This window comes from Prunus avium, chromosome 8 (assembly GCF_965620075.1).
Source record: "Prunus avium chromosome 8, drPruAviu1.hap1.1, whole genome shotgun sequence".
NCBI classification, from domain to species: domain Eukaryota; kingdom Viridiplantae; phylum Streptophyta; class Magnoliopsida; order Rosales; family Rosaceae; genus Prunus; species Prunus avium.
Window position 1 is genome coordinate 2,657,828 of NC_142291.1, and position 144,179 is coordinate 2,802,006.

The 144,179-nt window shown below is 37.8% G+C and overlaps 5 protein-coding genes, 1 long non-coding RNA gene and 2 pseudogenes across 16 annotated transcripts; all 8 read right to left on the reverse strand.

The window, feature by feature from the left end:
• Positions 1 to 38,265: 38,265 nt before the first annotated feature.
• LOC110754183 (TMV resistance protein N-like) lies at positions 38,266 to 42,743 on the reverse strand (annotated as a pseudogene). The gene is made up of 5 exons (XR_015826276.1): positions 42,141 to 42,743; positions 40,913 to 42,035; positions 40,526 to 40,801; positions 39,318 to 40,413; positions 38,266 to 39,150 (listed from the first exon to the last, which is right to left on the reverse strand). The product of XR_015826276.1 is annotated as a TMV resistance protein N-like (transcript).
• Positions 42,744 to 43,161: 418 nt separating this feature from the next.
• Positions 43,162 to 47,106, reverse strand: LOC110754182 (ABC transporter G family member 9-like). The gene is made up of 4 exons (XM_088245425.1): positions 46,969 to 47,106; positions 46,118 to 46,893; positions 45,048 to 45,390; positions 43,162 to 44,562 (listed from the first exon to the last, which is right to left on the reverse strand). The coding sequence occupies exons 1-4, from the start codon at positions 47,095 to 47,097 to the stop codon at positions 43,918 to 43,920; spliced, it is 1,893 nt and encodes a 630-aa protein (XP_088101551.1). The 5' UTR covers positions 47,098 to 47,106; the 3' UTR covers positions 43,162 to 43,917.
• A 1,904-nt stretch (positions 47,107 to 49,010) lies between these two features.
• On the reverse strand, positions 49,011 to 54,831 carry LOC110754185 (nascent polypeptide-associated complex subunit beta-like). Of its 2 annotated transcripts, none has more exons than XM_088245422.1 (6): positions 53,795 to 54,831; positions 53,018 to 53,708; positions 51,028 to 51,095; positions 49,916 to 50,061; positions 49,424 to 49,464; positions 49,011 to 49,326 (listed from the first exon to the last, which is right to left on the reverse strand). In XM_088245422.1, the coding sequence occupies exons 3-6, from the start codon at positions 51,093 to 51,095 to the stop codon at positions 49,303 to 49,305; spliced, it is 279 nt and encodes a 92-aa protein (XP_088101548.1). In that variant the 5' UTR covers positions 53,018 to 53,708; positions 53,795 to 54,831; the 3' UTR covers positions 49,011 to 49,302. The 2 variants fall into 2 exon arrangements, with proteins under 2 accessions (XP_088101548.1, XP_021810911.1); XM_021955219.2 differs by having other exon boundaries at positions 49,881 to 50,061.
• A 150-nt stretch (positions 54,832 to 54,981) lies between these two features.
• LOC110754184 (TMV resistance protein N) lies at positions 54,982 to 64,831 on the reverse strand. Its single transcript, XM_088245423.1, has 5 exons — positions 63,752 to 64,831; positions 62,489 to 63,611; positions 62,098 to 62,376; positions 61,353 to 61,807; positions 54,982 to 56,431 (listed from the first exon to the last, which is right to left on the reverse strand). Exons 1-5 carry the CDS (start codon positions 64,342 to 64,344, stop codon positions 55,144 to 55,146), a joined length of 3,738 nt encoding a protein of 1,245 aa, XP_088101549.1. The 5' UTR covers positions 64,345 to 64,831; the 3' UTR covers positions 54,982 to 55,143.
• A 13,379-nt stretch (positions 64,832 to 78,210) lies between these two features.
• LOC110764078 (uncharacterized) lies at positions 78,211 to 80,277 on the reverse strand (the record flags this gene model as incomplete). The annotated part of the gene is made up of 6 exons (XM_088245365.1): positions 78,211 to 78,355; positions 78,451 to 78,857; positions 78,956 to 79,051; positions 79,123 to 79,207; positions 79,292 to 79,962; positions 80,074 to 80,277. Coding segments are annotated over 6 exons (1,608 nt in total), but the record flags the coding sequence as incomplete, so codon positions are not given.
• Positions 80,278 to 105,330: 25,053 nt separating this feature from the next.
• Positions 105,331 to 106,250, reverse strand: LOC110747134 (uncharacterized). The gene is made up of 2 exons (XR_002525125.2): positions 105,988 to 106,250; positions 105,331 to 105,841 (listed from the first exon to the last, which is right to left on the reverse strand). It is a non-coding gene; the product is annotated as an uncharacterized LOC110747134 (long non-coding RNA).
• Positions 106,251 to 117,044: 10,794 nt separating this feature from the next.
• LOC110746071 (TMV resistance protein N-like) lies at positions 117,045 to 123,310 on the reverse strand. 8 transcript variants are annotated; one of them, XR_015826268.1, is made up of 6 exons: positions 121,893 to 123,310; positions 120,656 to 121,751; positions 120,237 to 120,515; positions 118,234 to 120,102; positions 117,611 to 117,693; positions 117,045 to 117,314 (listed from the first exon to the last, which is right to left on the reverse strand). XR_015826268.1 is itself a non-coding variant. In XM_021946272.2 (5 exons), the coding sequence occupies exons 2-5, from the start codon at positions 122,405 to 122,407 to the stop codon at positions 118,441 to 118,443; spliced, it is 3,552 nt and encodes a 1,183-aa protein (XP_021801964.2). In that variant the 5' UTR covers positions 122,408 to 122,437; positions 122,563 to 123,310; the 3' UTR covers positions 118,137 to 118,440. The 8 variants fall into 8 exon arrangements, 3 of the variants coding, with proteins under 3 accessions (XP_021801964.2, XP_021801966.2, XP_088101539.1); XR_015826269.1 differs by having other exon boundaries at positions 117,611 to 117,696; XR_015826270.1 differs by lacking the exon at positions 117,611 to 117,693.
• A 13,183-nt stretch (positions 123,311 to 136,493) lies between these two features.
• On the reverse strand, positions 136,494 to 141,018 carry LOC110747548 (disease resistance protein Roq1-like; annotated as a pseudogene). Its single transcript, XR_015826271.1, has 4 exons — positions 138,845 to 141,018; positions 137,567 to 138,689; positions 137,177 to 137,455; positions 136,494 to 137,025 (listed from the first exon to the last, which is right to left on the reverse strand). The product of XR_015826271.1 is annotated as a disease resistance protein Roq1-like (transcript).
• Positions 141,019 to 144,179: the final 3,161 nt, after the last annotated feature.

The following is a 144,179-nucleotide window of genomic DNA, read 5'->3' on the forward strand; positions in this document are numbered from 1 at the left end:
AGTTGCCACAAGGGAAGAAACCAGTTGGATGTCGGTGGATATACACCATTAAATACAAAGCTGATGGATCCATAGATCGATACAAAGCTCGATTAGTAGCCAAAGGGTATACACAAACATATGGAATTGACTACCAAGAGACATTTGCACCTGTTGCCAAGATCAATACCGTACGTGTTCTCATGTCATTGGCTGCAAACCTTGATTGGCCACTATTGCAGTATGATGTAAAGAATGCATTTCTTCACGGGGAATTGCAAGAAGAAGTGTATATGGAACCACCACCAGGGACCTCCATGGCACTTGGTCCCAACACCGTGTGCAAGCTGAGAAAATCATTATATGGGCTAAAGCAGTCACCACGAGCCTGGTTTGGAAAATTCACAGATTCTATGAAGCGCTTTGGGTACACTCAGAGCCACTCGGATCACACTTTATTCTTAAAGCGTCGTGGTGACAAACTTACGGCCCTTATCATCTATGTTGATGATATGGTGGTTACCGGTAATGACAATGAAGAAATGAAGAATCTGCAGAAGCTCCTTGCTAGTAAATTTGAGATGAAGGAATTAGGTGAGTTACAATATTTTCTTGGCATAGAAGTTGCTAGATCAACACATGGCATATTTCTATCCCAACGAAAATATGTGTTAGACTTGTTAACAGAAACTGGAATGCTTGATTGTAAGCCAGCTGACACACCTATTGAGCAGAACCACAAGTTAGGGATGTATCCAGACCAAGTACCCACTGACAAAGAAAGGTATCAAAGATTGGTTGGGCGACTGATTTATCTATCACACACACGCCCCGACATAGCTTATGTTGTGAGTATGGTGAGTCAGTTTATGCATCAACCAAGTGAGGCACACATGAATGCAGTAACTCGGATCATGAGGTACTTGAAGGCTGCCCCTGCTAAGGGGTTGATATTCTCCAAACATACACATATGAACCCAGAAGGATACACAGATGCGGATTGGGCAGGATCCATCACAGATAGACGTTCTACTTCTGGATACTTTACATTTGTGGGGGGCAACTTAGTCACTTGGAGAAGTAAGAAGCAAAAAGTTGTGGCTAGATCAAGTGCTGAAGCAGAATTTAGGGGAATGGCTCAAGGAGTTTGTGAATTGCTCTGGTTACGGAGATTACTGAAGGATCTGAGAATTAAACCATTGAAAGCTACAAACTTGTACTGCGACAATAAATCAGCTATCGAGATAGCACATAACCCAGTACAACACGACCGTACCAAACATGTGGAAGTCGACCGACACTTCATCAAAGAGAAACTAGAAAGGGGTATAATCAAGTTTCCATTTGTAAACTCGGAAAACCAACTTGCTGACATCCTGACGAAGGCCGTATCAAGTAAAGTTTTCCATGACTCACTCGACAAGTTGGGCATGCGTGATATCTTTGCACCAACTTGAGGGGGAGTGTTAGTAAAGACAAAGACAAAACATAGACATCCCTAAATGGCTTGTCTACCACCTTGTTACTTTTCCTTGTTTTCTTCTTCCTTGTTTTAGGGATGGAAACTCTCCATGTTTCCCTCCATGTCTTGTGCATTGTTTGTAACTAATAATCACCTTGTATACTTGTATATCTAACCCTTCACCAAGTAAGTAATTCAATTGGCAGATTTGAATTCTCTGCAAAACCTATCTTGTTCTTCTTGTTCTACATTCTCAATTCTCTCAATTACACTATATTTGGCAGCCTCGTCACAACCACATTCTTGCACTGTTTGCTTCAGCATTTTCAGTGTCCAGTTCAGTTGTTCTTCTTCCAAATCTTGCTCGTACACCAAGCGGGCCCTGCACTTGTTCACATTATTCAAGCATGTCAGAAATATGTTCAAATTTCTAGATGTGCCGTAATACATTTCGAATGAAAACTGTTCCCAACAGTAATCACGAGGCAAATAAAATACCAGAAGGTGTGGTGACAGAATATGGCCTATCTTCTCAAAAGTCCAACACGGACCGGATGAACATTGAATTCTGAAACAATCAAAGTCATCAACGAATGTTGAATTTCCCAAGTTTTCCTGATGATTGTTGCGTAGATTCAGCTGCACCAAAATGGATTAAGCTGCATCCTCAACTTGTGATACTCGCAAGTGCACGAACCGTTGGTAGTTTAGCGTATGTAAGTGCGAGGTCGATCCCACGAGGATTGGTGATTGAATGATTCAATTCATTTTCCCTACACAAAACAGAAATGAAAAAGAAGGGAAATAAATAAAACAAGAAAGAAAGAAAATAACTAACTCAAGTAGATAAGTTCCCAAGTTCAATTAGATTAACGGATTGATTCTAGCTAAAGTATGATTAAGCCATGGTGTTTGGTCATAACCTTGTGTTCCTAATTCCCTAATTTGATCATTTGTTGTCTAACCTAAAATTAAGCATTAGGAACCCATTAAGCATAGAAGAACAATTTAAACAACCAAGCATGTATCTAATCCCTGTTGTCGAATGTCCATACATACTCTTCCTATTCATAGTTCAATTCGAATTAAAGCATGGTGTATACTCTTAATTCAAACCAAGATAGCTAACATGCAAGCCTAAATGGTGATCAATCATTCAAACTAGCATATTAACTTATAAGCATAATGAATAAGAACATGAACCATAATTGAAACTTGGAAACTAATCAAACTTGAAACTAAAGAAAAGAATTTACATAACAATGAAAATTAAAGTAGAACTTGGAAAGACTTAAAGAGAAAATTTCAGCAAAAAGATCTCATTATAACAATTGAAAACTAGAAAGAGAAACTAAGAGAATTTGAGGGAGAGAAGGGAAGGGAGCTCTAGAGAAGTGTTTGAGAGCTCCCCCCCTTGGGGTGTGTTTACAAGCTTAGAGAACTTCCCTATTTATAGGCCTAGGGGAAGTGAAAATCTGAATTCAATATGGCTAATGCATACAACACTTGTTTTATAAAATCTGAAATGGTTGATGCACTTGTATTAGAAAATCTAAATTGGGTGATGCACTTGTATTAGAAAATCTTGAATTGGTTGATGCACTTCACCAATAGATCCCACCAGCAGCCCTAGCTCATCTTCATGTCACCATGACCAAGCTTCCAACCAGAAATGATAGCTCATACCTAGCTCACCATGACCAAGCATCCAACCAGCACATGCTGAGGTCAGCATGACCAGCAACTTCAAGGGCTTACAACTTGGGCTTCTCTTAATCAAATTAGGACTTTAAGCACTCTAAATTGAAGTTCAGAATGTCTTCTTTCCAGCCATATGTTATTTGGGCCAATCCAAGGTCGGAGGAAGAAGTTAAGGCCGAAACAAATTGCTAACTCATTTTCCGCGCTGATAAGATCCATCCTGAGCATGGTTCTGTGTTTGCTAGGTAACGGACTCCAGATTTATCCAATGGGGCTGAAGTTTGGATATGTTATAGTACACACCAATTGGAACAACTTTCATGAAGAATGTGGCCTCATCCGAGCTGTGTAGGTTGCTGAAACAAAGCTTGTAATATGACCTACGGAACTGGACTGGCAGGGGGCTGTAGCCAAAATGAGTTTGTCTTTTAAGCTCTTCATCCATTCATCCAAATTAGGCTTTAACATGCTTGAATTGCATGAATTATGCTCTCTTGCTCTATTTGCCTACAAAACACACAAAGGGAGGCAAATAACTTAGAAATCTAAGAAACTAAGCAAAAGAAGTAAGTAAATAGGGCATGTATATGTATGAAATTATGAGCTTAACATACCCCCAAACTTAGATTTTGCTAGTCCTCGAGCAAAACAAAAGAAAAAAAATAAAAATAAAAATAAAAACAAAAAAATAAAAACAAAACAAGAAGTTAACTAGACCACTTTCGTAGGTAACTCGATTGCATTGAGCGTATGCAACAAGCCTTTAAACCTCTAGGCATCCCTAGTAGGAGGAGTTGTGTCTCCTGAGGGTTTAACAGATACGATACCCACAAACGTTTTTCTAACTCTACAAAACAAAATGGTTAGAAAACTTAATAGATTTGTTAGTCCTTAAGCAAAACAAAATACAAAAACGTTAACCTTCCAACCAGACAGAAATTTAAACTTCGTAGACATGGCTCAACAAGGAACAAAACAAGCACTAAGGAAGTTCTAAACATTATTCAAGTGCTACCACAATCTCACAAAAAATCATGCTCAAGGTGTGTGTGTGAAATAGCCATGAAGATACAACTCATGCTTCTCAAACAACGATATGAATTCCTGCAAGAATGAACACAAGTTTGCCAAGCTAAACCAAAATCAATAGGACTTTACTCATGGATGTAATGTAATGGTTAGAAAAGGAATGGATATTGGAACACAAAGTCTAAGGAGCAAAGTAGAGCATATCATGTAAACAAGATCATTGACATTTGAAATGTAAGGCACATAAATTGAAAAGCTCACAATACCAGATTTTGCAATTGAATCACTTCACAATTTGATTTTGACAATTCGAGCTATGTAGGTTGTTGAAACAAAGCTTACAATATGACCTACGGAACTGGACTGGCAGGGGGCTGTAGCCAAAATGAGTTTGTCTTTAAGCTCTTCATTCATCCAAATTAGGCCTTAACATGCTTGAATTGCATGAATTATGCTCTCTAAAGCCATCATTATTACCTAAAGCTCAATGAACTGAAAGATAAACACAAAAAGGATTAAAAGCACAAGTTTAACTCAAAAACATAACCAAATCATAAGCTAGAAGGGTACAAAATGATGAATGTCCATACATATGATGATCAAAAACCACAAAACCACAAGCTTATGAGTTTGGTGCAACAAGTTGTTTGAAACCTAGATACAGCTGCACCAAAATGGATTCAGTTGCATCCTCAACTTGTGATACTCGCAAGTGCACGAGCCGTTGGTAGTTTAGCATATGTAAGTGCGAGGTCGATCCCACGAGGATTGGTGATTGAATGATCCAATTCATTTTCCCTACACAAAACAGAAATGAAAAAGAAATGAAATAAATAAAACAAGGAAGAAAGAAATAACTAACTCAAGCAGATAAGTTCCCAAGTTCAATTAGATTAATGGATTGATTCTAGCTAAAGTATGATTAAGCCATGGTGTGTGGTCATAACCTTGTGTTCCTAATTCCCTAATTTGATCATTTGTTGTCTAACCTAAAATTAAGCATTAGGAACCCATTAAGCATAAAAGAACAATTTAAACAACCAAGCATGTATCTGGGTTTCAAAGTTTTTGGCGCCGTTGCCGGGGATCGGTAACATTGTTTGATTCTATTTGGCTTTCCTACTTTATTTTTTTTTCTTAACTGGACAATTTCAAGTTTTAAAGTTAATGACGTTAATGGAGAAGTTGTGTTTGTAGTCCAACAGAAAAGGACAATTGCCCAACAAGCAAGAGAACTGGGTTTAAGTCCCAGCTTACACAACCCATTGGTGCTTGTTGCTTTGAAGCATGGAATTGGACTTGTGTTGATTCTTCCTTTTCATTTTAGTTTTTATTTCCTAATCCTTTTAATTCCATTTCAAGTTTGTGTGTTTGTTTTAGCAATTTAAGATAGCTTAATAAAAATGGAGAGAGATGGCAACCTCAATCATAAGAATGGGAAGTGTGGAGCAATGGGAGAAGTCGCGACCTCCAAATGCATCACATTCGACCTAATCGCTTCAAGGGGGAGCATTTCAATCCTTTCTCTTCTTTGAATTATGTTTATTTCCGTCATTGTTTTTACCTTTTGGTCCGCGTTGAGTTCTTTGTTTTTCTGTGCTAAATCCAACCATATAAAGAACGTGAAATTTGGACTTACGGTTGGAAAGTTATAGCCTAAAAACTGAACACAGGTCGAAGCTGAAAAACAGAGAAACGAATCTGTCCAAATGGTGATCAACGGGTGATAGAAAGTGCTGTTTGTGTTTTTCTTTGGTTTATTGGATTGTTTCTTTTAGTACAACAATTTATGTTGTTTGTTTGAATTTGTTTAGAGTACTTAGTTCATTTTCGTTTATGGTTTATTGTTCCATTTTATCTTAATTTGTTTTTGTTTCTTATCTTAAAAATTTTAAAAAGATTTTTCATATGAGCTGACTTATGGTAACTCCAGTGAGCACTTCCGTCAATACAGTGTCTAGGAGTTCTATAGGCGACACCTTCGGTGTCTAAGAAGTTTGGGTTTTAAGCGGGACCATTGTGACCCCTCCAACCTTCCCGGATCCCCTGGCTGTGTTTTCTGAGGCCTTTAACTGGTCATCCGTGAGTTGCTTGTATATTCGTGTGTTTTTAAATTAAGTTTATTTTTATTTTCTTTGTTTTCTTTTCTGTTGAGTCTTTGTTTTTGATTTGTTTTTGTTTTTGTTTCGTTAAGTTAGTTTATGTTTTTATTTACGTGGTTTGGTTGGTTAGTTTATTTCTGAGTGTTAAAACACATTTTTATTTCAAACATTGCATAAAAATAAAATTAAAAAAAAAAAAACAACAAAACAACAAAAACAAAATAAAAACAAAAACAATAAAAATAATAAAAATAAAAAAAGAAATATTCTTCATCTTCTTCATCATCATGGCTTGCCTCTATTTTCTCGCACTTGTAGAATCTGCAGCAGCTCCACATGGTCTTCATTTTTTCTTTGCAGTGCTTCCACGTGCTGATTGGCACAGTAGAGCCGCTTCTGCAAGTCCGCCACCATAGCCTTCAAGGAAGCTATTTCCTCGCTCATCGCGGCACACTCCCTTGTCCTCGCTAGTAGGCGCATGCCCAAATTGGTAGCGGAGACCGCGTGGAGCACAGTTAAATTGTGGGACTCCTCTACCGCTGCCTTATCAGACCTCTGTGCCACATGCAGATGATCTGTCGGAGTGAGCTTGCTGCTAATCATGCCTCCTAGCAGCACTGCTCTGTTCGACAGTGCCTCAGAAAAGTTCGGTATTGCCTCAGCAAAATTCGAGGCCGTGCCGTGATGATATGAAGAGTTTGGAAAGACAGTGTTTGGAGGAGCCCTTGTCTGGGCATTCGGTGGTGCAAGTGAGAGCTCAAGGTTGAGATCATCAAGGTGAGTGCATGAGGATGCCATTTGTTTTGCTTCTGAATTTTTTGATGTTTTTCCTTGAGTTTGCAGGAAGAAATGCTGGGTATCATCCGCTTGCAGAAGTGTGGTTTAAATAGACATATGCTAATGAGAGAGAGCCAACACCATTTCGGATTTCCCGGGCATGCTCGACCTAATCGCTTCAAGGGGGAGCACCTTTACTTTTACTTTACTTTTCTTTTTTCCGTGTTTTATGGTGTTTAATGTTTTTGCCCGTTACTTTCATTTTCTCGAGCTTTGTGTTTTTGCTTTTCCCTTTCGGCTATCATCTTTATCTTATTTTAGTTAGGGAAATGTGTTTTCTTTTCCGTTTGTCGTCTTTGTTTTCTTTTTCTTTTTCTTTTTCTTTCTGCAACCTTACTCTTTTATTTCTGAAACAAAATAACGAAAATACAAAAACAAAAACAAAATAAATAAATAAAAACAACAATAATGCAGTAGGAAATCATTTCTTCTCGGTGCTTGGTGTCACGACCATTGGAGCTTTGAGTTTGGCCCTCTGGCTGTCCTCTTCCGGGGCTTCACGCACAGCTTCTTGGGGCTCATCACTTGAGCTCCCAAAGATCGCAATCTTAGCTTGAGCGTAACTACTCTCGCGATCTGCTTGTTTGCGTTTACCCGGTCGGTCTAGGTCTTCCAGCTGTTTTCGCATGTCGCGAGAGTACAACTCTACCATCTTTGATAGGTTTCTATTCTCGTCCCGCAATACTTCTAGCTGGTGTCGATTCACCTCCACTATCCTTGACCTCTCCCTTTTCAAGCTTTTTATAGCAGTCTGACACTCCTCAACCATACTTCGCTCCGCCGCCAACTGACCTTTCAGCACCTCTACCTCATGGGACTTCGCAAGTAGGCGATGACCCAAACTTGCGACTGTTGCCGTACTCTGCACGCTCAGTGCCAGGGCATCGCTCACGACCCGGTTGTCATCCCTTGTCCCCAGAACACGTATATCTTTAGGAGTCACTAAATTTCTAGCCACTCCAATGGCAACATCGTTGTCCAGGAGTATTGAGTCAGTTACTGTCACAGGCCCCCGTGCGGAAGCAAAGTAAGGCATCCATACTGGTGCCGCTGCTTGGCCTCGTGTCTGAGTCGGTGGAGCTAGGTTGAGATCCAACGAAAATGGGTAGTTAGAGGCCATTTGATTTCTCACTCTCTTTTTTTTCTTTCTTTCTTTTCTCTTTTGTGTGTTTCTGAGTTTACATTTTTTTCACCCTTTCTTATAGACTTAGTCTTTGACAAACCCTAGCCATTACAGCATCTGAGCATTTTCTGAATCTCCAGCATTCCTTGAGTCCCACAACCTTCTCGCCTTCCAACCATACCCAACTCATTTATCACGACGTGTCTTTTCTGAACGAACGCGTTCAGTAAAGTCTTTGCGCCTTTCCATGAGCCCGTAATTTTTGCTTGTGGAGTCTGCGGCGCCTCTATGCGTCGACACGTGTCTCGCCCTGTCTGTTGGTCCCTTACACTGAACCGAGACATCATGACCCATGTTAAAATCCCGCTCTTTGTGTTGCTAATCACGGTTCGATAGTTTGTTTTTACAAAACTAAATAATAATAAAAAGCCGGAAATGAAAACAAATTGTGGGTCGGGTTTCACTTTAGTTTGGGTTTCAAAGTGGGTTAAATTCACCGTGGTTTGTGTTTCGAAATTGTGGGCTTTGGGCTTCAAAAATTTGTTTGGGTTTCAGAATTGTGTGATTAGGGTTTACTGTTTCATTTTTTTTGTTTGTTTGTTTGTTTGTGTTGTAATTTTTATTTTATAATTATTTTGTTTTTGTTTTCTTTTGTGATTTTGTGATTTTTTTTTTATTTGCTTTAATACCTTTCATTTGTTGTTATGACATTGTTTGTGGCTAATTTTTAAACATTGAGGACAATGCTCATTTCTAGGTTTGGGGGTATTGGAGTTTAGCAAGTAAACTTGGTTTTTCTTAAAAAAAAAATTTTAAAAAATTTTAAATTTCTTTCTTGTTTTAAATCTTGTTTAGTCACTTTCCGAACACATTTGATGAGATTGTGATAAATGTTGCATGACTTAAATAAAAAATTGAATTTTATTTATTATTTATTTTTTTCCTTGTAAATTTTTATTGTAAAAAATAATAATTAATTAATTAATTAATTTGGCATCGTTCTAGCATGACATGTTCGAAACCTTCTTTGCACTTGCCATTTGTTTCATAATTTTCCAATTAAAGGATTTGCATGATCTAAAGAATTGTATCAAGCATAAATTAGACTTATATAACCATATAATGTGAGCTTTTGAGCCTTGTACTTCAATTCATGAGTGTTATATACATACTCTTATTTTCTTGTCATCAAAGTTGTTGTTTGATCTCATTATTCATTGATTTGGTTGAACACTTAAAAGTCATTCATTCTTATGCAATTTGATTTCATGACATTTAAGAAGTGATATTAAGGCCATCTTTGGATCGTTTGTGCATTTCAAGCTAACCTTATGCATGCTTAAGCATGATTTTCCATTGTTAACCATTTTGAGCCTACATGTAAACCTTTTCTTTCATTTTACCAATTATATTTCCTCGCCTTAGCCCGAAAAACAAGAATTTACCTTTCTAAGGAACTCATGAGCTTTAATTGGGATGTGTTTTTCATACTAAGTTTAGGAATTGGTGTTACATTTTGAAGAAAAAAAAAAAAAAAAAACAACACAATTGGTGAAAGAAACGAGAAAAAATTGTGATTAAGTGGTGGTTGAATGAAATTTCATTTTTGGGTTTCATTTTTGGGCCTTCTAAATAAATTGGTGTTTGTTCAATTCAAGGAAAGGAGTATGAATAATTGTAAATGAAGGTATAAGGAGTTTTGATCGTGTAAAAGAAAAAAATCTAATCGTGATGATTCGAAGTCTTGTAAACAATTGTTTTATGCTCTTATATTTTGAGTTTCTTGGACTTTGTTTTATCCATACCCTTCATTTCTTACTCACCTTACAGCCTTGGCCCCATTACAACCTATGCTAAAGACCTAAATTGATCTTAAATGTCATGTGGTTGAATTGCATTTATTTTTCTACTTTTAAGTGTTTGGCATCCTTCTTGAGATCATATTAATGCAAGTTCTTCATCTTTCTATTGCGAGTTAAGTCCCTTATGGTTTAACTCTAATCTCATGTTTATAACTGAGTGTTGCATTGTAGGCCTCTTCCGAGTGATTCATTTGTGAGAGGACAACTTTGGTGAGATTTGAAGTTGAATTTGTGCTTTGTATGATTTTTGAAATTGTGTGAAAACTAAGATTGGGGAATTTGTTGCATTTGGCTATCACACTACTACACTTTGAGCATATTATGTTTTGAACTTTGCCGCTTTGTGAATAATGTCTAAAGTTGAGCTTTTATTGTCAAAACGTTTAAGTCATGTGCATGAGTCATTTCTCTTCACAAAATGTTCGGAAAGATTGTTTTGAGTTTTTATTTTGATTTTTGTTTTTTTTTGTTTTTGTGTTTTGTGTTTTGTGTTTTGTTTTTATTTTTATGTTTGTTTTTGTTTTTGGTTTTGCTTAAGAACTAACAAATCTAATAAGTTTTCTAACCATTTTGTTTTGTAGAGTTAGAAAAACGTTTGTGGGTATCGTAACTGGTAAACCCTCAGGAGACACAACTCCTCCTACTAGGGATGCCTAGAGGTTTAAAGGCTTGTTGCATACGCTCAATGCAATCGAGTTACCTACGAAAGTGGTCTAGTTAACTCCTTATTTTGTTTTATTTTTCTTCGTTTTCCTTTTGTTTTGCTTGAGGACTAGCAAAATCTAGGTTTGGGGGTATTTGATCGGTTCATAATTGTATATCATTTTGTACCCTTCTAGCTTATGATTTGGTTATGTTTTTGAGTTAAACTTGTGCTTTTAATCCTTTTTGTGTTTATCTTTCAGTTCATTGAGCTTTAGGTAATAATGATGGCTTTAGAGAGCATAATTCATGCAATTCAAGCATGTTAAGGCCTAATTTGGATGAATGGATGAAGAGCTTAAAGACAAACTCATTTTGGCTACAGCCCCCTGCCAGTCCAGTTCCGTAGGTCATATTGCAAGCTTTTTTCCAGAAACCTACACAGCTCCGATGAGGCAGCATTCTTCATGAACGTTGTTCCAATGGGTGTGTACTATAACATATCCAAAATTCAGCCCCATTGGATAAATCTGGAGTCCGTTACCTAGCAAACACAGAACCATGCTCAGGATGGATCTTATCAGCGCGGAAAATGAGTTAGCAATTTGTTTTGCCTTAACTTCCTCCTCCGACCTTGGATTGGCCCAAATGATATATGGCTGGAAAGAAGACATTCTGAACTTCAAGTTTGAGTGCTTAAAGTCCTAATTTGATTAAGAGAAGCCCAAGTTGTAAGCCCTTGAAGTTGCTGGTCATGCTGACCTCAGCATGTGCTGGTTGGATGCTTGGTCATGGTGAGCTAGGTATGAGCTATCATTTCTGGTTGGAAGCTTGGTCTTGGTGACATGAAGATGAGCTAGGGCTGCTGGTGGGATCTATTGGTGAAGTGCATCAACCAATTCAAGATTTTCTAATACAAGTGCATCACCCAATTTAGATTTTCTAATACAAGTGCATCAACCATTTCAGATTTTATAAAACAAGTGTTGTATGCATTAGCCATATTGAATTCAGATTTTTCACTTCCTTAGGCCTATAAATAGGGAGGTTCTCTAAGCTTGTAAACACACCCCAATGGGGGGAGCTCTCAAACACTTCTCTAGAGCTCCCTTCCCTTCTCTCCCTCAAATTCTCTTAGTTTTGCTTTCTAGTTCTCAATTCTAGCTTTCTTTAATGTTTTCTTAGTTGTAATTTATTTTTCTTTGCAATGTAAATTCTTTTCTTAAGTTTTCAAGTTGAATTAGTTTCCAAGTTTCAATTATGGTTTTTGTTCTTATTCATTATGCTTATAAGTTAATATGCTAGTTTGAATGATTGATCACCATTTAGGCTTGCATGTTAGCTATCTTGGTTTGAATTAAGAGTATACACCATGCTTTAATTCGAATTGAACTATGAATAGGAAGAGTATGTATGGACATTCGACAACAGGGATTAGATACATACTTGGTTGTTTAAATTGTTCTTCTATGCTTAATGGGTTCCTAATGCTTAATTTTAGTTTAGACAACAAATGATCAAATTAGGGAATTAGGAACACAAGGTTATGACCACACACCATGGCTTAATCATACTTTAGCTAGAATCAATCCATTAATCTAAATTGAACTTGGGAACTTATTTGCTTGAGTTACTTATTTCTTTCTTCCTTGTTTTATGTTCTTTGTTTTTGTTTCTATTTTGTGTAGGGAAACTAAATTGGATCATTCAATCACCAATCCCTGTGGAATCGACCTCGCACTTACATACGCTATACTACCGAACGGCTCGTGCACTTGCGAGTATCACAAGTTGAGGATGCAACTGAATCTATTTTGGTGCAGCTGTATCTACACAACAAGTTTTTGGTCAAGTGATGAGCCCCAAGAAGCTGTGCGTGAAGCCCCGGAAGAGGACAGCCAGAGGGCCAAACTCAAAGCTCCAATGGTCGAGACACCAAGCACCGAGAAGAAATGATTTCCTACTGCATTATTGTTGTTTTTATTTTATTTTGTTGTTTTTATATTTTCGTTATTTTGTTTCGGAAATAAAAGAGTAAGGTTGCAGAAAGAAAAAGAAAAAGAAAAAGAAAACACACTTCCCAACTAAAATAAAACAAAGACGACAAACGGAAAAGAAAACACATTTCCCTAACTAAAATAAACTAAAGATGATAGCCGAAAGGGAAAAGCAAAAACACAAAGCTCTAGAAAATGAAAGTAACGGGCAAAAATATTAAACACCAGAAAACACGGAGGAAAAAAAGTAAAGTAAAGTAAAGGTGCTCCCCCTTGAAGCGATTAGGTCGAGCATGCCCGGGAAATCCGAAATGGTGTTGGCTCTCTCTCATCAGCATATGTCTATTTAAACCACACTTCTGCAAGCGGATGATACCCAGCATTTCTTCCTGCAAACTCAAGGAAAAAACATCAAAGAATTCAGAAGCAAAACAAATGGCATCCTCATGCACTCACCTTGATGATCTCAACCTTGAGCTCTCACTTGCACCACCGAATGCCCAGACAAGGGCTCCTCCAAACACTGTCTTTCCAAACTCTTCATATCATCACGGCTTTTCTGAGGCACTGTCGAACAGAGCAGTGCTGCTAGGAGGCATGATTAGCAGCAAGCTCACTCCGACAGATCATCTGCATGTGGCACAGAGGTCTGATAAGGCAGCGGTAGAGGAGTCCCACAATTTAACTGTGCTCCACGCGGTCTCCGCTACCAATTTGGGCATGCGATTACTGGCGAGGACAAGGGAGTGTGCCGCGATGAGCGAGGAAATAGCTTCCTTGAAGGCTATGGTGGCGGACTTGCAGAAGCGGCTCTACTGTGCCAATCAGCACGTGGAAGCACTGCAGAGAAAAAATGAGGACCATGTGGAGCTGCTGCAGATTCTACAAGTGCGAGAAAATAGAGGCAAGCCATGATGATGATGGAGATGAAGAAGATGAAGAAGATGATGAAGAAGATGATGATGATGTTGTTTTTATTTTTAATTTACTTGAATGTTTTTTTTGTTTTTTTGTTTTAAACTTTTTATCTTTTTGAATGCAATGTTTGAATAAAAATGTGTTTTTAACACTCAGAAATAAACTAACTAACCACACCACGTAAATAATTAAACGAACCTAATAAAACAAAAAAAACATAAAAGAAAACCAAGAAGTTCCAAATTGAATTTTTTTAAAATTTTTGTTTTTGTTTTTTTTTTTGTTATTATTATTTACAACTAACTGACCACACAAAGAAAAAAAAAAAAACAATAAAGAAGTTCCAAATTGCAATTTACAAGGAAAAATAAAAACCCAAATTTCAATTTTCAATTTTTTTTTATATTTATTATTATTGTTTTTAAAACACACAAATATACAAGCAACTCACGGATGACCAGTTAAGGGCCTCAGAAAACACAGCCAGGGGATCCGGGAAGGTTGGAGGGGTCACAATGGTCCCGCTTAAAACCCAAACTTCTTAGACACCGAAGGTGTCGCCTAAAGAACTCCTAGACACTGTATTAACGGAAGTGCTCACTGGGGTTACCATAAGTCGGCTCATATGAAAAATCTTTTTTTTTATTTTTTTATTTTAAAATTTTTAAGATAAGAAATAAAAACAAATTAAGATAAAATGAAACAACAAACCATAAACAAAAATGAACTAAGTACTGTAAACAAATTCAAACAAACAACATAAATTGTTGTACTAAAAGAAACAAACCAAGAAACCAAAGAAAAAAAAACAAACAAACAGCACTTTCTATCACCCGTTTATCACCATTTGGACAGATTCGTTTCTATGTTTTTCAGCTTCGACCTCTGTTCAGTTTTTAGGCTATAACTTTCCAACCGTAAGTCCAAATTTTACGTTCTTTATATGGTTGGATTCAGCATAGAAAAACAAAGAACTCAACGTGGACCAAAAGGCAAAAACAACTACGAAAATAAACAGAATTCAAAGAAGAGAAAGGATTGAAATGCTCCCCCTTGAAGCGATTAGGTCGAGCATGGATGCACTTGGAGGTCGCGACTTCTCCCACTACTCCACACTTCCTATCTTTGAAGTTGCCATCTCTCTCCATTTTTATTAAGCTATCATAAATTGCTAAAACAAACACACAAACTTGAAATGGAATTAAAAGGATTAGGAAATAAAAACTAAAATGAAAAGGAAAATCAACACACATCCAATTCCATGCTTCAAAGCAACAAGCACCAATGGGTTGTGTAAGCTGGGACTTAAACCCAGTTCTCTTGCTTGTTGGGCAATTGTCCTTTTCTGTTGGACTACAAACACAACTTGTCCATTAACGTCATTAACTTTAAAACTTGAAATTGTTCAGTTAAGAAAAAAAAAAAAAAGTAGGAAAGCCAAATAGAATCAAACAATGTTACCGTTCTCCGGCAACGGCGCCAAAAACTTGTTGCGTAGATACAGCTGCACCAAAATGGATTCAGTTGCATCCTCAACTTGTGATACTCGCAAGTGCACGAACCGTTGGTAGTATAGCATATGTAAGTGCGAGGTCGATTCCACAGGGATTGGTGATTGAATGATCCAATTTAGTTTCCCTACACAAAATAGAAACAAAAACAAAGAACATAAAACAAGGAAGAAAGAAATAAGTAACTCAAGCAAATAAGTTCCCAAGTTCAATTTAGATTAATGGATTGATTCTAGCTAAAGTATGATTAAGCCATGGTGTGTGGTCATAACCTTGTGTTCCTAATTCCCTAATTTGATCATTTGTTGTCTAACCTAAAATTAAGCATTAGGAACCCATTAAGCATAGAAGAACATTTTAAACAACCAAGTATGTATCTAATCCCTGTTGTCGAATGTCCATACATACTCTTCCTATTCATAGTTCAATTCGAATTAAAGCATGGTGTATACTCTTAATTCAAACCAAGATAGCTAACTGTTGCGTCGATACAGCTGCACCAAAATGGATTCAGCTGCATCCTCAACTTGTGATACTCGCAAGTGCACGAGCCGTTCGGTAGTATAGCGTATGTAAGTGCGAGGTCGATCCCACGAGGATTGGTGATTGAATGATTCAATTCATTTTCCCTATACAAAACAGAAATGAAAAAGAAGGGAAATAAATAAAACAAGGAAGAAAGAAAATAACTAACTCAAGCAGATAAGTTCCCAAGTTCAATTAGATTAACGGATTGATTCTAGCTAATGTATGATTAAGCCATGGTGTGTGGTCATAACCTTGTGTTCCTAATTCCCTAATTTGATCATTTGTTGTCTAACCTAAAATTAAGCATTAGGAACCCATTAAGCATAGAAGAACAATTTAAACAACCAAGCATGTATCTAATCCCTGTTGTCGAATGTCCATACATACTCTTCCTATTCATAGTTCAATTCGAATTAAAGCATGGTGTATACTCTTAATTCAAACCAAGATAGCTAACATGCAAGCCTTAATGGTGATCAATCATTCAAACTAGCATATTAACTTATAAGCATAATGAATAAGAACATGAACCATAATTGAAACTTGGAAACTAATCAAACTTGAGACTAAAGAAAAGAATTTACATAATGAAAAGTAAAGTGGAACTAAGAAAAACTTAAGGAAAATTTCAACACAAAAGATTTCATTACAACAATTGAAAACTAGAAAGAGAAACTAAGAGAATTTGAGGGAGAGAAGGGAAGGGAGCTCTAGAGAAGTGTTTGAGAGCTCCCCCCCTTGGGGTGTGTTTACAAGCTTGGGAAACCTCACTATATATAGGCCTAAGGAAGCTGAAAATCTGAATTAAGTATGGCTAATGCATACAACACTTGTTTTATAAAATCTGAAATGGTTGATGCACTTCACTAATGCATACAACACTTCCATTATAAAATCTGAAATGGTTGATGCACTTCACTAATAAATCCCACCAGCAGCCCTAGCTCATCTTCATGTCACCATGACCAAGCTTCCAACCAGAAATAATAGCTCATCCTGAGGTCAGCATGACCAGCAACTTCAAGGGCTTACGAATTGGGCTTCCCTTAAGCAAATTAAGACTTTAAGCACTCAAACTTGAAGTTCAGAATGTCTTCTTTCCAGCCATATATCATTTGGGCCAATCCAAGGTCGGAGGAGGAAGTTAAGGCCAAAACAAATTGCTAACTCATTTTGCGCGCTGATAAAATCCATCCTGAGCATGGCTCTGTGTTTGCTAGGTAACAGACTCCATATTTATCCAATGGGGCTGAATTTTGGATATGTTATATTACACACCCATTGGAACAACTTTCATGAAGAATGTGGCCTCATCCGAGCTATGTAGGTTGCTAAAACAAAGCTTGCAATATGACCTACGAAACTGGGCTGGCAGGGGACTGTAGCCAAAATTGAGTTTGTCTTTAAGCTCTTCATCCATTCATCCAAATTAGGCCCTAACATGCATGGATTGCATCATTTACTATCCAAAGCCCTCATTATTACCTAAAGCTCAATGAACTGAAAGATAAACACAAAAAGGATTAAAAGCACAAGTTTAACTCAAAAACATCACCAAATCATAAGCTAGAAGGGTACAAAATGATATGTAAATATGCACCGATCAGATACCCCCAAACCTAGATTTTGCTAGTCCTCGAGCAAAACAAAAGGAAAACAAAGATAAAAACAAACAAGAAGTTAACTAGACCACTTTCGTAGGTAACTCGATTGCATTGAGCATATGCAACAAGCCTTTAAACCTCTAGGCATCCCTAGTAGGAGGAGTTGTGTCTCCTGAGGGTTTAACAGATACGATACCCACAAACGTTTTATTGACTCTGTAAAACAAGGTAATTAGAAAACTTAAAAGATTGTTAGTCCTTAAGCAAAATAAAAAACAAAAACAAAAAAAAATAATTACATTAACAAAAACAAAACAAAAAAAAAAAAATATTACAAAAATAAAAAGAACTCAAAACAATCTTTCGGAACATTTTCTGAAGAGAAATGACTCATGCACATGACTCAAAAGTTTTAACAATAAAAGCTCAATTTTAAACATTATTCACAAAGCGGCAAAGTTCAAAACATAATATGCTCAAAGTGTGGTAGTGTGATAGCCAAATGCAACAAATTCCCCAATCTTAGTTTTCACACAATTTCAAAAATCATACAAAACACAAGTTCAACTTCAAATCTCACCAAAGTTGTCCTCTCACAAATGAATCACTCGGAAGAGGGCTATAATGCAACACTCAGTTATAAACATGAGATTAGAGTTAAACCATAAAGACTTAACTCGAAATAGAAAGATGAAGAACTTGCATTAATATGATCTCAAGAAGGATGTCAAACACTTAAAAGTAGAAAAATGAATGCAATTCAACCACATGACATTTAAGATCAATTTAGGTCTTTAACATAGGTTGTAATGGGGCCAAGGGTGTAAGGTGAGTAAGAAATGAAAGGTATGGATAAAACAAAGTCCAAGGAACTCAAAATATAAAAGCATAAAACAATTGTTTACAAGACTTCGAATCATCACAATGAGAATTTATTTTTCTTTTACATGATCAAAACTCCTTATACCTTCATTTACATTGATTCACTCCTTTCCTGAACAACCACCAATTTATTTTGAAGGCCCAAAAATGAAACCCAAAAATGAAATTTCATTCAACCACCACTTAATTACAACTTTTCTCTTTTCTTTCACCAATTGAGTGAATTTTTTTTTTTCTTTATGTAATATCCCTTCCCAAACTTAGCATGAAAAACACATCCGAATTAGAGCTCATGAGTTCCTTAGAAAGGTAAATTCTTGTTTTTCGGGCTAAGGCGAGGAAATATAATTGGTAAAATGAAATAAAAGGTTTACATGTAGGCTCAAAATGGTTAACAATGGAAAATCATGCTTAAGCATGCATAAGGTTAGCTTGAAAGGCACAAACGATCCAAAGAGGGCCTTAATATCACTTCTTAAATGTCATGAAATCAAATTGCATAAGAATGAATGACTTTTAAGTGTTCAACCCAATCAATGAGTAATGAGATCAAACAACAACTTTGATGACAAGAAAATAAGAGTATGTGTATATAACACTCATGAAATGAAGTACAAGGCTCAAAAGCTCACTTTATATAGTTGGTTAAATAAGTCTAATTTATGATTCATACAATTCTTTAGATCATGCAAATCCTTTAATTGGAAAATTATGAAACAAATGGCAAGTGCAAAGAAGGTTTCGAACATGTCATGCTAGAACGATGCCAAATTAATTAATTAATTAATTATTATTTTTTACAATAAAAATTTACAAGGAAAAAAATAAATAATAAATAAATTTCAATTTTTTATTTAAGTCATGCAACATTTATCACAATCTCATCATAAGTGTTCGGAAAGTGACTCAAATCAAAACAAGACTCAAAATATAGAAAAAGAAAAACAAGCAAGAAATTAATTTAAATATTTTTTTTTTAAATTTTTTTATAAGAAAAACTAAATTTACTTGGTAAACTCCAATACCCCCAAACCTAGATATGAACATTGTCCTCAATGTTTAAAAATTAGGAACAAGCAATGTCATAACAAGAAATGAAAGGTACAAAATATAAAATCACAAAACACACAAGAATTGAAATACAAAAATTAAATAATTACAAAATAAAAAATACAAACAAACAAAAAAAAAAAAAAAAAAAAAAACGAAACAGTAAAATACTCGAAACAGAAAACAAACAGTCTTACCAAAACCCAAACGATTGAAAGCCCAACCCAAAAGAAGTTAACACACTTTGAAACCTAACAACGGTGAAAACCCGACCCGCAAAGAAATCCGAAGCCCACACGTTTGTTATTATTATTATTTTTTATTTTATTTTATTTTTATTTAATGAAACGTGAATTGGGAGTGCGAAGGCGGGATTTATGAAAAGAAAGAGTGTGGTCCCTGCTGCCTCGATTCCTAGGAAGTGACAGGCAAAAGGAGTGAGGGACGTGTCGGCGCGCAGATGCCGCTTTCACATCCCCCAAGCCTGAATTATTGGCCTCTTGGGTGAAGCGGGACGACTTTTTCACTTTGAAGGTGGTGAAAGGTGAAAATGCAATTAAGGGGGGTTGGGAAACGGGTGGCCGTAAGGGCCGCACAGAACTCAGAACCGCAACGACTAGGGTTTAGCAGACTAAGTCTATAAAAGGTAAAAAGAAAGGGTAAAACAAAACACAAACTCAGAAACACACAAAAGAGAAAAGAAAGAAAGAAGATAAGAAGTGAGAAATCAAATGGCCTCTTCCTACCCCTTTTCGTTGGATCTCAACCTAGCTCCACCGACTCAGACACGAGGCCAAGCAGCGGCACCAGTATGGATGCCCTACTTTGCTTCCGCACGGGGGCCTGTGACAGTAACTGACTCAATACTCCTGGACAACGATGTTGCCATTGGAGTGGCTAGAAATTTAGTGACTCCTAAAGATATACGTGTTCTGGGGACAAGGGATGACAACCGGGTCGTGAGCGATGCCCTGGCACTGAGCGTGCAGAGTACAGCAACAGTCGCAAGTTTGGGTCATCGCCTACTTGCGAAGTCCCATGAGGTAGAGGTGCTGAAAGGTCAGTTGGCGGCGGAGCGAAGTATGGTTGAGGAGTGTCAGACTGCTATAAAAAGCTTGAAAAGGGAGAGGTCAAGGATAGTGGAGGTGAATCGACACCAGCTAGAAGTATTGCGGGACGAGAATAGAAACCTATCAAAGATGGTAGAGTTGTACTCTCGCGACATGCGAAAACAGCTGGAAGACCTAGACAGACCGGGTAAACGCAAACAAGCAGATCGCGAGAGTAGTTACGCTCAAGCTAAGATTGCGATCTTTGGGAGCTCAAGTGATGAGCCCCAAGAAGCTGTGCGTGAAGCCCCGGAAGAGGACAGCCAGAGGGCCAAACTCAAAGCTCCAATGGTCGAGACACCAAGCACCGAGAAGAAATGATTTCCTACTGCATTATTGTTGTTTTTATTTTATTTTGTTGTTTTTGTATTTTCGTTATTTTGTTTCGGAAATAAAAGAGTAAGGTTGCAGAAAGAAAAAGAAAAAGAAGAAGAAAACACACTTCCCAACTAAAATAATACAAAGACGACAAACGGAAAAGAAAACACATTTCCCTAACTAAAATAAACTAAAGATGATAGCCGAAAGGGAAAAGCAAAAACACAAAGCTCTAGAAAATGAAAGTAACGGGCAAAAATATTAAACACCAGAAAACACGGAGGAAAAAAAAAAAAAAAAAAAAAGTAAAGTAAAGTAAAGGTGCTCCCCCTTGAAGCGATTAGGTCGAGCATGCCCGGGAAATCCGAAATGGTGTTGGCACCTTCATCAGCATATGTCTATTTAAAGCACGCCTCTACAAGCGGATGATACCCAGCATTTCTTCCTGCAAACTCAAGGAAAAACATCAAAAAAATCCAGAAACAAAAAAATGGCATCCTCATGCACTCACCTTGATGATGTCGACCTTGAGCTGTCCCTTGCCACTCCGAATGCCCAGATAAGGGCTCCTCCAAACCGTGTCTTTCCAAACTCTTCATATCATCACGGCACGGCCTCAAACTTTGCTGAGGCAATACCGAACTTTGTTGAGGCAAGGCCGAACAGAGCAGTGCTGCTGGGTGGCATGATTGGCAGTATACTCACACCGGCAGATCATCTGCATGTGGCACAGAGGTCTGACAAGGCAGCGGTAGAGGAGTCCCACAATTTAACTGTGCTCCACGCGGTCTCCGCTACCAATTTGGGCATGCGCCTACTAGCGAGGACAAGGGAGTGTGCCGCGATGAGCGAGGAAATAGCTTCCTTGAAGGCTATGGTGGCGGACTTGCAGAAGCGGCTCTACTGTGCCAATCAGCATGTGGAAGCACTGCAGAGAAAAAATGAGGACCATGTGGAGCTGCTGCAGATTCTACAAGTGCGAGAAAATAGAGGCAACCCATGATGATGATGGAGATGAAGAAGATGATGAAGAAGATGATGATGATGTTGTTTTTTATTTTTATTGTTTTTTTTTTTTTCGTTTTGTTTTTTTTTTTTTTTTTTTTTTTTTTTTTTTTATGCAATGTTTGAATTGAAATAAAGTTTGTTTTTAACACTCAGAGAAAAAAAAAAAAAAACTAACTAACCATACCACGTAAATAAATACATAAACTAACTTAACAAAACAAAAACAAAAACAAAGACTTAACAGAAAAGAAAACAAAGAAAATAAAAATAAAAATAAAAAAAACTTAATTTAAAAACACACGAATATACAAGCAACTCATGGATGACCAGTTAAGGGCCTCAGAAAACACAGCCAGGGGATCCGGGAAGGTTGGAGGGGTCACAATGGTCCCGCTTAAAACCCAAACTTCTTAGACACCGAAGGTGTCGCCTAAAGAACTCCTAGACACTGTATTAACGGAACAGCTGCACCAAAATGGATTCAGCTGCATCCTCAACTTGTGATACTCGCAAGTGCACGAGCCGTTCGGTAGTATAGCGTATGTAAGTGCGAGGTCGATCCCACGAGGATTGGTGATTGAATGATTCAATTCATTTTCCCTATACAAAACAGAAATGAAAAAGAAGGGAAATAAATAAAACAAGGAAGAAAGAAAATAACTAACTCAAGCAGATAAGTTCCCAAGTTCAATTAGATTAACGGATTGATTCTAGCTAATGTATGATTAAGCCATGGTGTGTGGTCATAACCTTGTGTTCCTAATTCCCTAATTTGATCATTTGTTGTCTAACCTAAAATTAAGCATTAGGAACCCATTAAGCATAGAAGAACAATTTAAACAACCAAGCATGTATCTAATCCCTGTTGTCGAATGTCCATACATACTCTTCCTATTCATAGTTCAATTCGAATTAAAGCATGGTGTATACTCTTAATTCAAACCAAGATAGCTAACATGCAAGCCTTAATGGTGATCAATCATTCAAACTAGCATATTAACTTATAAGCATAATGAATAAGAACATGAACCATAATTGAAACTTGGAAACTAATCAAACTTGAGACTAAAGAAAAGAATTTACATAATGAAAAGTAAAGTGGAACTAAGAAAAACTTAAGGAAAATTTCAACACAAAAGATTTCATTACAACAATTGAAAACTAGAAAGAGAAACTAAGAGAATTTGAGGGAGAGAAGGGAAGGGAGCTCTAGAGAAGTGTTTGAGAGCTCCCCCCCTTGGGGTGTGTTTACAAGCTTGGGAAACCTCACTATATATAGGCCTAAGGAAGCTGAAAATCTGAATTAAGTATGGCTAATGCATACAACACTTGTTTTATAAAATCTGAAATGGTTGATGCACTTCACTAATGCATACAACACTTCCATTATAAAATCTGAAATGGTTGATGCACTTCACTAATAAATCCCACCAGCAGCCCTAGCTCATCTTCATGTCACCATGACCAAGCTTCCAACCAGAAATAATAGCTCATCCTGAGGTCAGCATGACCAGCAACTTCAAGGGCTTACGAATTGGGCTTCCCTTAAGCAAATTAAGACTTTAAGCACTCAAACTTGAAGTTCAGAATGTCTTCTTTCCAGCCATATATCATTTGGGCCAATCCAAGGTCGGAGGAGGAAGTTAAGGCCAAAACAAATTGCTAACTCATTTTGCGCGCTGATAAAATCCATCCTGAGCATGGCTCTGTGTTTGCTAGGTAACAGACTCCATATTTATCCAATGGGGCTGAATTTTGGATATGTTATATTACACACCCATTGGAACAACTTTCATGAAGAATGTGGCCTCATCCGAGCTATGTAGGTTGCTAAAACAAAGCTTGCAATATGACCTACGAAACTGGGCTGGCAGGGGACTGTAGCCAAAATTGAGTTTGTCTTTAAGCTCTTCATCCATTCATCCAAATTAGGCCCTAACATGCATGGATTGCATCATTTACTATCCAAAGCCCTCATTATTACCTAAAGCTCAATGAACTGAAAGATAAACACAAAAAGGATTAAAAGCACAAGTTTAACTCAAAAACATCACCAAATCATAAGCTAGAAGGGTACAAAATGATATGTAAATATGCACCGATCAGATACCCCCAAACCTAGATTTTGCTAGTCCTCGAGCAAAACAAAAGGAAAACAAAGATAAAAACAAACAAGAAGTTAACTAGACCACTTTCGTAGGTAACTCGATTGCATTGAGCATATGCAACAAGCCTTTAAACCTCTAGGCATCCCTAGTAGGAGGAGTTGTGTCTCCTGAGGGTTTAACAGATACGATACCCACAAACGTTTTATTGACTCTGTAAAACAAGGTAATTAGAAAACTTAAAAGATTGTTAGTCCTTAAGCAAAATAAAAAACAAAAACAAAAAAAAATAATTACATTAACAAAAACAAAACAAAAAAAAAAAAATATTACAAAAATAAAAAGAACTCAAAACAATCTTTCGGAACATTTTCTGAAGAGAAATGACTCATGCACATGACTCAAAAGTTTTAACAATAAAAGCTCAATTTTAAACATTATTCACAAAGCGGCAAAGTTCAAAACATAATATGCTCAAAGTGTGGTAGTGTGATAGCCAAATGCAACAAATTCCCCAATCTTAGTTTTCACACAATTTCAAAAATCATACAAAACACAAGTTCAACTTCAAATCTCACCAAAGTTGTCCTCTCACAAATGAATCACTCGGAAGAGGGCTATAATGCAACACTCAGTTATAAACATGAGATTAGAGTTAAACCATAAAGACTTAACTCGAAATAGAAAGATGAAGAACTTGCATTAATATGATCTCAAGAAGGATGTCAAACACTTAAAAGTAGAAAAATGAATGCAATTCAACCACATGACATTTAAGATCAATTTAGGTCTTTAACATAGGTTGTAATGGGGCCAAGGGTGTAAGGTGAGTAAGAAATGAAAGGTATGGATAAAACAAAGTCCAAGGAACTCAAAATATAAAAGCATAAAACAATTGTTTACAAGACTTCGAATCATCACAATGAGAATTTATTTTTCTTTTACATGATCAAAACTCCTTATACCTTCATTTACATTGATTCACTCCTTTCCTGAACAACCACCAATTTATTTTGAAGGCCCAAAAATGAAACCCAAAAATGAAATTTCATTCAACCACCACTTAATTACAACTTTTCTCTTTTCTTTCACCAATTGAGTGAATTTTTTTTTTTCTTTATGTAATAGCTCATCCTGAGGTCAGCATGACCAGCAACTTCAAGGGCTTACGAATTGGGCTTCCCTTAAGCAAATTAAGACTTTAAGCACTCAAACTTGAAGTTCAGAATGTCTTCTTTCCAGCCATATATCATTTGGGCCAATCCAAGGTCGGAGGAGGAAGTTAAGGCCAAAACAAATTGCTAACTCATTTTGCGCGCTGATAAAATCCATCCTGAGCATGACTCTGTGTTTGCTAGGTAACAGACTCCATATTTATCCAATGGGGCTGAATTTTGGATATGTTATATTACACACCCATTGGAACAACTTTCATGAAGAATGTGGCCTCATCCGAGCTATGTAGGTTGCTGAAACAAAGCTTGCAATATGACCTACGAAACTGGGCTGGCAGGGGACTGTAGCCAAAATTGAGTTTGTCTTTAAGCTCTTCATCCATTCATCCAAATTAGGCCCTAACATGCATGGATTGCATCATTTACTATCCAAAGCCCTCATTATTACCTAAAGCTCAATGAACTGAAAGATAAACACAAAAAGGATTAAAAGCACAAGTTTAACTCAAAAACATCACCAAATCATAAGCTAGAAGGGTACAAAATGATATGTAAATATGCACCGATCACTAACATGCAAGCCTAAATGGTGATCAATCATTCAAACTAGCATATTAACTTATAAGCATAATGAATAAGAACAAAAACCATAATTGAAACTTGGAAACTAATTCAACTTGAAAACTTAAGAAAAGAATTTACATAACAAAGAAAAATAAATTACAACTAAGAAAACATTAAGGAAACTAAGAGAACTTTGAGGAAGAAAGGAAGTGTTTGAGAACTTTGAGGAGGGAGAAGAAAGTGTTTGGGAACTTTAGAGAATTTTGGAAGAACATGTGTTTGAGAGCTTTGAGGATTTTGGAAGGGAATGTGTTTGAGACATGGGGAATTTGGAAGAGAGTGTTTGAGAACTTGGAGGATTTGGAGAAGAAAGTAGAGAGGTGTTTTGAGAGCTTTGTGGATTTTGGAAGAGAGTGTTTAGGAACTTTGAGAATTTGGAAGAGAGTGGTTGAGAACTTGGAGGATGTTTGTGAAGTTGGAGAATTTGAGAACTTAGGGAAGGAAGAGAAATGTGTTTGTGAAGTGTTTGAGACATGGAGACTTTTGGAAGAGAAGGGAAGTAGAGAGATGTTTGAGAACTTTGAGGATTTTGGAAGAACATGTGTTTGAAAGCTTTAGAGAATTAGAAGAAGAGAAAGGAAAAGTGTTTGATATTTAGTACAAAGAAAATTTAATAGAATGATCTTATTACAACAATTGAGAACTACAAAGGGAAACTAAGAGAATTTGAGGGAGAGAAGGGAAGGGAGCTCTAGAGAAGTGTTTGAGAGCTCCCCCCCTTGGGGTGTTTTTACAAGCTTGGGAAACCTCACTATATATAGGCCTAAGGAAGCTGAAAATCTGAATTAAGTATGGCTAATGCATACAACACTTGTTTTATAAAATCTGAAATGGTTGATGCACTTCACTAATGCATACAACACTTCCATTATAAAATCTGAAATGGTTGATGCACTTCACTAATAAATCCCACCAGCAGCCCTAGCTCATCTTCATGTCACCATGACCAAGCTTCCAACCAGAAATAATAGCTCATCCTGAGGTCAGCATGACCAGCAACTTCAAGGGCTTAAGAATTGGGCTTCCCTTAAGCAAATTAAGACTTTAAGCACTCAAACTTGAAGTTCAGAATGTCTTCTTTCCAGACATATATCATTTGGGCCAATCCAAGGTCGGAGGAGGAAGTTAAGGCCAAAACAAATTGCTAACTCATTTTGCGTGCTGATAAAATCCATCCTGAGCATGGCTCTGTGTTTGCTAGGTAACAGACTCCACAATTATCCAATGGGGCTGAATTTCGGATATGTTATAGTATACACCCATTGGAACAACTTTCATGAAGAATGTGGCCTCATCCGAGCTATGTAGGTTGCTGAAATAAAGCTTGCAATATGACCTACGAAACTGGGCTGGCAGGGGACTGTAGCCAAAATTGAGTTTGTCTTTAAGCTCTTCATCCATTCATCCAAATTAGGCCCTAACATGCATGGATTGCATCATTTACTATCCAAAGCCCTCATTATTACCTAAAGCTCAATAAACTGAAAGATAAACACAAAAAGGATTAAAAGCACAAGTTTAACTCAAAAACATAACCAAATCATAAGCTAGAAGGGTACAAAATGATATACAATTATGAACCGATCAAATACCCCCAAACCTAGATTTTGCTAGTCCTCGAGCAAAACAAAAGGAAAACAAAGATAAAAATAAACAAGAAGTTAACTAGACCACTTTCGTAGGTAACTCGATTGCATTGAGCATATGCAACAAGCCTTTAAACCTCTAGGCATCCCTAATAGGAGGAGTTGTGTCTCCTGAGGGTTTAACAGATACGATACCCACAAACGTTTTACTGACTCTGTAAAACAAGGTAATTAGAAAACTTAAAAGATTGTTAGTCCTTAAGCAAAATAAAAAACAAAAACAAAAAAAAATAATTACATTAACAAAAACAAAACAAAAAAACAAAACAAAACAAAACAAAACAAAAAAAATTACAAAAATAAAAAGAACTCAAAACAATCTTTCCGAACATTTTCTGAAGAGAAATGACTCATGCACATGACTCAAAAGTTTTAACAATAAAAGCTCAATTTTAAACATTATTCACAAAGCGGCAAAGTTCAAAACATAATATGCTCAAAGTGTGGTAGTGTGATAGCCAAATGCAACAAATTCCCCAATCTTAGTTTTCACACAATTTCAAAAATCATACAAAGCACAAGTTCAACTTCAAATCTCACCAAAGTTGTCCTCTCACAAATGAATCACTCGGAAGAGGGCTATAATGCAACACTCAGTTATAAACATGAGATTAGAGTTAAACCATAAAGACTTAACTCGAAATATAAAGATGAAGAACTTGCATTAATATGATCTCAAGAAGGATGCCAAACACTTAAAAGTAGAAAAATGAATGCAATTCAACCACATGACATTTACGATCAATTTAGGTCTTTAACATAGGTTGTAATGGGGCCAAGGGTGTAAGGTGAGTAAGAAATGAAAGGTATGGATAAAACAAAGTCCAAGGAACTCAAAATATAAGAGCATAAAACAATTGTTTACAAGACTTCGAATCATCACAATGAGAATTTATTTTTCTTTTACATGATCAAAACTCCTTATACCTTCATTTACATTGATTCACTCCTTTCCTGAACAACCACCAATTTATTTTGAAGGCCCAAAAATGAAACCCAAAAATGAAATTTCATTCAACCACCACTTAATCACAACTTTTCTCTTTTCTTTCACCAATTGTGTGATATATATATATATATATATATATTTTCTTTCGAAATGTAACACCCATTCCCTATGAGTTCCTTAGAAAGGTAAATATTTGTTTTTCAGGCTAAGGCGAGGAAATATAATTGGTAAATGAAAGAAAAAGTTTACATGTAGGCTCAAAATGGTTAACAATGGAAAATCATGCTTAAGCATGCATAAGGTTAGCTTGAAAGGCACAAACGATCCAAAGAGGGCCTTAATATCACTTCTTAAATGTCGTGAAGTCAAATTGCATAAGAATAAATGACTTTTAAGTGTTTCAACCAAATCAATGAATAATGAGATCAAACAACAACTTAGATGACAAGAAATTAAGAGTATGTGTATAACACTCATGAATTGAAGTACAAGGCTCAAAAGCTCACTTTATATGGTTGGTTATATAAGTCTAATTTATGCTTGATACAATTCTTTGGGTCATGCAAATCCTTTAATTGGAGAATTATGAAACAAATGGCAAGTGCAAAGAATGTTTCGAACATATCATGCTAGAACGATGCCAAATTAATCAATTAATTAAATTTTTTTTTTTACAATAAAAATTTACAAGGAAAAAAATAAATAATAAATAAAATTCAATTTTCATTTAAGTCATGCAAACATTTATCACAATCTCATCAAATGTGTTCGGAAAGTGAATAAAATCAAAATCAAAATCAAAATAAAAGCAAGACTTAACAAAATAAAATAAAAATAAAAACAAGCAAATTAAAAAAAAAAAAATTTAAATTAAATTAAGGAAAAACCAATTTTACATGCTAAACTCCAATACCCCCAAACCTAGAAATGAACATTGTCCTCAATGTTTAAAAATTAGGAACAAGCAATGTCATAACAAGAAATGAAAGGTACTAAAGTAAATATAAAAAAAAAAAACACAAATAAAATAAAATAATTACAAAAATAAAAATTACAAAACAAACAAACAAATAAACAAAAAAGAAAAAAAAAATTGAAACAGTAAAACACTCGAAACAGAAAGCCCTAAACAGACAAAACAGTAAGCCCTAAACAGACAGTCTTACGCAAACCAAAACCCAAACAATTGAAAGCCCAACCCAAAAGAAAGTTAACCCACCTTGAAACCTAACAACGGTGAAAACCTAACCCACAATGAAATCTGAAGCCCACACGTTTGTTATTATTATTATTATTATTTTTTTTTTTATTAAATAAAATGAAACTTGAATTGGGAGCGCAAAGGCGGGATTTCTGAAAAGAAAGTGTGTGGTCCCTGATGCCTTGGTTCCTGGGAAGTCACGGGTGAAAGGGGTGAGGGACGTGTCGCCGCGCAGAAGCAGCTGTCACATCCCCCAAGCCAGAATTATTGGCTTCTTGGGTGAAGCGGGACGACTTTTTCACTAGAAGGTGGTGAAAGGTGAAAATGCAATTAAGGGGGGTTGGGAAACGGGTGCGGCGACATATAGAGATAAGCCGTAAGGGCCGCACAGAACTCAGAACCGCAGCGGCTAGGGTTTAGCAGACTAAGTCTATAAAAGGTAAAAAGAAAGGGTAAAAAAAAACGCAAACTCAGAAACACACAAAAGAGAAAAGAAAGAAAGAAGAAAAGAGAGTGAGAAATCAAATGGCCTCTAACTACCCATTTTCGTTGGATCTCAACCTCGCTCCACCGACTCAGACACGAGGCCAAGCAGCGGCACCAGTATGGATGCCCTACTTTGCTTCCGCACGGGGGCCTGTGACAGTAACTGACTCAATACTCCTGGACAACGATGTTGCCATTGGAGTGGCTAGAAATTTAGTGACCCCTAAAGATATACGTGTTCTGGGGACAAGGGATCACAACCGGGTCGTGAGCGATGCCCTGGCACTGAGCGTGCAGAGTACAGCAACAGTCGCAAGTTTGGGTCATCGCCTACTTGCGAAGTCCCATGAGGTAGAGGTGCTGAAAGGTCAGTTGGCGGCGGAGCGAAGTATGGTTGAGGAGTGTCAGACTGCTATAAAAAGCTTGAAAAGGGAAAGGTCAAGGATAGTGGAGGTGAATCGACACCAGCTAGAAGTATTGCGGGACGAGAATAAAAACCTATCAAAGATGGTAGAGTTGTATTCTCGCGACATGCGAAAACAGCTGGAAGACCTAGACCGACCGGGTAAACGCAAACAAGCAGATCGCGAGAGTAGTTACGCTCAAGCTAAGATTGCAATCTTTGGGAGCTCAAGTGATGAGCCCCAAGAAGCTGTGCGTGAAGCCCCGGAAGAGGACAGCCAGAGGGCCAAACTCAAAGCTCCAATGGTCGAGACACCAAGCACCGAGAAGAAATGATTTCCTACTGCATTATTGTTGTTTTTATTTTATTTTGTTGTTTTTATATTTTCGTTATTTTGTTTCGGAAATAAAAGAGTAAGGTTGCAGAAAGAAAAAGAAAAAGAAAAAGAAAACACACTTCCCAACTAAAATAAAACAAAGACGACAAACGGAAAAGAAAACACATTTCCCTAACTAAAATAAACTAAAGATGATAGCCGAAAGGGAAAAGCAAAAACACAAAGCTCTAGAAAATGAAAGTAACGGGCAAAAATATTAAACACCAGAAAACACGGAGGAAAAAAAGTAAAGTAAAGTAAAGGTGCTCCCCCTTGAAGCGATTAGGTCGAGCATGCCCGGGAAATCCGAAATGGTGTTGGCTCTCTCTCATCAGCATATGTCTATTTAAACCACACTTCTGCAAGCGGATGATACCCAGCATTTCTTCCTGCAAACTCAAGGAAAAAACATCAAAGAATTCAGAAGCAAAACAAATGGCATCCTCATGCACTCACCTTGATGATCTCAACCTTGAGCTCTCACTTGCACCACCGAATGCCCAGACAAGGGCTCCTCCAAACACTGTCTTTCCAAACTCTTCATATCATCACGGCTTTTCTGAGGCACTGTCGAACAGAGCAGTGCTGCTAGGAGGCATGATTAGCAGCAAGCTCACTCCGACAGATCATCTGCATGTGGCACAGAGGTCTGATAAGGCAGCGGTAGAGGAGTCCCACAATTTAACTGTGCTCCACGCGGTCTCCGCTACCAATTTGGGCATGCGATTACTGGCGAGGACAAGGGAGTGTGCCGCGATGAGCGAGGAAATAGCTTCCTTGAAGGCTATGGTGGCGGACTTGCAGAAGCGGCTCTACTGTGCCAATCAGCACGTGGAAGCACTGCAGAGAAAAAATGAGGACCATGTGGAGCTGCTGCAGATTCTACAAGTGCGAGAAAATAGAGGCAAGCCATGATGATGATGGAGATGAAGAAGATGAAGAAGATGATGAAGAAGATGATGATGATGTTGTTTTTATTTTTAATTTACTTGAATGTTTTTTTTGTTTTTTTGTTTTAAACTTTTTATCTTTTTGAATGCAATGTTTGAATAAAAATGTGTTTTTAACACTCAGAAATAAACTAACTAACCACACCACATAAATAAATAAACGAACCTAATAAAACAAAAAAAACATAAAAGAAAACCAAGAAGTTCCAAATTGAATTTTTTTAAAATTTTTGTTTTTGTTTTTTTTTTGTTATTATTATTTACAACTAACTGACCACACAAAGAAAAAAAAAAAAAACAATAAAGAAGTTCCAAATTGCAATTTACAAGGAAAAATAAAAACCCAAATTTCAATTTTCAATTTTTTTTTATATTTATTATTATTGTTTTTAAAACACACAAATATACAAGCAACTCACGGATGACCAGTTAAGGGCCTCAGAAAACACAGCCAGGGGATCCGGGAAGGTTGGAGGGGTCACAATGGTCCCGCTTAAAACCCAAACTTCTTAGACACCGAAGGTGTCGCCTAAAGAACTCCTAGTATTAACGGAAGTGCTCACTGGGGTTACCATAAGTCGGCTCATATGAAAAATCTTTTTTTTTATTTTTTTATTTTAAAATTTTTAAGATAAGAAATAAAAACAAATTAAGATAAAATGAAACAACAAACCATAAACAAAAATGAACTAAGTACTGTAAACAAATTCAAACAAACAACATAAATTGTTGTACTAAAAGAAACAAACCAAGAAACCAAAGAAAAAAAAACAAACAAACAGCACTTTCTATCACCCGTTTATCACCATTTGGACAGATTCGTTTCTATGTTTTTCAGCTTCGACCTCTGTTCAGTTTTTAGGCTATAACTTTCCAACCGTAAGTCCAAATTTTACGTTCTTTATATGGTTGGATTCAGCATAGAAAAACAAAGAACTCAACGTGAACCAAAAGGCAAAAACAACTACAAAAATAAACAGAATTCAAAGAAGAGAAAGGATTGAAATGCTCCCCCTTGAAGCGATTAGGTCGAGCATGGATGCACTTGGAGGTCGCGACTTCTCCCACTACTCCACACTTCCTATCTTTGAAGTTGCCATCTCTCTCCATTTTTATTAAGCTATCATAAATTGCTAAAACAAACACACAAACTTGAAATGGAATTAAAAGGATTAGGAAATAAAAACTAAAATGAAAAGGAAAATCAACACACATCCAATTCCATGCTTCAAAGCAACAAGCACCAATGGGTTGTGTAAGCTGGGACTTAAACCCAGTTCTCTTGCTTGTTGGGCAATTGTCCTTTTCTGTTGGACTACAAACACAACTTGTCCATTAACGTCATTAACTTTAAAACTTGAAATTGTTCAGTTAAGAAAAAAAAAAAAAAGTAGGAAAGCCAAATAGAATCAAACAATGTTACCGTTCTCCGGCAACGGCGCCAAAAACTTGTTGCGTAGATACAGCTGCACCAAAATGGATTCAGTTGCATCCTCAACTTGTGATACTCGCAAGTGCACGAGCCGTTCGGTAGTATAGCGTATGTAAGTGCGAGGTCGATCCCACGAGGATTGGTGATTGAATGATTCAATTCATTTTTCCTACACAAAACAGAAATGAAAAAGAAAGGAAATAAATCAAACAAGGAAGAAAGAAATAACTAACTCAAGCAGATAAGTTCCCAAGTTCAATTAGATTAATGGATTGATTCTAGCTAAAGTATGATTAAGCCATGGTGTTTGGTCATAACCTTGTGTTCCTAATTCCCTAATTTGATCATTTGTTGTCTAACCTAAAATTAAGCATTAGGAACCCATTAAGCATAGAAGAACAATTTAAACAACCAAGCATGTATCTAATCCCTGTTGTCGAATGTCCATACATACTCTTCCTATTCATAGTTCAATTCGAATTAAAGCATGGTGTATACTCTTAATTCAAACCAAGATAGCTAACATGCAAGCCTTAATGGTGATCAATCATTCAAACTAGCATATTAACTTATAAGCATAATGAATAAGAACAAAAACCATAATTGAAACTTGGAAACTAATCAAACTTGAAACTAAAGAAAAGAATTTACATAATGAAAAGTAAAGTGGAACTAAGAAAAACTTAAGGAGAATTTCAGCACAAATATTTCATTACTACAATTGAAAACTAGAAAATGAAACTAAGAGAATTTGAGGGAGAGAAGGGAAGGGAGCTCTAGAGAAGTGTTTGAGAGCTCCCCCCCTTGGGGTGTGTTTACAAGCTTGGGAAACCTCACTATATATAGGCCTAAGGAAGCTGAAAATCTGAATTAAGTATGGCTAATGCATACAACACTTGTTTTATAAAATCTGAAATGGTTGATGCACTTCACTAATGCATACAACACTTCCATTATAAAATCTGAAATGGTTGATGCACTTCACTAATAAATCCCACCAGCAGCCCTAGCTCATCTTCATGTCACCATGACCAAGCTTCCAACCAGAAATAATAGCTCATCCTGAGGTCAGCATGACCAGAAACTTCAAGGGCTTACGAATTGGGCTTCCCTTAAGCAAATTAAGACTTTAAGCACTCAAACTTGAAGTTCAGAATGTCTTCTTTCCAGCCATATATCATTTGGGCCAATCCAAGGTCGGAGGAGGAAGTTAAGGCCAAAACAAATTGCTAACTCATTTTGCGCGCTGATAAAATCCATCCTGAGCATGACTCTGTGTTTGCTAGGTAACAGACTCCTTATTTATCCAATGGGGCTGACTTTTGGATATGTTATATTACACACCCATTGGAACAACTTTCATGAAGAAGGTGGCCTCATCCGAGCTATGTAGGTTGCTGAAACAAAGCTTGCAATATGACCTACGAAACTGGGCTGGCAGGGGACTGTAGCCAAAATTGAGTTTGTCTTTAAGCTCTTCATCCATTCATCCAAATTAGGCCCTAACATGCATGGATTGCAACATTTACTATCCAAAGCCCTCATTATTACCTAAAGCTCAATGAACTGAAAGATAAACACAAAAAGGATTAAAAGCACAAGTTTAACTCAAAAACATAACCAAATCATAAGCTAGAAGGGTACAAAATTATATGTAAATATGCACCGATCAAATACCCCCAAACCTAGATTTTGCTAGTCCTCGAGCAAAACAAAAGGAAAACAAAGATAAAAACAAACAAGAAGTTAACTAGACCACTTTCGTAGGTAACTCGATTGCATTGAGCATATGCAACAAGCCTTTAAACCTCTAGGCATCCCTAGTAGGAGGAGTTGTGTCTCCTGAGGGTTTAACAGATACGATACCCACAAACGTTTTACTGACTCTGTAAAACAAGGTAATTAGAAAACTTAAAAGATTGTTAGTCCTTAAGCAAAATAAAAAACAAAAACAAAAAAAATAAAAAATAATAATAATAATTACATTAACAAAAACAGAACAAAACAAAACAAAAAAAATTACAAAAATAAAAAGAACTCAAAACAATCTTTCCGAACATTTTCTGAAGAGAAATGACTCATGCACATGACTCAAAAGTTTTAACAATAAAAGCTCAATTTTAAACATTATTCACAAAGCGGCAAAGTTCAAAACATAATATGCTCAAAGTGTGGTAGTGTGATAGCCAAATGCAACAAATTCCCCAATCTTAGTTTTCACACAATTTCAAAAATCATACAAAGCACAAGTTCAACTTCAAATCTCACCAAAGTTGTCCTCTCACAAATGAATCACTCGGAAGAGGGCTATAATGCAACACTCAGTTATAAACATGAGATTAGAGTTAAACCATAAAGACTTAACTCGAAATAGAAAGATGAAGAACTTGCATTAATATGATCTCAAGAAGGATGCCAAACACTTAAAAGTAGAAAAATGAATGCAATTCAACCACATGACATTTAAGATCAATTTAGGTCTTTAACATAGGTTGTAATGGGGCCAAGGGTGTAAGGTGAGTAAGAAATGAAAGGTATGGATAAAACAAAGTCCAAGGAACTCAAAATATAAGAGCATAAAACAATTGTTTACAAGACTTCGAATCATCACAATGAGAATTTATTTTTCTTTTACATGATCAAAACTCCTTATACCTTCATTTACATTGATTCACTCCTTTCCTGAACAACCACCAATTTATTTTGAAGGCCCAAAAATGAAACCCAAAAATGAAATTTCATTCAACCACCACTTAATCACAACTTTTCTCTTTTCTTTTCTTTTCTTTCACCAATTGTGTGATATATATATATATATATTTTTTCTTTCGAAATGTAACACCCATTCCCTATGAGTTCCTTAGAAAGGTAAATATTTGTTTTTCGGGCTAAGGCGAGGAAATATAATTGGTAAATGAAAGAAAAGGTTTACATGTAGGCTCAATATGGTTAACAATGGAAAATCATGCTTAAGCATGCATAAGGTTAGCTTGAAAGGCACAAACGATCCAAAGAGGGCCTTAATATCACTTCTTAAATGTCGTGAAGTCAAATTGCATAAGAATAAATGACTTTTAAGTGTTCAACCAAATCAATGAATAATGAGATCAAACAACAACTTAGATGACAAGAAATTAAGAGTATGTGTATAACACTCATGAAGTGAAGTACAAGGCTCAAAAGCTCACTTTATATGGTTGGTTATATAAGTCTAATTTATGTTTCATACAATTCTTTAGATCATGCAAATCCTTTAATTGGAAAATTATGAAACAAATGGCAAGTGTAAAGAAGGTTTAAAGCATATCATGCTAGAACAATGCCAATTTTTTTTTTTTTATTTATTATTTATTTATATGAAATCCAATTTTCATTTAAGTCATGCAAACATTTATCACAATCTCATCAAATGTGTTCGGAAAGTGACTAAACAAAACAAGATTCAAAATAAGAAAGAAATTTAAATTTTTTTTTTATTTTTAATTTTAAGAAAAACCAAGTTTACTTGCTAAACTCCAATACCCCCAAACCTAGAAATGAGCATTGTCCTCAATGTTTAAAAATTAGCCACAAACAATGTCATAACAAGAAATGAAAGGTACTAAAGTAAATATAAATCACAAAACACACTTGAATTAAAATACACAAATAAAATAAAATAAAATAAATAAAAATAAAAATTACAAAACAAACAAACAAACAAATAAATAAATAACGAAACAGTAAAACACTCAAAACAGTAAGCCCTAAACAGACAGTCTTACGCAAACTAAAACCCAAACGTTTGAAAGCCCAACCCCAAAGAAAGTTAACTCACTTTGAAACCAAAACAATGGTGAAAACCCGACCCACAATGAAATCCAAAGGCCACACGTTTTAATTTTAATTTTTTCTTAAAAAGATAAAACGTGAATTATGAGCGCAAAGCGGGATTTCTAAAAAGGGGGAATGTGGTCCCTGATGTCGTCTCATGGATAGTCATGGGCAGACTGAGCGAGACACGTGTTGACAGATAGAAGCGCCGCAGATTTCACAAGCAGAAATTACGGGCTCATGGAAAGGCGCGAAGGCTTTACTGAACGCGTCCGTTCAGAAAAGACATGTTGTGATAAATGAGTTGGGTATGGTTGGAAAGCGAGAAGCTTGTGGGACTCGAGGAATGCTGGAGATTCAGAAATGCTTAGACGCTGCAATGGCTAGGGTTTGTCAAAGACTATGTATATAAGAAGGAAAAAGATGGGGATAAAAACAAAACCACAAACTCAGAAACACAAATCAAGAAAAACTTGTGGCGTAGATTCAGCTGCACCAAAATGGATTAAGCTGCATCCTCAACTTGTGATACTCGCAAGTGCACGAACCGTTGGTAGTTTAGCGTATGTAAGTGCGAGGTCGATCCCACGAGGATTGGTGATTGAATGATTCAATTCATTTTCCCTACACAAAACAGAAATGAAAAAGAAGGGAAATAAATAAAACAAGAAAGAAAGAAAATAACTAACTCAAGTAGATAAGTTCCCAAGTTCAATTAGATTAACGGATTGATTCTAGCTAAAGTATGATTAAGCCATGGTGTTTGGTCATAACCTTGTGTTCCTAATTCCCTAATTTGATCATTTGTTGTCTAACCTAAAATTAAGCATTAGGAACCCATTAAGCATAGAAGAACAATTTAAACAACCAAGCATGTATCTAATCCCTGTTGTCGAATGTCCATACATACTCTTCCTATTCATAGTTCAATTCGAATTAAAGCATGGTGTATACTCTTAATTCAAACCAAGATAGCTAACATGCAAGCCTAAATGGTGATCAATCATTCAAACTAGCATATTAACTTATAAGCATAATGAATAAGAACATGAACCATAATTGAAACTTGGAAACTAATCAAACTTGAAACTAAAGAAAAGAATTTACATAACAATGAAAATTAAAGTAGAACTTGGAAAGACTTAAAGAGAAAATTTCAGCAAAAAGATCTCATTATAACAATTGAAAACTAGAAAGAGAAACTAAGAGAATTTGAGGGAGAGAAGGGAAGGGAGCTCTAGAGAAGTGTTTGAGAGCTCCCCCCCTTGGGGTGTGTTTACAAGCTTAGAGAACTTCCCTATTTATAGGCCTAGGGGAAGTGAAAATCTGAATTCAATATGGCTAATGCATACAACACTTGTTTTATAAAATCTGAAATGGTTGATGCACTTGTATTAGAAAATCTAAATTGGGTGATGCACTTGTATTAGAAAATCTTGAATTGGTTGATGCACTTCACCAATAGATCCCACCAGCAGCCCTAGCTCATCTTCATGTCACCATGACCAAGCTTCCAACCAGAAATGATAGCTCATACCTAGCTCACCATGACCAAGCATCCAACCAGCACATGCTGAGGTCAGCATGACCAGCAACTTCAATTGCTTACAACTTGGGCTTCTCTTAATCAAATTAGGACTTTAAGCACTCGAAATTGAAGTTCAGAATGTCTTCTTTCCAGCCATATGTTATTTGGGCCAATCCAAGGTCGGAGGAAGAAGTTAAGGCCGAAACAAATTGCTAACTCATTTTCCGCGCTGATAAGATCCATCCTGAGCATGGTTCTGTGTTTGCTAGGTAACGGACTCCAGATTTATCCAATGGGGCTGAAGTTTGGATATGTTATAGTACACACCAATTGGAACAACTTTCATGAAGAATGTGGCCTCATCCGAGCTGTGTAGGTTGCTGAAACAAAGCTTGTAATATGACCTACGGAACTGGACTGGCAGGGGGCTGTAGCCAAAATGAGTTTGTCTTTTAAGCTCTTCATCCATTCATCCAAATTAGGCTTTAACATGCTTGAATTGCATGAATTATGCTCTCTTGCTCTATTTGCCTACAAAACACACAAAGGGAGGCAAATAACTTAGAAATCTAAGAAACTAAGCAAAAGAAGTAAGTAAATAGGGCATGTATATGTATGAAATTATGAGCTTAACAATGATCTGCAAAAGCAACACAAAAAGCAACCCCCAGCCAGCTGGTGCATGATTCTGGAGGTAGCTCCACATTTAGTGAATGTCCCTCACTTTGAACATTGAACCACTCTGAAATTTCACTTCCGGGGAATACAATATACTTATCGTACAAATCTGGATACATTCCCTGCATCAAAAGAACCATTACATATTATGCAAGGGATTTGTAGGTAATGTGGTATAAGAATATTTCCCTTGCACCCGAGATTCTAGGTTCAATTCCCCACCTCCCCCAATATAGTTTCTGCCATTATTATATTCAGAGAGAGAGAGAGAGTGTGTGTGTGTGTGTACCTTAGTGGCCAATTTCATTATTGTTGAAATTATTCTAGCACTCCAGCCTTCATCTTCAACCAATCTAAAGCAATTAACAGCACTGAAAGTAAAATCATACAAATTGGCGAATCTGCTGCTCAACTTTGATGGATATGACAACCTCTTTAAGCTAGTACAATCATTTACATTTACGTGTAATTCGTTATTTGATGGAAGATCTGGCAGTAGTTGAAGCCTTTTGCACCTCTCCAAGTTAAAACACCAAAGCTGAGAAAGGGATCTAATGCTTGCAGGAAGGCTCACAAAATTGTTTCCTCTAAGATATAACTCTCGTAAAGAGGACAAGCAACCGATATCATTGGGGATATCCCCTTCACTTAGATCACAATCACTTAGATCCAATTCCAATAAAGAGCATAAACGATTAAGAGAAGACAACACCAAGCCCCAAGGCTGAGGGCGAGGCTCAGGACTCTTTCTAATTCCAAATAAGCCAGCAAGGCCTGACCAGCGCCTTGGTTTAGCAATTGACCCACGTAAAGATAGTAACTTGAGGTTTTTCATCATAACAAGCGGCTCTTTTAAAACAGTTCCCGCCAAGTCAAGATACTCTAAAGCCTCCATCTCCCCCGGGAGTTTGTCAAGTTTTGAGCATCCGGATATGCAGAGCGTATCAAGAGACTTCAAATTACAAATCGCACTCGGGAAGAGCCAAGAGACTTTTGCAGTCACATAGATCCAGTACAATGAGGCCAACCAGACATTCAATTGATGAAGGTATTTCCTCAATAGCAGTTCCATCTAAAAAAAGCATTGACAATTTTGTCATTTGTCTTGCAAACTGTGGAATCTTTTTCACTTTTGAGCAGCCACGAAGACTAAAATATTCAAGAGAATCCATTTTTACCTCACTTGGGAGATTCTTAATACTTTTACAGTTACTGAAATCCAAAGTTCTAAGCCTTTTGAGGACTGCAATGGATGGGTGGATCTCAACTAAATTCCTACAGCCCTCAAGGTTCAACTTCTCAAGCTTTGGTAGACCTGTGAAATCTGGGGTACTGGTTAATTTATCAGAGTAACTAACATCCATATATTTCAGGTTGGGGAAGTCCTGTATAAAATACATAGAAAATGGTAGGATAATAATTATCTTCCAGAAACTTCAACTTGATTCAAAAAAATTTTTAAACAAATTGATAAAGGGATATATTAAATAATCTTACCTTTGTTCCGTCCCAAAGCCGAACAAGTTTTCCATGATGCAGACTAAGTTCAGTAAGTGAATTCAGTTGAAAACTTGGTGGGAGAAACTTGGAAGGATACCAACTCCAATGGATACTTCTTAAGGAATGTGGCAGAAAGTTTGGGCATGATGAAAAGATCAAATTATCAAATTCGATAAACCTTAGTCCATGCATACTAGAGAAGGCTTCACATTTCCAGTCCACCTCTTCTAATTTGAGCAAACGCAAGACTATGGCTTCAATTGCTCCCGTTCCCTAATAATTAAGAAATTAAGAAAATTTAGTGAATTTCAGACTCAAGTCCAATATCGTATTAAAAGAAATAATATTTTATTCCAGACCTGGTATTTCTACATAATTTCTTACCGTATTGTTCATGAATACATGAGAAATGTCATTGTGAAGCCACAACCGACTGCGTTCACCAGGCTCTTTAGACTCTTGACCAACAATTTCCCATGCCATTTCTTGCATCAAGTCATGCATCTCCATGATGTCGATTGAAAAAGGATCATGAAATTTCTCAATAGTTAACATAGATTTCTCAACAAGAACATGTATGCCCTTACGACTGGAAATGTTGCGGGTATGGTCCAGTATTTGAATTACTTGCTCCTTGCCCTTCCCCTTATGAAAGCATGCAACGTCAAGAAAAATCATTTTCTCCATCTTGTTTAATCCATCATAACTTATTTTGAGAGGATCAAATATTTTTGAATCTAGGCATTTCTCTATTTGATCCAGTGCACTAATCCATACATCTTGACCTTCGTTATACAATGAACATCCTAAAACTTTAAGGGCTAATGGAAGGCCTTTGGCATAATTTAGGAAACGCTTAGACAATTCCAGAAAACCTTCCTCAGGTTGATCTTTCCTAAAGGCATTCAGACTGAAGAGCTCAAGAGCTTCATCATCACTCAATCCCTCAACTTTATATGATATGTCTATACCATGCTCAACTAGCAAACGTTCATTTCTAGTTGTAATGATGATTCTACTCCCCATACCAAACCAGTCTTTCTTTCCAACTAATATTTCTAGTTGATTTAATTGATCCACATCATCAAGAATGAGCAGAACCTTTTTGTTGTGTAAGCATTTCTTAGTGAAAAAGGTTCCCCACAGTTCATCCCAAACTTGTTTAATCTCTTCCTTCAAGACTGGGAAAAGAAGTTGTTTTTGAAGGTCAACTAGAGTACGATGTTTTGCATAAACCTCTCTAACATTAGCAAGAAAACTGCTGACTTCAAAATGATGGGAAATTCTCTCAAATACTAGTTCAGCAATGGTTGTCTTCCCAATTCCACCCATCCCTGTTATCCCTATAAAGCGATCATCATTTGCATCAGTTGCTAGTAGTATACCCAGTCGCTCAAGGCCAGAATTCATTCCGACTAACTTATGTGGATAATTTGACAAGGTGAGTGAAGGATGCACTTTCCTCCACACACATTTGACGATGTCCTCAATAAGCTCTCTTTCACACCTACAAGGATGAAGAGTAAAATAACCACAAGGCATATATATATAACAAGGTTAGGTAAAGTATATAGCTCGTTAAGGCATGGGAAAGTTGTTCATGGATACTTACTTAAAATTCTTTGAATCCCACCCACAAAGATTGGCCACTTTTGTTAAATCAGCTTTCCACTGCTCCACCTTCTTTTTGGTAATTAACTTTTCTTTATGCTCAGTGAAGGCCTCTGCAAAACTCCCGGTTTGATTTCGTACTTGAGAGGGATCCACACCATAAAAAATTGGCAAAATTGTGTCCCTGGCTTCCATGCATTCCACAACTTTTGTAAGCTCATCCAGGCACCAGGTGGAAGAAGCATAGTTTGGTGAGAGAACAATGATGGCAAGCTGCGATTCTTCAATCGCACGCAAGAGCTCTGGAGAAATACTTGTCCCTCTTTCAAGATCTCGGTTGTCCTTGAAGGTTTTAATTGCCTGCCAGTAGTCCAGTTCGTGGTATAAATGGGATATAAAACCCTTGCGGGTATCTTCACCCCTGAAACTCAAAAACACATCGTGTTTCCAACGAGGAGTTGATTGTTCAGAGGCTCTTTGGGTGCTGCTCAAGGCCATTGGAAAGTGCTTCCTCCGGGAAATCTGCTGCTGCAAAGTGCAAACACCTGATGAGAACAAGCAATTCGCCAAATCTTTAAACTCCAACGGCCAGTTTTATTTTACCTTTTTTGTTGGTAATTTGGTTAGTGAAAAGTTATTAAACAACAGAAGAACAAGCTAGCTAGCTACAAGGAAAAGGGAGTTGGAAAACTCGTCGTAAGCACACAGTTTTTCTTGTTAGTGTCGTTCAAACATGCTACAATGTCTCCCATTTTGTCTTTTCTTACGTTAACTATTTGGGTGGGAATCCTGAGGAATTCTTACAGAAAGCTTCCTTCTTTGTTTTTAGATGTCATATGGTTAGCTTTGTCTAAAAGCATTTTGCCATTATCTGGTTTCAGCACAATTTACATTCAATCTTGTCCATGTGAAAAGTTAAAGAACAACTTGCAACACATAACTCATGTTGTCAACAAAAATATATCTTGGTTAATTTTCAATATTTTACGTTGTTTTCAAATTTACCATTACAGTTACGAATACTCTCATTGCACTACCAAGTCAAGAAGCATTACTATCACTACTCTTATTGATCTCTCCAAGCAATTCAAGGAGTTCATGCATGTTAGTTGCTCTGCTTCTAGTGGCTCTTCAATTCACATTGTTGACAGATGGAGATTCAAGACATTGTTGACAGAAGGGGACTGCTTCATGTGCTCTTCATCAGAAGATTCAAGTATCAACCGCAGCTTCTCTTGCATCCAATTATGCCTTTGCAATTCTTTTAGCTTCATGTTGTCACTATCTGCATATAAAGTAAAATACTCAGAGTTTCTTTTGCCTCTCCTTCTGTGTTATTCTCTCTTCCCTCATGAACTAACCACCTCTCCTTTCCTTTCCTGATTTTATATGTTTACATTAAACAATAGCAGACATGATGAAATCCTAATGGCTGCTGCAAAATCCAACATCAGCTCTAATTGTAAAAGATCGATCAATGGATTCCATATTTCCACTTACCAAACTTTAACTTACCAAAGTTTCCTTCCTCATTTTAATACATCAAGTTTGCTGTCGAGAATTGAAGTAGCAAACTAATCTAATTTCTAAGCTTCTGCTTACGCCTAAACTACATACAAATTTTCTTATTGAGTTCGCCATTAGCCTAGCTGTGAGTCTATATAGCACATAACTATAGGGCTAGCATAACTTAATGCTTTACATAAACAAAATGGCACACCAAAGCAATTGCCTTTAACCACTCAGTTTAACTCTCTAGGAAGGAAAAACCAATTAGCCTATGACCCAGTCCTCATGAGAGCTAAATAAGCAATTAGCCTACAACCCACAAGCATTATGGCCAAAGCAACCGCTGCACTTATTTGTCCACTAAGCCCAACATGTTTTATACTTGGGAAATCTCTAACCAAGCAAAGCCCACTATCACATGGGTAAGTGTCATTTTCATTGTATTGAGACCCCAGCAAGAGCTTGTATGAGTAGTTAATGATGGAGATGTATTTGATCCAAGCAATGAAAGCAGGAATATGTTGAACAAAGAAACCTCCAGCTAGCAGAAATGACACCATGAGGACTGATGCAAGTACTGTGGCCTTTTTTTGGTCCATTACCAGAGCCCCAAGAGCAAGCCCCATGCCTTGAGCCACTAACACACTGAGTAGCAGAACAAGCAAGGTGTGGAAAAAGTGTCCTGCTGTGGGTTTGAGCCCTGCCATCCAATATGTTATGGTGACAAATAGGGTTGGAAGGGCAAGCTCCATAGGGAGATCAGCAACAATCCTTGATATGAAATATGAGGAGAGCATGAATGTGCCTGATGATCTTTCCTTTTCAAGCATCTTGCGCTCTTGAGGGAAGGTGAAAATTGCTTGGAGCAGAGGGAAAAACCCCCAAAATTCAGACATAAAGAAGAGAAGCCCAGTCTGCATATATAACCGAAAAAGATTCTCAAAGTTGTTAAAATGGGTTATGTTTGAGGAGCTAGGATGTCTTTGTAAATTCTTATCCAGAAAAAAATTTCTTCTGCATGCTGAAACTTAGGCATTCCATTAAGTGATACTTTATGTCATGCTTGGCATAAACCCAATAGCCTATATCTTCAACTATTGTGCCAAACCCAGAAAAAGGAAACAAATCATACCCTCTGAACGGTATGAATCATTGTTTTTTACCAGATTAATAAACCAGATTATCTATGTGACAAGTGAAGTATCAATCAGTCATTAGTCATAATAATTGATAATATGTCCCTTTTAATACTAGTCTAATGATATTAGCACTAATTATATTAGACTTTTGATTGAATCTGTCCCATGAAAATGCATATTGAAATTCCCCATGTAACCAAAAAAAAGAAAATGCACATTGCAAATGCTAGAAAAAGGGAGAGGAAGGAAGTGTATGTTACCCGATCCTGCAAGTGGGAAATATTTGACTGCCACCATATTAGCCCAGCAAGAAGAGCCACCACCACAACCTGGTTAATCTGGCTACCAGAGAAGGACTCGTGCCTCCTCTCTTTCAGTCCTCTCCTAAGCAACACAGAGAATTGCTGCCACCAAGTAGTGGGCCATTTCGCAAAGTTCTTGTCTTCTGATCCATCTTGAAAATGGCTGGAGTTGGTTTCTTGAAGTTGCTCCCCTTGAAGTTGAGCTTTCAAATTATATAAACGGTTGTGCTTATAGGCCAAGGCTAGGCTCTGCTTCACCTTGCTTTTGTTTTCATGCGATCCATTAGGTGCCAGACCTGCACTACATATAAAATGCAACAAAAATTACTCACACAAACAATTTCACAAACATCTAATATACACTTGTAGACACACTGGCATGCACCATGACGCACTTGTAGGGTAATCAAAAAGTAAAACTAACATCTAATATACACTTCACACTAAAATCCTATATATAGCAAACATGGCACAAAAGAATAATGAAAAAGTAAAACTATAGCCAAAAAAATCACACAAAATTACAATATGGATGATAATTAATGCATTGTTCATGAATTTTGAATAAGAATAAATTCCCCAAGCATCTCTGACAATGCTACAAACATTTCCAAGACAATTTTGGGGTTTCTAATCCCCAAACATAAGAATAAATTCTCAGGTTTTAGCCTAGTGAAAAAGGTCATTGACTTGCAAAGCATAGGTCTCAAGTTTGAAGTCCTATGACATCTTGGTTGTGTGTGTGTGTGAAACCCTTATTTTTTTTAGTTTAGACTATCGCATGTACTAAAAACAAAATAGTAAATTCTCAGTGGTCCAAAATTGAATTTCCTAGAAATTTATTCAACACTTTGGAAGTTCGAACAGTAATTAACAATGGCCCAAAGTCAAGGATGTCATTGCACGAAGAGATGGGCCTAAGTTACATGCAATTACTGAACCCATGACCCATAACCCATGCTTGCATAAATCTCAGGATTTTGACAGCTGAAATAAAAAATGAAGCTACTAATTATTAAAAAAGAAACATACCATTGGCAAGGTCCAATAGAAAATCCGCAGGATTCATAGCTACCAATGGGACAAAGCCAATGCCCGAAAAATAGTCCATGACCTCCGATACTTTTCCGAAATACAAACAATTCCCTTCCGATAACAACACCACCTTATGAAACATGTAGAAAATCCTACTTGAAGGTTGATGTATGGCCATCACAATTGTTCTTCCTCCACCTGCCAAATCGCACAATGCCGACACAATCTGCTGCGCCGTCGTCGAATCAAGTCCCGACGTGGGCTCATCCAAGAAGAGCAAGCTAGGGTTTACGAGTAATTCTTGGCCTATGCTAACCCTTCTTCTCTCCCCACCCGAAACACCCCTCAAGAACTCACCCCCAACAACGCTGTTCTTGCACTTGGTTAACTCCAGTTGTATAATCACGGCCTCAGCTTGCATAGCCTTCTTGGCTTTCGATAGCGTGTTGGGCAAGCGAAGAAGGGCTGTGTAGAACAGGGTTTCGGTGACCGTCAAGTGGGGGTAGAGAAAGTCGTCTTGGGTTACAAAGCCGGTGTTTCTTTTCATTGCGTTTGAGAATGGTTTGTTGTTGTAGGTTATGGCGCCGCTGAGTCGACCGCCTAGCCGGCCTCCGAGTGCAGTTAGGAGAGTCGTTTTGCCGCTCCCGGAGGGGCCGAGCATGGCGAGGATTTCCCCCGGTTGAACGAGTCCCGAGACACCATTTAAGATCACTTTCTCTTCGTTCTTGGTACTATTCTTCTGTTTGATCTTGTAAACCACGTCTTCAAACTGCGTAAATGTGATTTAGTTTTTTTAAATAAAAAAAAAAGTGAGAGAAGACACCATTTTTCTACATATATGTACCTTCAATGTGACGGGTCGAATGGCTTTCTTGAAGATAGCTGGAGCTTCAGTAGCAGTTTGAATCTCTAAATCCAACATTTCTTGCTCCATGCTTGCGTGATGTTGAGGTCTCTCTTTCCCTCTCTCCATTAAAGCTAAAACCCTCCCTCTCCCAGTGGCAGCCAAGAACAACAACAAAACAACAACAACAACAACAACAAAAAACCTCTACGCCGCCCAGCCAGCCACATCTTAGGCTGTGTGACATCTAGAGAGCCAGCCAGCCGCATATGTTCCCATGTAGACAATAAAATTGTATAAAAACTTCTTTTTCTCTACTAGGAAAGTTTAAAAGCCAACCCTCATTAAATATTAGTTACTCACTCTTCTAGTTGCTTTTTTTACCCCTTATCTGATTTTTTTTTTTTTCCTTTTTTTTTTCCCTCATCAGGTATTTTTTTAAAAAAAAATTTCTTTCCAACGTTTTCTTCTCATATATTGTATCTTCATGCCTTTTTTTGTCATCATTATATAGAAGAGGATGCTTCTGTTCGTGCTATTAATAAGTTTCCTTTATTTATATAGTTACTCTTTGTGCATGCATGATTACGACTTTCAGCTGGATTTTTTCATCTTTGGTTTCGATTTACTAATCCAACAACAATCTCATGTGTATTTTTTTTTATGTCAAATTCACTTCTACAGTTGAGTTTATTAGGTAAATTCCGTCCAACCGGCTTTCAAATTCTGAATTTGCCACTACTCTCCTTCACAATAAAAAAAACCACTCTTTTTTGGAGTTACATCACTGAAAGAGAATTTCAAATTTAATAGCCGATCTCTCTCTCTCTCTCTAAGCTAAAACTCTCACTCTCCCTCACAATCAAAAGCCACTCTCGCTTTTGGAGTTACAGCTATATCCAATTTAATAGTTGTTCAATCATAATATAGTTTATCAATATTCTCACGTTGTCCTCTTTGGTTTTGCAATTAGAAAAAAAAGGGATATGCGGTATTACTAAGTAATATCCTGTCAACACTTTGAAAATAAAGTTAACCATTGTTGGACTCCTGCTAAACAAGAAACTAAGGATCCACTGAAAGCAATTCTAACTCCATACACAAATAATGACAATTAAATGATAACAATTCCGTTGATAAAAGCAAAGCCATATCGTTGATAAAAGCAATTCCGTTGATAACAATTCGGTTGATGTCGGCCAGAATGACGCACGCAAGCAGCAGAACAAGCTTACATCATCAAATAATAAAATACTCAAGCTTTTGTTCTTGTTTGCAAGGAAACCAACACAAATTCTAGACGCCACCAGCCTTACATTACCGCCACCGCCAACAGACAGCATAGGCCGGTCTTTCTTCTCTTTGTTTCTTATTGGTCTAAGCAATTTGTGATCACCCCACCAAATTCATTTTCTTGTATTATTTTTTTAATAATTTTATATTATTTACAGAATAAATGTTTTACAAAAGGGCCATTTTAGCCACTTTCGCTTGTTACAAACATATCAAGTAACGAAACCCTTTTAAGCCTTCTGATTCTGGTGACACTTTCACATACAGACTCTTATTTCACTTAAAAATTTCACAAACATAATTATGTTTGTCTTAATTGCAATAATTTATGAGTTTTCGGAGTTGAATCTGATTTAGAATAATTATTTAAATATTTTTACCCATCACCGAAAAACAGAAGAAGAAATTGCAGAACATTGAGCTTCAGACAAAGAAAAATGGAGATGTGGGATGAAGAAATGAGAAACCATACAAGCTCGTGGGTTTTAAACGCCCATTACCAAAAATGAGGGCAACAATGTGGTTGTGGGTTGTGGGTTTTTTCCTCTAACATATATACTGAAGGGCAAGAAAGGTATTTCACACATTAATTATGGAAACATTGACAGCCATATGCGTAAAATTCTGCATATAATTTGTTTTTTTTATCAACTTTTTAACACTTGTTTATTTATTCATTTGGATAACTTGGGCATAGGCGGCTGCATGTATTTTCCATGCATGCAATTTTTGTCTGAAAATCTATAATGTATATAAATATTTTTATCCAAAGTGATATATTAAAGCAGAAAGGAATTGAGATAACAAAAAAAGGAAAAACAGCCCAATGTTTGCTAAGCTTGATGAGGAAAGTAGAGTGAAATAAAAGTATGTTTGTGGACGGGTTTCGTTGCCACAACTCCAGAATCAGAAGGCTTAAAAGGTCTCACCAGCAACAAGCACAGGGACCAGGTCATCATCATCCTCTTGTGCAGTGGTTCCACCAGCAGCACTAGCACCAGGCGCTTGCCGCTTGCTTCTGGAACTGCTCTGACAGTTTCATCAAATTGTCCAAGTTATCTGGCCCTGAAAATAATTAAAGGTGTCATGAGGAATTCCCCAACTCCTCTTTAACTTGAGGACAAAATCAAGAACAAAACATAAGGATCACATGCATACTTACCCAAGTGGCTGATAATATACTGGAAAGAATATCTTGCAACTCTACAACAGAGAAGATCATATGTCAAGTTCTAAACCAATATGACCAAAATCTAAAGAAGGCCAAATAAAAGGCTCAATGCGCAAACACAACTAAATATGTATATATGTGCGTTCTCTTACCAGATAATACAACATTGAAAACAAATTTCCAATTCAAGGCACATATTGACATCCAAACCTCGGAATAAAATCATTGTGTAAATACACTAAGGAAGAACACAACACCAATATTCTATCCATTTTTCTAAATTACTACTACATTTAAAATATGGAAGACACCAAAATGGTTAACAAGTTAAACCATCACTTCAAATTTAAAAGTAAGAGAACAAATAGTGGCATATTCTGTATTTGAACTGAAATGTACAAGGAAAATCATCAACCATTAGAAAAGGTAAATCAAAATAATCATTTACAAGATCAGAGTTCTGGTCTGGCATGTTGGCTTCACCTCTGGGGTTTATGAACTGGATGACAACATCATCCATAAAGATGTTAACTTGATTCAAGGGATACCGTTCACGCCCTATTCTCTTAATGGAGCTCTGAAGCCTTTTGTCGTCTGTGGTAGTTGTCTTGTGAACAGCCTTCTCCTTTCTGAAGTTGGGAACAGAAATTAATAAACAAAATCACATACAAACAAGATGATCAAACAACAAACATGTGCTAATTACAAACAATTGCAGGAATGTACAAGACTTATGACTGAAAACTAGTCATAAAATGACTTCAAGGGCAGTCGAAGTCCAAATGACCCTTCCCCGACAATGCTGTGTACATCAGAAATAGCATTTTCTCCAAAGTAGAGAGCACTAGATGGCATATTTGAGGTAAATTCCAACAATTCTCAGTTTTAACTACTTAAATTACTTTCTTATTTTTTGCCTACTCAATTGCATAACAATCCTATCTAAAGAGAAGAAGAACACACCATTGGATAATATCGAATACAGAAGAGCAGAAGAACTCACCACACTCTCCGCCAGAGTAAGCTCTCTACTGGAAAAACAATTACACCAAGTCTATTGGAGACAACCTTTCTGTTATGGGCTCTTAAAGCTAGGGGATCATCTGGTTTAACGAGGAACTTTAGACTAGCTAATGCACCAAATGCTGCATATACAATAAATGATTATTGTACTTAAGTTCGCAGTTTGCCACATAAAGATTGCATGTTATACAAATTAATAAAAGATAAAACTTTCTGTTCCCCCCGGGAAGAGCAGTTAACTCTAAAAGTTCAGGTATTTCTCATCTTAAAAAAAATTACAAGAATAAGATAAAATAAACACGGTAAAACAACAAAAGACAACAATCCACTCAACATGCCATCAGGCTAACTGCTTCACATAAGGAACTCAAATTGTAAATCAATAATTTGATGAAGTAAACTACTTGACCAGGTGCTCAATATAATGCATATCAGACATGAAACTGGCACACATATAAATTATCAATTGCACACATATTTAACTCAAAACCATTAAGGCTAAAACTTGATACTTCAGCCTCTGTGAATCAACTTGGTAGAGAAAAGGAGTTTCAAGCTGAAATTTCACCCACCTCCTCATGCTACCCTTTCCACCAGTGCGAACTGCACCGGCCATCTTCATAAGTTTCTCCCGATTCATCTGCATAAAAAGTGGGTATTGTAAGATGAAGGGACGAGTTTCAATTGAAATATATATTAAACAATTCAAGAGCCAAAACATTGCATCTCAAGTTACATTATTGTTATTCTGTGTATTAAGCAATAAAACCTACAACACGACCCAGAAATTTGTTTTACGTCTCAAATTTTATTTTATTTTTTCAAAAGGAATTTTACAATATGTCAAATAAGGAACAAATCAAGTCTATTTTCTGCTATCTTGTTTCTTCAATCTCATACTTTGCTTGATTTATATGTTCCGTTGAGAATGAAAGTAGCAAATAAATCTTATTTCTAAACTGTATGCCTAAAACATATAAATTTGTTATTCTTGTATTGGCCATTAGCCTAGCTATTCTCATTGTTAACCTTCACACTGATAGTCAGCTGAACTAAGAGCATACAGGAAAGCATGGAGCTGACCTCACAATAACAAGACCTCAACATTACTCTAGAAACTCTAAGGAAAACGACTGATTCAATATCAGGCCTACACTTGTCCATATCTCCATATTCCTTGTAAATAACCTTAGCTCTAGAGAGATATACAGAAGCAGTATTCCTCTCTCTGGCTCTTATTCTTTCATCCTTCCTCCTAGATTTTTCACACACATTCTTTCGTCATTATTAATCATTTTCCCCAATTTTCTTTTGGTCAGAAGACTAAGAACTACACTAACAAGTTCCACACATTATTTCAATATAGCAACAGTTTGATAGCACGGCATTGAAAGGTTGCTCTGAAAATGTTCTTTTACTCGAAGCCTACAGGAAGTAAATATTCTAACACATTGAAATTAACAAGTTAATCCAAGTCATATCCACTCAGAAAATATCTCGAACGCAGGAAAAGGACAAATAATTTAGGGAAAATGAAGTCCTGGAAGCAGAGCGCAAGTTTGTTTTGTATATCTATAGCATATATATACTTTAGGATTTGTTCTACTGTTTGCTGTTTGTAAAAGTAGCTAATGCAGGGTTAGTCCATTTTCAGACAAAACTACTTCAAAAGATTATATTCTTAGAGCAATATTTGGGCAACTTCATTGTTATGGACCCCATAGTTAAAGCAAATCTCAAATTTGGGGATAACCTGACCAACAAACTGTATTAAACATATACAATATGTGGACTTGAACCTACAGCAGAAACCATTTAAGCACAACAAGATACCTCCTCAGTTACCAAACATGTTGATTTAGAGTGTGCATTTTCATGGCTTACAGACAGCTCACTTGTCTGTTTTCACTACATTATCCGGAGTTATCTGTTCATAGAATAGCACTAGGTGACTAGGTCCATTTCATTCCGAAAACAATAAAATCTGACAGAGCAATTTAAATAGAGGAACACAAAATTACAGCATATCCTGCAAACTATACAAACAAGATGTAACAAGAGAATTACTCTCTCTCCTCCTACCTAATATAAGAACTATGAACAGAGATAGTATGATGCCGCAGTCAAATTTAGAACTTTGAGAATGCCACCAATTGCTTGTTTTTCCTCATCATTAATTGAGCAACTTATTTACGAACAACTTATGAAACGATTAAAACAATTAATTGCCTTTTAATTTTTTAACATCAACAGTTTTCATATATTTTTAAATTAATTATATCAAACGGTTTGATGGTACGAAACATACAGGTCAATTGATGTTCATGTCCACCTGAGTCGCCACATATGGTGATTAGAATTGTGATATAAAATTATGAAAAGACTGGCATTGTTGAAAAAGAATCTGTTACTCAAGCTCTGTATTCTAACACGTTGAAATTAAGAAGATTCACAACCTAACAATATCATAGCATATCCTGCATTTATGCATTTGGAAATGGAAAAGTTTTTTTTGGACAAGTACATAACCAAAATGTAATAAGAGAACAGCTCTCCTCCTACCTCATTGAATGACTGAACCAAGCACAAAATAATTTAGACTTTCATGAATCTTTTGATGATTGGTTCATCGTCGTCATCAGAGCTATCATTTCCTGGTTCATTGTCGTCATCAGAGCTACCAATTCCAGGTTCATGGTTGTCATCAGAGCTATCACTTCCTGGTTCAATTTCGTCATCAGAGCTACCACTTCCGCTACTACCAATTGGGCCTGCCTCGTCACCGTACACCAAACGGCTCAATTATTTCAAATCTCTCTCCTACACCAAACGGGCCCCACATTCCTTTAAATTCGAGCTTGTTTTGAGTGTGTTGGAAGATCTGTATGCACAATAATGTGCTTCGAATGAAAACCGATGACTGCTTGAGGTATCCATGAAGCTGGGATGATTGCGAGGCAAACGAAAAACCCAAAGGTGTTATGACCTATGATCCCTAAATTCAAAAGTCTCAGATGGACCCAGCAAACGTTGAATTTTGAAAAAAAATATCCAACAAGGGCGGCTGGATTTTGCAAATATTCAGAATCTTCAAAAAAAACACATAAAGCAATCCCAGCCCAGTCGCTGCTACATGATGATTGTGGAGGTAGTGGCAGAGGCAGCTCCACAGTTATTGAATCTCCCACACTTCGATTATCGAACCAATCTGGAATTTCACTGCCAGGCCATACAAAAAGGTACAGAGAGGAATCTGTATTGAATAGCAAAAGAATTGTCATTGTATTTATCATTGCAAATATTCTATTAATCCAAACAAAAACACGAGTGTGTGTGTACCATTATCATTGCAAATATTCCATTAATCCAGCCTTCTTCGGCCAATCTGAAGCAATTAAGACAAGTGAACTCAAAATCATACACATTGGCTCCTTCGCTCAGCTTTAGATGGATCAGACAACCTTTTTAAGGCAGTGCAATCGTCTACATATACAAATAATGTCGTTAACGGAAGATCTGGCAATTGCTCAAGCCTTTTGCACCGCCTCAAGTCCAGAGACTTAAGCTTATAAAGGAATGTAATGCTCGTGGGAAGGTTAACAAAATTGTTTACACGAAGTCTTAAATATTCTAAAGAAGAGAAGTTACCAATATTATCGGGAATGACACCTTCACCAATATTACAATCTCTTAGGTTTAAACTTGTCAAAGAGCATAAATGATTTAGAGAAGACAACACCAAACCCCAGGGGTCAGGATGACTCTTTCTAATTCCAAATGAACGGCCAAGGCCCCACCCAATGCCATCCCTTGAAGTTGATGATTTAGCAAAGCTTAGACGTTTGAGGTTTTTCATAACAAGCGGCAGCTCTCTCATAGCACTTCCGTCTAAATAAAGTTCCTCTAAAGACTCCAAGTCCCCTGGAAGTTTGTCAAGCTTTGAGCAACTTAGCCCCCAGAGGATTTTAAGAGACTTCAAAGGGTAGACCCAAGATACTTTTGCAACAATTTATATGCAATTCACCAAGGCCAACAAGATGTTCAATTGATGAAGGTATTTGCTCAATTAGACACGAGCCTAATTTAACAGAAATAACAGAAATTAAACAGAGCCTAATCAATTCAATTCAATTCCCAAATCAAAACAGAGCCTAATTTAACAGAAAGAATCATCAACCTCAACCCCCAATTCGATAAGCCTAATTTAACAGAAAAACACCCTAAATTCAAAGGAAGAGGATGCTTACCGTTAACTGATATGAGAGAGAGAGAAACCCAGCGGAGAGAGAGCTCAGTTCCATTTCTATGGAGAAAATGAACGAGAGGGAGGGAGAGAGAAAGAGAGCGCGAATGAGAGAGAGCGCTGAGTTCGGGGAGTTGGGCGAAAGTGCGAAAAGGGTAAGACGGTGGGTATAAGAAGGTATTTATACGCGTTATAGCATATCCTGCATTTATGTCTTTGGAAATGGAAAACTATATAACTGAAATGTAACAAGAGAAAGAAGAAGAAAAAGAAAACATTACGATTAAACAAACAACTCAATCAGAATAATAAATTTGCGAGCAAATTAAACAACTAAAACAAACAGCATATCTTCTGAGATGAATTCTGAGAATTCACCAACGTCATTAGCCTTTCCAGTATTATATTCAGACCCATTGAATGATTGAAGCAAGCACAAAATAATTTACACTTTCTTTAATCTTTTGCTGATTGGTTCATCGTCGTCATCAGAGCTATAACTTCCTGGTTCATTTTCATAGCTACCAATTCTCTGTTCATCCTCGTCATTAGAGCAATCAATTCCTGGTTCATCGTGGTCATCAAAGCTACCACTTCCACTACTACCAATTGGGGCTGCCTCCTCGTCACCGGATGCATGTAGTGCTGCTGGCATCGGGATTTTCAGAATTCGGCTGAATTCTTCCAAATCTCTCTGGTACACCAAACGGGCTCCACATTTCTTTATAATTGACCTTGTTTTCAGCTCTTTATAATTATCCAATCTGACTAAAGAATAATACCCTTCGAATGAAAATCGATGACTGCTTGAGTCAGCCCTGAAACAGCGATCATTGCGAGGCAAATAGAAAACCCAAAGGTGTTGTGACCCAAGATGCCCGACTTTAAACCTAGGCCAACCCGTTGAACTCACAGGTGATGTGTGAATTTCTAAATAATCATAGTCTAGATATTCCAAGTATTCAGAATCTTCAAAAACAACACACAAAGCAATCCCAACCCAGTCACTGCATGTTTGTGGAGGTAGAGGCAGCTCCACAATTATTGAATCTCCCACACGTCGATTATCGAACCACTCTGGAATTTCACTTCCAGGCCATACAAAACGGTAATAAAGATAATGCCATAAAATAAAGCTACAATCACAGTTGGCCATTGTCAATATCATTGCAAATATTCTCTTAATCCAGCCTTCTTCTTCAACCAATCTGAAGCAATTAACACCACTAGACAGAAAATCATACACATTGGCTCCTTCTCTCAACTTTGATGGATCTGACAACCTTTTTAAGGAAGTACAGTCGTCTACACGTACAACTAATAAGGATTTATTTGGCGGAAGATCTGGCAATTGCTCGAGCCTTTTGCACCTCTTCAATCCAAGAACCCAAAGCTCAGAAAGGAATCTAATGCTTGAGGGAAGGCTAACGAAATTGTTTCCACTAAGATCCACCCATTCTAAAGAAGACAAGCAGCAGCCGATATCATCTGGAATGGCTCCTTCGCCAATATTACAATCACTCATATCTAATTTCATCAAAGACCCTAAACGATTTAGAGAAGACAACACCAAACGACAAGGGTCAGGGTCAACTGATCCACTAAGGGTTAGTTCTTTGAGATTTTTCATAGGAACAAGCGGCTCTCTCATAGCACTTCCACTTAAATCAAGCTCCTCCAAACACTTCAAATTGCATATCTCCCCTGGCAGTTTGTCAAGTTTTGAGCATCCCCTACTGTTAAAGTATTAGGTACTGATTTGGATTTTAGGGAGAAAAAGGGAAGGAGATGAGAGAAGGAGCTGGAAGAATATATGTTTCTGCAGAAAAACGTATTAGCTGCTGTGCTAAAAAGCTCAGCTATATTTCTCTTCTTTTTATCAAACGATTTACATCAGCAAAGGTACAAAATTGAACCACCAATGTGTGTATGACACTTGGCAATTTCCTATAGGCATTTGAGCCACACAAAATTCTCCTAGCAGAAAATACATCTAAGCTGTTACTTAGACATTCCAGCTGTAAGCAGTAAAACAGTAACAGTAAATCAGTAAACCAATTTACACATCAACACTCCCTTCTAAATGGTTTGCTGATTTCACTCCGAGTAGCTCTCTTAGAATGCAGAACCTTTCCTTTGGTAATGCCTTCGTGAAGATGTCTGCAACTTGATCTTGACCTTTGCAATAGATTAGATCCACCACTCCTTCTTGAATTGCATCTTTGATGAAATGGAACTTTCTTCCTATGTGCTTTGACCTTTGATGGAACACTGGATTCTTAGACATAGCTATAGCTGATGTGTTGTCACACATGATTGGTGTAGCTTCAAGTTGTTCTTCTCCAAAATCTCCTAGCACAAATCTTAGCCAAATTGCTTGAGTTGTTGCTTCTGCAGCACTGACATATTCAGCCTCTGCAGTTGATAAAGCAACACTGTTTTGCTTCACTGAGGCCCAAGAAAATGCACCACTGCCAAATGAAAAAGCATACCCAGATGTGCTTTTCATATCCTCCTCTGAACCACTCCAATCACTATCGCAAAAACCAATTAAGACAGCAGATTTTCCAGACACATATTCAATGCCAAAATCCAGAGTTCCTTGTACATACCTCAATACTCTTCTTGCAGCGCCAAAGTGCTTCTTTGAGGGACCATGCATAAAACGGGCAAGCAAACTAGCTGAATACATGATGTCAGGCCTAGTTGCTGTAAGATACAGCAAACTCCCCACAATTTTCCTATAGGTCTCCTCATCTGCAAGCTCACTTTCATCTTCTCTTTTGAGTTTCTCTGTTGGAACTAGTGGTGTGCTCACTGGTTTGCAGTCCTTTAAACCAAATCTGTTAAGTAGAGTCTTGGCATACTTCTGTTGATGAATGAAGATTCTCCCTTCTTTCTGGATTACTCCCATTCCAAGGAAGTGATGCAACAAGCCAAGATCAGTCATCTCATACTTGTTCATCATATCTTCCTTGAACTCTTTCAACATCTCATTGCAACTTCCAGTGTAAACAATATCATCTACATATATTGACACAATAACTGTACCCATACCTTCTTTGATCTTCACATACAGAGTAGCTTCGCTTATACTCCTCTGAAATCCACACTTGAGTAGATGAGTATCAATTTCACCATACCAGGCCCTTGGTGCCTGCTTCAAGCCATAAAGGGCCTTCTTTAACTTATAAACCTTGTCTTCTTCTCCCTTAACTTCAAAACCTTCAGGTTGCTCGATGTAAACTTCCTCCTTCAACACTCCATTTAGAAATGCTGATTTCACATCCAATTGGAAAAGTTTCCAATTCCTTTGAGCAGCCAGAGCAATTAGAGTTCTAATTGTATCCAATCTTGCCACTGGAGCAAAAGTTTCGTTGAAATCTACTCCTGGCTTCTGTGTGTATCCCTTAGCTACAAGCCGTGCCTTGTGCTTTTGGATAGAACCATCAAGATTCAGCTTTGTCTTGAAGATCCATCTCACACCCACAACTGGTTTGTTACCAGGTCTGTTAATCATCTCCCATGTAGAATTTTTCTCGATCATTGTGATCTCTTCTCTCATAGCTTGATTCCAAGCCTCATCTTGAGTTGCTTCAGCAAAGTTTTCAGGTTCCACAATGCTTACTTTGCATTGTGCAAAGATGTCATTTAGACTCTTCCACTTCACAGGTGTGTGATCATAAAGTTCAGAAGTTTCAGCTTCATTTGATGTAGATTGGGTACTTGGTGAGGCATCATTTGATGGAGATCGGGCATATGGAGAAGATAGAGTTTGATTAGGAGACTCAAACTCCATCTCACCTTCAGGCATCCCTGTTTCCTCACTATTGTTCCAAGAAATTGACATGTGCACATCTTCATTTGTTTCCCAATTCCATAGAGATTTCTCATCAAATATCACACTTCTTGACACAATTACTTTCTGAGTTCTCAAGTTAAACACCCTGTACCCTTTCTCACAGGTTCCATATCCAACAAAGACTCCTTTCTCACCAGTTTCTTCCAACTTATGCCTCTGCTGAGATGGAATATGAGTATAGCAGAGAGAACCAAACACTCTCATATGCTTTACTCCAGGTTTTCTTCCACTGAATGCTTCAAACGGGGTCTTGTTCTTAAGAGCACTTGTAGGACACCTATTGAGAATGTAGACTGTAGTGTTAACTGCTTCTCCCCAGAACTTGGTAGGCATTCTCTTTTCATGAAGCATTGTTCTAGCCATCTCCACAATGGTTCTATTCTTCCTCTCTGCAACTCCATTTTGTTGAGGAGAATAGGCCACTGTTAATTGCCTTTCAAGCCCCAAGTCTTCACAAAACTTGCTGAATTCTGTTGAAGTGTATTCACCACCTCTATCTGACCTTAGCTTCTTGATCTGAAATCCACTTTGCAACTCCACCATGGCTTTAAATCTTTTGAACACTGAGAAAACACTTGATTTGTGTTGCAAAAAGAACACCCAACACATCCTTGTATGATCATCAATGAAAGTGAGGAAATATCTGTTTCCTCCAATTGTAGTGACCTGCATCGGGCCACACACATCTGAGTGTACTAACTCCAATGGTTGTGAAGCTCTCCACACTTCAGTTCTGTCAAATGCTTCTCTGTGAGCCTTGCCCGTAGCACAACCCTCACACACATCTCTAAAACTTTCCAACTTAGGGAGTCCAACCACCATTTCTTTATCTTGTAGCATCTTCAGACTAACATAGTTCAAGTGACCAAATCTTCTATGCCATTTCCATGAGTGATCCTCAACTTCTGCTTTATTTGCCATCACGGGGTTCATGAATTCAAACTTCATAGGGAAGCATCTATTCCCTTTCATTGGAACATTAGCCACCAGCTCTTTCATTTCCTTATCAGCATATATGTTCACCATGGAATCACCAAATACTAGCCAATAGCCATGCTCAATCATTTGTCCAACACTTAGAAGATTTTCATCTAAGCCCGGTACAATCATCACTTCTTGTATGTATCTGGGACCATCCTTCAGCTCAATTACAAGGGTCCCTTTTCCAGAAGCTTGAACCAATTCCCCTGTTCCCATCTTCACCTTGCACTTCAAGCTCCTATCAATGTTAGAGAGTAGTGACTCGTGAGCTGTCATATGGTTACTGCACCCACTATCAATATACCAAGCACCAAAGTCAGTTGGCTTTGACAGCGAATGAGAGGCATAGAACATGTTGGTTATCTCCGATGTTTGATTCTCTGCAAAATGAGCAACTGGTCCAGCCTTGTTCTGTATATTGCTAGAGCAATTCCTAGCAATGTGACCAAATTTGCTGCATCGATGACACTTAACTTTATCTTTGAACCAACATTCACCATAATGCAACTTGTTACAGTGTTTGCAAGTTCCTTTGTTCTGATCATTCTTGTTAGATTGATCACCCCTCCAGTTTTCATTCTTCCCACCCGAATTGGGTTTATCTTCCCACTTCTTTCCTTTATTCTTCCAATTCTTCTTGGATTGACCACTGCCTGCAGAAGATGAGGAGTTGGCTCCCTTCATACTCATACTAGCAAATTCCTTCTCAACAATATTTTCAGAGTGTCTCTCAAGCCTTTGCTCGAACACCTTCAGGGTGGCCACAACCTCCTGCACTTCTATTGTATCCAAATCCTTGGTCTGTTCAATGACCGTGCAAACAGGGTCATAAGTCTTAGTAAGACTTATCAACAATTTTTGCACAATTCTACTCTTAGATAACTCTCCTTCAGAGTTTTTAATTTGGGCACCCATGCTCTTCATTTCATTTATCAATTCAAATAGTCTAGTCAAATAAGCAGATAGAGATTCATCTTCACGCATACGAGTATACTCAAAATCTCTTCTCAAACCTTGTAGTTTGACTGACCTAACACGCTCATCTCCTCTGTATTCTTGCTGTAACAGATCCCAAGCTCCTTTTGCAGTCACCTCATTTGAAATTCTGGGGAAGAGCTCATCTGAAACAGCTCCTTGGATGAGATCCAGTGCCTTTGCATCTTGCTTCAAGAGCTCAGACAACAATGACTTGTCTGATGTCTCCGTCTCCTTCTTCTTGCCTTTTGGATCTGGAATTGGTACACCTTCTTCAACCAATTCCCAGATTCCGTACGATCTGAGAATCGTCTTCATACGAATCCTCCAAAGCTCGTAGTTTTCTCCATTGAATATTGGAGTTCGTGACTCCCTTCCAACCGAACCAGCCATGTGAGACTGAATCGATTTAGGATATGAAGATTTTGCGTTGAAATCTTCAAATACCCGCAGCGGAATCGACACCCAGATTCAAGAACGAACCTGGCTCTCTGATACCATGTTAAAGTATTAGGTACTGATTTGGATTTTAGGGAGAAAAAGGGAAGGAGATGAGAGAAGGAGCTGGAAGAATATATGTTTCTGCAGAAAAACGTATTAGCTGCTGTGCTAAAAAGCTCAGCTATATTTCTCTTCTTTTTATCAAACGATTTACATCAGCAAAGGTACAAAATTGAACCACCAATGTGTGTATGACACTTGGCAATTTCCTATAGGCATTTGAGCCACACAAAATTCTCCTAGCAGAAAATACATCTAAGCTGTTACTTAGACATTCCAGCTGTAAGCAGTAAAACAGTAACAGTAAATCAGTAAACCAATTTACACATCAACACCTACCACGGAGGGTTTTAAGAGACTTCAAATTGCATATCTCCCCTGGTAGACCCAAGAGACTTTTGCAATTACTTATACATAGAAAAACAAGGCCAACCAGATGTTCAATTGTAGAAGGTATTTGCTCGATAGCAGTCTCACGTAGATAAATCGTTTTCAAGTTCTTCATATTTCCCCCAAATTCTGGAATCTTTTTCAGGTTTGAGCAGCCATTAATACAAAAGAATACAAGAGAATCCATTTCCAACTTACTTGGAAGACTCTTGATACTTTTACAATTTTCAAGACTTAAAACCTTCAGCTTTTTGTGAACTGCAATAGACGAGTGAACCTCGCCTAATGTCTTACAACCATACAGATACAATTCCTCAAGATTTGGAATGCGTGTGAAATCTGGGATGCTGGTCAACTCCCGAGAGGAACTAAGATCCACATATTTCAAATTCGGTAAATCCTGTCAGTGCATAAAAGTTGTAGAATTATAAGTTTCAAAAAACCTTGCAAGTTAAAAAAAGGTACAATACAATCATACTCAATATAATTATAATTAAAAAAACATTACGAAATGCCGTATTTCAAGAATCTTGCAATTAAGTATATATAGATAAAGAAGGCCAACCAGATGTATGGTACATAAAAATTGTAAAATAATAATTTAAAATAAACCCTTACTTAGTTGAACAAGTTACAATTATATCCAAATTATGTATATATAAAAGAATTCTAATTTCAATAATCTCTCACCTTTGCTCCATCCCAAAGATGGGAAAGTTTGCTGTTACTCATCTTTAGTTCAACAAGGAAACGTGGTTCGAAACTTGATGGGAGTGATTTAGAAGGGTACCAACTCCAACGGATAGTTCTTAAAGAATTTGGAAGATCTTTGGGGGCTGAAGAAACGATCACATTATCAAATTCAAGAAATCTTAATCGGTGCATCTTAGAGAAGGCTTCAGTACAATTCCAATGCACCTCTTCTAATTTCGGCAAATGCAAGCCAATGGCTTCAATTGCTTCGGTTCCCTAATAATTAAGAAAAAAATGAAAAGGTAATTGCACATTCAAGTTTAATATCATTTTAAAAGAAATGACATATATTTTCTTCCAAACATAATATTTCTACATAACTTCTTACCGTATTGTTCATGATTACATGATAGATATCATCGCGAAGCCACAAACGACTGCATTGACCAGGCTCTTGGATAGACTCTTGACGAACAATTTCCCATGCCATTTCTTGTATCAAATCATGCATCTGAACTTTCACAAGACTAACATAATCGCTTTCCTTAATAGTTAAGAGAGATTTCTTAATAAGATTATCTATCACAACACGACTAGAAATGTCATGGTTCCTGTCTAGTATTTCAATTACTTCCTCTTTACCCCTCCCTTTAAAGAAACATGCAACATGGAGAAAAAATTTCTTCTCCCACTCTTCTAGTCCATAATAACTTACTTTTAGTGAATCAAAAATTTTTGGATCACGAATTTTCTTCAGATTATACAACACACTATTCCATGTATCTTGACCTCTCCTATACAAAGCACACCCCAAAGTTTCAAGAGCTAATGGAAGACCTTTGGCATAATGTAGGAAACACTTAGACAATTCCAAGAAACCTTCCTCAGGCTGACTTTTCTTAAAGGCTTTTTGACTGAAGAGCGCAAGAGCTTCATCATCATTTAATACCTTGACCTCATATAGTTTTTTTATACCATGTTGAACTAGTAGACTTTCATTTCTAGTTGTGATGACAATTCTACTCCCCCAACCAAACCAATTTTTCTCTCCAACCAGTGTTTCAAGTTGTTTTAATTGATCCACATCATCAAGGACGATAAGAACCTTTTTATTCCTTAAACATCTTTTAGTGAAAGAGATTCCGGACCGTTGATCCGTAACTTGGATAATATTTTCCTTTAAGATTGGGTAAAGAAGTTGTTTTTGTAGATCAACCAGAGTACCATGTTTTGCAGAAACCTCTCTCACATTAGATAGAAACGAGCTAAGTTCAAAATTATGGGATAGTCTTTCAAAAACTAGGTTAGCAAGGGTTGTTTTGCCTACCCCACCCATCCCCCATATCCCTATAAAGCGAACATCATTTTCTTTGGGAGCTAATTGCAAATGTAGCTGCTCAAGTGCAGAATCAATTCCGACTAACTTGTCTAGAGAACCTGACAACATGAACGTTGGGTGCACTTTCGTCCACACATATTTGACAATGTGTTTAATAAGCTCTGCTTCCGACCTACAAGGAAGAAAATTAAAATAACCATTAATTCATAAATATAACATCCAAGGTTATTGATTAAGGCAAGAACTGAAACGTAACATCCAAGTAGAGCTCTTGTTAAGAAACAAGCAAGTTGTTAATCCATGCATGCTTACGGATAATTCTTTGAATCCCACCCAGAGATATTGGCTATTTTTGTTAAAGCGGCTCTCCACCGGTTCACCATCTCTACATCTCCAATAAACTCTTCATGCTTTGAATCCCACCTGAAGAGAGTGGCTACTTTTCTTAAAGGAGCTCTCCTCCAATTCACCACCCTAAACTTTTCTTCATGCTTAGTGAAGGCTTCCGCAAAACTCCCCCTTTGATTTCGTACATCGGAAGGATCCACGTGATAAAAGATTGGTAGAATTCTCTTGGTGTCTTGCATGCATTCAAGAATCTTGGATAGTTCATCCAAGCACCAGGTGGAAGAAGCGTAATTTGGGGAGAGAACAATGATGGCAAGATGTGATTCTTCGATTGCGGTCAACAGCTCCGGAGAAATAGTTGCTCCTATTTCAAGGTCTCGGTCGTCCTTGAAAGTTTTAATTGCTTGCCAGTACTGCAGTTCATGGTATAAATGGGATAGAAAACCGCTGCGAGTGTCTTCACCCCTGAAACTCAAAAACACATCATGCTTCCAATGGGGAGGAGCACATTCAGCTGAAGTACGAGATGTAGAGGCTCTTTGGGTGCTCAAGGCCATGGGAAAAAGACAGTTCCTGGAAATCTGGTTCGGCAAACACTCAGGAAATACATAAAATGAAAATGGTAGCTTTAGTTTTCTTTTGGGTAATTGAAAACGTATGAAGCAAAAGAGAAGAAGGGAAGAGAGCAAATACCCAGCAAAACAAACAAGAGATTAATGAAATGGAAACGCAGCAACTCAGACAACAGCTCAGCGGAACAGCACCACAATCACGAGCCAGAGAATTGGCAGCAAAACAAACCAATCCAACCAAAAACAAGATGCGAAGTTAACTGTCACCAGAAAATGAAAAAAAATATACAATATTCACGCGAGAGTTGAAGGAACATATGAAAAGAGGAGAAACAACAGGGTTTCTTTTTTGTTTCTTTTTTAGTTATTTTTTGGTGTCGGTGTGGTGAGTCTTCTTATGTCAATTGTAGAGTCTCCGATGGTAGAAACGGTTGGTCTTCTTTCTGACGTCAAATTGTAGGCTCTCAAGAGGAAAAAGCTAATTATTTCATTTTGACGTATCTGCCCTTTTATGATTAGAAAATACATTTTTTATAACTCTAATTCAAGGAAATGTAATGTACTACAAAAGTGAAATGACAAATGTTTTCCACCAAAAAAGTGAAAGGAAATTTCAAGGAAACTTCCTTTCTCAACAAAGTGATCGGGTGCCAAGGTGTACTTACAAAATTCCAAGCAAGTTCCCAACTTTTTATTTACACACGCAATTGTGTAGTTAGTTAATAGGGATTAATTTGTGAGTTAGGCCATGTTTAATGGTGTTGCTGATGAGCTCAGTTGAGCTTTGAGCAACTTTGGATTGAAGACATAACTTGGATTTGCTAATTAAGAAATGATCAAAACTTAAATTGGCTATTTGGTTTTCCTGTTTCTATGTTTTTGCACAATAATGAAATGAACTTTTCATCTAATTAATCTTTCTTTATAAAATCAAATAATCAAAGCCGAGCGTCAATTAATGCTAATTAAGAATGGTGCTTAACGTGCATCTCTCCTTTCTAATAGAGTTGCATTCACATTGCAAAGTCCAAGTAATCCGAGTTGAGAGGGTCTTGTCCATGTTTGCTTACCCAAGTTAATTCAGGAAAGTACAGATGAAAGACAGGGGGCTGTAGAAACCAAATAATGGGAGAGAGAGAGTGAATTATTTCTTTTTTGACCACACTGGAGACATCGTCAGAGGGTGAATTATTACTTTTTTGACCCAAAAAAAGTTTGGAGTAAAAGAAAACAATCCGGAAAGAAATAGTTTTAACAAATCCACGAAGGCTGGTGAGGGCTCAGGCACAGGAGCTGAGGAATCTTTGGGAGACGATATTGCGATGGAAAAAGAAGGTGATGTTGAGAACTTGAGAGGGCCTTGGATGGTTGTTCAAACTAGGAGAAAACCTAAGAGTGGGGTTAAGGATGGAGGAAATAAGGGAGCTGGAGGTCCCAGCATGGGCTCTCGTTTTGATGCGTTAAGAAAAGGGGAGCTTCTATAGTGAGGGGAAAGTTATAAGGGGTTTTTTTGAGGGGTATGTTAGAGCCATTGGATTTCATCCAACGGTGAGTTTTTTTTGGTAAATACAGCTCCACCAAAATGGATTAAGCTGCATCCTCAACTTGTGATACTCGCAAGTGCACGAGCCGTTGGTAGTTTAGCATATGTAAGTGCGAGGTCGATCCCACAAGGATTGGTGATTGAATGATCCAATTCATTTCCCTACACAAAATAGAAATGAAAAAGAAAGGAAATAAATACAACAAGAAAGAAAGAAAATAACTAACTCAAGCAGATAAGTTCCCAAGTTCAATTTAGATTAATGGATTGATTCTAGCTAAAGTATGATTAAGCCATGGTGTGTGGTCATAACCTTGTGTTCCTAATTCCCTAATTTGATCATTTGTTGTCTAACCTAAAATTAAGCATTAGGAACCCATTAAGCATAGAAGAACATTTTAAACAACCAAGTATGTATCTAATCCCTGTTGTCGAATGTCCATACATACTCTTCCTATTCATAGTTCAATTCGAATTAAAGCATGGTGTATACTCTTAATTCAAACCAAGATAGCTAACATGCAAGCCTAAATGGTGATCAATCATTCAAACTAGCATATTAACTTATAAGCATAATGAATAAGAACATGAACCATAATTGAAACTTTGAAACTAATCAAACTTGAAACTAAAGAAAAGAATTTACATAACAATGAAAATTAAAGTAGAACTTGGAAAGAGTTAAAGAGAATTTCAGCACAAATATTTCATTACAACAATTGAAAACTAGAAAATGTAACTAAGAGAATTTGAGGGAGAGAAGGGAAGGGAGCTCTAGAGAAGTGTTTGAGAGCTCCCCCCCTTGGGGTGTGTTTACAAGCTTAGAGAACTTCCCTATTTATAGGCCTAGGGGAAGTGAAAATCTGAATTCAATATGGCTAATGCATACAACACTTGTTTTATAAAATCTGAAATGGTTGATGCACTTGTATTAGAAAATCTAAATTGGGTGATGCACTTGTATTAGAAAATCTTGAATTGGTTGATGCACTTCACCAATAGATCCCACCAGCAGCCCTAGCTCATCTTCATGTCACCATGACCAAGCTTCCAACCAGAAATGATAGCTCATACCTAGCTCACCATGACCAAGCATCCAACCAGCACATGCTGAGGTCAGCATGACCAGCAACTTCAAGGGCTTACAACTTGGGCTTCTCTTAATCAAATTAGGACTTTAAGCACTCGAAATTGAAGTTCAGAATGTCTTCTTTCCAGCCATATGTTATTTGGGCCAATCCAAGGTCGGAGGAGGAAGTTAAGGCCAAAACAAATTGCTAACTCATTTTCCGCGCTGATAAGATCCATCCTGAGCATGGTTCTGTGTTTGCTAGGTAACGGACTCCAGATTTATCCAATGGGGCTGCATTTTGGATATGTTATAGTACACACCTATTGGAACAACGTTCATGAAGAATGTGGCCTCATTTGAGCTATGTAGGTTGTTGAAACAAAGCTTGCAATATGACCTACGGAACTGGACTGGCAGGGGGCTGTAGCCAAAATGAGTTTGTCTTTAAGCTCTTCATCCATTCATCCAAATTAGGCCTTAACATGCTTGAATTGCATGAATTATGCTCTCTAAAGCCATCATTATTACCTAAAGCTCAATGAACTGAAAGATAAACACAAAAAGGATTAAAAGCACAAGTTTAACTCAAAAACATAACCAAATCATAAGCTAGAAGGGTACAAAATGATATACAATTATGAACCGATCAGTGAAGAAGCAATGACTTTTACCATGTACAATGGGTAGTTTATGCTGAATTATGAACGAGTGACACAGATTCATTGATTATATCACAGGGTAATGTAGCATTTCCAGCAGGGAGCTGTTGTTTCCATCAGCAGTAATGATTTCCAGCACGAATCATTTCTAGCAACACTAATCATTTACAGCAGCAACCAATTTTTCCTAATGTTATGTTCTAGTGCTTGACTGGTTATTAAGATCTGACCTTGACTATGAAGCAATATTGGTGCACGATTTTGTAAACATTCGTACCTGAAGGATACTTGAAATTTGCACTATGTTGGAACACAATGATTAGAAATCAGCGTGTAAAATACAAACTACAATACAACATCTTCTATGCATGATAAGTACATTGCAGCTAATCACATTTCGAATGCTTGGAGAATATTAAAGTGTACACCAACATTTCAACTACTCGTAATTTCGCACACACAAGAAAATTACATTGCAAAGCATTTTATGTGCTCCCTCTTAGCAATATCACGATCACCCCAACCAACTGAACAATGGTAGCCATATTCACTCGGTCGTATGGGTCAGCTTTTTCCGAGCAGCTTGCACGTGCTTATGGTCACTCGTGTCCCCACTCATATAGACGAAATAAATATTCAGCAATATTTGTAATATTTTGTTATATAAATAACCCATAAATCATTCACCAAAGAATGTATAGCACATTGGCATGTAAAGTGAATAAGGAGAGTGTTACTTATGACTGACGTGTCAATTTTTTCAAAAAAGTACGCCATCTGTTTAATGTGAAGGGACATGATAATGCGACTTTACTGATTCCCAACGCGTGGTGATATTGACAACGTATTGAATAATATTTCAGTTTTTTCAAAATACAATTTTAGACACAAGGAATTGCAATACATAGTCCCAATAATTATATATGAAGCAAATGAAAGTAATACTTGTGTTATTATAAATTAGATAATGAACATTAAGGAAATATACTTCTAATTTGTCCCAGTTATATGTTGTTGTTTGTACTGTTTCATGTCACACTTTTTCTATCTTTCTTTATATTATATGTTTAGGGAATCCCTCAAAGCAACATATACTGTGAAAAATAAAATATTGTGTGAAGTTCTAATCACTCATATAGACTAGGACAAATATTCAGTACTATTTCAAAATTGCTTGACTGGTGTCAGGCCATCGAACGATGTGATTTGACATGATAGAGATATTTACTACGAACCCAAGACGGAGCCATATTGACAACTTATTGAATAGCGTTGACGTGTTCAAAGATCTAGATGCACGCACCCATGATGGCTTTAGAGCATTGTCCAATTATTATATATGTGGATTATTATAACAAAACAGATACGTTTACAGCCTTTTATATGAAAGGAAACTAATTATTGTATTATTAAAACTTAGATAATTAATATTAGGGAAATATACTTGTGATGTTGGTTGTTGCAAAATATATAGCTAGGGTTAAGAGGAAAGTGAGTTATCTAAAGGCATTCAAATTTTTTCTTTATGAAATTGATGATTTCTAGCTTCCCCTAGTTGTATAACGTCACAAGGAGGCCGGAGTAATTTTCGGGGCATTTTTCCAATTTTCCTACTATTTATTTAACTTTTTTCAAGATTTTTGCACTAAAAAAAGCCAAAATAATCGCAAGATGACACCTGGCGCGATCTGAGCGCATCACCTTTCACCACTTGCACAAGTGTACGTCAATACACATGGCCACATCCTTGGTTTTTACCCTAAATTCTTATTTTATTGTTTTTTCTTATGAAATTCATAACTAAATACACAAAAATGATAAAAATGTTCCGAAAATTGATACGAACTCATTGACACTTCATCTTCCTTACTGAATTCCCCGTTTCATGGTTATTCATTTTAAAAGACAATTTCGAGCATTCACGGGAGATGCTTGTTGATGTAGGTTATCTAGGTTAAAGTTAACAACATATATAGCTAGGGTTAAGAGGAAAGTGAGTTATCTAAAGGCATTCAAATTTTTTCTTTATGAAATTGATGATTTCTAGCTTCCCCCAGTTGTATAACGTCACAAGGAGGCCGGAGTAATTTTCGGGGCATTTTTCCAATTTTCCTACAATTTATTTAACTTTTTTCAAGATTTTTGCACTAAAAAAAGCCAAAATAATCGCAAGATGACACCTGGCGCGATCTGAGCGCATCACCTTTCACCACTTGCACAAGTGTACGTCAATACACATGGCCACATCCTTGGTTTTTACCCTAAATTCTTATTTTATTGTTTTTTCTTATGAAATTCATAACTAAATACACAAAAATGATAAAAATATTCCGAAAATTGATACGAACTCATTGACACTTCATCTTCCTTACTGAATTCCCCGTTTCATGGTTATTCATTTTAAAAGACAATTTCGAGCATTCACGGGAGATGCTTGTTGATGTAGGTTATCTAGGTTAAAGTTAACAACATATATATCTAGGGTTAAGAGGAAAGTGAGTTATCTAAAGGCATTCAAATTTTTTCTTTATGAAATTGATGATTTCTAGCTTCCCCCAGTTGTATAACGTCACAAGGAGGCCGGAGTAATTTTCGGGGCATTTTTCCAATTTTCCTACAATTTATTTAACTTTTTTCAAGATTTTTGCACTAAAAAAAGCCAAAATAATTGCAAGATGACACCTGACGCGATCTGAGCGCATCACCTTTCACCACTTGCACAAGTGTACGTCAATACACATGGCCACATCCTTGGTTTTTACCCTAAATTCTTATTTTATTGTTTTTTCTTATGAAATTCATAACTAAATACACAAAAATGATAAAAATGTTCCGAAAATTGATACGAACTCATTGACACTTCATCTTCCTTACTGAATTCCCTGTTTCATGGTTACGCTATATTAGTATTTTATTATTATTTACCCTACATTATTATTATATTACTTTTTAGCCTGTACATTTGTTAATTATATTTACTCGAAATTATTATTTTTATTGTTATTTTGAGTGAGAATAGACCATTTCTGGTGTTAATCAGTTTCTCTCTTCTTCAATTTGTTAATTTTTTTTCCTTTATTAGGGTGAAGGGATGTTTTGAAAAATAAAAAGAACAAATTACATTCCAAGTATTGTATAACATCATAAAAAAGTCCATGAATAACCCATTATTTGTATAGCTTAATTTACTGCATCCAAACATTTCATTCATTCATACAAAATTGACGAATTACTGACGACCGACATAATGGTCCCATAAGATAGTTTTACATTGCAAAGCATATTATTTGGTCCCTGTTAGCAATACCACGATGACCCCAACCAACTGAACATCCGTAGCCGCAATTAGTCAGTCGTATTGGTCGGCTTCTTCCGAGCAGCTTTGACGTGCTTATGCTCACTCATGTCACCACCATCGTCTAGTATCTCTCTCACAGCATCAGGGGATACATAGTCCCAATTATAACTTGTATGAGTAGTTGCCGCAAATGCTCGGAAATTTTCGAATCCTTCGTTGAATGCCATCTCCAGTTCACTATGGTGCTCTTCGCATCGCATATGGTTCATCAAACAACCTTTAATTTCATCATTCATTACTGTATCCAACTCCTCTGCTTTCAACTTCCTTGTATGACTCAACTTCAAGTACTTGTTCTTTTGGGAGAACGCTTTGTTAACTCTAATGTTAAGATCAGCCAGAATGGCCTCGTCTTCAACACATTTCTCGTGCCACGAATTGATCAGTCTGGAATTATAATCTAGCTTGCTACTGACTGCATGTATTGCTTCTAATGGATCATCGGAGTCCCCCTCACTCCCAAATGATGTTGAAAATGGAAGGGGTCGGCGAGTACAACGTGGAAATGGAGCTTGCAACTCCAATTTTTCATATTCGACTGTGTTGTTGGCGCCTGAAGAGGATGACATGCTTGAATAATCCTATTTGTTTTTAGAGGATGAGGATTGCATATGCAATTTCGTTTGAGGAAGGGGACATAGCTTTATAGACCAACATACTAAAGCTTGCGTGTAGTCAACATATGTACTTTATTCCAATTTTTAAAAAGAGGTGTCAGGTTTTGCTTTTCAAGCATGTCAACCTCATTACACCACTGTCAGTGGTTGAAAGAAACTCAATGGAAGTGACATCTAGTTAGTGAACCCAACCACAGTGGTTAGGATTAAACTTAAATTGTATCAGACAAAAAATTAATTTATACATTGTCAACCAAATATTTTTTGGCGGGAACCTTTTTATTGGTATTACTATCACATCCTTCATAGAAACTCTCCCTCCACGAAAAACTGACTCCTCCACCGAATCTCTCTCCATCGACTGAAACTCTCTCCCTCCATAGAATGGATTTACTAACCAAGTTTGATGTCAACATAATAAACACCCCTCCAAACAAAGACCGCCTTCGACACGCAAGTGAGTCACCAGACAAGCAGTGTCACATTCCTAGACAGAATGACCATTTTGTTGGAAGTTTTGAGTCTGAAAGGGTTCTTGGATTCTGGAAGGAGAGGCATCTTCATCTTGGTGATGAAATCCAAAGGGCAAGGGCACGTTTGGAATTTGTTGAAGGCCAAATTGAAGATGACAAAAGGCAGGCCAATCTGGATAGGGCGAAGTTGCAGCGCATGAAGCGTAGACACAAACGACTTCGGAGTGTAGCTGTTCAAAAATACAAGAACTCATCTAATGCAGTGGAGTCAAAGAAGCGTGTGATGCAAGCTGGATTCGACTACTTCCGGTCCTATGCAAAACTCGTCGTACCCGGGTTTGATTGGTCATCTATTACCTTTTCCGACGTTAACAAATATACTCACCAAGGGAAGTAACCATTTTGGTTATCGTGTTTGAGCAGAGGCAAATCAGTGGAATTGGAATTTTCGTTCAACTCTGCTTCAAACCTATTTTGATGCTTACTATTATGGAAGATTTCAACCTTCATATTTTGATGTCTTTAATGATGAGAACACGTGATGCAACGTGGCCATCTACTTCAGTCATATGTTGCTGCCATGTCCATTTTTGTGTGATCACGTATCAGATTTGGACATGGTTGCATCATATGCAATGTTGCCTTTATTTATTATATGTTAGGGCAAGGTTTATGGAAAAGCATTTGTGAGTGCGTTTGTGACAAGGTTATGTTATTGTTTTTTTGTACTGGTTCATCTCCTACTATTGTTTTCTTCCTTTATATTATATGTTTGTGGAATCCCTCAAAGTTAACATATACTGTGAAAAAAATGCAGAGTGAATATATAATCACTTATATAGACTAGGACAAATATTCACTAATATTTTTAAATTGCTTGAGTGGTGTGAGGTTTTTCAAAAAAGTATGGCATTATTTTATGTGATTGGACATGATGGATATTTTGTACTGATTCCCGATGGACTGCTTATTGAATACCTGTGACGGTTCATAACTCTAGAAGCAGTTGCATATGGACTACTTATTGAATACCTCTGACGTGTTCAAAGCTCTAGGCGCAGTTGCAATGATGGCTTCAAAGCAGTGTGCAATTATTATATATGTACATTATTATAACAAAACAAAAACAGATTATGTTACATCCTTATATTTGAAAGGAAACTATTTCTTGTCTTATTACAAATTATATAACGAATATTAAGGAAATATACTTGTTAAAGTGAACAAACATATATACTTAGGGTTAAGAGGAAAGTCAGTTCTCTGAAACAATTTGGATTTTTTCATTGCGAAATGGATGCTTTATAGGTTCCTCTAGTTTTATAACGTCACAAGGAGGCCGGAGTAATTTTCGGGGCATTTTTACGATTTTCCGACTATTTATTACAATTTGTTCAAGTTGTTTGCACTAAAAAACCCCAAATAATCGCAAGTTGACACATGGCGCGATCTCAGTGCATACCTTTCACCACTTGCACAAGTGTACGTCAGTTGCAACCAAACATTTTTGCTTTTTACCCTAAATTCTTATTTTATTGTTTTGCCTTACAAAATTCATAACTAAAAACACAAAAATGATAAATAAAAAAAAAAAAAAACACTTCCGAAAATTGCTACGAATTCATTGAGGCTTCATCTTTCTTACTGAATTCCCCGTTTCGTGGTGACGCTAAATTATTATGATATTGTTCTTTACCCTAAATTATTGTTATATGACTTTTTACCTTCTATATTTATTAATTTTATTGACCCTAAATTTTTTTTTTTTGTAATTTTGTTATGCGAAAAGACCATTTCAGGTGCCAATTAGTTTCTCTCTTCTTCAATTTCTTAACTTCTAATTTTTATTAGGGTTAAGGGATGTTTTGAAAAAGTAAATGAAAAAAATACATGTCAACCATTGTATGGCATCAGAAAAAAATTAGTTTAGGATATGATAAGTGGAAAAATGTCTTTTCCAAGCACTGGTGAACAGACAGCTCACTCCATGCACGCCTTTTCGTTTACCAAATATTAAGATTGTAGTTGGGCAAAATATCTATGTCAGTAAAATGTCATATTACCCATCTCTGATGTCAGTAAGCATTCAAGTATACAAATATATATACGTAGATTTATATATAAAACGGTTTATGACTGCACAAACACCAGACAAAATACATTAAAACCCAACATTTGGCCAACGTAGCCAGCCAACGTAGAACTGAAGAGAAGCAAGTCCAGAAAGCATAAACCTTAAACACATACTACAACTAATTATAAGGGTATGGATTCCCTGGCACAACATACACACGCATTACCTTGAACCAAAAAACACTCTCACGGTGCCATTTGCATCGATTGCAACAAGTCCAGAACGAAGGATTTATCTTTGCTTTAGTAGGCCAGCCTTCAATAACAAAACACCATTCGTTGTTGTTACAAGCGCTGCAATGATTGAACTTAATCTTCCCATAGTAAAACATATCTACGATATGTCTTGCAACATTCCAAACTCGGCTTAATCTTCGTCTCAAAGCATCCCTGGTTCCTTTCATATCAATGTTGTTACGTTGATTCAAAGAACACAAAAATTCTAATGCATCCTCTTTTGACTGACCAATTCCAGACATGCCAAGAAGTCCAACTATATATGCCGCTTCCATATGGCCTGCCGTGGCTGCGATGCGCATCCCATACAACGCTTCCACGTTACCATGCATGAAAAACACTTCGAACGCCTCTCTAAATATCGACTCAGGGTTCTCGCAAGCTCTGCATTGTTGCAAGAAAAGCTGGACCGCAGGATTAGCATGGTACCAGCTAGGATGGTCTGGGTACTTAGCCATTGAAATGGTGTTCCACACTTGTGGAGTGTTTGCCAACGTCCGGAATAATGGGCACACAGATGCCATACGGAAGAGATCTTCCGAAGATTGGGTTGCCACGTATAACATCACTTTAAACCAAGCCAACTCCGGGATGAAGGCTTGGGGCATCTCCAAATGGATATGCTTCCTTCTCTTTCCTCCGACTGTAGTGAAATATTTGGAATTCATGTGTTTCTATTTTTTTGGAATGGAACGATTTGAGGAGTGGAAGAGGGGAGAAATGAGAATAGATGGGGTTTTGGTTCTGTTATAGGGTGTGTTTGTTGTACCGTTTGGAAAATGTGTTTCCACTTGAGGTTTTTCTCAGTTGACCCTTTTTAAAGAAACTGAACCAACACCCTAAAACTAGAGAAAAACAGAAGAGAAGGAAAATGTCATCGAAATGCAAAGTCAGACAGTCAAAAAGTAAATTAAGAACCTATATGCATAACCATTTTTAGGATTTTCCCGCCATTTTTATGTCAATGAAACAAATGTGACGGATTACTGACTAGTCACAGAACGTCCCATCACATAACTTTTCATTTTCCCACACCGAAATATAGTAGTAATGTTATTAAAATGTGATGGATGTTTATCCAACTAGTTGGTTTAATGAAATATAATGAAAATAATATAGGGTTTAGGGCAGTTTTCCCTCAATTTTCATATTGGGTTTTGGTAGTTAAATATTATATTGATTTATGGGGTAAACGGTGCCCCATATCTGACGGTACATGTGTCGAAAGCATGCCCAATCCACCCACAGACAGAAAAGAGGATATAATCGCATTTGGGCAGAGATGAGAGAGCTCTGAGTCCGAAGAGGTTTGAGTGAGAAGATCTGAGTGAGAAGGTATGAGTCCGAAGAGGTTTCAGTGAGAAGATTTGAGTGAGAAAAGGTACAAGTGAGAAGATTCAACATGTCTTCATCTTCATCTCCTGCTCAAACAAAGAGGTGTCCGTACTGTGGAGCTGCAATGGTGCTTCGGGTTTCAAAATCAGAAAAAAATCGAGGGAAGCCATTTTGGAAGTGCATAACCTCCTATGTAAGTTTTCATTTCCAGAATATGTATGTGGGTGAAAAAAACCTTGGTCTAACTCTGACACAATTATTTTGCATATATGATGCCTGCAATTAGGGAGCCACCAGTTGCAATGGATTTGAATGGGTTGATGTAACTTCCGCTCAAGCAGAACAGCCAGATGACACGTATGATGCTACGGTGCTGAATATGCTGAAGTCCATTAAGGACTTGGTATTAGTTTTATTACTGTTATCAATTTTAATATTATTTGTTCTTTTAATGACCAATTAAGTGCACAGTTTCAAGGATTGTAAAAGTTCTCCCCAGAAAGACATGTTGCACGCACCACCAATGAGTTTTCAAACCCATTTTGTAATATTTGTTCTTGAAATAGGTGGATTGGCATTGAGTTTAAATTATTGTTCTTGAAATAGGTAGATTGTTTATTGGCGTATACTAAAGGTTTATTGATTGTTTACTGCATGTATATCGCATGTTATAACGCGGATATTGGATGTTTATTGAAGGTTTATTGATTGTTTACTGTATGTATATCGCATGTTATTGCTCGGATATTGGATGTATATTGAAGGTTTATTGATTGTTTACTGTATGTATATCGCATGTTATTGCTCGGATATTGGATGTATATTGAAGGTTTATTGATTGTTTACTGCATGTGTATCGCATGTTATTTATCGGATATTGGATGTTTATTGAAGGTTTATTGATTGTGTACTGTATGTGTATCGCATGTTATTTATCGGATATTGGATGTTTATTGAAGGTTTATTGATTGTTTACTGCATCTGTATCGCATGTTATTTATCGGATATTGGATGTCTAATGAAGGTTTATTGATTGTTTACTGCATGTATTTCGCATGTTAGTGTCCGATATTGAATGTTTATTGAAGGTTTATTGATTGTTTATTAGTAGGAAGAACAACTATTCAGTAGAATTTCCTAATCGATATGACTCCCTTATGGATGATGAAATTAGGGACTGATGTATATTGCATGTCTATTGCGTATAGATTGCATGTGTATTGCGTGTATATTGCTTGTCTGTTGCCTGTGTATTGTTGTTTATTTCCTTCGTAAGCAATAAACAATCAATACACACGCAATAAATGTACGCTATGCACTCAATAGACAAGCAATATAGACGCAATAGACAAGCAATATAGATGCACCAATATACATTACTTTTATGCTACTGAGCTGCCCAAGACCAATAAAATAAAGAAAATCAACGAATTTATTAACCGATTATAAAGGAAAGAGGGATTCAAACCCGATGGGCGGTACGGAACCAATAGGAAGTTTTTATAGCATTGCAGATGGGAAATGTTTATTGAAGTTTTATTAAGGTTTATTGACGGTTTACTGAATGTTTACTGAAGGTTTACTGCATGTATATCGCATGTGTTTCTATAAAGAGGGCATGGTTGAATAAAACATTGGAGGCGAGGGCATAGCCGCCTATTTCCCTTACAGAATTACAATCAATACACACGCAACCCATTGCGATTAAGTTAAGGCATGGTGAACGGCTTAAAGATTGGGATCTGATATTTGGAATGGTGGCTTGGATAAATAATGACATATTACTTTGCAATAATGTAATACACTTTAAAAAGCCATCAGTCATTGTTCACATATGCAGTCTTCCAATCCCAATTCAATGCAGTTTGGTTAAGGTTATGTAAATGTCGTGAAGGAGTTAGGGCAATATTACAAAGATGTTTGTTTCATTAAATCCAAAAAAACTTTACACTCCAGATGCACATTCTATGTATGGGAATGGCATGTGCCTAACTTCAAAAACGCATATGCCTATCCATTTACATTTGCCCACGTGCACTAGATTTACAGATCCATTTACTTTTCTCCTCACTAAGCCTCTGCATCTCCATTTCAGATTCTTCATTTTTCTGTCTATGCTCTGCATCTAGCTACCATATACATTTAGCCCAATATGAGAATAAACGTAGCGTAGTATCACACTAATCAAAATGAAAGCATGCATCCGCTATAATAATATTTTGGTTCTAATTGTTGTCCAATAACTTAAACTTAAAATTATGTACAAAAATACACTAAGATTGAGAAAGACGAAGAAGAATTGAGGAGCAGAGGTAGAATTCGAAAAGGAGCCATGGATCTGTATTGTGTATTTACATGACTTTCAAATTGGAGATTTCCAAAACCAATTTAATCATCACGTACCTGAACCCATTTCAACCACTATCATGGCATGTAAGCATCTCCCTGTAATATCTCTGCAGCCAACTTCAACCGGAAAAAGGGCATGTTCTGCGTGGTGCAAGTAGCTAACGAAATCTCAGCGCTCAAAAGCTCAATGTACTTCAACACGAACATGCCACAATCGCCTCTGAAGCAAATCAAGAACTCGATCAATTCAAGTAATGACATTGTAACGTAATTGACAATTTCAAGTAATAAAATTAAAGAAAAAGTTGTGCTCACTGATTAGATTGTTGTGGAACATCCACACGTTCTATTGGCCATGGACACCACCAATCTCTGCTGCAGTTGTTTGCGTAAACACCTTCTTCATAAAAGTCGATGGAGTTGAGAAGATTTGGAATCGTAATTGAAAGCGGGGCGAGTTCTTCCTTTAACATCTCATCTGGAATAAGTGAAACCATTGAATCGTACACTGCGATTTCACACTTAACCAGATCAATCATTAGAGCCACCCAATGCTTATGCTTCGTCAACATACAAGGGGCATACACCTTATACACGTTCTGCCAATCCACCCCACACGCCGGAACCTTGCCATTTACAACGTTCACTAAACTGTTTCTAATTTTCCACCCAGCCTGCTCTTTCTTTCTTTTATTATCCGCAAAGCAAGTATGGATGTGATTCTGTGAAATAGAAAACAATCAATGGTTAAACACCTCCACAAAGCAAGTATGGATAATTTGTAATTATTAACTGCACTTGGTCAAGCCCTATGACATACCATGAAAAATACATCGGTCGTTGTCCAGTTCGATATTTCTACAACCTCCAAATCTTGTTGTCGCTTCCGGATGAGATACAACCCCAAATCAATGTGCTGCACATGTTTTTCTGGTCAATCTCATAATCTATGTACATTAAAACAAATGCATAATCAATTAAACTTACATCTCCTGTCAGCCAACCGTCAGCTTTTACGAGGGAAGCGAAGAATTCAATCTCAGCTTCCACGTGGCCAAATTGCATCACTAAACTGTGAATATAACAAAGTTTTAGATCACAACAATTTAAAAATATATACACTAATGCCTTCTATCTCAAAAAACAAGGGACTTACTTTGGGTTATGGCGCCATTCCCAACAAAGTTTCAGCAATTTCACCATATCATCATGCGGAATCGCCTTCATTGGGTCTAACATCCGAAGTCGGGTTGTCTCTGGCACAGTTTTTTTCACCAATTCACTAGCTTCAATGATCTTCCACATAGGAATAATCCTCTTTCTCTTTCGTAATTGGACCCCTTGTTCCACAGCTTTACCTTTATCATTCAACCAAACGTTCAACTCAGATAGCACAGCTGTAGGTTGATCCAAATCAATATCCCCGAGAGTAAACTCAACAGTTGTCCCCGCCGTGCTCTCGCCAATGTCATCACAAACCAAAACAACTTCATCATCCGCTTCCTCACGTTCCTTTATTTGCACTTCCTTTTCCTCACTTTTTTTTCTTTTCACTTCCTTGCCCTCCCTTCTTTTTCTTTGCGGATCCTCTCCATCACTGCTTTTTCTTTGCAGTTCCCCTCCGTCACTGCTTTTTCTTTGCAGTTCCTCTCCCTCACTGTTTTTTCTTTTCACTTCCTCTCCCTCACTGCTCTTTCTTTGCAGTTCTTCTCCCTCATTGCTTTTTCTTTTCACTTCCTCTCCCTCACTGCTATTTCTTTCCTCTCCCTCACTGCTCTTTCTTTGCAGTTCCTCTCCCTCATTGCTTTTTCTTTTCACTTCCTCTCCCTCACTGCTCTTTCTTTGCGCTTCCTCTCCCTTGTTGCTTTTTATTTTCACTTGCTCTCCCTCTCTTCTTTTCCTTTGCGCTTCCTCTACCTCACTTGGTTTTCTTTGCACTTCACCCCCTTCAATCCCCTCCTCGTCCTTTTCCTCTCCCTCATATCTGTTACTTGGCCCTTCATCCCATTCACTGTCATCCATTTCATCAGATCCCTTAAATAGATGTGAGATGGCACAACGATTCGTCCTCTCTTTCAGTAAAGCTAGGTCCCTCCTTACTTCCTGCTCAAACTGAGGACCTAAACAGTGGTCCAAAAGTTTTTTCCATCCGTATGACCTTTAACTCAAGGACGTCATTTTCCCGCTTTACTTGAAACAACTCGGACCTCAACAAGCTTACCAGCTTGTTCAACTCATCAAGATCAGCACATGAAGAAGGATTTGACTCTGCCGAGACAACAGCAGGGCGATCCTGTGGCCAACTCCAATATGATTGTCTCATTTCCTCTTCACTCGGATGTAGCGCCCGCAACTGAACTGACTGTTTCAGAATACAGACAATATTCATATTCAATCATTCTACTTTATAATTTCATTGAATCTTATAAACAGTTTCAAGGGCTGCAAACCAAACCTCTTTGCTCTGGAAAAAATAATTGTTCAACTTCCTCATCTCGGGCATAGACGTAGTCGTTCTCCATCGCAAAATACGCGGGACAGCTGTTGGATCAACAACCTTGCAGTAATTCAGGTCCACCATTCTAGGAATTAATTCATATACCCAAATCTACACAATTCACAGGACAAAAGTCATTATTTAAGTTTTAAAGTTCACAAAGCATAACTGACATGAACATTATTACCATGTACCTGGAAAGCATACATGAAACCTTTAAAACTCCACCCACCCCTTTGCACTTCACCATGCTTATGCTTCTTGCCCTTCTCATTTTTCCGGCTTGTTCCCGTTACCTTACTTTTCCCCTTCTCTCTTCCCTCTTCATTTTCAAAGCTTTTCGTATACTTTGTTGGTGCAGAAAATAGACTGTCTTGGGTTTTGTCAAACGACACCGAACCCCACGGATACCTGTTGAACGCATCCAAGTCCTCTACAAGGGTCAGGTAATTTACATTGATGTTCAAATGCTTGTCCCTTCCCAAAACCACTAACTCAGCAAAGTAAACAAGAGCTAGCTTGTAGACGTCATCTCTCTCTTTGCACCTCATAAATGCTTCTTCTAAAGCATTACATGTAATTCCTTCGTCTATAAAATATCTTTTCTGAAGTCTAATTTCAGCACTTTCTCCACTGGAAACTTCAGGCACTTCCCCAAAACGAAGCCCCGAGATCAAACAGAAATCCTGACGAGTAAACTGAGCAACGTCGCACCCTATTAAGAAACTCAGTCCATCCAAGTCTTTCACACCCTGCCCCGCCACTCGACGCAACACAACTCCATGCACAATCTACCCGCTAAACTGAATCTTGTCTATATTCAGAAGATGGCCAAAGCATGATGTCTTGAATTGTTCTAATTTTTCCGCACTCAACTTCGCTCGAATTGCAGCTAGGGTTGAATTTGCATGTGAGCAGTTGTTCACCCGTGACGCATATGCCTCTGACTCTGGCCATACCAGCTGCACGTTGGATCCCATTTCCTAAAATACAAGATGAAATAACCTTAACACATATACTACCACCACGTATTTGCACAATCATATTGGTATTTAGTATTTACATAACTAGTCAACCAGGCACATTACAAATTTTATGAAGTACATGCGCATAGGGATTACTGATCACAGCCTTTAACATCATCAAAGCAATATGACAAATTTTGTGCAAATACCTGTTAATGCAATGATTCTGTGAATTACAACCAATAGCATGTGTTTTATTTTTGGATACAAACTCCAATCAATGGTTGATGCATGAGTGAGTGTGAGTGCAATCTAGGCAAGTTCTGCACTTCACACACATGACAATTATTGTCATCTCATACACAACACAAAATAAATAAATAAATAAGAAAGATAGTGGAAGGAAGCAAAGCAAAGCATCTGCTCTGCTATCTGCTTGCTAAGCCATTGCCACATCCTTCTTTCTTTCTAGCTTTTTCTTCAGTCAGCCACTATGGTCATGGATCAACCTTCATTTCAAATGCTTTGCACTTTTATTCATGACTTTATTATTATATCTTCTCATTTTTCACAGGCAAATTTAGCAACAAGGGAAATAATATTTATTTCAAAAAATATATATATTCTAGCGCCAGAGATATGTTATTGACATGTTATTAACATGTTATTGACTTGAGGGTCTCCTCCAATTCAACACCATTATCTTATTCATATCATTATTGATATGTTATTGATATGTTATTGATATGTTATTGACTTGATTTTCATTCATTTTTTAACATATACACAAGCAAAAATTAACATGCAAGTGAAGCACAAGGAAGAGATGCCAAATCCAACAACATTGATGGTACAAATTGGGGAAAACCTTTACTCTAACCCTAAACACAAATTCCATAAATTACTCACCAAATGCTGGTTATTGAACAATCGCAAGGTGTCTGTGCGGGGTCTTTGTGCAGCTTTGCAACACAAATGGAACCTATCACTTCCAACGACTACGGATTCTCTCCTTCCCCTTCCACTGCTTCGCCTCTTCACTGTTTCGGAATCCACGCCTTTGCCCCTTCCACTCAAAATAAATACTTTTTAAGGGTTTAGAGAAAGGAGTTGCGTTCAACCGTTGCCTTCAACCATCGTTTACCGTTGCCTTCAACCGTCATTAACAGTTGCCTTCAACCTTTTCTCAGAGCTTAGCGGTTTCTCAGAGCTATGGGTTTTAGAGCGATGGGTTTTTTCTGTTCAAACTTCGAACTTGCCTCTTTTTTTAATTTTTCGAACCAACTTCAATGCTGGATATTAAATTCGGGTTTGGGTTCCTCACCTACCCGATTGCAAAACTTTATCTCAATTCTCCCTAGCCCTTAGATTGATCTGATGGCTATAAAGTGAACCCCTTATAACTTAACACTTATAAGTTTCCACTCACTATAGAATCGGCCTAAGAAAAGTGAATGAAGACTTTGATAGAAATGGAGGGTCTGGTACTGGTAAGACTAATCAGTTTGGGCCCAACCATGTTGGCACATCTAAAGAAGGTGAGGACAGGGGGAAAAAACTCTGGACTAAATCTAAGTCTAGCAACACTAATGCTCGTCCTGTGTTGAATGATATATCCAATAAGTCTAGCAAGGAGAACTTCAAAGTTCAGAGTGTCTTTGGTAAGGTAGGTGGACCAAGTAAGTCCACCCCTGCAGTCGTTGCTCATAAAGGAAAATTGGTGGCTGATGGAAAGTTAAATTCTAAGCCAATTTCTCTCAATGAACAACTAGCCTTTTAGGTTAATGGCCAAAATGCTTACAATGCTACGGGTGCTTATCACTTTGGGCACCAACCCCCCTAATATAAGGGGGGATAATACTATTCCTGAGGAGGTGCTTGACCCCACTATTGATGTGGACTCTGTGATTCAACCTAACCAAGGTGGTTTGATCCCAGCAGACAACATGGACCTTGTTGAAGACCATATGGACCCTCCCCATGAGGCCCCAAATAATAGTACCTCTAATGTTACTGGAGGTACAATTCTTGAAACCTAAGGGCTTGGCCCTGCAGGTCCCTTCCTTTTCCCCCATAATTTTTTATGTCGATTTTATGTTGGAATGCTAGAGGTGCAGCTTGTACCAAGTTTAGAACTACTATGAAAGACTTGATTAGGAGCCACCACATGGAGATTTTGTTTATTTGTGAGCCTCGCATCAGTGGGTTGAAAGCTATTTCTATGGTTAAATCTCTTGGGTTTCCGAGCTTTGAAATTGTTGATCCTATTGGTTTTTCTGGGGGCTTGTGGCTAATGTGGGATGACAGTAGAGTTAATGTGGAGATCCTTGGTACACATGATCAGGCCATTTCTGCCTGTATTTCTTGGCCGAACAGAACTCCTTGGATTTTTACAGCCATTTATGCTAAACCTTGTGGGGTCAAAAGGGCAAAACTTTGGGAGTACCTCTCCTTTGTAGCTGGTTGCCATAATCTACCATGGATGCTAGCTGGAGACTTTAATGATATGTTGAGTAGCAGTGATAAATTAGGAGGTAATCCTATCAATCGGTTGAAAGGCTTCAAAACTTGGTTTGACCAGTATGCGATGTGTGACTTAGGTTTCTCTGGACCTAATTATACTTGGACTAATAAGAGGATTTTTGAAAGGCTTGATCGTTCTATTTGCAATATTCAGTGGAGAGGCCTCTTTCATGATGCTCACGTTATCCACCTGCCAAGGACGAAATCTGATCACACTCCTATCAAAATCTGCCTTCAGTCTCAATTTGCCTGTTCACGCTTTAAAAGGCCGTTCAGATTTGAGGCAATGTGGTTGAAACATGAGGAGTTCCAAGAGTTTATTGCTCAACTCTGGGAGCTCTCCTCTGGCTCTGCTTTGGAGAAATCTTGTGCCTTAGTGGAGCCCCTCAAGCATTGGAACCGCTCTGTCTTTGGTCATATCAAACAAAAAAAAGCTAGAATTTTAGCTCGGTTGGCGGGGATTCAAAAGGCCCTTTGCCAAGGGCCTAACGTTTTTCTTAACAATTTGGAAACTGTGCTTATTGAAGAGTTTAATGGTATCCTGGACCAGGAAGCTATTTTTTGGCACCAAAAATCTAGGGTGAAGTGGCTTCAAGAGGGCGACCGTAATACCAAGTTCTTCCACATGTCTACCATTATTAGAAGGAGAAAGAATAAAATTGACAGACTCAAGACTGATGCTGGCGTTTGGGTGGAAGAGGCTGATGGTATTAAAAATTTGGCTATGCGCTATTTTTCTGATTTGTTTTCTCCTGCTCATGTGCCAACCTGCAGGTTTGCAATCCCTAATCTCTTTCCCTTTATTGATGCTGGAGAGTTGGCTTCCTTGGTAACTACAGTTGATATGGAAGAAGTTAAGGCGAGTCTCTTTAGCATTGGGGGGACTAAAGCTCCAGGAAGAGATGGGTTTCCAGCTTGTTTTTTTCAGAAGCACTGGAATATTTGCGCTAATGATATCTTTAAGTTGGTCGACCAAGGCTTCAGGGAGTGTAGGATTCCTGAAGGTCTTAATTCCACCTTGATTACTCTGATGCCTAAAGTGGATAATCCTACCTCTATGATCCAATTTCGGCCTATAAGTCTATGCTGCACTCTCTACAAAGTTATTTCCAAGATCCTGGTTGCTCGTCTAAGGCCTATTCTGCCTAGTTTGATTAGCCCTAACCAGGTGAGCTTTGTTCCGGGTAGACATATTACTGACAACATCCTCATCGCTCAAGAGCTTATGCATAAATTCAGGATGTCCAAAGGCAAGAAAGGTTTTGTTGCATGGAAGATTGATTTATCTAAGGCCTATGACAGACTGAGTTGGGAATTTATTGAACAGGTGCTTATGGAGTTGAAACTTCCTGCGGCCTTTATCCAATTAGTCATGAGTTGTATTTCTACGGTACAGTATCAAGTTTGTGTTAATGGTGAATTAACTGACCCTTTCATCCCTAAATGTGGTATAAGACAGGGAGACCCTCTCTCCCCCTATCTCTTTGTTTTATGCATTGAGAAACTGTCCCACATGATCACTGATTCTGTTTGCAAAAAGAATTGGAAGCCTGTCCGATCTTCCCAATCTGGGCCTTTTGTCTCTCACCTCTTCTTTGCAGATGATCTAATCTTGTTTTCGGAGGCTAGCCCAAAGTATGCTCGGGTCATGAAAAGATGTTTGGATTTGTTTTGCAAGGCTTCGGGTCAGACTGTCAATTTTTCTAAGTCTGTAGTCTTTTGCTCTCCAAACACCGGCAAGGAGCTTGCCAAGGAAATAAGTGCTATATGTGGTTCACCTTTGACTGAAAATTTGGGAAAATACCTAGGTATGCCTCTCCTGCACCACCGTGCGAACAAGTCTACTTATAATAGCATTGTGGAAAAGGTTCATAATAGATTGGCTACTTGGAAAAGTAATTGCTTGTCTATGGCGGGTCGGACAACTCTTATTCAAGCAGTTACATCTTCTATTCCTATCTATGCAATGCAAACAACTAAATTACCTATGAGCATCTGTGATGATCTTGATCGCGTTAATCGCAACTTTTTCTGGGGAGGTAGTGCCAAGCAGAGCAAGGTTCACTTATGCCAATGGGATTTGGTATGTAAACCCAAGCATAAAGGTGGTTTGGGGCTGAAGAAAACCTCGCTAATGAACCAAGCTATGCTGGGTAAAATTGGTTGGAGACTACATGCTCAAGATAAGGGCTTGTGGGCCAAAATTTATGAGGATAAGTACCTGCATGGCTGCTCTATCTTGGACAATTCTCTGATTAATAGACACGGATGTTCTGCCACCTGGAAGGGAATTCTACATGGCTCCAGACTGCTTATGCAGGGGATGACTTGGAGAATTGGGATGGGGGATAAAGTGAAATTTTGGACAGACAAGTGGTTGTCTGACATACCATTGATGGAGTATGAGGGAATTGGTGATGTGCTAGATTTGGACTGCCCTGTTTCAAGCTTCTTTAAGCATGGATGGTGGGATATTGAGAGGTTGAAAGATGCTGTTCCTGTTGAGGTAGTAGAAAGAATTCTTAATTTTCCTGTTGGTTCTATTGGTACTTTACATGATTCGCAGATTTGGAAACACACAGCTAATGGGGTCTACACTGTTAAATCTGCATATCAACTGCTCTTTGGAGACTCTTCTTGGAAGGACTCTTTCTGGAAGGTTTTATGGCAGTTGAACCTTCCCCCCAAGTTGAAAGTCTTCCTCTGGCTTGTTTACCAAGATAAAATTCTGTCAAATGATCAGAGAGTAAGAAGGAATTTAGCTACTGACCCTTCTTGCTCTATATGTGATTGGCCCTATGAAACTGCTCTCCACATTCTTAGAGATTGTACTAAAGCCAAAGAGATTTGGCGATATTTCTTGCCTCCCCACCAACGAAATAACTTCTTTTATACTGACTTCCAACCTTGGTTAAAGACTAATATCCTTTCCAAGGCTAGATGGTCTAGGAATATTTCTTGGTGCTCTGTTTTTGTGTTTATCTGTTGGTATTTGTGGAAATGGAGAAACCAATCTATCTTCAATGTTGATGAGGCTGCTCCTTCTAACACCTGGCAAATCATCTTATATGCTATATCTGAATGGAGTAAGGTTCCTTTTGGTGGTGATATAGCTGGGGAGAAAATTCAGATTTTTTTGGCTTGGGAATTTCCCGGTATTGGAGTGGTTAAACTCAATGTGGATGGTTCTTGCAAACTAAACTCTGGGAATATTGGTGCTGGTGGTATTCTTCGTGGCTGTGCTGGAGAATGGATTAAGGGGTTTGCGGTGAACTTGGGAAAGGGCCAAATAATTGAAGCTGAACTGTGGGGCTTGTTTTTTGGTCTTAAAATGGCTTTGGATAAAGGCATCAATAGGCTCATCATTGAAATGGACTCAGCTCTTGGTGTACAACTTTTCCATCAAACTGATGTATCTCGGTTCCACCCACTTGCTGGCTTGTTGCAAGATTGCTGCACTCTTCTAAGGCAATTTGAGAATTACCAGTTACATCATATCTATAGGGAAAGGAATTGCCTTGCTGACTGCCTTGCTAGGTGGAGCTACAACCTTGACTTAGGCATTTGTTATTTTGATAATGCTCCTGCGTGGGCTAATGATGTTTTGGTTGATGACCTCTTAGGGGTCTCTCGCTCTCGTCAGGTTTCTATTGCTAATTTGTAGCTGTTTTTTGGGGTTTTACCCCCCCCATTTCATCAAAAAAAAAAAAGTGGAAGGACTAATGTTTTCCACCGACAACTCAGTGAAACTTCCTTCTCACCAAAAGTGCTGAAACCTAAGAAATTTATCTCATCAACTTTCAGTCTAGTATTTACTGATGCAGAGGGAATTGGACACATAATTTGTTAAATTCAGAAAGACGGGCCAGTGGCTCAATACTAACAACACCGATATTATCCCCAATTTAACCACCTACAAAGCCCAGTAGGTGTGGGGTTTTATCACAAAAGGCCTCAGTTATATTAGTAGTGGAACCATTCATTATATCTTGTATTTTATTTTATCAAGTTTCCAATGTGGGACTTTATTCTTCAACATAATTGCTTACTATAAAAATAAATAAAATGTTCTTATTGGCTTGAGCTATTGTCACTTTTAGTTCAGTTTTGCAATTAGAATATTTAACAAATTCATTTGTGTAGTTGCGTTAATATTTAGCAACAGTTTGATAGCACGGCATTGAAAGGTTGCTCTGAAAATGTTCTTTTACTCGCTGCCTATAGGAAGTAATTATCCCAACACATTGAAACTAACAAGTTAATCCAAGTCCTAAGTAATTACCATCCAAGTTAAATCTTATTTCTAAACTGTATGTTTAAAACAGAAACATAATTTATTCTTGTATTGGCCATTAGCCTAGCTATTCTCATTGTTAACCTTCACACTGATAGTCAGCTGAACCAAGAGCATACAGGAAAGCATGGAGCTGACCTCACAATAATAAGACCTCAACATTACTCTAGAAACTTAAGGCCTACACTTGTCCATATCTCCATATTCCTTTTAAATAACCTTAGCACTAGAGAGATCTACAGAAGCAGTATTCCTCTTTCTGGCTCTTATTCTTTCATCCTTTCTCCTAGATTTTTCACACACATTCGCTCGTCATTATTAATCATTTTCCCCTTTTTTCTTTTGGTCAGAAGACTCAGAACTATATTAACAATTTTCCTTTTTCTCTAATGAACATCGTAGCACAACTCTCAATACGAAAAAGGAAATTTACATGTGGCGCCAAAACAATTTGCACAGAAAAGAGACTCAAAAGACAGGACAAGAGACTAAAGAAGAAACGAGGAAATTCTCAAGAAAAAAGAAAAAGAAAGGAAACGTGAAAGTGTTTAACCAAAGTGAAAGGACAAATGTTTTCCACCAAAAAAGTGAAAGAAAATTTCGAAGAAGCTTCCGTGGTTTGGGATGTGTTATTTTTCTTCACTTTCTTCTTTTGGGAGCATTTTGACTCGCCACTTTAATTCAAAGTGTACTCAATATTTGACACTTATTTATTGATATAATTATAATTCCATAAATACAAAGTAAAAAGTTAACAATAATCATGCCAATAGACATGTGTCAAGTGTTGAGAATAATGATGAAAGTACACCTTGAATTAAAATGATACGCAAAATTATTTTCTTTTCCTATTGCACTGTGATCGAGTGCTAGCGTAACAAAGAATGATGCTTAACATTGAGCTCTTCTTTTTTATAGAATTGCATTCACATCGCAAAATCGAAGGAATCCGAGATGGGAGGGTCCTGTCTTGTCTATGTTTGCTTACCCTAGTCAATTCAGCCGAAAGTTCATATGAAAGAGAGAGACAAAGAGAGAGAGGGTTCTCTATAAAGCAAATAATGGGAGAGAGAAAGAGAGATGGAAAACCGCGTTGTGGGTGGTGACCAGATTGGAAACACTGTCATAGAGTGTATTATTTCTTTTTAATCCCAATAAAAAAGTATGTATGTGTACGAAACTCCATACTTTGGTAGGCTGTCAGCATCCGTATTATACATGAATAATAGATTTTAAAAACATTATAAAAGGTTTATTTGGATGAAACCATTTCAACTCTAGAAATTCATATGACATTATAAAGTTAAATTGTTTGTTTCGATGAGATTATAAAGTTAAATTGTTTGTTTCGACGATTACAATTCGTGTATCCCAACTGTCTAGTTACATTAATACTTACATGCATACAAAAAAAAAAAAAAAAAAAAGAGGCATATTGGGGTCCAACCACACTATCTATAAAACAGTATTTTTTATTATTATTAATGTTTCACCTTTTAAGCTCTCTACTTATTAATGATTAATAATGTATATATTTTTTTATAACTTTTATTCACTAACGAAACCATAAAAGAAAGAAAACTCTAATTAATTATTAAGAACGAATGAATACAACAAACAAACAATCAATAATGAAACATTGATGTACACTGTAAATATAAGTTCCTCAACTAAATTCTCTAATTATCTTCATAGCAAACCAAAGTAAACTCAAAAGTGATGCCAAAACAATTTCCACAGAAAAGAGACTCAAAAGTCAGGGCATGAAACTGAAGAAATCCCCAAAGAAAAGCTCAACACATCTAATACTCAAGATAACGGTCAAGATGAAAAAAAATTGAACACGACCCAAAACCCGCAAATACGACCCGTTTGCCAGGTCTACTCATAGTCCTATCCTAAAAAGGGTCCTACAACACAATATGCAGGGTTCAGTATTAGAGGTGCGAAGGAAGTTGAGATTCTACATCAAAATTAATTGGCAATGGGAGAGTAACCTAACTCTTTATATACACTAGTTATGTCCTTTAACTTTTTAATGTAGGAAGCCTTGTTGGCGGAACAGTAGGATAAATGAACTTGACGATAATAATAATTCTCAATAGAATTGTAATAATCAAATACAATAATAAATTTACATGATGAAATTAATGTAAATCAACAAACACAAGTAGAAATACTGATAACTTTAGCAATTGAGGCTTGCAAAAATTGCAATGTCCAAAAGACAGATTTCGCCCCTGCCCTTGTGCTCGAAGTTCCATAGGCGTCTATCTCCTAGGATTCAACAATCGATAATCTTAAATTGAATCACTTCATTTTAAGACTCTGGCGAACCAATTATATATTTGTACTCTCAAGACAAAACTAGGAAGAATTTAACAATAGAGTATTGGGGATACTCTTTGTTTTTCACGCGTAAGAACTTTCTTCATTCTATATATCCCAGTAGGTGAGGGTGTTTGGTTTATATAAAACTCATTACACCTCTTGTTGAAACATAAGTAGCTTTTCATTTAAAAAGTTACAAACACAACTCTACGGACACAAATCAAGTCTATTTTCTGCTATCTTGTTTCTTCAATCTCATACTATGCTTGATTTATGTTTGTACCATATCTGACCCTCCACTCGTACAACGACACGTGGATCTTATAAACTCGCCCAAGTACCCAAGGCTTCGGACAATCGGCATCGGCCACCGATGGAATTGTCTCAAAGCTGCGAACAGCCATTACGAGCCCAACTCGTCTACAATCGGCATCCCATACCGATTGTAGAGAATCAACCTCGAAGTACCCGCCCAAAATATCTAAGGACTCGTGTCGACCTCAGAAGGCCCTCCCACGAGTCCCACATCGAAAATGAGCACTAAGAGCATACTAAATGCCCTCTATAAATAGGCCCCTCCACTACAATACAGGGGTAAGACTTTTCAGCTTGACTTTTATACTTCTATATGGTCAACATCAAGAGCTCTTAAAACAACAAACTTACTTCGGCATCGGAGGGTCTTAGGCTGGTTCCACACCGGTTCCATAGACCTTACGAGTCTCGACTTCTTTCTATTCAGGATCAGCATCCAAAGACAGGAAGAATCGGCATCCAACATTCAATCGATCTCTCGATCGTCCATCTCGTTTGTAAGTTGCACTCATCTCCATATGTTCAGTTTTTAGTGCAAACAGATTGGCGCCGTCTGTGGGAAGCGACACAAAACGCTATGTCGTTCTCCTTCACGAGTGCTCTCAGCACCCTTTTGAGCCATGCCCTCGGAACCTCCTATAATCGGCATTCGGCACCCATCATCATTTGGCGCGTGCGATGTCTTCACATCCCCCCAATGATTCGGCATCTGCCTTTGGCCTTCGGCACCCATCATCATTTGGCGCGTGCGATGTCTTCACATCCCCCCAATGATTCGGCATCTGCCTTCGGCCTTCGGCACCCATCATCATTCGGCGCGTGTGATCGGTTCATAATTGTATATCATTTTGTACCCTTCTAGCTTATGATTTGGTTATGTTTTTGAGTTAAACTTGTGCTTTTAATCCTTTTTGTGTTTATCTTTCAGTTAATTGACATTTAGGTAACAATGATGACTTTGGATAGGAAATGATGCAATCCATGCATGTTATGGGCTGATTGGCATATGAGGAATATGAGCTTAAAGACAAACTAATTTTGGCTACAGCCCATTTCCAGCCCAGTTTCGTAGGTCAACTTCTTGGCCTTGGATCAGCATTCTCTGGGGCTCGGATGAGGTGAAGATCTTCATGAAACTTGTTCCAATGGGTGTCTACTACAACATATCCAAATTTCAGCCCAATTGAACATATCTGGATTCCTTAGCCCGTCCAACACTGAACCATGCTCAGGAGGATTTGCAGCTGCCAGCTTTGAGCCTTGTCTCCTCCTTTAAGCCATTTGCCTCACCCATGCTGCAACTGACTTTGGATCCAACATAATGAGTGAAGTGGGGAGGTATTCCAGCAATGAAATTCTAAAGGAGCAAGTTGGTACATAATGGAGCTATTAAAGAGAAAGCATGTGCATGCATGTAAAGCATAAATGAAATGAAGTCAATTCCAGTCTCTGTTCGGCTGCCAACTTGCAAGGCCCAAAACGCACACTTATACTGCTCCGATGGGAATACTTTCTTCATAGAAGTTGTTCCAATGGGTGTCTAGTATAACATATCCAAATTTGAGCACCATTGGATACGTTTTGAAACCTATGACCTTCCTACACCAAGTCTGGTTCAGAAGACTCGTTTTTGTTCAACAACCAAAAGAAGACCACATGGGTTGGCAGCAAAAGGCAGCCACAATTAATCACCTTTGATCCCATGTGAAGAAAGCTTGAGGTGCAGCAAAAGGAGTATGGGATGAGATTGATTCCAACCACACTAACATAGACAAGATGAAGTGTGAGTTATGGGTTGTATTAAAAGAGGAATGGTGGTGTTGGATTTCATCATGTTGTTCCTCCCTCTTAGCCCTATAAATAGAGAAGCCTTCAAGCTTCAAAACACACCCCAAGGGGGGGAGCTCTCAAACACTTCTCTAGAGCTCCCTTTCCTTCTCTCCCTCAAATTCTCTTAGTTTCCTTTCAAGTTGTCAATTGTTGTAACAAAATGAGTTTACTAAATTTTCTTTCAAGTTTTCTTAGTTCCACTTTACTTTTATTGTAATGTACATTCTTTCTTAAGTATTCAAGTTTAATTAGTTTCCAAGTTTCAATTATGGTTTTTGTTCTTATTCATTATGCTTATAAGTTAATATGCTAGTTTGAATGATTGATCACCATTTAGGCTTGCATGTTAGCTATCTTGGTTTGAATTAAGAGTAGACACCATGCTTTAATTCGAATTGAACTATGGATAAGAAGAGTATGTATGGACATTCGACAACAGGGATTAGATACATGCTTGGTTGTTTAAATTGTTCTTCTATGCTTAATGGGTTCCTAATGCTTAGTTTTAGGTTAGACAACAAATGATCAAATTAGGGAATTAGGAACACAAGGTTATGACCAAACACCATGGCTTAATCATACTTTAGCTAGAATCAATCCGTTAATCTAATTGAACTTGGGAACTTATTTGCTTGAGTTATTTCCTTTTTATTTATTTATTTATTTTCTTTTTCATTTCTATTTTGTGTAGGGGAAACAAATTGGATCATTCAATCACCAATCCTCGTGGGATCGACCTCGCACTTACATATGCTATACTACCGAACGGCTCGTGCACTTGCGAGTATCACAAGTTGAGGATGCAGCTGAATCCATTTTGGTGCAGCTGAATCGAAGCAACAAGTTTTTGGCGCCGTTGCCGGGGATCGGTAACATTGTTTGATTCTATTTGCCTTTCCTACTTTATTTTATTTTTTTTCTTAACTGCACAATTTCTTGTTTTAAAGTTAATGATGTTAATGGACAAGTTGTGTTTGTAGTCCAACAGAAAAGGACAATTGCCCAACAAGCAAGAGAACTGGGTTTAAGTCCCAGCTTACACAAACCATTGGTGCTTGTTGCTTTGAAGCATGGAATTGGATGGTGTTGATTTTCCTTTTTATTTTAGTTTTTATTTCCTAATCCTTTTAATTCCATTTCAAGTCTGTGTGTTTGTTTTAGCAATTTATGATAGCTTAATAAAAATGGAGAGAGATGGCAATTTCAATCATAAAAATGGGAAGTGTGGAGCAATGGGAGAAGTCGCGCCTCCAAGTGCATCCATGCTCGACCTAATCGCTTCAAGGGGAAGCATTTCAATCCTTTCTCTTCTTTGATTTCTGTTTATTTCCATAATGGTGATAAATAGGTGATAGAAAGTGCTGTTTGTGTTTTTCTTTGGTTTCTTGGTTTGTTTCTTTTAGTACAACAATTTATTTCGTTTGTTTGAGTTTGTTTAGAGTACTTAGTTCATTTTCATTTATGGTTTGTTATTTCATTTTATCTTAATTTGTTTTTGTTTTTTTTATCTTAAAAATTTAAAAAAGATTTTTCATATGAGCTGACTTATGGTAACCCCAGTGAGCACTTCCGTTAATACAGTGTCTAGGAGTTCTTTAGGCGACACCTTCGGTGTCTAAGAAGTTTTGGGTTTTAAGCGGGACCATTGTGACCCCTCCAACCTTCCCGGATACCCTGGCTGTGTTTTCTGAGGCCCTTAACTGGTCATCCGTGAGTTGCTTGTATATTCGTGTGTTTTTAAATTAAGTTTTTTTTTTTTTTAATTTTCTTTGTTTTCTTTTCTGTTGAGTCTTTGTTTTTATTTTTGTTTTGTTAAGTTAGTTTATGTATTTATTTACGTGGTATGGTTAGTTAGTTTATTTCTGAGTGTTAAAACACATTTTTATTTCAAACGTTACTTTAAAAAAACAAAAAACCAAAACAAAAACAAAAACAAAAAAACTTCTTCTTCTTCTTCATCTTCTTTATCTTCATCTTCATCATCATCATGGCTTGCCTCTATTGTCTCGCACTTGTAGAATCTGCAGCAGCTCTACGTGGTCCTCATTCTTTCTCTGCAGTGCTTCCACATGCTGATTGGCACAGTAAAGCCGCTTCTGCAAGTCTGCCACCATAGCCTTCAAGGAAGCCACTTCCTCGCTCAGCGCGGCACATTCACGTGTCCTCGCCAGTAATCGCATGCCCAAATTGGTAGCCGAGACCGCATGGAGCACAGATAAAGTGTGGGACTCCTCCACTGCCACCTTGTCCGACCGCTGTGCCACATGCAGATGATCTGCCGGTGTGAGCTTGCTGCCAATCATGCCTCCCAGCAGCACTGCTCTGTTCGGCCTTGCCTCAGCAAAGTTCGGTATTGCCTCAGCAAAGTTTGAGGCCGTGCCGTGATGATATGCGGAGTTTGGGAAGACAGGAGTTGGAGAAGCCCTTGTCTGGGCATTCGGTGGTGCAAGTGAGAGCTCAAGGTTTAGATCATCAAGGTGAGTACATGAGGATGCCATTTGTTTTGCTTCTGAATTTTTTGATGTTTTTCCTTGAGTTTGCAGGAAGAAATGCTGGGTATCATCCGCTTGCAGAGGTGTGGTTTAAATAGACATATGCTGATGAGAGAGAGCCAACACCATTTCGGATTTCCCGGGCATGCTCGACCTAATCGCTTCAAGGGGGAGCACATTAACTTTCACTTTACTTTTCTTTTTTCCGTGTTTTCTGGTGTTTTATGTTTTTGCCCGTTACTTTCATTTTCTAGAGCTTTGTGTTTCTGCTTTTTCCTTTCGGCTATCATCTTTATTTTATTTTAGTTAGGGAACTGCGCTTTCTTTTCCGTTTTCTTTTTCCTTCTGCAACTTTACTATTTTATTTCCGAAACAAAATAACCAAAAACAAAAACAACGAAAATAAAATAAAAACAACAATAATGCAGTAGGAAATCATTTCTTCTCCGTGCTTGGTGTCTCGACCATTGGAGCTTTGAGTTTGGCCCTCTGGCTGTCCTCTTCCGGGGCTTCACGCACAGCTTCTTGGGGCTCACCACTTGAGCTCCCAAAGATCGCAATCTTAGCTTGAGCGTAATTACTCTCGCGATCTGCTTGCTTGCGTTTACTCGGTCGGTCTAGGTCTTCCAGCTGTTTTCGCATGTCACGAGAGTACAACTCTACCATCTTTGATAGGTTTCTATTCTCGTCCCTCAATACTTCTAGCTGGTGTCGATTCACCTCCACTATCCTTGCCCTCTCCCTTTTTAAGCTTTTTATGGCACTCTGACACTCTTCAACCATACTTCGCTCCGCCGCCAACTGACCTTTTAGCACCTCTACCTCATGGGACTTCGCAAGTAGGCGATGACCCAAACTTGCGACTGTTGCCGTACTCTGCACGCTCAGTGCCAGGGCATCGCTCACGACCCGGTTGTCATCCCTTGTCCCCAGCACACGTATATCTTTAGGAGTCACTAAATTTCTAGCCACTCCAATGGCAACATCGTTGTCCATGAGTATTGAGTCAGTTACTGTCACAGGCCCCCGTGCGGAAGCAAAGTAGGGCATCCATACTGGTGCCGCTGCTTGGCCTCGTGTCTGAGTCGGTGGAGCTAGGTTGAGATCCAACGAAAATGGGTAGTTAGAGGCCATTTGATTTCTCACTCTCTTTTCTTCTTTCTTTCTTTTCTCTTTTGTGTGTTTGAGTTTGTGTTTTTCACCCTTTCTTCTTTTTCCTTCTTATAGACATAGTCTTTGACAAGCCCTAGCCATTGCAGCGTCTGAGCATTTTCTGAATCTCCAGCATTCCTTGAGTCCCACAACCTTCTCGCTTTCCAACCATACCCAACTCATTTATCATGACGTGTCTTTTCTGAACGGACGCGTTCAGCAAAGTCGTCTTCGCGCCTTTCCATGGCGCCCGTAATTTGCGCTTGTGGAGTCTGCGGCGCCTCTATGCGTCGACACGTGTCTCGCCCTGTCAGTTGGTCCTTTTAACTGAACCGAGACATCATGACCCATGTTCTTTTATTTAAAATTTTTTTTTAAAAAAAAAAATTTAACATGTGGGCTTCGGATTTCATTGTGGGTCAGGTTTTCACCGTTGTTTAGGTTTCAAAGTGGGCTAACTTTCTTTTGCGTTGAGCTTTCAATCGTTTGGGTTCTTGTTTGCGTAAGACTGTCTGTTTAGGGCTTACTGTTTTGAGTGTTTTCATTTCTTTTTATTTGTTTGTTTGTTTTGTAATTTTTATTTTGTAATTATTTTCTTTTATTTTATGTTTGTATTTTGTTATTTTTATTTGCTTTAATACCTTCATTTGTTGTTATGACATTGCTTGTGGCTAATTTTTAAAAATTGAGGACAATGTTCATTTCTAGGTTTGGGGGTATTGGAGTTTAGCATGTAAATTTGGTTTTTCCTTAATTTAATTTTTTTTTTATTTGCTTGTTTTTATTTTTATTTTATTTTGTTTAAGTCTTGCTTTTATTTTTATTTTTATTTTGATTTTGATTTTATTCACTTTCCGAACACATTTGATGAGATTGTGATAAATGTTTGCATGACTTAAATGAAAATTGAATTTTATTTATTATTTATTTTTTTCCCTTGTAAATTTTTATTGTAAAAAAAAAAAAAAAATTGACATTGTTCTAGCATGATATGTTCAAAATATTTGCACTTGCCATTTGTTTCATAATTCTCCAGTTAAAGGATTTGCATGACCCAAAGAATTGTATCAAGCATAAATTAGACTTATATAACCATATAATGTGAGCTTTTGAGCCTTGTGCTTCATTTCATGAGTGTTATACACATACTCTTATTTTCTTGTCATTAAAGTTGTTGTTTGATCTCATTATTCATTGATTTGGTTGAACACTTAAAATTCATTCATTCTTTTGCAATTTGATTTCATGACATTTAAGAAATGATATTAAGGCCCTCTTTGGATCGTTTGTGCCTTTCAAGCTAACCTTATGCATGCTTAAGCATGATTTTCCATTGTTTACCATTTTGAGCCTACATGTAAACCTTTTCTTTCTTTTACCAATTATATTTCCTCGCCTTAGCCCGAAAAACAAGAATTTACCTTTCTAAGGAACTCATGAGCTCTAATTCGGATGTGTTTTTCATGCTAAGTTTGGGAAGGGATATTACATAAAAAAAAAATTTTAAAAAAAAAAAAATCACTCAATTGGTGAAAGAAAAGAAAAAAAAAGAAGAAGAAGTTATGATTAAGTGGTGGTTGATTGAAAATTCATTTTTGGGCCTTCAAAATAATTTGGTTTTTGGAAAGGAGTGTAAACCATTGTAAATGAAGGTATAAGGAGTTTGATCATGTAAAAGAAAGAATCTAATCGTGATGATTCGAAGTCATTTGTAAACAATTATTTTATGCTCTTACATTTTGAGTTCCTTGGACTTTGTATTATCCGTACCTTTCATTTCTTACTCACCTTACACCCTTGGCCCCATTACAACCTATAATAAAGACCTAAATTGATCTTAAATGTCATATGGTTGAATTGCATGCATTTTCTTACTTTTAAGTGTTTGGCATCCTTCTTGAGATCATATTAATGCAAGTTCTTCATCTTCCTATTTTGAGTTAAGTCCTTTATGATTTAACTCTAATATCATGTTTATAAATGAGTGTTGCATTGTAGCCCTCTTCTGAGTGATTCATTTGTGAGAGGACAACTTTGGTGAGATTTGAAGTTGCATTTGTGTTTGGTATGATTTTTGAAATTGTGTGAAAACTAAGATTGGGGAATTTGTTGCATTTGGCTATCACACTACTACACTTTGAGCATGTTGTGTTTTGAACTTTGCCGCCTTGTAAATAATGTCTAAAATTTTGTTTTACCTTTTGAGTCATGTGCATGAGTCATTTCTCTTCAGAAAATGTTCGGAAAGATTGTTTTGAGTTTTAGTTTTATTTCTTTTATTTTTGTTTTTGTTTTACTTTTTTTTAAGTTTTCTAATTACTTTGTTTTACAGAGTTAGTAAAACGTTTGTGGGTATCGTTTCTGTTAAACCCTCATGAGACACAATTCCTCCTACTAGGGATGCCTAGAGGTTTAAAGGCTTGTTGCATATGCTCAATGCAATCGAGTTACCTGCGGAAGAGGTTTAGTTAACTTCTTGTTTTGTTTTTAACTTTGTTTTGTGTTGTTTTGCTCGAGGACTAGCAAAATCTAGGTTTGGAGGTATTTGATCGGTTCATAATTGTATATCATTTTGTACCCTTCTAGCTTATGATTTGGTTATGTTTTTGAGTTAAACTTGTGCTTTTAATCCTTTTTGTGTTTATCTTTCAGTTAATTGACATTTAGGTAACAATGATGACTTTGGATAGGAAATGATGCAATCCATGCATGTTATGGGCTGATTGGCATATGAGGAATATGAGCTTAAAGACAAACTAATTTTGGCTACAGCCCATTTCCAGCCCAGTTTCGTAGGTCAACTTCTTGGCCTTGGATCAGCATTCTCTGGGGCTCGGATGAGGTGAAGATCTTCATGAAACTTGTTCCAATGGGTGTCTACTACAACATATCCAAATTGCAGCCCAATTGAACATATCTGGATTCCTTAGCCCGTCCAACACTGAACCATGCTCAGGAGGATTTGCAGCTGCCAGCTTTGAGCCTTGTCTCCTCCTTTAAGCCATTTGCCTCACCCATGCTGCAACTGACTTTGGATCCAACATAATGAGTGAAGTGGGGAGGTATTCCAGCAATGAAATTCTAAAGGAGCAAGTTGGTACATAATGGAGCTATTAAAGAGAAAGCATGTGCATGCATGTAAAGCATAAATGAAATGAAGTCAATTCCAGTCTCTGTTCGGCTGCCAACTTGCAAGGCCCAAAACGCACACTTATACTGCTCCGATGGGAATACTTTCTTCATAGAAGTTGTTCCAATGGGTGTCTAGTATAACATATCCAAATTTGAGCACCATTGGATACGTTTTGAAACCTATGACCTTCCTACACCAAGTCTGGTTCAGAAGACTCGTTTTTGTTCAACAACCAAAAGAAGACCACATGGGTTGGCAGCAAAAGGCAGCCACAATTAATCACCTTTGATCCCATGTGAAGAAAGCTTGAGGTGCAGCAAAAGGAGTATGGGATGAGATTGATTCCAACCACACTAACATAGACAAGATGAAGTGTGAGTTATGGGTTGTATTAAAAGAGGAATGGTGGTGTTGGATTTCATCATGTTGTTCCTCCCTCTTAGCCCTATAAATAGAGAAGCCTTCAAGCTTCAAAACACACCCCAAGGGGGGGAGCTCTCAAACACTTCTCTAGAGCTCCCTTTCCTTCTCTCCCTCAAATTCTCTTAGTTTCCTTTCAAGTTGTCAATTGTTGTAACAAAATGAGTTTACTAAATTTTCTTTCAAGTTTTCTTAGTTCCACTTTACTTTTATTGTAATGTACATTCTTTCTTAAGTATTCAAGTTTAATTAGTTTCCAAGTTTCAATTATGGTTTTTGTTCTTATTCATTATGCTTATAAGTTAATATGCTAGTTTGAATGATTGATCACCATTTAGGCTTGCATGTTAGCTATCTTGGTTTGAATTAAGAGTAGACACCATGCTTTAATTCGAATTGAACTATGGATAAGAAGAGTATGTATGGACATTCGACAACAGGGATTAGATACATGCTTGGTTGTTTAAATTGTTCTTCTATGCTTAATGGGTTCCTAATGCTTAGTTTTAGGTTAGACAACAAATGATCAAATTAGGGAATTAGGAACACAAGGTTATGACCAAACACCATGGCTTAATCATACTTTAGCTAGAATCAATCCGTTAATCTAATTGAACTTGGGAACTTATTTGCTTGAGTTATTTCCTTTTTATTTATTTATTTATTTTCTTTTTCATTTCTATTTTGTGTAGGGGAAACAAATTGGATCATTCAATCACCAATCCTCGTGGGATCGACCTCGCACTTACATATGCTATACTACCGAACGGCTCGTGCACTTGCGAGTATCACAAGTTGAGGATGCAGCTGAATCCATTTTGGTGCAGCTGAATCGAAGCAACAAGTTTTTGGCGCCGTTGCCGGGGATCGGTAACATTGTTTGATTCTATTTGCCTTTCCTACTTTATTTTATTTTTTTTCTTAACTGCACAATTTCTTGTTTTAAAGTTAATGATGTTAATGGACAAGTTGTGTTTGTAGTCCAACAGAAAAGGACAATTGCCCAACAAGCAAGAGAACTGGGTTTAAGTCCCAGCTTACACAAACCATTGGTGCTTGTTGCTTTGAAGCATGGAATTGGATGGTGTTGATTTTCCTTTTTATTTTAGTTTTTATTTCCTAATCCTTTTAATTCCATTTCAAGTCTGTGTGTTTGTTTTAGCAATTTATGATAGCTTAATAAAAATGGAGAGAGATACAGCCATGCCGAACGGCACCTTCTAGGAGACACTTCTCCAACGCCTTTTCTCAAAGCCATGCCGAACGGCACCTTCTAGGAGACACTTCTCCAGCGCCTTTTCTCAAAGCCATCAGCTTCAGCCTTCGGCCATCAGCTTCGGCCATCAGCATCAGCCTTCGGCCATCAGCTTCAGCCATCAGCTTCGGCCATCAGCCTTCAGCCATCAGCTTCAGCCTTCGGCCATCAGCTTCGGCCATCAGCTTCAGCCATCAGCTTCAGCCTTTGGCCTTCGGCCATCAGCCATCAGCCTGCTGAAGAATGAGCTGAAGCATTACTTGGCCAGTGCATTAATGACTACAAGTCCCCAATCAAGAAGTACCTCCTTAATCGGGAACTTGGGGGACTCCTGTTTGTACAATATCTGGCCAAGCATTTCCAAGCTAATCCAAGCAAAGGGAAGGGAGTCCCACATCGACAAAACACAAGAGAAGGGGACTCTCCCTTCCCTATAAAAGAAGACCCCTCTCCTTCAAAGGAGAGAGAGGAAGAAAGAGGTTGGGCAGGCTACTAGGGCCTCATGAGCTTACCCATGAGCCCATTTACAAGCCCACGAATCATCGGCCATCAGCCAGATCATCTACCTTCGGCCATCAGCCTTCGGCATCTGCCCTCAGCCTTTGGCATCTGCCCTCAGCCTTCGGCATCTGCCTTCGGCCTTCGGTATTCTTCCTCTTCCCCTTGGGTCTAACCCTATGTACAATGTATACACACATTATTATAATGAGAACATACTTCTCTGTGGACGTAGCCCATTATTCGGGTGAACCACGTACATTTGTCTTCTGTATGCATGTCCATTTATTTACCGATTGCTCTTACATACTGAGGGTCCTCACCCTCAACATCCACCTCATCTTTAAGTTAGCCTACATACTACCTGTCTAGTTTTAGCGCAAACAGATTGGCGCCGTCTGTGGGAAGACTACGCCGGTGAAGAAGACTACGCCCCTGTCATTATCACTGAGCGACTCTAAGGGCCCCGGAATTCGCATCCTTACCGATTCCGGAATATTGAACTCCGCCCGAATCTTCGCCAACTCAGCCTCAGTCAGCGTGTTCGGCTCTAAATCATCTACTCCGAACAAAGGTTCCGTGGGCTTCGCCATCGGAATCCGTTGCCTCCCCCTGACAACCCTCAACACCCCTTCCCCTGGGACGGCAACGGACACGCCACCCCCATCGGCCTCCCGACCCGAAGTCGAAGGCTCACCATCCTCAGGCACTCTCGTTGAAGTGCCCCCAGCCTCGGCACGCACTCTTGCCCCCTCCACTATCTCACAGCTTGAAGAGCTCCCAGAATCGGTACTCTCACTCCCCTCGGACGAACTCCCCGAGGACGATTCGTCCTCATAGGCCCTCGGACTACGCCTACCCTCGGATTCGGTATCTGACATCTACAAACACAAACGAAGGGAAACTAAGTGCTATGCTAGAATCAAAATCTTGTTCTACCCTTAAACACTCATGTTCATACTTGTTCATACTTGTTCATACTTTGTTCAAACAAAAAATCAACGAATTCAACACTTTGATTCATACAAATGCCAAAACACGGCAACATACCTTGTTTGCACGGTGGTTCAAGTTCGCCGGAAATCGCCTCCGCCTTGTTCACGCTCACCGGAAATCGCCTGCTCAGCCTTCGCACGGTTGCCGAAAATCGCCTCTCACAAGCTCTCTTCGCTCTCAAATATTCCAAGTATTTGAACTCTCGTCCCCTCCTCACATTTATAGAGCCGATTTAGCATCGGGATACGAAACGACGCGGCTCTTCACAGCCATGCCGACACGTGTCACGCATGCATGGGGGAGACCAAACGTCAGTTGCAACGCTTCCAATCCTCCGAGACGCTTCAACTTCCCGAACGTGGCAGATCTAGCCACCTTCGAGCACAACTCCACTGGCGAACGGCAGGCGCACATCGTCGAGTTCTCACTCACATCTCGTGCCGAACGGCCGGCGCACATCGATGAGTTTTCACTCACCTCTCGTGCCGAACGGCCGGCGCACATCAATGAGTTTTCACTCACCTCTCGTACCGAACGGCAGGTGCACATCGTCGAGTTTTCACTCACATCTCGTGCCGAACGGCCGGCGCACATCGATGAGTTTTTACTCACCTCTCGTGCCGAACGTCCGGCGCACATCAATGAGTTTTCACTCACCTCTCGTGCCGAACGGCAGGCGCACATCGTCGAGTTTTCACTCACATCTCGTGCCGAACGGCCGGCGCACATCGATGAGTTTTCACTTACTTCTCGTGCCGAACGACAGCCGCATATTCATGAGTTTTCACTCACCCCTGGCAACAATCGGCACCTCATGCCGTCTCTTATCCAAGCTCACTCCCTTGGGCACTTGGGGGACTACATACCACCATCGACAACTATGGGACCATTGTGTCCGGGTCAGAATGCCGAATACACATTCAAGTCCCCAACCGAGAAGCTTCTCAATCGGCAACTTGGGGGACTACTGTTTGTACCATATCTGACCCTCCACTCGTACAACGACACGTGGATCTTATAAACTCGCCCAAGTACCCAAGGCTTCGGACAATCGGCATCGGCCACCGATGGAATTGTCTCAAAGCTGCGAACAGCCATTACGAGCCCAACTCGTCTACAATCGGCATCCCCTACCGATTGTAGAGAATCAACCTCGAAGTACCCGCCCAAAATATCTAAGGACTCGTGTCGACCTCAGAAGGCCCTCCCACGAGTCCCACATCGAAAATGAGCACTAAGAGCATACTAAATGCCCTCTATAAATAGGCCCCTCCACTACAATACAGGGGTAAGACTTTTCAGCTTGACTTTTATACTTTTATATGGTCAACAGCAAGAGCTCTTAAAACAACAAACTTACTTCGGCATCGGAGGGTCTTAGGCTGGTTCCACACCGGTTCCATAGACCTTACGAGTCTCGACTTCTTTCTATTCATGATCAGCATCCAAAGACAGGAAGAATCGACATCCAACATTCAATCGATCTCTCGATCGTCCATCTCGTTTGTAAGTTGCACTCATCTCCATCTGTTCAGTTTTTAGTGCCAACAATTTATATGTTCCGTTGAGAATTAAAGTAGCAAATAAATATTATTTCTAAACTGTATGCCTAAAACATATACATTTTTTATTCTTGTATTGGCCATTAGCCTAGCTACTCTCACTGTTAACCTTCACACTGATAGTCAGCTTAACTAAGAGCATACAGGAAAGCATGGAGCTGACCTCACAATAACAAGACCTCAACATTACTCTAGAAAATCTAAGGAAAACGACTGATTCAATATCAGGCCTACACTTGCCCAGATCTCCATATTCCTTGTAACCTTAGCTCTAGAGAGATCTACAGAAGCAGCATTCCTATCTCACGCTCTTATTCTTTCATCCTTTCTCCTAGATTTTCACACACATTCCTTCGTCATTATTAATCATTTTCCCCTTTGTTCTTTGGTCGGAAGACTCAGAACTATACTAACAATTTCCACGCATTATTTCAATATAGCAACAGTTTGATAGCACCGCATTGAAAGGTTGCTCTGAAAATGTTCTTTTACTCAAAGCCTATAGGAAGTAAATATTCTAACACATTGAAATTAACAAGCTAACCCAAGTCATATCCACTCAGAAAATATCTCAAACGCAGGAAAAGGGCAAACAATTTAGGGAAAAGGAAGTCCTGGAAGCAGAGCGCAAGTTTGTTTCGTAAATCTATAGCATATATATACTTTAGGATTTGTTCTACTGTTTTCTGTTTGTATAAGTAGCTATATGCAGGCTTAGTCCATTTTCAGACAAAACTATTTCAAAAGATTATATTCTAAGCGCAATTTTTGTGCAACTTCATTGTTATGGACCCCACAGTTAAAGAAAATCTCAAATTTGGGGATAACCTGACCAACAAACTGTATTAAAAATATACAACATGTGGACTTGAACCTATAGCAGAAACCATCTAAGCACAACAAGATACCTCCTCAGTTACCAAACATGTTGATTTAGAGTGTGCATTTTCATGGCATACAGAAGCTTACTTGTCTGTTTTCAGTACATTATCCGGAGTTATCTGTTTATAGAATAGCACTAGGTGACTAGGTTCATTTCATTCTGAAAACAATAAAATCTGACAGAGCAGTTTAAATAGAGGACATAAAATTACAGCACATCCTGCAAACTATCAAATAAACAGTCAAGGCCCCACCCAATTCCAATACCAATGCCATCCCTTGAAGTTGATGATTTAGCAAAGCTTAGACGTTTGAGGTTTTTCATAACAAGCGGCAGCTCTCTCATTGCACTTCCGTCTGAATAAAGTTCCTCTAAAGACTCCATGTCCCCTGGCAGTTTGTCAAGTTTTGAGCAACTTAGCCCCCAGAGGATTTTAAGAGACTTCAAATTGCATATCACACTCGGTGGACCCAAGAGACTTTTGCAACAATTTATACGCAATTCACCAAGGCCAACTAGATGTTCAATTGATGAAGGTATTTGCTCAATTAGACACAAGCCTAATTTAACAGAAAAAACATAAATTAAACAGAGCCTAATCAATTCAATTCAATTCCCAAATAAAAACAGAGCCTAATTTAACAGAAAAAACCCTAAATTTAATTTAGAAGAATAAACTCTAAATTCAAATGAAGAGGATGCTTACCGTTAACTGATATGAGAGAGAGAAACCCAGCGGAGAGAGAGCTCAGTTCGATTTCTATGGAGAAAATGAACGAGAGAGACAGAGACAGAGAGCGCGAATGAGAGAGCGAGAAAGAGCGCTGAGTTCGGGGGAGTTGGGCGAAAGTGCGAAAAGAGGGAGAGGGCAGGGATAAGAAGGTATTATACGCGTTAGTTTTGTATGGTGTAAAAAAGTTGTTATTTTACCAATGTTTATTCTATCTCGAAGAAAAGTATGGATGTGTACCAAATAGGGGTGGGCATCTAAAGTCGAAATACCGAAACCATACATTAACTATATCGTACCATACCGATTTCATACCGTTTCATTTGAGATGAGGAGATATTCGGTACCATACCGTACCGTACCAAGGGAGTATGGTATGGTAGTGGTACTAGGTATTTGGTGATGAGAAATCTAGAATTGTGTGTTTGGATGCTAAGAAAGTTAGCTCAGAAAATTAGAAAGAAAAGTAAATCTGGAATTTTCCTCTGATTTCATTCACTTGAATAATAATAATTGCAGTAGTTTTCTTTTATACAAGATAGAAACTTAGCTCTGAATAACAACATGTAACTAACATCTAACAACATAATTAAGCTAAACATGACAGGTGTCATCATCTGAGCCTTGTTGATCTACATGTGATTTTCTGTGTGCAGGTTCAGAGTTGTTAGTATGAACTTGTATTGATGGCTGAGACATACTTGTAACACCCCCCGCAAGCTGAAGGGTGCAACACACAACTTCAGATTGGATTTAAGAGACAAAAACCGATCTACAGAGAGAGGCTTGGTAAACAGATCAGCAACTTGAGCAACATTAGTAATATGATGCAAGGTGATAGCGCGAGCAGAAACTAGTTCACGAATAAAATGAAAATCCACTTCCACATGCTTAGTTCAGGAGTGGAAAACAGGATTAGCTGCGAGGGCCAAAGCACCAAGATTATCATAGTGGATAGAAGGAGCAGCAGAGAGAAAAAATTGGAGATCACGCAGAACACTACAGATCCAAATAAGCTCAGCAGAAGCAATAGCAAGAGCCCTGTATTCCGATTCTGTGCTAGATCGAGCCACAGTGGCTTGTTTCTTGGCACTCCAAGACACCAAATTAGAGCCAAAATAAACACAAAAACCACTAACAGAGCGTCGATCCACAGGGCACCTTGCCCAATCAGAATCTGTATAACAGTGAAGAGCAAGAGAACCCTTAGTAAAAGACAAACCTTCGGTCATGGTGCCTTTAAGGTATTGAAGAACCCGCTTAGCAGCAACTAAATGTGGTGTCCTTGGAGATTGCATAAATTGACATAACTGACTAACAGAAAATGAGATGTCGGGTCTCATCCAAGTGAGATATTGCAAAGCACCCACAAGAGCCCGAAATTCAGTGGGATTAGACAAAGGTTCACCAGAAGTAGCATCCAACCGAACAGCAGAAGTAGGAGAGGAATATGGTTTGGCACCAACCATAGCAGTTTTCTGGAGTAAATCAAATATGTATTTGGTCTGTGATAAGAAAAGACCTGAGGCATCTCTATGAGCTTCCAAGGCAAGAAAATAATGAAGAGCACCAAGATCTTTGACTGGAAATAAAGCACTAAGTTCACCAATCAGTTGCTTGCAAAAGGCAGAAGAACTACTAGTGATCAGAATATCATCCACATACACAAGAATAAATGTCACAGTATCGGCAACTCGAACAAACAAAGAAGTATCAGATTTGCACGTAGTAAAACCAAGAGAGAGCAAGGCTTGCATTAATTCTTCATACCATGCGCGGGGAGCCTGCTTCAAGCCATATAAGCTCTTTTCCAACTTGCAAACATGGGAAGGGAAAGAAGAATCAATAAAGCCTGGGGGCTGGACCATGTAAACAGCCTCAGATAAGTGACCATGCAAAAACGCATTAGTAACATCCAATTGAGAAATACTCCAGTCAAACTGAACAACAAGAGACAAAATAAGCCGAATAGTGGTAGGCTTAGCAACCGGACTAAAAGTTTCATTATAGTCCAAACCACTTTGTTGATGAAAACCCTTTGCAACAAGCCGGGCTTTAAACCTATCCACTGTACCATCAGACTTGTGTTTAACGCGATACACCCATTTACACCCCACCAAATTCATAGTAGGACAATAAGGAACCAACTTCCAAGTACCAGTTTGTTTAAGAGCAGAAAATTCAAGATTCATAGCCTCAATCCACCGTGGATCCTTTGCAGCTTGTCTAAAGGTATTGGGTGTAGCTGGGATGGAAGAAATAGAAGTGGTAACAATGGAGGGAAGGGGATGGGAGGTGGCAGATAGCATCTTAGGCTTGAAAATACCACTTTTAGCCCGGGTTTGCATTGGATGAGTATTAATAGGGGGCTGTGGAGGTGAAGGAGGAGAATGAGAAGGAGGAGGAGGATTAGGAGGAGGAGGAGGAGAATGAGAAGAAGGATGAGAAGTAGGAGGAGGAGGAGGAGGAGGAGGATCGGAAATATTAACACAAGCTGGAATTGAAGGAGAACTAGCAAAAGAGGAAGAAGGAAATGGGATGGTAGAAGAGGAAGAAGTGGTTTTGAAAGGAAAAACAGTTTCATGAAAACGAACATGCCTAGAGATATAAATCTTATGAGTGATAGGATCGAGACAACGATAGCCCTTATGATTTAAGCTATAACCAAGAAATACACAGGGTATACTTTTGAAGTCCAGTTTATGAGCAGAATACGGTTGTAACCAAGGATAACAGAGACAACCAAAAACCTTAAGAAATGAAAAATCAGGGGAATGATGGAACAACTTTTGAAAAGAAGACATGTGACCAAGATGAACAGAAGGTAATCTATTCAAAAGATAAACAGATGTAAGAAAAACATCAAACCAATAAACCAGTGGTACGCCGGAATGAGCAATTAAAGTTCTGCCAAGTTCAACAACAGTCCGATGTTTTCGTTCTGCCACACCATTCTGCTCTGGTGTGTAAGGGCAGCTAAATTGATGGAGAATTCCATGTTTAGAAAGATATTGGGTAAACACAGCACTTGTAAATTCACCCCCACCATCAGATCGAAAAATTTTGATTTTAGAACCAAGAAGGTTTTCAACATGAGTCTTAAAGATAACAAACACAGAGGAAAATTCAGATTTTGTAGATAAAGGGTAAATCCATGTATATTTAGACCAATCATCAACAAAGATGGCATAGTATTTATAGCCAGATACAGACACAGTGGGTGCTGGACCCCAAAGGTCACAATGAACCAGAGACAAAGCTTGTTGAGATTTACAAGGAACTGATGCAAAAGAAAGCTCACTACTTTTGCCTAAATAACAATCATTACAGACAAAAGAGGTATCATTAGAAGATACACAAGGCAGATTATGTTGTTTAACAACATAATGGAAAATAGACTTGGATGGATGGCCAAGTCTTCGATGCCAGATACATGAAGAAGCTTTCTGCATAACAAGAGCTTGATGTCTAACTTTATTGAAGAAAGGATTGAAGTTGAATGGGTAGAGACCATTTTTACTAGGACCATGGAAAAGCATCTTCCCCGAGATTAGGTCCTTAACAAAGAATGCAAAAGGAGTAAATGTCACTGAACACAGATTGTCAAGAGTGAATTTGTGCACAGAGAGTAAATTATAAGCACTTTTGGGAACATGAAGCACATCACGAAGCTTAAAAATACCAGTAGATGTTGGAAAAGAGGTATGACCAATATTAGAAATTGACAAACCTTGACCATCTCCAATGTAGATTTGTTCACCACCAGTGTAAGCTGAGTGAGTCTGCAAAGCACTAAGATTGGGAGTAACATGACTTGTAGCACCAGTATCAGCAAGCCAGGCATTATTCGTCGAAGAACCAGAGTGAACAGCAGCCATGGCAGCAAGACGAGCAGTAGGAATTCGACCTTGATAAGAATGGTTCATCCTTTGATGACAATCAATGGCACTGTGACCCCATTTATCACAAATCTGACACTGAGTTTTGCCCAAGCTTGGAGAGACCACAGAGAAATTACCAGATGATGAGCCATCAGAGAAACCGCCAGAATGACCACCGGGTCGAGGAGTGGGTAGAATACCACCAGAATGACCACTGGAATTTGGGCGAAAATGACCACCAGAATTTGGGCGAAAATGACCACCAGAATTGGGGCGAAAATTAGGATTTGGAGAATGAAATTGTGATTTGCCTCTACCTCTATTATATGACTTAGCAGAACCACGATTCGAACTAGAACCAAATTGAACAGCTACAAAAGCATGAAGCAGAGTCTCAAATGAAGACTTCATAGAATTTTGGCGGAGGAGAGCAAGTTCTTCACTAAGAAGTAAGCTATGAAGCTCATCAATCACAATTGGAGTAGATCTGATGCGAATTGATGTAGAAAAGGCGTGATATTCAGCGGGTAAACCATTAAGTGTATGAACAACCAAGGCAGCAGAGCTAAGCGAAGTTCCAGCAACGGCAAGACTATCATCAATATGCTTGATAGATTTCAGATATTGAGACATGGAATGATCACCTTTAGAGAGAGATTGCAGCTTCGATTGCAACTCAATAATATGAGATTCAGAAAGTGACGAAAATCGCCGCTCCAAATTAAGCCACAAAGTTCGCGATGTTGTAGCACCGACAACATAAGGTAAAATTTCTTCAGAGAGCGAGCCTTGAAGACAAATCAAACAATTTTTATCTCTGCGAGACCAAGCATTAAACGCAGGATTGAGTTGAGGAGAAGAAAAACCAGGTGGTCCAAGAAGAACACGGTCTGGCGCACGATTAGAGCCATCAATTAACCCTAGAAAATCATATGATTCCAAAATCGGAAGACAAACATTCTTCCAAAGAAGGTAATTATCTGTACGAAGCTTAACAGGAACTACATTGACCAAGTGATGAGCATTAACGATCGACGAAGCAGAAGATGAATGAAGATGAGAAGAAACTGGCACAGTTGAATCAGACGAAGACGATGAAGTCGCCATGAATAGAGGCAAGAGAGAGAGAAAATCAGAGGAGAAGCGAAGCAAAATCAGAGGCCGTAAGGCAAATAGGCTTGTGATACCATGATGAGAAATCTAGAATTGTGTGTTTGGATGCTAAGAAAGTTAGCTTAGAAAATTAGAAAGAAAAGTAAATCTGGAATTTTCCTCTGATTTCATTCACTTGAATAATAATAATTGCAGTAGTTTTCTTTTATACAAGATAGAAACTTAGCTCTGAATAACAACATGTAACTAACATCTAACAACATAATTAAGCTAAACATGACAGGTGTCATCATCTGAGCCTTGTTGATCTACATGTGATTTTCTGTGTGCAGGTTCAGAGTTGTTAGTATGAACTTGTATTGATGGCTGAGACATACTTGTAACAGGTACCGGTCAATACCATACCGCACCGAATACCTGAAGTATAATTTTTTGCTTTCAGTTTTATTTGCTTGGGTTGGGGTCTAAGTGTTTTGGTGTCATTTATAACAATCTCCTCTAGTAAGATGTTTAAACTTATAACTAGATTAGATAAAGAATTAGCTAACTCTCACCAAAAGGAAACAACACTTGCTAATCAAAAGCTCAAGCTATCCTCCTTCTGAACGTCTGTACAACTGCTGTCTTTCTATAGTTATAATCATAATCATGACTGTGTTAGAGACTTTCCACTTAATGACAAATATACATGGCTCTTCATTTGTCATGGTGTGAGGAATCTATCTGTTAACTGCTTTATGGATCTATCAATTAATTATGGATATTGATTTGGTTGATTTGGATATTGAATTTATTGATAGATATTGATTTGGTTGATTTGGATTTGGATATTGATTTGGTTGATTAGGATTTGGATATTGAATATGTTGAATCTTTGAATCTGTAACTTAGGCATCACTTATTTTAGTGAATGAATATGTTGAATATTGAATTGGTTCATTTTTGAGTTATGTCATTTTGGTATCGAAATGATACCGATACCGATTTGGCACGGTACCAACTTTGGCAAACGATAATCTCATACCGTACCATACCAGTTTTAATTTCCGGTATCGGTAGCGGTACGAGCTCAATTGACAGGACCCGCCCCGAAATTCCTCGGAACTCGAGACGAATCCTGTGGAAATTCCGACATCTTACCGATGTCGGGCCCACTAACTAAAAACCGAGACTTTTTGCCGAAATTTCGGCAGAGTCTCCCCTGTAAATTTGACTTTTCCCAAATTTTCAACCTGCAACAATTTAAAACACAGTTTATAACCCAACTGGCAGCATGCACAAGTTATCAACATGCAAATATAAAATAGGCCTCCGGCCTTCAAATAATTCAAAACAGGACCAGCAATGCTTTTAAGTCGAACAATACATAACCATACAATTAATGATCTTCGAACAACTATACGAATACCCCCAATAATCACAACAGCATCCAATCACATACTCAGAATCGATCAAACCTTTTAAACATAATATAATTTGCAGCTGCACCTAGGTGAGACCCCAGGCTGCCTACGTACCCTTGGACAAGGGATCAAGCCACACGTAGTTCTCGTCTCAACGGTCACAACTCTGATAATAAACCAATATTTACAACAGAACCAACTATACATTTCAGATCTATCACAATTCCAAATCCGACAAAAACATTATCAATTTCTTCCCAAGGAAACGTATTAAGAAGACATCCGAAGGGCCTGGACAAACTCCGACGGGCTTGGGCAAAACAAATCTCCGAAGGGCCTGGGCAAACTCCGACGGGCCTGGGCAAAATAAATCAATCTCCGAAGGGCCTGGACAAACTCCGACGGGCCTGGGCAAAATAAATCAATCTCCGAAGGGCCTGGGCAAACTCCAACGGGTCTGGGCAAAATAAATCAAACTCCGAAGGGCCTGGGCAAACTCCGACGGGCCTGGGCAAAATAAATCAATCTCCGAAGGGCCTGGGCAAACTCCGACGGGCCTGGGCAAAATAAATTCTCAAACATAAAATCCATAACCGAGGAGGTACCTAAGGTAGTGTTAATAACACTCGAATTTAACATTCTAAGTACCCCACACAAAATCAACAAAGATAGTACTTTCTCAAATATTATATATAAACTCAAGACACTCGAATATGTTAAACCCACATGTATCACAATTACTTTACAAAAATAAAGAATTCAACTATTAAATATAAACAGAATTTAAATAAACTATTAAATTCAAAAGCATAAGATTTCCATCACAAAACCACAAAAATAATCTCATAGACCCACATAAATCAAATGACGGTCAAGACTCGTCCAAAAGGGTCGTTCTAGTACTCCTTGAAGAGTGAAACTACCTCGGAAGACTCACGGTCAACCGGGGGTCAAACTGCCCAAACTTGGTCAATCGGCCCCGCAAGGCCCACAACCTCCGTTTTACAATCCGAAAGTTCCTATGGGTTCCACAAGATCTAGGAAATACATCCTACAAGTTTGGTTCAGATCGGACGATTATCGTAAAACACAAACTTCAAGTTATTGAATCGAAACATCCGGGGCTCAGATTCACGATCCGTTGAATCCTACACGATCCTAGGAATACCTAGATCAACATATAATAATTTGGAAGCAATCCAACGGTTCTAACATATCGAACCCGGAAATCACACAATATGTAAAATCCGTTCGGGGTTCAAACGTTATCCAAATTGAGATCCGCAAATTCCTATGCGCTCTTGGCAACTAGGAGATCATCTTAGGACACAATGACAGGCCAACACGTGGCCCACGCGCCACTCCACGCACCGGCAGCGCGTGGGTGTCCAAAGAAATTTCCGGCGATCGGAAAACTCCAAACCACTGGCCAAGGTCCTCACCCTAGGTAAAATCCCTAATTTGGAACCACTTTTGTTCTTGGACCTACCCCAAAAAGTGGCCGGAAGTGGCCGGAATCGGAAGCCGAAACCGGCAGTTTTCTATCGCTTAAATCACTTCCGAAACTCAGAAATTTCTCAAACCTAACACAACCAGCAGCCAGTACGTCTCTAGAGGTTGAGAAAGCATACCTGGATCACCAACACCCAGAAGAACGCATGAAATTCGTTAATGACTTAGCATGAGGAGCTTATGGCATGGGAGCTGAGCTTTCACAGGTTTAGTAATTTGAGAGAGAGAGAGAGAGAGACCAAAGCATGAATTTCTTGCAGAGAGACAGGTTCTAGAGTGGGAGAGGGGAGAATTAGGATGGCTTCTATCTTAGAACAGAGAGAAACGAGGAGAGTAGAAGATGGGGTAAATTCCAGTTAGCTTGACAAAGCTTGGTCTTGCTCTGGAATGGTGTGTGTTGCTGGGTAGAGGAAGCTCTGTTTTATAGGCGTTTGGGACCCTAATTTCGTTGGTCATCCATTCCCACTTTTCCTTTCCCTTTCTCCAATTACTCCCTTTCTTGTGCAAAATTATTGACTAGAGCGCCTGAATCAATGGCCTCTTGTGGTTCCAAGGCTTTATGCAGCTGAACCTCTCCATGGGGGTGAGGCGCCACCTTCTTTCTCCCTTGGTTTTCAAATCGGAGCTTACAAAGGAAAAAGGAAAACAGAGGAAGTTGTTTGTCCACTGGGTATTTCTCCTACACTCATGGATTTCCTATGGTCCTTGCTGTGACTCTTTGTTGACCACATGGGAACTCTGATATGGGTGGAGCTCGACGCTGAATCTTTTTAGGAGACGCTGGGCTGGGCTTCGCGTATAGCTTTGAGGTTATTGGTGTTTTCTCTTCCAGCAGCCCGCACGCTTTCATCCAGCTGCTGGAAGTGGTTTACTCGTTTTTGGGCATTCTAACTGTCATGGACTTTCCTAAATGCTACAGCAGCCTATGGGATGTTCTCCTAAGGCATTGGACTCCATTCTTCTCTCTCTCTCATGCTAACCCATGTATTTGGGCCCGAGGAATGGGCCTGAGTTTTAGTGCTCCCAAGTGGCCTAAAACTTCCACTCCTCAGTCCCTCAATGGGCCCTGCGAGTGCTCGTACCCATCCATGCCACAACCTTCTCAGCAAGCCCCGTGTGATTACGTGGCTTGGGCCCACTTGAGCTTGTAGCATGGCACGACGGCATCGCATGTTTATTCGTTGCGCTTGTGCTTGAGTTTAATTGTGCTATAATAAGCTGAGCTCGAATTAAATAGCACCGGATAGGTTCATGAGCATGAACTTATAGAGCCGTTGCGTTTTTTGGTATGCTTGCTTGGCGTGATGTGTGACCCATGCCTTGTGTAGGTGTGTTCTACAATTCCCCATTATGCCCCGATCGGGTTTCGTTTGTGATTAATTATTTGCGCTGGGCCGAGAATAAGCTTGGGCCTAACCCCTGGATTTTTGGGCCTCAACAATTCACTATTCCTTTTATTTTGGGTCGGGATGTTACATCAATACCATACCGTACCGTACCATGCCCACCCCTAGTACCAAATTCCACACTTTGGTAGGTATTCGTATTATAAAATGTTTATTTGGATGTAGCGATTTCTAACTCTAGAAATTCATATAACATTGTACAGTTAAATTGTTTGTTTCGACTATTAAAAATTCATCAGTCCCGATCTCTTGGACTATTAAAATTCATATATCTCAATTGTCTAGTTGCATTAATACTTACATGCGTACCAAAAAAAATGCATATTGGAGTCTGTCTATAAAACAGTATTTATTATTATTATTAATGTTTCACCTTTTAAGCTCTCTACTTATTAATGATTAATAATACATTTTTTTTATAACTTTAATTCACTAATGAAACCATGAAAGAAAGAAAACTCTAATTAATTATTAAGAACGAATCAATACAACAAACAAACAATCAATAATGAAAGGGCTTGTCCAATATAGATCCCTACATTTTCTATTTCCTATACATATACCCATCACTCTATAAATCTATGTGTAAAACCCAATTTCAAATTTAAATGACCAGTAGGCTATAAGAGGTCGTAGTATTCCTATGTTTTTACATCTTTGTCACCAAACTTCATATTTTATTTATAATTTAATTCAAGCATTTTATTAACTGTCATAATTGTAATTAACACTCCCTATTAATAGCATATCAATCACCCCATTTCTTTTGGTTGACATTCCCTCTCACATACCGCCCCCTAAAATTGCAAACCAAAAAAATATATGTAAATTACATATCCAATAATGTACCTATGAAAAATATAAATATAAATATATTATTTAAATAAAATATAGGTATATTATTTACCAAAATTTTTTTAAAAAAACTAAGTGAGTTACTTTGTAATTGAAATTTCTGTACATTTTTCATAAATTAAAAATAGGTACACAATAATTTATAGAAAATATAGGTACATTACTTACCCATAGGTAAATTATTTTACAATATACCTACAAATGTGTATGGGTACACTATTTGGAGAGGAAAAATAGGTTCATTTAAAAAAATACGTACATTGTTTTACTAGGTACATTATTAGAGGAAAAAATAGGTACATTATTTGGAGAGAGAAAATAGGTTCATTTAAAAAAATTGTTTTTCATAAAAAAAATAATAGGTACTTTATTCAGAGAAAAAAATGTACATTATTTTGAGAGAAAAATAGGTACATTATTTAGAGAAAAAATAAGTTCATTTTTTTTCATAAAACAAACAATAAATAGATTATCAAAATATTTTTTAACATAATTAGAATGTACACTATTATTCATTAAACTATAATAAAATAGATTACTAGTAGTATAATTCATAAAAGGAAAACAACAACAAAAAAATTATTAAATAAACCAAAACGTTTTTTTTTGGGTCATAAAACAAACAAAAACGTTACTAATACTTTAATCTTTAATTTAATATTTAATTTCAAATAAGTTTCTAAATTAATTCCTACATCCATTCCAACCATTTGAAAATCTTTCTAAATTCAACGTGTGTCATTAGTTACACCACACATAACATATTAACTTGTAAATATGGGTAGTTTTGGAATCCGAAAATAGAATAAATCATATTTGAAGCTAGATTAGGTAACTTGCTTACTTGGATCATAATCATCGGGTTTAATTTGAAAAAATTGGGTATTTTAAATAGAAAAATAAAGGAAAGGGTTGTAGGTGATTACAAATGAATTTTATGGGTCTAAGCTCAATTTACTAATAATGAAACATTGATGTACACTGTAAATATAAGTTCCTCAACCAATTTCTCTAATCATCATCATAGCAAACCAAAGTAAACTCTCCAGACTGGCCTTCTACATCACCTTGTGGTTAAGAGCGCTTGCACTAACTCCCGTTGGTCTTGGGTTCGAACGTTGGTACCACATTCTCTACAAAACCCAAAAAGTAAACTCTCCAGAGAAAAAAAAAAATTATATAATGTGGAGGTGCCAAAACAATTTCCACTCAAAACAGAGCCAAAATACAGGGCTGGAAAACTGAAGAAGAAACGAAGAAATGTCGCAAGAAAGAGCTGAACAAAAGAAAGGAAGGAAAAACATGAAGTATACTGCCAAAGTGAAGTGACCAAGACCAACAAAGTGAAATGAAATTTCAAGGCAAAAGTGATCTGGTCCAAGCAAGTTCCCAACTTTGGTTTTATTTTTCTAAAGAGGAAGATATTTACATGACATCTTGAAGCAGTCCACTTTAATTGTTTCCCCTGATATACAGACAGCTTCCTTCATGGTTGCTACTAATATCCATATACTGCTGGCAAAAAATATTGTGTTTCAAATGAAAACCGTTTAAATAATATATATGCTCCCACAAATGACATGGTGACTAGATCCATTTCATTTCGAAAACAATAAATAAAACCTAACACGGCAATTTAAATGGTAGCACTCGTTGGACAGTAAGAAATAAAAACAGAGATGCTATGATGAAATCAAATTTGAAACTTTGAGAATTTGACACTAAGCTTTAATGAGAATTTACTTGATCTTATCAAATGATTAAAATCTAATTAACTCTAAATTTATTAGCTTTAACACACTAAGTGAAAAAGAGTAGCATTGTTGAAAAAGATTCTGTTACTCCAGTAAGTAAATATTCCAAGACGTTGAAATTAAGAATATTCAAAACCCAACAATATTATCGCATATCATGCATTTATGTATTTGGAAATGGAAATCTATATAACCAAAATATAATAAGAAAAAACTCAGTCAGATCAATAAGTTTGAGAGCAAATTAAACAACTAAAACAAATAGCTCAAAGAAAACTGAAAAGAAAAGGTGAATTACTGAGGTGAATTCGGAGAATTGACCAACGTCATTAGCTTTCAAGTATTATATTGAGACCCACTGAATGATTGAACCAAGCACAAAATAATTTAGACTTTGTTGAATCTTTTGCTGATTGGTTCATCATCGTCATCAGAGCTATAACTTCCTGGTTCATTTTCATAGCTACCAATTCCTTGTTCATCGTCGTCATTAGAGCAACCAAATTCATGGTTCATCATGGTCATCAGAGCTACCACTTCCGCTACTACCAATTGGACCTGCCTCCTCGTCATCGGATGCCTGTAGTGCTGCTGGCATAAGGATTTTCAGAATTCGGCTGAATTCTTCCAAATCTCTCTGGTACACCAAACGGGCTCCACATTTCTTTATAATTGAGCTTGTATTCAGATGTTTATAATTATCCCATCTGCTTAAAGAATAATGCCCTTCGAATGAAAACCGATGACTGCCTGAGGCGTCCTTGAGCCTGGGTTTATCGCGAGGCAAATAGAAAACCCAAAGGTGCTGTGACCCAAGATGCCCGACTTTAAACTTAGGCCAATCCATTGAACCCATAGGTGTCCAATCCATTGAACGCATAGGTGATGTGTAAATTTCTAAATAATCATACTCACTGCATGTTTCAGAATCTTCAAAAACAATACACAAAGCAATCCCAACCCAGTCACTGCATGTTTGTGGAGGCAGCTCCACAATTATTGAATCTCCCACACTTCGATTATCGAACCACTCTGGAATTTCACTTCCAGGCCATACAAAACGGTGTGTGTGAGAAAGCCATGCAAAACGGTGTGTATGAGAAGGCCCAAAAAAACTGTTATCAGGACAGGTGGCCATTGTCAATATCATTGCAAATATTCTATTAATCCAGATCCAGCCTCCTTCTTCAACCAATCTGAAGCAATTAACACAACTAGACCCAAAATCATACACATTGGCTCCTTCGCTCAACTTTGATGGATCTGACAACCCATTTAAGGAAGTACAGTCGTTCACATTTACGAATAAGTATTTACTTGACGGAAGATCTGGCAATCGCTCAAGCCTTTTGCACCTCTCCAATTCAAGATACACAAGCTCAGAAAGGAATCTAATGCTTGAGGGAAGGCTAACGAAATTGTTTCCACTAAGCTTCAACCCTTTTAAAGAAGACAAGCGGCCGATATCATCTGGAATGGCTCCTTCTCCAATATTATAATCACACAGATCTAATTCAGTCAAAGACCCTAAATGAGTTAGAGAAGACAACACCAAACGCCGAGGGTCAGGGTCAACACTCTTCCTAATTCCAAGTAGGTTTTTGAGATTTTTCATAGCAACACGTGGCAGCTCTCTCGTTGCACTTCCGGCTAAATAAAGTTCCTCTAAAGACTCCATGTCCCCTGGCAGTTTGTCAAGTTTTGAGCATCCATACCCCCAGAGGATTTTAAGAGACTTCAAATTGCATATCGCACTCGGCAGACCCAAGAGTCTTTTGCAACCACTTACATTCAATTTAGCAAGGCCAACTAGATGTTCAATTGATGAAGGTATTTTCTCGATAGCAGTATCAAGTAGAAAAAGCTCTGACAGGTTCTGCATATGTTCCCCAAATTCTGGTATCTTTTTCACTTTTGAGCAGCCCCAAAGACAAAAGGATTCAAGAGAATCCATTTCCAACTTACTTGGGAGACTCTTGATACTAAAACAACAAGTAAGAGTTAAAACCTTCAGCTTTTTGTGAACTGCAATAGACGGGTGAACCTCGCCTAATTTCATACAATAAGCCAGATTCAATTCCTCAAGATTTGGAATGCGTGTAAAATCTGGGATACTGGTCAAATTTTCAGAGAGACCAAGATCCATATATTTCAAATTCGGTAAATCCTGTCAGTGCATAAAAGTTGTAGAATTATAAGTTTCAAAAAACCTTGCAAGTTAAAACAAGGTACAATACAATCATACTCAATATAATTATAATTAAAAAAACATTACAAAATGCCGTATTTCAAGAATCTTACCTGTGCTCCATCCCAAAGCCGGACAAGTTTGCTATCCCTCATTTTTAGTTCATAAAGCAACTGTGGTTCGAAACCTGATGGGAGCGATTTGGAAGGATACGAAGTCCAATGCATAATTATTAAGGAATTTGGAAGAAATTTAGGGCCCGAAGAAAACACCACATTATCAAAGTCAAGGAGCCTTAACCCGTGCATCTTATTGAAGGCTTTAGTACAATTCCAGGGCACTGCTTTAAATTTGGGCAGACGTAGGACTATGGCTTCAATTGCTCCCGTTCCCTAATATATATAATTAAGAAAAAGGAAAAAGTTAATTCATCTCATCTCATTAAAGTCTAATATCTATAAATAGCTTCTCATTTGAAAAATGGCATATACTTTGGTCCAAGTATATATAGTATCTCTAAATAACTTCTTACCGTATTGTTCATCAATACATGAAAAATGTCCTCGTGATGGCATAAAATACTCCTTTTACCAGGCTCTTTGGGAGACTCTTCACGAACAATTGTCCTTGCCATTTCTTGTATCAAATCATGCATCTCAACAATGTTGCTATGAAAGCGTTTGTCAATAGTTAAGAGAGATTTCTCAATAAGAATATCTATTTCAATATGACTGGAAATGTCAAGGGTACAGTCTAGTATTTCAATTACTTGCTCTTTATCCTTCCCTGTATGGAGACACGCAACATGCAGAAAAATTTTCTTCTCCATCTCTTTTAGTCCATCATAACTTACTTTGAGTGAATCAAAAATATCTGGATCAGGAATTTTGTTTAGATTATACAACGCACTCTTCCATACATCTTGACCTCTCCCATACAAAGCACGCCCCAAAATTTTAAGAGCTAATGGAAGGCCGTTGGCATAATTTAGGAAATGCTGAGACAGTTCCTGAAAACCTTCCTCAGGCTGATCTTTCTTAAAGGCATGTCGACTAAAGAGCCCAAGAGCTTCATCATTCTTTAAGACCACGACCTTGTACATTTTCTCTATACCATGCTCAACTAGTAGGCGTTCATTTCTAGTTGTGATGATAATTCTACTCCCCACACCGAACCATTTTTTATTTCCAACCAGTTTTTCTAGTTGGTTTAGTTGATCCACATCATCAAGCACGAGAAGAACCTTTTTATTCCATAAAAAGTTCTTAAGGATTCCCTCCCCTTCATCCCAACTTGGGATATAATTTTTCTTCAAGATTGAGGAAAGCAGCTGTCTTCCTAGATCAGAAACCTCTCCCTTTCTCACATTAGATAGAAAACAGCGATGCTCGAAATGATGGGAAATTTTCTCATAAACTAATTTAGCAAGGGTTGTTTTGCCTACCCCGCCCATCCCCCATATCCCTATAAAGCGGACATCCTTTTCTTCGGGAGCTAAATGCAAGCGTAGTTGATCAAGTGCAAAATCAATTCCGACTAACTTCTCTTCAGAATCTAGCAACGTGAATGTAGGATTCACTTTCTTCCACACACGTTTGACAATGTCTTCGATAAGCTCTGCTTCTGACCTACAGAGTATTAAAAATAACCATTAATCCATAAATATAACATCCAAGGTTGTTTGTTGTATTGAAGGAAGACTTGAAATGTAACATCCAAGTAGGGCTCTTGTTAAGACACACACAAGTTTTTCATGGATGCATGCTTACTTATAATTTTTTGAATCTAAGCCAGCGAGATTGGCAACATTTCTTAAAGCGGCTCTCCACCGATTCAGCTTCTCTGCATCTCCACTAAACCTTTCTTCATGCTCAGTGAAAGCTTTCGCAAAACTCCCCCTTTGGTTTCGTACATCGGAAGGATCCACGTCATAAAAGATTGGCAGAATTCTCTTGGTGTCTTCCATGCATTCAAGAATCTCTGAGAGTTCATTCAAGCACCAAGTGGAAGAAGCGTAATTTGGGGAGAGAACAATGATGGCAAGATACGATTCTTTGATTGCGATCAACAGCTCCAGAGAAATAGTTGCTCCTACTTCAAGTTCTCGATCGTCCTTGAAAGTTCTCATTGCTTGCCAGTAGGCCAATGCATGGTCTAAATGAGAGATAAAACCCTTGCGAGTGTCTTCGCCCCTGAAACTCAGAAAAACATCATGCTTCCATCGAGGAGGAGCCCATTCAGCTGAAGTACGAGATGTAGAAGCTCTGTGGGTGCTCAAGGCCATGGGAGAAAAACAGTTCCTGGAAATCTGGTTCTGCAAACACTCAGTAAATACGTAAAGAGAAAATGATCTACGAAAAAAAAAATGGCAGCTTTAATTTTTCTTTTGGTAATTGAAAACGTATTAAGCAGAAGAGAAGAAGGGCAGAAAGCAAATACCCAGCAAAACAAACTCGAGATCAATGAAAGTGAAACACACCAACTCGAACAATAGCTCAGCAGAACAACAAATTAACAAATCACAAAGCCAGAGAATTGGCAAGAAAACAACCACAAGAACCAATCCAACCAAAACCCACCCAAAAAAACAGAGAGAGGTAGTGACCACGCTTTCTACTTTCTTCTGTGGGTGGTAGAGCCAGTGGGTCTGGTAGAGCCAATGTACTATAAAAGTGATATGACAAATGTTTTCCACCCAGAAAGTGAAAGGAAATTTCAAGGAAACTTCCTTTCTCAACAAAGTGATCGGGTACTTACAAATTTCCAAGCAAGTTCCCAACTTTTTATTTATGAGAAAATCCAGTTTTTTTGTTTTGCTTTTTCCAGTTTTGATATGACTTGGATTTACACACGCAATTGTATAGTTAGTCAATAGGGATTAATTTGTGAGTTAGGCCATGTTTAATGGTGTTGCTGATGAGCTCAGTTGAGCTTTGGGCAACTTTGGATTGAAGACATAACTTGGATTTGCTAATTAAGAAATGATCAAAACTTAAATTGACTCGTTGGTTGAGGTAGCACAAGTTAAAACTATGACATATACATTAGGATTTATTATGCACTTTTGTTAGCAAGCAACATGGGAGACTTGAGAAACTATCAGTGCTAATTAACTCGTTGGTTGAGGTAGCTATATGCTGAGTTCAGATCCTCTGTCCGTGTTTTTGTGTGTCCCTCCCTGTCCCTACCTTATTTTTTTGACACCTGGCATCTCACTTAACCACTTTAACATAGAGTCTTTTTTTTTTCCTTGCGTTTCCCCCACCCTCCCCTCTGTTTTTCCTCCCACAGGACAGAAGAATACTAGTGGAAAGAAGAAAAGAAGAAAGAGGAGAGAGAGAAAGAGAGAGAAGGGCAGGAAAAAAAGAAGAGATAAGGAAACAAAGAGGAAGAAGAAAACTGGCCGAGAGGAGAGAAAGAAGAATAAATAAAAAATAGAGGAGAGAGAAGGGGAAACACAGGAAAAAAAAAATATACAATATTCACCCGAGAGTTGAAGGAACAGATGAAAAGAGGAGGGATGGGATATGCGCAGGAAAGGAAATAATGGAAGAGAGAGAGCGAGAGAAACAACACGGTTTCTTTTTTGTTTTCTTTTTTAGTTATTTTTTGGTGTCGGTGTGGTGAGTCTTGTCTTATGTGAATTGGTAGAATCGGTTGGTCTTCTTTCTCACGTCAAATTGTAGGCCCTCAAGAGGAAAAAGAAAATTTACAAGTGGTGCCACAAACTTAAAAGTAGAAACAAGGAAACCACCGAGAAAGAGCTTAACTCTGAACATGTCCAATAATACCCATAGGGGTCGTTTGGTACGGCGGACTGTCATGGACTGGATTAAATCCTGGGACTGTCTCGGATTAGCTCGGATTGGACTAAGCTGGATTAAGTACTGACCTACATTTGGTGCTGCGTCGGACTAAGAAGCTGGATTGTGAAAATAGTGAAGACCTATGTTTGGTGCTGTGTCGGACTAAAAATTCATTATTATAATATTTAAATTTAATTAAGAATTTTGACTTGAAAAATATTTATATTTAATTAGAAATATTTAATTGGGGCTGATGTGTAAAAAAATAATTTATAATTTCAAATTTATTTATTTTGAAAAATTATATTCTCTTCCTACCTCTGCCTTTCCCATCTTCTTCCTGGCTGTCTGTCTTTCTTTCCAAATTTTCAAAGGGAAAAACAAAAAAAAAAAGCCAATTAGCCCCACACCATAACTTTTCACAAACCAATTACCACACCACAAAATTAATTATTTTTTTTTTTAAAAGGCCCAAGTGCCCAGAACGCAATTGGGATCTTATCTCATCCCTTTCTTCTTCTTTGGCCATTACCAGAACGATGGCTGCACGGCTCCAATCAGCAGAAGCCGCTGAAAAACATCTTCATGCGATTCGACATGAACTCCGACGGCAGCCTCACCCAGCTCGAGCTCGCTGACCTGCTCTGGTCTCTTGGCGTCAAGTCCACCAGCTACCAGCTCCAAGTCCTCTTGCCAACGAAAACGGCACCACCGTCGAGTTCGACGAGCTAGTCACGGCCATGGAGGTCTTCCAGTCGTTCGAGAGGAAGAGAATGAGAGAGTGAAGGCTGTGTTGGTTGGACTCGTGCTTTCAAAATAGCACGCTCGCTATTTTGCGAACCGCATTTCATCCTCGCAATATTGAACGAGCGAGTCCGGTGTTTTTTTAACCAACGGACTATACAATCCCATTTATTTTAGTCCCTCTTTCACCAAACGCTGGTTTCAAAGTGTTATTTAACACTGTCCTGGCTAGTCCTGGCTAGTCCAGCCTACCAAACATACCCATATATAAGGGTCAAGGTAAAGAAACCGAAAAAACAAAAAAAAGATACGTGAAAGTGTTTTACCAAAAAGAAAGAAAAATATTTTCCACAAAAAAATGTGAAAGGAAATTTAAAGCAAATAATAGGAGTGAGAGAGAGAAAATCACCAAAATGAAAATTTTTCGCGAATAATAAATTTCAAAGATACTTTACACTTAAAGCTTATTTTGATGAAACGATTTCAACTCTAGAAGATATTATAAAGTTAAATTGTTTGTTTAGACTACTAAATTGTATAGTTGCTTTAATACTTGTAAAAATAAAATAAAAAGCGTATTGGAGTTATAATTGGAGTCCCTCAAAACAGTTTTTTTATTTTTTTTATTTTTAATGTTTCACTTTTTAAGCTCTCTATTTTTTAATGATTAATAATACATTTTTTTTTATAACTTTAATTTACTGATGAAACAATGAAAGAAAGAAAACTCTAACTATTTCATTAATAAGAAGGAATCAATACAACAATCAATGATGAAGCATTGTTGTACTGTACACTGTGGTGGTGCCAAAACAATTTCCACACAAAACAGGGCCAAAATACACAAAAGAAGAAACGAGGGAATCCCCAAAAAAGAGCTGAACACGTCCAATGACCATAAGGGTCCAAGAAAGTTCAAGGCAAAAGTGATATGGTCTAAGCAAGTTCCCAACTTTGGTTTAATTTTTCTAGAGAGGAAGATATTTACATGACATCCTGAAACAGTCCACTTTAATTGTTTCCCCTAATATACAGATAGCTTCCTTCTCTGTTTACAGAAATGATAATTCACTAATTTTATTTTATTTTATTTTTCATATAAGCTGTTTTATTCCTTTTTAAATCCATTTTTATATATATACCTACCTACTTTCCAAGTAATAGATGAAAAAAACACACTGAACTATTCCCACGAAAGTTGTAGGAAGGAATAGATGAAAAAAAGAGGGGATGTAGGAAAGGAAATAATGGAAGAGGGAGAGACAGAGACAGAGAGAGATGGAAAACTCTGTGTCCGCGTGGTGGTGTTGACCAAAGAAAACCGCACACGGTTTCAATTGGAATCTAAGTCAATAGATTGAACCGAAGATAAGTCTGTAAACCAAGTATCCTTTTCACCTTAATAACAAGTATTGTAGGCAGGGACCTGGGCTAGTATACAATCTGGAGATTCGATTACTTCTGGGAGATAACCTGCACAATTGGAGGTGGGGGGGGGGGGGGTGGGATCCCAGTTGAGCCCTCTCCGATGACTAAGTCAGGTGCTATTCAAAGTTGGAGATAATGGAAATGGGGTCTTTTTCTATTAGAGAAGTTATTACCTTTGTCCAAAGGTTGGTGATGGGTATTTATAAAAGGAGGAAGGTCATAAAGATCTTTTGGTGAATGAGATCTTCTTTCTCAATCTCCCTGGTTGAGTTACATTTAATGTTACGCTTATGTTTCACCCACATTCTTGACAGAGATCAGGGGATGTAGTGGCAGGAGAATAGGAATGGGAGGTGCATTGAATGCCCTCTTTGTATTATCAACCTGCTTCACTTTGGGCTTGAAGGGCAGGGCGACACTCGCAGCAGAAAAATATAGATTGCATGTTATAGATTGCATGTAGATTGCATGTTATACAAATTAATAAAAGATACAAGTTCGCAGCAGAAAATGAAAAAAAATTATACAATATTCACCCGAGAGTTGAAGGAACAGATGAAAAGAGGAGGGATGGGATATGCGCAGGAAAGGAAATAATGGAAGAGAGAGAGCGAGAGAAACAACACGGTTTCTTTTTTGTTTTCTTTTTTAGTTATTTTTTGGTGTCGGTGTGGTGAGTCTTGTCTTATGTGAATTGGTAGAATCGGTTGGTCTTCTTTCTCACGTCAAATTGTAGGCCCTCAAGAGGAAAAAGAAAATTTACATGTGGTGCCAAAATAGACAGGGCCACAAACTAAAGTAGAAACAAGGAAACCCCCGAGAAAGAGCTTTAACTCTGAACATGTCCAATAATACCCATAAGGGTCCACTTTCATTGTTTCCCCTGATATACAGATAGCTTCCTTCTCTGTTTACAGAAATGATAATTCACTAATTTTATTTTATTTTATTTTTCATATAAGCTGTTTTCTTATTTTGTTGGTGTTTTTTTATATATATATATTATATATATACCCTACCACCTTCCAAGTAATAGTTTTTTTTTTCTTCGGTTTGCGAAAGCAATAAAAAGATAAAACTTTAATTCACTAATGAAACCATGTAAGAAAGAAAAAAAAAACTATTAGTAAGGAATCAAATCAATACATACAAAACGCTGATGAAACGTTGTAGTACACTGGAATTATTGAACCACGGATAAATGAGGAAGAAATGAAGAAGAAATGAGGAAATCCCCAAGAAAGAGCTCAACACGCAGAATAAAGGTCAAGGTGAAAAAAAAAAAAAAAAAAAGGAAAAATGTGAAAGTGTTTTACAAAGTGAAAGGACGAATGTTTTCCACCAAAAAAGTAAAAGGAAATTTCAAGGAAAGCTTCTATGGTTTGGGGATGTGTCATTTTTCTTCACCTTTTTCTTTTCCTACCAAAGTGACTGGCTTTGGTCTGGTCCATGTTTGCTTACTCAAGTTAATTAATTCACAAGAAAGTTCAGATGAAAGAGAGGAGAGGGCGCTGTAGAGGAGGAAAACCGCGTCACCCAACTATAGAAAGGAAATAATGAGAAAGGACTAATGTTTTCCACCACCACACCCCACTGAAACTTCCTTGTTGGGATGAGTCCTCTTTCTTCTTGTGTCCGGTTTTTTTTTTTTTTTTTTTTCTCTCTCTCTCTTAATCTTACTGATGCCGAGGGAATTGAACACATAATTGCTGAGTTAATGGCTTGAGTTATAAGTAATTGCACTCTTAGTTCAGTTTTGATATTAGAATATTTAACAAACCCAATTGTGTAGTTGCGTTAATACTTATCTGCCTACAAAAAGAAGGGGTATTGGAGTTATAATAGGACTCCCACACTATATTTTTTTTTGGTTATATTGAAGGAAAGAAACCTCACCACCACTGTGGTGGGAACCCATCGGCAACTCCCACGCTATTTTAATATCCTTAAACCTCCCAAAATCTGTCTATTCTACTTGATTACATGGGTTATTGGTTATTATTTCTAAATACACTTGTAACGAATCTTTGAAGAGAACATTGTATGGTATGATTTATGGAACTCAAAATTATTACATATTACCCAAGGGGTTTGGTCCAAGTGGAAATCTGGCTTGTACCTGCACAGTGGGCGAATGTTAGCTGGCCTCAGTGAGGTCCAGCGTTCGAATCCCACTCTGTGAAAAACACCCACTGGGGAGAGGCTAAACCCATAGCAGTCTTCGCCTGGAGAGGTTGCACTCTTGCCACCTTTTTTTTTTTCACCAAAAAAAAAAATTATTACATATTTATACATCATTTTAGCACAAACGAGTAATTTTGAGCTAGCTTTTAATGAACTTCTTAATGGGAATTTTTCATTTCCCATCCCCTAGGGAAACAATCTCAAATAATCTTCCCATTTGCTCTGTCTCTCTCCTAGTTTTGAGAGTTGGTGGCAATTTCCCACCCATAATGAGTGTTTCTCTTAGCTCTGTCTTAGTAGTCCAAGGCTTTTTGCGCTTTCTTTTACGTTGTTTCTGTTTTCTCCTTCCTCTCCAACCCCTTTTAGCCCTGGATTTCACAGAAATCTCTAACTCTTATATTGATTTTTCATCCTCTTTCATCCCCATGGTCCTCATCCCCAAAATCCCGACCACTCTTGCACATATCACTTGCTCTACTCCTCTCCTTCCTCACTAGTTCCAACCTCAATCCAAGCTTGCAGCTATTCATCCACAGCACGCATGTTCGAGTCGTAATCAGAAGATTAGTATAGTTTCGACTTGGGTGCTCTCACCACCACCTTCCACGAATTGGTTCTTGCTAGTTCTACTGGCTATGGGGTTGGCTTTAGCCTTCGGTTTCGTCTGATGTGTAGCTGATGTTACCTTGGATGCGAATTTGGATTTGATGGGTTCGAAGTGCGTCGCAGTGGAGTTCATTATTGGGGATTTCCTGGTTTTATGTTTTACCAATTTTAAGGCTTTGTTCCAGTGGGTTTGGGGTTCTTGTTTGTTTTGTTGGTTTGAAAGTTTGTTGTTTTGTTTTGGCCCTGATTTTCTTGTTTTGTTTTAGTTGCTAGGGTTTAGTTTATTTTGGGCCTTTTAGATCTTTGCTATGTTGGACTTTATTTCTAATCCTTACTTATGAATGAAAGTCCACTTTGACCAAAAAATATATATATTCATCCCCTAGGGAAAAACATGGAGATTGATTTTATGACTTTGACAAAAAATATTCATCCCCTAGGGAACACACATGGAGATTGATTTTTGAAGTGTGTCCATCTATAATGGAGCCAAGGTGTAATTTTTTAAATTATTTTTTATTGGTTATTTAAAAAAATTCATACAAAATTAATTAAAAATCAGAAAATGTCAATGTTTCTAATGGGTGTCCTCCTACTATAGTGTCATGTATAATTCATATTTTTTTATCTTAAAAATTGCATTAAAATTCCACAGAAATTGCTATAAACTCCTTTCAATATTATCTTCAATTTTGAAGGGCCAAAATCAAATTTTGACTTAGAAAAATTGGAGAGTAATAATTGAAGTGGGGAATGTTTTTTTTTTTTTGGTCAATGTTTGGTTTCAAAGAAACCAAAACGGGATAGATTGCAAACTGAGCCAGAAATACACGAACCAGGTAGAAGCAGCTAGACCTCAGTTCAAGGCTAGAACCAAGCTTCTTACCCAGTCAAATTAAAAAGAACAACAAAAGCCAAGAAACAAAAAGAAAACCCGTAAAACAGGAAGCTGAGAAATGCCGCACCCCCAATAACCAATTGGCAAGGCACCCAACGCAAGACCAAAACCACCAGAGAAGTCACAGAAACCAAAGAACCGAGAGGGAAATGGTGATGGATACGCCATCACAGCTACAGAGAGCGCTACCATAATCCGAGAGGTAAGTGCCAAATGCACTTTAAAAGCATCCTCAACAGCAATAGTATTACTGAGGAGAGACGCTCCAGAACGTAACACGGTGGAGAAGATCCAACATCGAGACAAAGCCGCAAGGAATCGGAGGAGAACATTCACAGTAGGAAACAAAGACAATCAACATTATCTTTGAGTGTCCTTGTTTAATCACAATACGTGGCATTTGTTTTATCAAACCGTCATAAATTTTTTAATTTATATTATTTCACTAATTTCATTAATTAATTTCAAAAAACTTAGTAATTTAGGAATCAAGCATATTGATCCACACAAAAATCCAATTAATTTTATATTATTTCCCGTTTAGTCTAACCCCAAAAAAAATCCAAGTAATTCAAGGATCAAGCATATTGATCCACAAGGACTCTTTTCATTGAAGAACTCTTGCCATCGCCGCCGTCCTTTTGCACCCAGCAACCCAATTCTTTTAGATAAACAGATCTGAAACAAAAAAAGAAATTTCAAGAATGGAAGAGAAGCCAGCAACCCCATTCTTTTGCACCAACAGTGCTTTCAATCAAAGACTCTTCTATTCCAGATCTGCGACTACAAGCTTCCCAGAGATGACGAGAGATAAAAAAAATAAGAATTGTTGGCTTGCGAGCGAGGGAGGAGGGTTAACAAGGATGAGAGAGCGTGCTTTGCACTTTCGGGTTGTAACTTTTGGTACGGGTAATTTCAACCCGGTTATAACAAAAAGACAATATTAAAAGCTGACCATTCAATTTTATCCAAGGCCCTGCATTATAGAAGCGCTATCCTAAAACACAACAATTCGACCCCAAAAAAGTCCAACAAAACAATATGCTGGGCCCAATATCAGAGGTGTGAAGAAAGTTGAGGTCGTACATCAAAATTAATTGGCAATGAGAGAGTAGCTGAACTCTTTATAAACCTAAGTTATGTACCTTAACTTTTTAATGTAGGAAGCCTAACACGTAGACAACACATATTAGGTGATGTCAGAGCACGTGTGGTCATTGGGCCCCAACAAGTGAAGCTCTAATACAATGAAGGAAGTTGAGGTTCATTCCAAAATAGCGCAATTTAAAAATTAAGGATGAAGATTAGAATTACGTAACAAAAATAATAGTTTAACTGAGACATGCTTTGGAAAAAAAGAAAAAGAGAAAAAACTGAAACGTGCACAATATATTAAGAATCATAGACTACTAGTACAAACCGAGAGGAAAGCTACATCCTCATTTGTTGAAGTCTTATGCTTTGATTACTCACTTACTGCCATTGCAGATAATGCAACAGATTCTGCCCTCCATGATCAATTTCACATTGTGAATAGGTCGAGATTCAAGACTTTTGGGCCTCATCCACCTGTGCGCTTCATCAGATGATTCAATTATCAACAGCATCTCTGTTGATCATTCTCATGAAGAAAAACAGGATAGTGGAGATGGCTCTTGGATTGGGAGGTTTAGCTGCATTTGTCTTTCCCCATATTTGCATTTCCTTTTCTTATTTGTTTTATCATTACAAGAGAAAGTTCATTGCCACAAGGAGCACAAAAGGCCAAACTTGTAGAGGAGTTCCAACAAGTTTGTCACTCGCAGAGATAAAAAAGGGGAGGCCAGAAAGCTTTTATGCTGTCCTCCATCCACCAGCCTTGCAGAACAAGCCAACACTGTTTTTCTACAACTTGAGCACCTTCCGTATTCACCAGATTTAGTATTCCTTTCATCACCATAGCCTTCAATTAAAATAAGAAAGGAAAACCATTACAAAAGATACAACATAAAGAAATAAAACAACTTATTCTGCTTAACCACATCAGGCTATGTGCAGTTTTCTGCAGTTTGAGAGATGCTTAATTTTTGTTTGTAAAGCTAACAATCACATTTTCTTTTGCCTCTCCTTCCTCTCTGTTGTTCTCTCTTCTCTTATGAATTAACTACCTCTCCTAATTTTAAAAAAAACCACCATGCACATTTTCATGCTCAAATCCAAAAGCAGGTATAATCCTAAGCATTGATAGACTAATTCTATATTTTCACTTACCAAACTTGCTCAAATTTTCTGTCTACAATTAGAAGTAGCAAATAACTCTTATTTCTAACCTTCTTGTTATACCTAAATAGATACATATATTATTATTGTATTCTTCATTAGCCTAGCTATTCTAATTAGTAACCTCCACACATTATTTCATTTTGCTAAAAAAATTATTTTCCCTTCTTTTGGTCAGAAGTCTCAGAACTATACTAACATTTTTGACACATTATTTAACTCGAGGCTCTATATGAAGTAAATATTCTAACACATTGAAATTAACAAGTTAATCCAAGTCATAAGCAAGGACCATCCACGCAGAATATATCCCGAACATAGTAAAAGGACAAACAATTCAGGAAAACACCAAAAGAAGACGTAAGTGCAGAAGGAAAAATGATACGCTGTTTTCTGTTAGCAACATAGGAGACTTGAGAAACTATCCATATTAATTAACACATTGGTTGAAGTAGCACAACTTGAAGTTAAAGAAAATCTCAAATTTGGGGATGACCTGCCTAACTGTATCAAACATATACAACATGTGGAGTGGACTTGAACCTACAGCAGAAACCATTTAAGCACAATAAGATACCTCCCAAGTTACCAACCATGTTCTAAATGCTTCAGTTACTAACCATTTCAGCAGAAACCATCCAGCAGTGCATCAACATGAAGGTCTCTTCCAATGTTAACGAGAACACCCTTTGGAAAGCATCAATGACTTCAAAATCAACTATGTTGTTGGTCTCCTCAGAAGTGATAAGAGTTCACGCATTAACCAACTCCATGGAACTTGGATAGTATTCCGAGTACTTCAACTCTGGCTTTGCCAATTCTTCCCAAGCTGATAATGCCACTGTTTTTCCAGAGAACTGAAATGAAATTAAGAAAGGAAAATCATTATAAAAGATACAACATAAGCAATTAGCAATGAAAATAAGCTGATTTTACTTAACCACGTTAGGCTATGTCCAGCACCTTTCAAAATTTAATTATGTTAATTGCTCCACTTCTGCTAATGTTTTTGTAAAGCTAACTCACGTTTCCCTTTGCCTCTCCTCTGTTATTCTTTCTTCCCTTATGAACTAACCACCTCTCCTTTCCTGATTTTATATCGAAATAAATTTAAATAACAGCAAAGATACAAATTTACATGCCTGCTGCAAAATCCAAAAGCAGCTATAACTGTAAAGCAGCAATGAGCAATCAAAATAAAGTAGCAAATTTCCTTCACTCACCAAAATTTCCTTCCTCATTTCAATACTTCATATGTTCTGTTGAGAATTAAAGTAGCAAATAAATCTTATTTCTAAACTTCTTGTTATGTCTAAGACAGATACATATTTTATTCTTGTATTCGCCATTAGCCTAGCTATTTTCATTTCTTAACCTTCACACTGATAGTCAGCTGAACCAAGAGCATACATTAAAGCATGGTGCTGACCTCACAATAACAAGACCTCAACATTCCCCTAGAAACTTAAGGAAAACTGCTGATTCATATCTCCATATTCCTTGTAAATAACCTTAGCTCTAGAGAAATCTACAGAAGCTGTATATTATAGGAAATACTTTACTCAGTTCAATATAGTGGAAACATAGGAGATATACTTACAATAATTACAATTCTCTCTGCCTCTTATTAATTTCATCAATTTCTCCTAGATTTTTCACACACATTCTTTCGTCATTATTAACTATTTTCCCCTTTTTTATTTTGGTCATAAGACCCGGAACAATACTAACATTTTCCACACATTAATTCACTATAGCAGCAGTTTGGTATCACAGCATTGCAAGGTTGCTCTGAAAATGTTCATTCACTTGAGGCCTAAATATTCTAACACATTGTTCTCTGTTTCCATGGCTCACTCTTTCCATCGCTTTCTCTCCATGTTTCTCTCTTTTCATGGCTCCCTCTATCGCTCTCCACCACCCTATTAAGTTGATGATTGGAACAACCAATTGAGTTTGGGCAGCAAGGTCGCTCAGGTATTGTTCTAATCCTTATGAGTTTTGGTTCGCTAAATGTTTCGTTCCAGAACGCTAACATACCACGATTCGGTACATGCGATCCAGTTCGAAATTCGTAAGGGGGGTGAGCGATTTGGGTAACTATGGTCAGAAGATTCAGAACTATACTAACATTTTCCACACATTATTTCACTATAGCAAAAGTTTGATAGCACAGCATTGAAAGGTTGCTCTGAAAATGTTCTTGTACTCGAGGCCTATAGGAAGTAAATATTCTAACACATTGAAATTAACAAGTTAATCCAAGTCATATCCACTCAGAAAATCTCGAACGTAGAAAAAGGGCAAACAATTTAGGGAAAAATGAAGTCCTGGAATCAGAGCACAAGTTAGTTTTGTAATTCTATAGCATATATACATTTTAGGATTTGTTCTGTTGTTTTCTGTTTGCAACATAGGAGAAATTATCATTTTTAATTAACACATTGATAAAAGTAGCTACATGCAGGCTTGATCCATTTTCAGACAAAACTACTTAATAAGATTATATTCTTAGAGCACAACATATACAATATGCAGAAACCATTTTATTTAAGCACAATAAGATGCCTCCTGAGTTACCAATAAAACCTGATGTTCATTCAGTAGTGTGCGGTTCTAAATGCTTCAGTTAGGCACCATTTGCAGATGTTCTATGGTTACTATGTCCATTTCATTCTGAAACAATAAAAACTGACAGAGCAATTTAAATAGTAGCACAAGTTCGACGGTAAGAACCAGGCCATTAGAGAAACACAAAATTACAGCATATCCTGCAAACTATACAAACAAGATGTAACAAAAGAATTACTCTGTCTCCTCCTACTTAATATAAGAACTAAAAACGGAGATATTATGATGAAATCAAATTTGAAATTTTGTGAATGCCACGAATGCATTGCTTGTTTTTCCTCATCATTAACTGAACAACTTAGCATCTCTTTTGGTTGAATCTGACATATTATATATAGATGAGAGACAAGTATTATTAAATACTTCACCGAAAAATTAAACAATGATAGATATATAGTGTCCTTCCGTCAGTCAGACAAGTTTCATAGAAAATTAAACAAGTAAACAGTAGCTGAAAAGAAAAAAGAACAGAAAGGTGACTTACTATTTCTGCATTAGCTTTTCAAGTATCATTGAATGATTCAACCACTTCCGTTTGCACAAAATATTTGATTTTTTTGAATCTTTTGCCGTTTGGTACATCGACGTCATGAGAGCTACCACTTCCACTAGTACCAACTGGGCCTGCCTCGTCATGGTATGCATGTAGTGCTGCTGGCTTGGGGATTTTGAGTATTCGGCTGAATTCTTCCAAATCTCTCGCGTGCACCACACGGGCCCCACATTCTTTTATATTCGAGCTTGTTTTGAGTCTGTTCGAAGATCCCGTTGAATAATAATCCGATTCGAACGAAAACCGATGACTGCTTGAGGCATCCCTGAGGCGGGGATGATAATAAAAAACCCAAAGGTGTTGTGACTTAAGATACCCAAATTTAAAGTGTTGAGTATCCAAAGATGATCGAATGTCAAAATGATCATATCCAAGAAGGGCAGCGGGATTATCCAAATATTCAGAATCTTCAAAAACAACACATACAGCAATCCCAAGCCTGTTGCTGTTACATGATGATTGGGGAGGCAGCTCCACAGTTATTGAATCTCCCCCACTTCGATTACTGAACCACTCTGGAATTTCACTTCCAGGACATATAATAGAGGTATATGTTGAAAAGATCTTCTGTATACCATTATATTTATTTGTTTTAGAAAAAGACAACTATATTCTTTTATAAAAATACAAAATAATAAAAAAGGGAAAGAAAACTATAATATTCAACGAGAGAGAGAGAGAGAGAGAGAGAGAGAGAGAGAGAGAGAGAGTACCTTAGTGGACGCTTTCATTATCATAAAAAATATTCTATGAATCCAGCCTTCATCTTCAACCAATTTGAAGCAATTAAGACAACTGAAATCAAAATCATACACATTGGCTCCTCCGCTCAACCTTGATGGATCTGACAACCTTTTTAAGGAAATACAATTGTCTACATTTACAAATAATGAGAATTTCTTTGGCGGAAGATCTGGCAATTGCTCAAGCCTTTCGCACCCCACCAATTCAAGCAACTCAAGCTTAGAAAGGAATCTAATGCTTGAGGGAAGGCTAACGAAATTGTTTCCACTAAGATTCAACTCTCTTAAAGAGGACAAGCAGCCAATATCATCAGGGATGGCTCCTTCACCAATATTACAATCACTCAGATCTAAGGTTGACAAAGAGCATAAACGATTCAGAGAAGACAACACCAAACCCCAAGGGTCAGGGTCAGGGTGACTCTTTCTAAATAAGCCATCCTTTGAAGTTGATGATTTAGCAACTGATCCATGAAAGGATAGACAAACAAGATTTTTCATAACAACAAGCGGCTCTCTCATAGCAGTTCTTTTTAAATAAAGAAGCCCTAAACTCTCCATCTCCCCTGGCATTTTGTCAATTTCTGAACATCCCTCCAAATGGAGCTCTGCAAGACACTTCAAATTGCATATCGCACTCGGGAGACCCAAGAGACTTTTGCAATTACTTATATCCAGTGTAGTAAGGCCAACCAGACGTTCAATTGATGAAGGTATTTCCTCAATAGCAGTCCCACGTAAATAAAGATGGGACAAATTATTCATCTGTCCCACAAATTCTGGAATCTTTTTCACTTTTGAGCAGTCAGAGAGATTAAAGTTTATAAGAGAATCCATTTCCACCTCACTTGGGAGACTATTAATACCGTTGCAGTAACTAAGGTCCAAAACTTTCAACCTTTTGAGAACTCCAAAAGACGAGTGAACCTCAACTAAATTCGTACAATGTTGTAGAAGCAAAATCTCAAGATTTGGAATGCCTGTGAAATCGGGGGTACTTGTCAATTGATCAGAGTAACTAAGGTCCATACATTTCAACTTTGGCAAGTCCTGTACAGTACATAAAAATTGTAGAATAATAAGGTTTTTTATATATTTTTTATAGAAGAAACCCTTACAAAGTTAAGCAAGTTACATTTATATCCAAATTATATATATATATAAAAGAATTCTTAAACGCCGTATTTCAATAATCTCTCACCTTTGCTCCATCCCAAAGCCGGAAAAGCTTGCTATGATGCATCTTTAGTTCGACAAGGAAACATGGTTCAAAACTTGATGGGAGTGATTTGGAAGGGTACCAACTCCAACGAATAATTCTCAATGAATTTGGAAGAACTCTGGGGGCAAAAGAAATGATCACATTATCAAATTCAAGAAGCCTTAATCCATACATCTCAGACAAGGCTTCAGTACAATTCCAATGCACCACTTCTGATACAGGAAAATGTAAGACAATGGCTTCAATTGCTCCCGTTCCCTAATAATTAAGACAAAATGAAAAGTTAATTGCACATTCAATTCTAATATCGTTTTAAAAGAAATGACATATAATTTCTTCCAAACATAATATTTCTACATAACTTCATACCGTATTGTTCATGAATACAAAAGAAATGTCGTCGCGGAGCCACAAAAGACTGCGTTGACCGGGCTCTTGGAGAGACTCTTGACGAACAATTTGCCATGCCATTTCTTGTATCAAATCATGCATCTGAACAGTGTTTCTAGGAGAGCGCTTTTTCACAATAGTTATGAGAGATTTCTCAATAAGAATAGCTATCACAATACGACTGGAAATGTCATAGTTACTGTCTAGTATTTCAATTACTTGCTCTCTATGCTTCCCCTTATGGAAACATGCAACATGGAGAAAAAATTTCTTCTCCATCTCTTTTAGTCCATAATAACTTACTTTGAGTGAATCAAAAATTTCTGGATCAGGAATTTTCTTTAGATTATACAACACACTATTCCATGTATCTTGATCTCTCATATACAAAGAACTCCCCAAAGTTTTAAGAGCTAATGGAAGGCCTTTCGCATAATGTAGGAAACACTTAGACAATTCCAGGAAACCTTCCTCAGGCTGACTTTTCCTAAAGGCGTTTTGACTGAATAGCTCAAGAGCTTCATCATCATGTAATGCCTTGACCTCATATGGTATCGTTATACCATGTTCAACTAGTAGACGTTCATTTCTAGTAGTGATGACAATTCTACTCCCCAAACCAAACCAATTTTTCTCTCCAACCAGTGTTTCAAGTTGTTTTAATTGATCCACATCATCAAGGATGATAAGAACCTTTTTATTGCATAAACATTTTTTAGTGAAAAAGATTCCTGACCGTTCATCTGTAACTTGGATAATATTTTCCTTTAAGATTGGGGAAAGAAGTTGTCTTTGTAGATCAACAAGACTACCATGTTTTGCAGAAACCTCTCTCACATTTGATAGAAAAGAGCTAAGTTCAAAATTATGGGAAATTCTTTCAAAAACTAGGTTAGCAAGGGTTGTTTTCCCTACCCCGCCCATCCCCAATATCCCTACAAAGCGAACATCATTTGCCTCGAGATCCAATTGCAAACGTAGTTGCTCAAGGGAAAAATCAATTCTGACTAACTTCTCTTGAGAATCTAACCTCCTAAATGTAGTAGGATTCACTTTGGCCCACACACGTTTGACAATGACTTTGATAAGCTCTCTTTCACACCTACAAGGAAGAAAAGTAAACTAACCATCAGGAGGGTACATATTACATATAATTAACAAGGTTGTTGCATCAAAGGAAGGACTAAAATGTAGCATCCAAGTAAACTCTCTAAAGTTGTTAAGAAATGGGCAATTTGTTCATGCCTGCATGCTTACTTATAATTCTTTGAATCTAAGCCAGAGAGATTGGCAACTTTTCTTAAAGCAGCTCTCCACCGATTCACCTTCTCTACATCTCCACTAAACTCTTCATGTTTTGAATCCCACCCGAAGAGATTAGCTGCTTTTCTTAAAGCAGCTCTCCACCAATTTACCCTCTCTACATCTCCACTAAACCTTTTTTCATGCTTAGTTAAGGCTTCCGCAAAACTCCCTCTTTGGTGTCGTACATGGGAAGGATCCACGTCATAAAAGATTGGCAGAATTCTCTTGGTGTCTTCCATGCATTCAAGAATCTTTGAAAGTTCATCCAAGCACCAGGTGGAAGAAGCGTAATTTGGCGAGAGAACAATGATGGCAAGATGTGATTCTTCGATTGCAGTCAACAGCTCCGGAGAAATACATGCCCCTATTTCAAGGTCTGGATCGTCCTTGAAAATTTTCATTCCTTGCCAGTTGTGCAGTTCGTCGTATAAATGAGATACAAAACCCCTGCGAGTGTCCTCTCCCCTGAAACTCAAAAACACATCATGCTTCCAATGTGGAGGAGCCCATTCAGCTGAAGTACGAGCTCTTTTGGTGCTCAAGGCCATTGGAAAAGAAAAACAGGCCCTAGAAACTGCAAACACTCAGAAAATACATAAAAAGAAAATGGTAGCTTTAGTGTTTTTTTTGTTTTTTGGGTAATTGAAAATGTATTAAAAAATAGAGAATAAGGACGTAGAGCAAATACCCAGCAAAACAAGCTAGAGATCAATGAAAAGGAAACATCACCTCGGACAATAAGCTCAGCAGAACACGAAAAGAATCGCAAAACCAGAGACTTGGCAGGAAGGAAAAGAACCAACCCAACCAAAAACAAGATCCAAAGTTGACTCTCTGCTGAAGAAAAAAACACACTGAACTATTCCCACGAAAGTTGTAGGAAGGAATAGATGAAAAAAAGAGGGGATGTAGGAAAGGAAATAATGGAAGAGGGAGAGACAGAGACAGAGAGAGATGGAAAACTCTGTGTCCGCGTGGTGGTGTTGACCAAAGAAAACCGCACACGGTTTCAATTGGAATCTAAGTCAATAGATTGAACCGAAGATAAGTCTGTAAACCAAGTATCCTTTTCACCTTAATAACAAGTATTGTAGGCAGGGACCTGGGCTAGTATACAATCTGGAGATTCGATTACTTCTGGGAGATAACCTGCACAATTGGAGGTGGGGGGGGGGGGGGTGGGATCCCAGTTGAGCCCTCTCCGATGACTAAGTCAGGTGCTATTCAAAGTTGGAGATAATGGAAATGGGGTCTTTTTCTATTAGAGAAGTTATTACCTTTGTCCAAAGGTTGGTGATGGGTATTTATAAAAGGAGGAAGGTCATAAAGATCTTTTGGTGAATGAGATCTTCTTTCTCAATCTCCCTGGTTGAGTTACATTTAATGTTACGCTTATGTTTCACCCACATTCTTGACAGAGATCAGGGGATGTAGTGGCAGGAGAATAGGAATGGGAGGTGCATTGAATGCCCTCTTTGTATTATCAACCTGCTTCACTTTGGGCTTGAAGGGCAGGGCGACACTCGCAGCAGAAAAATATAGATTGCATGTTATAGATTGCATGTAGATTGCATGTTATACAAATTAATAAAAGATACAAGTTCGCAGCAGAAAATGAAAAAAAATTATACAATATTCACCCGAGAGTTGAAGGAACAGATGAAAAGAGGAGGGATGGGATATGCGCAGGAAAGGAAATAATGGAAGAGAGAGAGCGAGAGAAACAACACGGTTTCTTTTTTGTTTTCTTTTTTAGTTATTTTTTGGTGTCGGTGTGGTGAGTCTTGTCTTATGTGAATTGGTAGAATCGGTTGGTCTTCTTTCTCACGTCAAATTGTAGGCCCTCAAGAGGAAAAAGAAAATTTACAAGTGGTGCCACAAACTTAAAAGTAGAAACAAGGAAACCACCGAGAAAGAGCTTAACTCTGAACATGTCCAATAATACCCATAGGGGTCGTTTGGTACGGCGGACTGTCATGGACTGGATTAAATCCTGGGACTGTCTCGGATTAGCTCGGATTGGACTAAGCTGGATTAAGTACTGACCTACATTTGGTGCTGCGTCGGACTAAGAAGCTGGATTGTGAAAATAGTGAAGACCTATGTTTGGTGCTGTGTCGGACTAAAAATTCATTATTATAATATTTAAATTTAATTAAGAATTTTGACTTGAAAAATATTTATATTTAATTAGAAATATTTAATTGGGGCTGATGTGTAAAAAAATAATTTATAATTTCAAATTTATTTATTTTGAAAAATTATATTCTCTTCCTACCTCTGCCTTTCCCATCTTCTTCCTGGCTGTCTGTCTTTCTTTCCAAATTTTCAAAGGGAAAAACAAAAAAAAAAAGCCAATTAGCCCCACACCATAACTTTTCACAAACCAATTACCACACCACAAAATTAATTATTTTTTTTTTTAAAAGGCCCAAGTGCCCAGAACGCAATTGGGATCTTATCTCATCCCTTTCTTCTTCTTTGGCCATTACCAGAACGATGGCTGCACGGCTCCAATCAGCAGAAGCCGCTGAAAAACATCTTCATGCGATTCGACATGAACTCCGACGGCAGCCTCACCCAGCTCGAGCTCGCTGACCTGCTCTGGTCTCTTGGCGTCAAGTCCACCAGCTACCAGCTCCAAGTCCTCTTGCCAACGAAAACGGCACCACCGTCGAGTTCGACGAGCTAGTCACGGCCATGGAGGTCTTCCAGTCGTTCGAGAGGAAGAGAATGAGAGAGTGAAGGCTGTGTTGGTTGGACTCGTGCTTTCAAAATAGCACGCTCGCTATTTTGCGAACCGCATTTCATCCTCGCAATATTGAACGAGCGAGTCCGGTGTTTTTTTAACCAACGGACTATACAATCCCATTTATTTTAGTCCCTCTTTCACCAAACGCTGGTTTCAAAGTGTTATTTAACACTGTCCTGGCTAGTCCTGGCTAGTCCAGCCTACCAAACATACCCATATATAAGGGTCAAGGTAAAGAAACCGAAAAAACAAAAAAAAGATACGTGAAAGTGTTTTACCAAAAAGAAAGAAAAATATTTTCCACAAAAAAATGTGAAAGGAAATTTAAAGCAAATAATAGGAGTGAGAGAGAGAAAATCACCAAAATGAAAATTTTTCGCGAATAATAAATTTCAAAGATACTTTACACTTAAAGCTTATTTTGATGAAACGATTTCAACTCTAGAAGATATTATAAAGTTAAATTGTTTGTTTAGACTACTAAATTGTATAGTTGCTTTAATACTTGTAAAAATAAAATAAAAAGCGTATTGGAGTTATAATTGGAGTCCCTCAAAACAGTTTTTTTATTTTTTTTATTTTTAATGTTTCACTTTTTAAGCTCTCTATTTTTTAATGATTAATAATACATTTTTTTTTATAACTTTAATTTACTGATGAAACAATGAAAGAAAGAAAACTCTAACTATTTCATTAATAAGAAGGAATCAATACAACAATCAATGATGAAGCATTGTTGTACTGTACACTGTGGTGGTGCCAAAACAATTTCCACACAAAACAGGGCCAAAATACACAAAAGAAGAAACGAGGGAATCCCCAAAAAAGAGCTGAACACGTCCAATGACCATAAGGGTCCAAGAAAGTTCAAGGCAAAAGTGATATGGTCTAAGCAAGTTCCCAACTTTGGTTTAATTTTTCTAGAGAGGAAGATATTTACATGACATCCTGAAACAGTCCACTTTAATTGTTTCCCCTAATATACAGATAGCTTCCTTCTCTGTTTACAGAAATGATAATTCACTAATTTTATTTTATTTTATTTTTCATATAAGCTGTTTTATTCCTTTTTAAATCCATTTTTATATATATACCTACCTACTTTCCAAGTAATAGTTTTTTATTTTATTTTATTAGTTTTTTCTTAAAGTTTTATCTTTTTATTGCTTTCTGATGACCTTCATGAATGACCTGCAATGATTAAACTTATCATATTCGGAAGATTCATATGTGACCCAAAAAAAGAAATTTAAAGGAAGAAAAAAAAAAAAAAAGGCACTGCTTCAGATGTGACTGAAAATCCATAAAGTTGGGAACTTTATGATACCATGTAAGAAAGAAAAGAAAACTATTTGTGAGGAATCAAATCAATACAAACAAACACTGATGAAACCACAGATAAGTTGAATGGCTATTAAAGTGAGTTGAATGGATATGAACATCATAGCAACAATCCATAAAATGTAAACTCTCAAAAGAAAAAAGGAAATTTATATTACATGTGATGCGAAAACAATTTCCACATAAAAGAGACTCGAAAGTCAGGGCAAGAAACCGAAGAAGAAATGAGGAACTCCCAAAGAAAGAGCTCAACACGTCCAATACTCATGATAAGGGTCAAGGTGAAAAAAACAAAACAAAACAAGTAGAGGAAAAACGTTAAAGTGTTTTACAAAGTGAGAGGACGAATGTTTTCCACCAGAAAAGTAAAGGGAAATTTCAAGGAAAGCTTCCGTGGTCTAGTCCATGTTTGTTTGGACAGAAAAGTTCAAATAAAAGACAGAGGGGAGGGCGCTGTAGAGGTGGAAAACCGTGTCACCCCACTATAGAAAGAAAAATGAGAAAGGACTAATGTTTTCCAAGACACCTCACTGAAAATTCCTTGCTGGGATGCGTTCTCTTTCTTCTCACCAAAGTGATTGTGTCCTGTTTTTTTTGTCAAATATAGTGTAATTGAGAGAGTAAAGAGTGAGGAATAAGAGATGTTTTGCAGAGAATTCTCACTTATATCTTTGTATTGCTATCATGGAGATATTTATACACAATGTAGAAAAGGGTAACTATTAGTTACAAACAAGTATACAAAACCATGGAGCATTTCCAGGATTTGTGTCTCCCTAAAACATGGAAAATGTAAACATACCTAACTAAGACTTGCCTAACTATGACTTGCCTAATTATGACTTGCCTAACTTACTTGCCTAACTTACTTGCCTAACTCTTATGACTTGACTAACACTCCCCCTCAAGTTGGTGCAAAGATATCACGCATGCCCAACTTGTCAAGTGAGGCATAGAAAACTTTACTTGATACGGCCTTTGTCAGAATGTCGGCAAGTTGGTTTTCCGAGTTTACAAACGGAAACTTAATTATACCACTTTCAAGCTTTTCTTTGATGAAGTGTCGGTCGACTTCCACATGTTTGGTACGGTCGTGTTGTACTGGGTTATGTGCTATCTCGATAGCAGCTTTATTGTCACAGTACAAGTTTGTAGCTTTTAAGGGTTTAACTCCAAGATCCTTCAGTAATCTCC

Coding starts and splice junctions, on each gene's coding strand:
- LOC110754182 (XM_088245425.1), bottom strand. CDS start 47,097: ATGGAGAGAGGGAAAGAGAGACCTCAACATCACGCAAGCATGGAGCAA. Junction 46,894..46,968: donor TTCGACCCGTCACATTGAAG/GTACATATATGT, acceptor ACATTTACGCAG/TTTGAAGACGTGGTTTACAA. Junction 45,391..46,117: donor TTGGACCTTGCCAATGGTAT/GTTTCTTTTTTA, acceptor TTTTATATGTAG/TGCAGGTCTGGCACCTAATG.
- LOC110754185 (XM_021955219.2), bottom strand. CDS start 51,095: ATGAATCGGGAGAAACTTATGAAGATGGCCGGTGCAGTTCGCACTGGT. Junction 50,062..51,027: donor GGAAAGGGTAGCATGAGGAG/GTGGGTGAAATT, acceptor TCCCAACTTCAG/AAAGGAGAAGGCTGTTCACA. Junction 49,465..49,880: donor CAGACCAGAACTCTGATCTT/GTAAATGATTAT, acceptor TCTCTGTTGTAG/AGTTGCAAGATATTCTTTCC.
- LOC110754184 (XM_088245423.1), bottom strand. CDS start 64,344: ATGGCCTTGAGCACCCAAAGAGCCTCTACATCTCGTACTTCAGCTGAA. Junction 62,377..62,488: donor ATGTAATCATGAACAATACG/GTAAGAAGTTAT, acceptor CTTAATTATTAG/GGAACCGAAGCAATTGAAGC. Junction 61,808..62,097: donor ATCTTTGGGATGGAGCAAAG/GTGAGAGATTAT, acceptor ATGCACTGACAG/GATTTACCGAATTTGAAATA.
- LOC110746071 (XM_021946272.2), bottom strand. CDS start 122,407: ATGGCCTTGAGCACCCACAGAGCTTCTACATCTCGTACTTCAGCTGAA. Junction 120,516..120,655: donor ATGTATTGATGAACAATACG/GTAAGAAGTTAT, acceptor TATATATATTAG/GGAACGGGAGCAATTGAAGC. Junction 120,103..120,236: donor GGCTTTGGGATGGAGCACAG/GTAAGATTCTTG, acceptor ATGCACTGACAG/GATTTACCGAATTTGAAATA.